This window comes from Neopsephotus bourkii, unplaced genomic scaffold (genome assembly GCF_033783945.1).
Source record: "Neopsephotus bourkii isolate Nb327-2 ecotype Australia unplaced genomic scaffold, CSIRO-AGI_Nbou_v1 NB_745, whole genome shotgun sequence".
NCBI classification, from domain to species: Eukaryota; Metazoa; Chordata; class Aves; order Psittaciformes; family Psittacidae; genus Neopsephotus; species Neopsephotus bourkii.
The window spans coordinates 328,254-472,432 of record NW_026901243.1 but is presented as its reverse complement, the minus strand read 5'-3'; the positions used below and the strand labels follow the sequence as shown (position 1 = coordinate 472,432).

Sequence of the window (144,179 nt, the reverse complement as noted above, 5' to 3'; positions counted from 1 at the left end):
TTGAGGAAAGCTTGGGATGTGTTGAATAGTTTCACTCCTTTTCATAGGAAATAGGAGACAGAACAATTGCAAATGAGGATGCAAGAACAGCAACCATTGTGTGAATACTGAAAAAGGCTCAAAGACCCAAAAAAGGGAAAACTAAAACCCAAACCAACCAAAAAATACCACCAAAATAACCCAAAACAAACCAAAACCAAACCCCACATTGGATACTCTGGCCTGAGAAGATTTTGAGAACAGGAACAGAGAGGAAAGGATGAGTGAGAACTTAGCGCTTTCTAGGCCTAGTGACCTCTGGGGTGTGAGAAGGTTCTGCAGATCATGGAGGACCTTAACCTCTCTCTGGAAGAGAAACCAAAGGTGCATTTATGTACTTAGGACCCGCAAGTGTATCTTACCATTATAGAATCACAGATGCCAGGTTGGAAGATACCTCAAAGATCATCTGATCCAGCCTTTCTAAGCAAGCATGACCTCAACTAGATATCCCATTACACTGTCCAGCTGAAAGAGCATTATATTCTTTATAGATGTTCTCTATGCTCTTTATATATGCTCATTATTTATATACAGCATTCAGTTTTGAAGCAAAGTTCGAGGTTGAGCCTAAATCTGAGGAACAGGGGATGGAGAAAGGGATGGAAGAAGGGTGTCTAAGTTACTTGGGATGCCTGGGTCTTCTCACTGAGCACGGGGAAGGCCTAGGTGGATCTAGGAGGTTGGATCTTAGATGGTGGGTGGTGGATTTGACCTCCTAGACTCTGTACAAGAGCAAACAATCCAGTTGCAAACTTGATGCACTACTGTGAAACATAGAGGATTTTCTTCATTCAGCAAATGTACACCCCCTAAGTAAGTAAAAGAACATAAAAAGGGCTGTGACTCTGTGAAAATAGAAAGTGATGCTCTGAACTGACGGAGATGATGTTGATTCAATTTTTTTATTCATTTTGAACCTTCATTAAAAAAATAAATGTTTAAACCAGTTAAAAAGATTTTTAATAACAAAAATGTCACTGACATGTTGAAGATCAGAAACCATACCTCTTCCTTTAGAAATGCTGAAATACTTTCATTTTCCTAGGATTGCCTGCAGACAGATTTTTTTCCCTACAAAAGAAATTGAAAGAAAATCAAACCCACCAGTTAAACTGCCCAATCTTGCAATGTATTTTAGGACCAGGGATACAGGGCAAAAAAAAAGATGATAGTTGATGAAAAGTAACTTTGCCAGGCTCTTGTTTTAACTGCAGGAACTGCCCAACCTGAGCTTTTCTGCAGGAAACAAGAGGAATGCTAGTTTTGCTACCAAACTTGTAGTTTTGGGTTTGCTTTATCTGGGATGCCGCAGCCAGCTGCTGCCCAAACAACCCCTACACAATGTTGTGATGCTCACCAACATCAAAGGCCAAATTATTTGACCTGGAGTGTGACACATCCTCAGCTTGGGAAAACAGCTCCAATAGCCCCCACCTCAGTGGTAGGGAAGTATAGATATGCAGGAACGCCATCCCTCTGGGCTGTTCACCTTGGCAGGGGGAGAGCGGCGTTATGGTCAGGCGGTTTTGTGTGCAGGATGCTTCCGCGGGAGCTGATTGCCCTGAAAGCCACCCCCAACCCTTTTATATGGTCATTAGGGGACCTGAATAGTGGAGGACTTCTCACGCCTCCAGCCCAATCCAGCCAGCAGCCCCTCTCTCAAGTACCTGCTAACAGGTCGACCTGCCTTTGGTCTCAGTCAGGTCTCAGCGGAGACTGGGCACCATTTCCTAAGCTAATAGGTGTGAGGGGAGCCAAGAATTTCACTCTTTTTTTTTAGGTCTTTTCAAGGCAGGCTATAAACCTCTTGTTTTCCTCCTCCCTCTCCGGGTTTGTTGCTCTCCTTCCTTCCCCCCTCCCCAGCCCCAGGTGGTGTTAAAAATCAACAAGCCCCTTTATCTCAGGGCTGGCCTTTCTCCCAGGGATGCTGGAACAAATCCACATTGCTGAGGAGGTGGCAGTCCCACATCCTTTCAGTCTTTTCAGGTCCTCATGGGGACTTTCCCCACCTTTTCCTGCGGCAGTTGATACCCAGGCTTGGGTCATGGTCCTCATCAGGCAGATTTCAGCCAGACAGGGCTCACAGTCCTCATTTTCTTTTGGTTTGCATTGGTGTAGCTCAAGAAATACTGCATAAGGAGCTGCAGCAGTGCTGACCTGAGGACAACCTGCCTGTGAGCACTCAGGGGCCAGAAGGTGGGTCTCCCCCTCTTGCCCTGAACTGCTCTTGAATCAATGGAGGTAGAACTGGAGGGATCCCAGTTTGCCTTTTAGCTCTTGATTCACCAGCTAAGCACTCAGAGCAGCAAACCTGGTGCTGATTCAGCTCTTTGTCTGCTTATTCCTACTGGAGCAAAGTGGCAAAGTCCCAGTGCAGCAGGAGTGATTGAGGGATCAGGCCCAAATTTGAGGCTGATTCAGGGTTTTTGGCTCACATTATGGGTATGGCTCCCCCCACCAACGTTTTTATTTTTGATTCTTATGGCCAGATCTGGAACACGATTTTCTCCCCTCTCAGAGTGCTAACACTGAATATCCCTTTATGTCAGTATATCCCTTACTATCAGTAAAGGATATACTGAATATCCTTTACCTTTTCCCTACTGGAATTGATCGATGCTGTTGAGGAGAAGTTGGTATTTTGTAACCAGCTTTGCAAAGGCCTTCTCCTTCAAATGAGGTCATTTGGTCTGTGCTCTCTAAAGACCTGGTTTCAAGGCTGTGGCTGCTGAAAAGTGGTAGGGATGCTCTCTACCTTTTTGCTCTTCTCCAGACAATGGAGAGATGTAGCTCTGATATCCTACACCTGGCCTTCATGGGAAAGATTTGATGGTCCATGTCCTGGATAAATGCCTTGGTTTCTCCAACCACCGGAGTACAAAAGATACTCAACAGCAGTTCCTCAGGTCATCAGATGGAGGGTAGTTTCAGAAGAGCATAGTAAGCCATCAGGTCTGTGTGCCATGCAGTTCATCCAGTGTTTTTCCTAGCCAGTCTCCCTACCTCAGTTTCTCCACTGGTAAAAGAGGGATTGTCAGGTACAGCTCTGAGATGAGCTCTGGGAGCTGCAATGCAGCTTTGTTTAAAAGGGCTTTAAGTTCTCTCCCCTCCTGCATTACACTGTCAGTTTTTACGCCACTGCAGGAGAGGAATCAGGCCTCAAGACATTTTCTATTTGATTGTGGGTTTTTTTTCATTGCAGACTTGACTTTTAACTCTTCTGTATGCTTCTAACACTGGGAGGGGAAATGACAGGATGGCATCCAGAGGTCTCTTCCAATCACCATTTCCAGGGCTCTTTCTAGTTCTCACCTTGTCTCTATTTGACAACATCATTCACCCTCCTGGCCCTCGTGCAGACTGAAACACTGAAACCCCCTGCAGTGGTTGGCAGGGAAAAAAATCCTCTGTGGTGCTTAGAAAACTCCCATCAAAATGTCCTCCACCTGGAGACTGTTTAAATGGGAAGACCCTCCAGATAGCTTAGATGCCTCCTGTTGAGGGCTATGCAAGATAATCATAGAAACACAGAATGGTTTGGATTGGAAGGGACCTTGAAGCTTATCCAGTTCCAACTCCCTGCCAAGGGCAGGGAGGGACACCTTTCACCAGACCAGGTTGCTCCAAGCCCAGTCCAACCTGGCCTCGAACTCTCACTGGGATGTGGCATTAATAACTTTGCGGATAGGAAGCCGGGGACACTATCAATTAAAAACCTTCTGAAAATGAGGATTAACTCTTAACAGGGCCTAAATTTCCATGTCCAGCAGAGATGAATGGTCTTTCTTGACTGTTTCCTGGAGTGCAGGAGATCCCTCATGCATTTTTTGATCTGTGGACTGAGTTTTGGTCTCCACTGTGGAGGTGGTAGAGACAGATGAGGTCTTGGGATGTTTTTTGGGAAGTACAGCCCAGGGTTCAGCATGCAGGGGGTTAATTGTATTAGAGCAAATACTTGGGGAATTAATAATGATTTGCTGCTCATCAGGCAGCCTTCCTTGAGAAATGTAATGCAAGAAAAAACACGTTAGGAAATGCCAGAAAAATGCAGCAAAAAAAAGAAGTTGTGGGTGTGTGGGGGTGGTGGTGCAAAGAACCAGTCTGGGACCTTGGTTGGGCTCAGGCCAGAAGTCACTTAAGACATTTGACTGCCTTCTGGATGAGGCCACCCGGCAGCCCCAGGGCCTGAATATGCCCTTTACTCAATTCTACCAGTCCTGGAGACTAAAGGTGGGCTTCCATAGATGGCATGACCTGGCTTGCTGCAGTGCTGTAGCTCTGTAATAGGAACTTGGGGAAAGCATCTGTCTGTGCTGGGGAGGAGAGGCACAACTGACAAACATTCATGTCAAGGATGGGTCACCTGGGTTCCCATAAGAGGGAAAGCAAGGGATGCTAGCCCAACACAAGCTGCTGTGTAGTGTGCCCATCTGGGCAACTCCTTGCTGTAAGGCACTATTGTGCTATCATAAAGAAGAAAGGGGGGGAAAAAAAAGAAGAAAAAGAAAGAGAAATAAAGTGATTTAGAGGAGTGACAAAGGCATCTGAAAGTCTGCTTGGAACTCTGAGGGCCTAAGAATGCTCCTCTTTTAGGGTATAAGGAGGGAAAGTAGGAGAGTTTAACAACTAACCCAAATTTTTCACATCAAGGAAAATGTAGACAGATGCCTTGGTATGGGAGTATCTCTGAAGCTTGAATGTCCCTACTACCATATGTCCTTGGAGGGATGGCAGTTTAGTCAACCCCATTGCATGGAGAGGGGAGCCGAGGTGCAGGGAAGCTGCTGAGTGATTTAGCATGACACATGCAGATAGTCTGCATCCATCACAGGCCTCAACCACTTCTCCACAATAGCCCCTTTATTCCCTCTCCAGGCACTTTTCCAACTTGCCACAATGGTGCCCTGCCAGGGAAGTTGGGTGTCAGAGAGTGGTGGGGACTGGGCAACATGAGACATTCCTGCTTGGAGTCCCATCTGCTATGGGCGCTGTCCAGAGTCTCCTGTTGCTTTTTGTTGGAGAGTAAAACCCTTTAGTTTACATCAGTCCCACATAATCCTCCTTGCGCTTGTTGGTTCCCACTGCTGGCTTTCCCTAAGGTGGGGATGGTGTTAGCTGGGATCTGCTTGCTAACGGGTATTTTGGCAGCAAAAGACAAGAGACTTGTCACGCACTTCCCAATGGGCACCAGGTAATAGGAGGGACATCCAGAAAACCTGAGGTCTGAGGATTATTTCCTCCCTTATTGGAATCTTTGGGATACTTACCCTAATTATTAGGCAAGCCAGCAATGTCAACGCAATCTGCTTCCTGTCTCCTGCCTTCTCCCACCCTCTTCCCTCTGAGTGCAAGTCTTTGGTGGGTTGGAAACGGCCCAGGCTGTATGTCAGCTCTGTTATCAGAGAACTGACAGAGCTGTTTTCAGTGTTGAGGTGTATTTTTCAATAACCAGGGTGCTGCTCTTAACTTCTTCATCTGTCACTAGCTCTGAGGAGGAAGCTGCCTTGTATCTCAGATTTGGAGCCAGTCTATTGATGGAGTGATGCTGCTTTCTTGCTGGGCTGGAAGCTTGTGCTTTTGCCAAACAGCTGGTGAGCCTCTTCACAGCCATCTCTTTCTCTGCATTTTGCTAGGCATGGTTTTGTCTTGATACCAGAAAACCATTATTGTAGTGGGGGGGATATTTGGTTTTGAGAAGAAATTTGCAATTGTACTGTGCCCCCAAAAAATCTATTTCATCGATATTGGTGAATATCAGAATTAATTTAATTAACATCCAAGAACCTTCATTGGCCTTCAAATGCAGAGATTGAACCCTGGCCCTCAGATTTGCAGGTCTGATATAATCCTTCCTATATGACTTCTCCTGAAACTGCCATCCCTGTGAGGAGAGTAGGAAAAAAAATGAGGACAATTTGTGGCCATTTACAGATCTCTATTTCAACACTGCAGCTCATTCTCTCCTTTCTAATTGCTGCTTTCTTCTCTTCTCAGGCTCCTTTGTTTCTCTCTGCAAGCAGCCACATCTTTCAGATGGTTTAGGGTCATTCCTCCATGTGCTAATTATTTCTTCTGCCCTAATTCAGTTTTACATATCACTCCCAGCCACACAGGCCACGTAGCACACATAAGCACGCTCTCTGCATTCGCATGATAAAACATCCCCATAGACACACGCAGGACAACACAAAGCCATAGGATCCTGACACTGGAGAGCAAACCATGGTTTCTGTCTCGCTGCCGTCACTTTGTAATCATGCCATCTTAATTAGAGGGTTTCCGAAGCTAGAAATCTGGTGCAGCCGTGTACCAGATCTGCTCCTGTACTAATGCTTTGAAACTGTGAAGATAGCATTGATAATAATTGCCAAGACTCTCTTTGTTGCTTTTTATTATGGTCTATCCACAGCATCCAAAATATGTTAAGTGGAAACTACTCAGAAAAACTTTCCAGTTAATGAATGATTTGTGAAAAGCTCTGTCTTCCAAAAATGACCCATATTAGAATTGGTGCTGATGTCATGTAACAGCTCCCATTCAGAAAAGCTATTGAAAACAGTCCAAATCCCTCAGAACTGTTAAATCTCTTTCAGTTTCTCCTCTTTGTGTACTTATAAACTGTGGGGGTTTTGTTTGTTTGTTTATTTCCCTCTTGTGGAGAGTGAGTTTTAATTTAATTTGCATGTTGGGTTGCTGCTCTTTTTGTGTTACGTTTAATATATTCAGAGTATTTGTGGAGCCTGAGGTCTGGAGGCAGTGGAAAGTGAGATTGTTTCTATTGATGAATGTGGCTTTCAGAAAAGAAACTTGAAAGTTGGGGAAAATTAAATCTGTGAATGCCAGCGTGGGCAAGAAAATGGAGGATTTTTTTTCCTCTTGCATTTTTCCAAGGCAAAATTAACAAAATTGCTGTCCTTCCTCCTTTTATTTTCTAATGGTATCTGCTTTAACAGAAAAAAATTGCAGTGATGGCAAGAAAAAGAAAAAAAACAACTCAAGTAACAACCCTAGGCAGTGATTAAGGTAGATAGATGCAAGGGAAAGATTAATTAGAAGAAGCATGAAGACATGCAGCTCCCATCCAAAAATATACTGGAAAATTAATGTAGAGCGGCTAATTCAGAAGTCTCCATGCACAACTTTGGGTCTTATATGTTTGCACAGTGTTTTGCAACCTGAGAGCTGTTTATGGGGATGAGGGTACCTTCAATGGGGATACATTGACACAGTGTGTTTTCTGGTATATAAGCCACCCTTCCTTCCAGATCACTTCTTCCCTCTCCTCTCCCCTCCTCAAACTGGCTTATTTTCAAAATGGCATTTCTAATTTCATGTTTTAGAGCCTGAAATGAGCAACGTGTTACAAGAAGGAGGTTTCCTCCAGGCTAAAGATGGAGGTGATAACACTGAGGACTCCCTGCTGAGGACCCTTGTCTCTCCTAAAGAAGGACTTTGTATTTTTTGAGGGGAAAAAAGAAGCAGCTGTAGGAAGGCTTGTCCATGGGCAGGAAATGACTATGTGACCTAATCAGATTTTGCCTTCCTGAGCTGCTGAGCTTTGATGCGGTCGAAAGACACATCATGTATCCAGAGTAAACCTTGCAGACTTGTTCTCGGGAGCCTTTGAAATGGTCTTTGGGGTTGTGTGCAGCCAAATCCAGACTTGCCTTTTAAAACCAAACATGAGGGTCCCTAAAAGGCGAAAATGTTTATTCTTCTCTTCCCTCCCCCAAAAATACACATTTAGAAAGTGTATGTGTCTCCTGCCCATGGAGTGCATCTGGGCAATGTGAAGACCAGGGAGAGGTGATGCTCAGTGATGCCCAGATGAGGGTCAAACATCTGCGTTTCCCACTTACTGCTGGAGACCCGTCACTACTCCGACATGAATTCCTGGAGACAATGCGAGCTGCCCCCAGCCGATGAAAGGCTCCTGTCCTGCTGGGTCTTCAGGGAGATAACCCCAACAAAACCCCTGCAAGCCTCCGCTGAGCGCCTCCAGCCCTTCCCGCCGGGGAACCCGGAGGATTGTATCCCCTGTGCTTGCAATTTGTGTGTGTGGCACCATTAAGAATTGATATGCTCGATATGAATGGCGATAATTCAAAACGTCTGAATAGACCCTGAGCTCCCTCCCATCCCCCCCAAAAAAACCCAACATTGTTGAAAAAGTCCCCTACTCAGCCTGGGAGGGAAAGTTTGTGTATCAATCTAGTTTTATAATAGTGTAATTTAGTGTCTAGGCCTGGGCTCTGGTGGTGATATTGTACTGCAATGAATGAAACAGAGGACTCCAGGCTGAGCAAGAGCTCGAGGACCCGGCTGGCTCTATTCAGGCCAAACTAATCGGCTTCAGCTCAGCTCTCCGCCAAAGCTCCCCTCTCAGTAGTGGGTTTTTCTCTGGGTTTTTGTTACTGTTTCTTAAAGAGCTCAGCTGGCTACTGAGGCTGAAAAGAATCAAATTATTAAAGATTTTGTGGAAAATCCAGTAAGAATGGGCCCATGCAAGAATAATAGCATTGTGCCACCGTGGGCCATTCCCAGCTTCCAGTCGGGAGAAATTGTCAACTCTGTCTTTGTTTTCTTAACCCTTTCAATGGAAACAAAATAATATTTAGCTCAGCACAAAATACCTTCTTTTTAATTTCTAATCCTTTCAGGTTCCATTTTTTTTTATCCCCTCTCCTCCTCCTCTTCCTCCCTCCCTCTCTTTTTCTCTCTCCCCCTTTCCCTATGTTATGTTGACTGTCCTCTGAAATACATTTATATACCTCATACATTCCCCTTTTCCTTGCCAGTTGGCCAGAGGGGCATCTGTTATCAGGAAAGCCCCTTTTTTTTAAGCAGGATGTAAAATGGGTGATTAAATCTTTTATTAACAATCGCCATCAGAAAAGGGAAGAGGAAAGAGAAATATTTTCTTTCAAGATTCTCTTTTATTAACATATAACATTATATTAACATTACAAAATTTATTAGTGGTTAATAAATAATTAGCATGTTGTTCAATGGGCTGGCTATATAATGTATCATGTCTTTAAATGTTTGGAATTTAAAATTTAATACAATATTTAATTGGGGCATTGTAATGTCATTAAAGAACAAAAAAAGAAATGTCTGCCTGTCTGTCTGTCTGTCCATCCTCGATGCATTAGTGTAGATACAGACAATCACTTTCCTCCTCTTTTATTTAGGGACTAAGTACCTTTCCATTTGTGAGCTATGCCTTTTCTCAGCTCTTTCTCTGTTGCACGCACCAATCCTAAATGCGTTGAGGAGCAGCACTGTCTTGGTGGTGGGAAGAAAAGGCCCCTTGTCACAGTATGAATGTTGAGCCCAGCTGGGCTGCAGGTCTTTCCAGGTTACAGAGCAACTAGGTATGGGAAGCTTGGCTGCACCCCATCATTTCAGGGGAGCTGAAAGCTCATGGTGATGGCTCCTTTGTGTGGGGAAGGCAAAGCTGCTGCCACCTTTTTTGAGGATTTCTCCGGAATGGAGTAGAAAAAGAAGGATAAAATAAAAATATACAAAATTTGCCGTAACAATCACCCCTCCACACCACCTGACTAGTGCCAGGGATGGGGTGACAAAGTGTGATGCGGACCTCCTGGTGTAAACTTGATGCCAGCAGAATTAGGCAGAGGTAAATATGATGAGCCTGTCGCTCGCCAAGTTATAACGTTGATAGCAAGCCTGGTATTAGGGTGTGGGGGTGAAAATTAAGGGACAAAAGGCTACTCACTGTCCCATTGTGGGAGATCCCTCTAATCAGGATATTCTCCCTCAACTTTGCTCCGCTCTAACCTATTGACAACAGAACTAGGTCATCTTGGTGAATAGGGTAGATTTTCTGCCGCCTCAGTGTCTTTGAGGCTGGAAGGGATTGTGTGTTCAGTGTTACAAACAGACCTTCTGTCTTTATTTCCCGACCAGCAGCGCGCCGCTTAACAAGGAGAACTGGACCAGCCATTTTTCCCGTAACAAATGGAGTGTCCCATCCAAGCCATCCTTGCCAGTTGGCTGTCAGACAGGGGAAGCTTATTCATGTTTTTAGACCTCAGCCAAGTTCAGTCAGGAAGCCTGAGATGTTTTAAAGTGGGGGGAAGGCGCGGGTATCCAGGGTTCCCTTGCCAGAAAAGAGGAGGGAGGTGTTGCATTATTTCTGTATTTTCCTGAGTTGAGTCTTTTTTTGTGCACTCCCAACGATAGAGCTGTCTATCCCTGGCATAATGCTGGCTTGAGAGGGAGGTGCCCAAGGACTTTTTTTTGTTCTCCTGGCACTCCTCAAGAGGACAAGTCCACCCCTGCTTGCTTGAATCACCTAAAATGGTGGGAGAACAGCAGATGATGAGCACTGAGGTTGCTAGTGATGAGGGATCTTGCAGGTGAGTCACTGGCAGTGTAGGTGGATATTACACTACAACCCAAGACAGTAAAATGTCTTGTGATGAGGTAGACACAGAAAAGATGTTGATCATCTTCCTTTGGAGAAGACGTTTATTCCCCATCCCACCTTAGGTTGTTTTCTCTTCAGCTGTCTGCTCTGGGGAAGGACAGAGCATCATCATGCTTTCCATCTGAGATCATGGTGCAATGTCCCAGAAAAACACTTGCACCACCTTTGTGTAATGTTGCTCCTGGCCCTTTTCAGGTGTAAAAACATCCTTGAATCTTTCAAGGTAGATGATAAGAATATTCCCTTCTAAGGAATAGCATTACCCTATCCTAGAGATCCCAGAGACATTATCTCATGACCTTACACCCATTTTCCTAGTTAGCCAAACCTCATGTCCATTACTATGAATGAGTGCCTGGTGTCTTGGATCCTTCTCTGCCCATTTTAAGGCATCATACAGAGGTGTCACCTATACCTTGCTGAACAGCCACCTCCTCTGAATATGTAGAAGAGAGCACCCTGCCCTGCACATCAGGCACCCAATAACTTTCTCCACTGTGATCCCTACTCCAGACTCCATAGCCACCCACCAAATCCCCTTTTTGGACATGTGAGATCAGAATGAAGGGGGAATACGTGAATGGGGCTAAGCAGGAGTGACCGACCTGTGTTTGGTAGAGCAAAACCTTCTCAAGGACATGACTCATCCTTTTCACAAGCATGGAGATCAGCTGAGGAAGGTCAGCAGGAGAGGGGATCCTTCTCAAAGTTTCCTGTTTCTTGTGATCATATCTAACTGTCCTCTTTTGTTTGTAGGATGCTCCTATAAGTGCTACGGTCGGTGCTGAAGATATTGTAATACAGGAGACAATGTGTCCTAAACTTGGCTATATGCCTGGATTAGAAATTGAAGGCAAATAAGGCAACTGGAGCTCTGGAAGTGCATCAAAGGCAAATCCAGGCTAAATGGGAAGGATCCAATTTCACAGTTAAGTTTGTTAAATAGGTGGGTGGTGGTTGCCGGTGGTGTGCACATCCCTTTATTAACAATTTAAAAATGAAAGGTCCCTGCCTGGAGATAGCTGGAGGATCAGACCTTTTTCTGACTGTCTGGCTACAAGTAATCTTTACTCATGCTAGGTTCCTGCTAAAATTGACATAGGTACTGTCATACCCGAGGATCATCTTGGATAAACAGAATATAATGACAAAGATGACTTGAGAGTTGCAAGGACAGTAAGACATGCTTGGCAGACTCACCGCAGCAGAAAATAATCCAACAGATCTAGTTCTTTGTTTTTCACTTGTGAGCAGTCTGCAAGCAATTCCCAGCCAGAAATTACTCAGCTGTTCGTTCATGCAAACATGTTTTTCATTTTGGTTGGCTTCTGAATTTTGCTGCAATAAATTACACTTTAGCGTGTGCCCTTCACTCTGACTGCTCTCCCTGAAGTACGCACTGGTTGAGTATAGCAATTTGCAGAAGAAAATTTGACAGAGGGTTTGGTTTTTTTTGCACAAATCATAATCATTATATGATTATGGGTAATCATTAAAGTGAGAGTCTGAGGAGCTTCCACTGACACTGTTATGATGCATATTTTGCTTATAAAGTGTTCTTTGCAATGTAAAAAAAAAAAAAGCTCTGTATAACCTTAGGAAAAGTTTGACAGTTTAATTCAAAGACTTTTGCATATATTTGTTTGCATTGTTCACCGGACACGAATTACAAAAGGTTCCTTCTCTACCTACATCAACATCAGGATGAACAACTGTGATTATGAAAAAGTTGCTTTTGCCACCTTTTCTATGTATCTTTGCTGTTTCTATGTATTTTCTATATATAGTGTTGAATTATTTTTGGATTTGTTTTTTTTGTTTTCTTTTTTTTGCTTATGGTAATTTATGATTACACTGCAGACTTTTTATATCTGGACTTTTCCTGGTGTTTTCATGCTCGGTCACATGATAAATTAGTTGAAAAGAAACAAAGCCTCTTCCCTGGATTTTTAGCACTCAGAACAAAGTTTGATAAAAATCCCCAAAAGGACTCAGGAATCAGAAAATATATGACAGAAATGCAGCATGAACTATTTCTAATATGACATGACTTTTAAGCAGATCTCATAATTTTAGCAGAAAATGACTGTAGAGGTTGGGCTGCTTGGCAAGGGCAGTGCTGTCATATGCTACATGCAATGGTCCTGTAAACAAAAGGAGGTAATTAAAACACATTTGCTAGAAAAGAGCCCAGATTTCCCATGCAATGTGCAATACTCTCTACAGAGCAGAGCTTTTCCTTTCTGCGCTCCCCTCAGCTCCTTTAGTTTTATCATCTCTCAGTCAGAGGCAAGCAAGACAATAGACATTCTTTGAGAAATTCACTACAGGGGATATGAAGCTAAGGTCTGTGGTGCCAGTTTTACATCTCCTTAGGACTTGTCTTCACGGCAAATGTGATCAGAATATCTATTTTAGAATTAGCTTTCTATGGTACCACTGTTCCAGAGGAAAGAGATTTTATTTCAGATGAATTACCCTGTTTAGGGAAGCACTTGCTATTTTGCAACTAAAATGCATGTGTGTAGAACAGCACATGGTAATGTACAGAGATACCTGATATATGGAGAGTCAGAAGCAATGTGGCCACATTAATGCCATGCTCAGATCATGCTCTTATTTGCAGCATTGTGTGGTTACATTCACCCAGAAACAATAGGGTATTCCTCATTAAAATGTAGTTGCCTAAAATATGTTTCCATTGTGAGCTGGCCACCTTGTCTCTCCTTACAGTTAATGGGGTGAGAGGATCTTCTGGAAGCCTCTTGATCTCAGCTGTCTTAAGTATGTTTGGCTGGGCAAACTGCTTTGTGTAAACATATGCTGATTAGAAAGGAAGCCAAAATTCAGCGTTTAATCTAGATTTGCAGGAGCAGTGCTGAAACAAACCCTTCTTCAGGTGACTTCTGTTCTCGGGGGGTGGGACTCATCTTACCAGTTCAGATCAGAGTACACATTTGCTTTTTTAAGGGGTGAACACCTGAAAAGGTGCTGCTGTCTCCATGATAAAAGGTTTAAGATGCCAGTGGGTCACCTGTAGCCAAAACCTTTGCATCTGAGTTCAGCTGTACATGTGGGCTTCTTAGAAGTTACCACCTTCTCATGAATTTCCCCACACCCGTGCCTTTTGTGTGGCTCAGCTCCCACCACCTGCATATTCTGTGCTGTATTTAATATGTGTTTTAGTGGATAGATTGGGCTTTGACTCCAGCTGGGAAACTGGCTTCTGCTACCAGGTAGTGAGGCACCCCTGCTGGCCATGGTGATGTTTCTTTTTTATTAACCATGTATGACCATGGGGAATGATAAAATAAAAAAACACATCATGTTCAGGCAGCATCAGAAAGCACCTCTGAGTCACAGGGCGTCCAAGCTAGCTACCCGAGGGGAGATGTCTGCATGATTTCTGCCACTTTGATAAAAAATGAGTAATCTTAGCAGCTTTTGGAGTAAAGGATAGTATCAGGATGTTCTCCTCTTCAAGTTTTGCTGGGGAAATCAGTCAGGCCCTCAATTTTGTGGTGACAGATGCTCTATAAATGCTGAGGAAAAGCAATGCTAAAATGGATATAGGCCACTCAGTGTTTGTGGGGAGGGGGAATATCATTCATAAGGCCATCTGGTACAGCTGGAGCAGACAGAAATGCTTCCAGGTACACAAGATCTTCTTCTCATCTAGATTTGTTAAAATTAGGAAAGATCAGACAAATGAAGTAGGTAGATTAGATTGTGCCCTGTGGTGGTAAAGGGTTTTCAGCATCTTAGATGTGACGTAGGCTGAGTCTTATCTCATGAAGCTATGCTCAGAATTAACCTCAAGGGCCTTTTACAGCTACAAGGTTGTACAGGTTGACCTTATCCGAGAGACAGCTCCTAAGGATGTCAGTGGACAGCTCTGGAGAGCATAGGCTGCAAGGGCAGTGTGTTGCAAGACTAATTCCCTACTCAGTCTATGAATCAAATACTTTTCCTTGTTGCCAAAAGGCATCTTACAAGGGTTAGGTTGAAAGACTAGCCCTTGGGATGAAAGGATTCAACCTCCGTGATGCAAGTGCAACACCAGGGAAGTTGTTTGATGTGAGACCCGATCACATGATCTATCAAAAATTAATGTCTAATACAAGCTAGACTTTCACCTTCTACAGTTAATTAAAGAGATTTGGTTGTATAGAAAGTGATTTATCCCATCCATGTCAGGGGCAGAGCAAGACTGTAGGCTCAAGGTGTGGCAAATCAAAGTCTTATTTCAACAGGCTTTGCAGAGTGAGACATGCCCATCTGTCTCTCCCGAGGGCAGCAGGAGACTTGATACCTAAATTTGAGAAGACCGAAGTAAGGTGAAATGACTCGTCTTTCGGTTTCTGTGTGCTTCTTGAAAAATAAAGATAAGTGCAGTCTATTTCATCATAGAGAAGATGTGGATAGAAGTACATTAAAAACCAAGAGGTGTTTGTATGTTGCAGTTACAAAGCTGGATGTGGGGGTTTAGGTTAATTATCCTGTATCTGCTATCTTGCTCTTTGATGGACAGTGGGTGAAGGCATACAGTTCAGAAAAGGCAACCTATACAGTAAACTTCACCTGTGTTTCTGTATGTGCAGTAACTGAAGTCAAATGTCACCACTGGGAGGCATCACTGGCAGGAGAATTCAGTTACACTCATGAGTTTGGAATACTTTTAGTGAAGAAACAGCCTGGTCCTGGCATGAGGAAGTGCTCCAACTTGCTTAAAGCAAAATTGACTCAGGGAATTTTTGTAGGTGTTGATTCACTATCAAAAGAAATAGTGGTGGAAAACCATGGAAAACTGTTGCCATGGTTTTATTGTTGATGCCTAGTGTGACCTCATGAGTAGGTTGGTCCATCATCGTGCTGTCACTTTTGGCCTCCTGAACCTGATTGAAGTGCTTATCTAAAACGTTGTGCAATACAGATGAGCAAAAAGAATATGTCACTATAGGAACACTTTTGGTGATGGGTACTTTAGAGCCTACAACAGCTATTACAGGTCCAGGTACCTTACCAAATCCTACAGTAAAATAGGGATAGTGATAGTCAACCAGCTTTGTGCTGTACTTCAGTTCTTAGGATGCTAAGAACCATGAGAAAACTACATGAGTGAAGCTCATTTTAGTCGGTTTTAGCTTGACTTTTTTTCATCCCATGAGTAGAAAATTCTGATGCCTCTTCAGGTTTAGTCTGGGGGGATTAAGAACCAGTAAAGGTATGTCCTCTTCATCAGTGCCTCAGGTCTAATGCCTAAAGACCTTGACAAGGTTCCTGCACTAGTCATGCAGTTGAGGATTAGGAGGAATTATTGACAGTGTCTCTGTAAGATTACTTTCCAGCTGCTGGTGTAAATGCTATAACTGTTTGGTCTAGTCAGATTTTGCTTTGGATGACTGCAGGGACTAACCAGCCCTCTGCTCAACCTGAACCTCTGCTGCCAAATAAACAAAATCTTCTTATGAAGCCTAGTGGGAGAAAAATGTCATTCTGCCAATGTTTTGTTGGAGAAAAGGAGAAATCAAGACCTGACTGATCAACACCCTTTGGATGTCTTCTGAGGTGAAATGAGAGAGGGCTGGGATGACAGATAAGTGAGGGACTGAAGCCAGGAGTGGAATTAATAAGATTTTGTTTGGATTCCCTGTTTCTTTGCAACTCCCCTCTGAGATATTTTTGTTTTTCTGTAAGTAGGTTTCACATTATTTATCCTTCCTATATATTTTTAATATCCATGGGGCACAGAATGCCCATCATGATGTACGTGCACAGCAGCCAACCTTTGGTTGTGCCGTAGTAGAAAGAAAAAACTAGTTTTCTTGAGAGCATTCTGGCAGAAAGATTCCTTAGCACCAATTACATTGAACAGCCTTGCTGCACTAAGGCTGTGCAATGTATCTCTGAGGTCTGAGCTTTTCTTTCTATAGCCCCTAGCACAATTGAGACAATATAACTGTGGTGTTCAGGTGCTCTTTGGACATAATAGCTGAACACTGTGACTGTGGCATTGCAGTGCAGGAGACAATAAGCACCTCTTGGCCATTGTCCTCTACCAGGACAATGATCATGTAACTGCTCATGTACATTCCACAGGGTATTGTCTGTTGAGATAAAATGGTAGGCAATAGAAATTTTATAGCAAAAGGAATTACATATGATGGTTACAAGAGGCTGCTTATACAAATGTTAGAAACCTAGACTTGCCCCGTTCAAATCACTACCAGTGTCTCAGCTGAGTAAGAGGCGAGAACTATAAGAACTATGACCACTTCAGTTCTGTCAGCAGCATCCTTGAAATTCAGTGTTTGAGGCATCAAGATCTGATGTCTCGACAGACACATTTTTTGCCCCAGTGAACATACGGAAGATTTGTTCTTGAAGTGGGAGATGTGGTGGTGCTTCGAGTGAACGGAACAGCATGGTGTCTCTGAAGATAACAAATGCTTCTTGAGACACCCCCCTAGCAAAGACATGTCCCGAGGTGTGTTTGCTTGCAGGGAATTATTTTAGCCACCAGATGTCTCTCCATGCTCCGCTGGTGAGCAAGGAAGACAATTCTGGAACAAAAGTCATATGGGAAAAGGCTTATTTACAGTTTGTAACTCTTGTCTTTATTAATCTTCTACCTGGAGTTGGCTTTACACTATATCAAGAGATACTTTGCTTCAGGGATGGCTTTTGATGCATCTCCTTGGGTTGAGTAGGTTGGAATAAATATTCTCTGGAATTTTGTAAATCAAAGGGTTTTGTGTGCTGATGGCTATAGATGACAGCACTGTTGACAGATTAGTAATAAGAAGGACACTTAGGAGATAAGAACAGCTTTATGGAAGAGATGGTCTTTAATGAAGGGGTTTCAAAATGGAGAGTGGAAGTGGAGTGGAGTGGATAGAATGAATTAGCCAAAGAAGAACATTCAACCATTCTGTTTTAGAGCCTTTAGAACAAGTCGATAGAGGACTCATTTCCAACATGCATTGTTTCTCCACACTGCTGATTCTCAAGCTTTTAATCTTGCAGATTTTCTACACTCAAGCTATCTGGAGTCGAAGCAACTTTCGCTTCCTACTTATTTTGAGAAGTTTACAATTACAGACCATTGTGTCAGCCTGACATTTGAGAGTATACCAATCAAAAGGGGAAATTGCGCATTTCTGACACCAAGAGATCATGGACCTGGAATACGTAAGTGCACCTTCCTCTGTCTTCACAAATTGTGACTGTCCTTGGTTCCCAATGGGATAGATCATGTTATTCTCCATTCTAGTCAGTCTACAGGTGTTTAGAAATTAAATATCCCAAAGCATTTTCTCTCTTTTTCCACAGCATATTCACATTTTTCTTTAAAAACTGTAGTATTAATTGAGCTTGTGGCACTTGTGGAGTTACTGCCCCTTAAATTTACCCTTCAAAGACACCCCCGATTTGGATTTACATCCAGCTCCTGACAGGAATCCCTTCTCTTGTTGAAGTGAAAAGACAGCAGCTCTTATGACTTTATATCTGAAAGAGGAGTCCATTCACCACTGCTGGCATACCCTGAAAGATTTTTGCTAAGGAAGGCTTAGCAAGATGAGAGCTAGGTTTGAACTACCTCGATTCATTGCAACCACAGAGTCAAAATCCAGCTGACTCAACTCAACCCTTTTGCTTCTTCAGCAGCCAGGTAGAGTCTGTTCAGATTAATCCCATTAAGGATATATTGTTTCATGCCCTGTACAAGCATTAAGGCCATTTTTTGGTCAGAAATTAAATTTGCTTTGGTGTCTTCAGCTACAAGTTTTTCCCTAGTTAGAAGCAGCCTTCATTCTTCAGGTCCTGTGACAATTGTGAGCTTTTCATTCTTATGAAAAGCATTGAAAACTCATCCCTGGCAGTGTTCAAGGCAACGTTGGATGGGACTTTGAGCAACCTGGTCTAGCGGAAGATGTCCCTGCCTGAGGCAGGGGTTTGGAACTGGCTGAGATTTAAGGTGCCTTCCAACCCAAACCAGCCTGTGACTCTATGGTTCTATGAACTATTTTTCAGGCCAGGAGTGTGCATGTAAACCTGAGGGGATCGAGGGAGAGTTTGGTGGCAAAATTTAGTTAGTCCATGCAAAGCAAATTTGAAATATATGTGCATTTTCTTTAGTGCTTCATACCTTTTTTTTTTTTTTTTAGTAGTTTTATCTCACAGTTGTGATTCCTGCAAATTTGGGGTGAGGCTTGCAATTTTGGGAGGGTTTCATCAGCCCTAATTTACACCTCTAATGGTTAGATGCCCAGGTCCAAGTTAGTCAGCCCAGGCTTGCTTTGCAGTCAAGGGAGAGGAGAGTCATCCCTAGGGGGAGATTCATCTCTTAAAACATACACCCAAGGCTGGTCATGCAAATCACTTGCTGGACATGTCCCATTCTCTGTCTTGGCTGTAAAGATGTCAGACTTTTAATCTTTTTTAAGTTAGGTGAAATGATGGCTGTCTTCAGGGCTTTTTAAGCTAAACTGAAAGAATAAATCACCTTTTCCTGAAAGTGATTCCCCTTGAAGCATAGAAAGAATATTAGTCTCTCCCAAGTTTGTTTCATGGACATTTACATGTTGATGAATATACGATCAGCTGTGCTGGATCAGACAGCAGGTTGTGCTAGCCCTGTCTCCTATCTCTGTCAGAGTCCAAAAGTAGGTGCCTGGGAAAGAGCAGAAGAACAGGACAAACATAGGATGATACTTCCACTGGCATATGCCCAACTCCCAGCCACCCCTGTCTAGGTTTTCTGATTGAGGAGTTGAATCCTTGAGTGTAAAGACTCCTTGTGCATTTTTCTTCGGTGTACGTTGTAATATTGTGGCAGAGATTTTTACTGTCAAACCATGTCTCATGCAAAGACACACTTTCTGCTGTTTTCAACCTGCTAATTACAGTGGATGTCTCCTAGGTTCAATACTGGGAGATATGGTGGATATTTGTTCTGTGTCTACCTCTCAGCCCTCTTGTCTCCCCCAGGCCTGGCAGCCCCAAGATTTTCTTTTGCAGATCATGCCAGCTTGCACGCTATGGCCTCTGCTTACAGAGCAGTTCCCACCTTCTTTATGCCAGCAAAGTATAACCACATGCTTGGTGAGCTAGCAGAACTGTAACTTTTTAATAGGCTTGTACTAATTGCAAGCCACAAGTGAAAAAAGTAATTTCCTTGGAATGATATGTTTGATAAATGATGCTAAAAGGTGGACCTCACTTTTTGCTAATTAAGCTGCACATTGTTACTAACTTGATGTTATTTTTTGTGTTCAGGTGACTTGCAAGACATCTGCTTGGTACATACAACTTTGTGGCCTCTTTGGGTATGGTTGTTGTATCTACAGTCAAACTGGCTGTACAACAATGGTTATGAGCTATTTTTATTTATCAGCATCACTGATGGATGTAAACAGAGTTAGGTAAAACCAGATCATTTGGACTGGAATTTCTTTAGGACAGGATCCACTACTTTGTTCTGTATTTGTGTCACCTAGCATTAGAGATGGAATTCAGCTGTGATGAGCCCAGAGACACCACCATGAGACAGGGAGTATGATTGAGGCTGTCATAATAACAATGACAACTGGATCTCATTGTTTTCTTCAAACATTGAAACATCCCAGTTTCAAAGAAAAAAATCAATCAAGGTGTGCAGCCAGCCAGCATTTTGGTTGCATTTTATTCCATAAGAATTTGGAGTGTCTGCTGCCTTTTAATGTGTAACCTTTCTCTCCCCTGCAGGAACAACATCTGCTGCTAAGGCGAGGTGTGTCGAGCAATCCCTGCCAGCCTGTAACAGCAGCTGGGCAGACGGGGAACTTATTCAGAGCTCTTGAGGACCACTCAACTATCATTCATTAACAAGTCTAAAGGGTAGCTCCTTGCCTGCCCTCCATGTGCCAAACTACTGTGTGACTCCTGTGCTTGGGGGATGGTGTTCCCACTCGATGGTTAAACCAGTAACAAGTGTGCTTATTGATTTAGCTGTTAATGTCAGCTAAAGTCCTTCCCTTGCCCACTTCAGGACTATTTACTTTTCCTGCCCTCTCCACTTCATTGAGACACTCTACTGTCCCGACTGACACTGTGGAAAGCTTGACTGGGAGAAATCTCCTGTAAAGTCTGGTCTGCTGTTCTGGCCTGGGTTAGCAATGTGAAAGATAAGTCTTCAGAGCCAGGTTGGATGGGACTTTGAGCAACCTGGTCTAGTGGAAGGTGTCCCTGCCTGTGGCAGGGGGGTTGGAATTGGATGATCTTTAAGGTCCCTTCCAACCCAAACCATTCTATGATTCTATGATTCTGTTTTTCTGTAATAAAACCATCTGTTAGGTGTTTGGAGGGGCTGTGTCTCACCACAGTCTACATGAAAAGGGGTCTTTGTCAAAATACCTCATTCATTTTCATTCACAGTGACTAACCAAATGTTACTGTGCAGTCTCTACTGTGAACATGGATTTAAAGAGTGGGTGGGACCCAAGTTACTTCTTTATATTTGAGAGCACTTGGAATTTGGGTGTATTCCTTGGGAGTAGTATGAGAAACGGAGAGGGAGCAGCAATTTCAGAGGAAGCATTTTGACCTCTGGAAAGCAGCAGTTTGTTGAAACCAGAATTCCGGTGAGGTTGCTCAAGACTAGACTGGAGCTATCAGTCATTCAGAAAGGGCTGGTGACTCAGCCAAGGTATTGGCCGTAGGTTCAAGTCTCTGTCTGATAGGAAGGGGAGGCTTGCACTTAGATTTCCATATGCTTCCAGTTGTCCTTGCTGTATGGCTGTTCTGGGATACTTTTCTCACTGAAGCTATCCTGTTTTGCATAAAGACCTTGATATTTCCGGGATGAAAGACACTGCCTGCATAAACCAGCTGCATTGATTAGGACAGAAAAAACAGGTTCAAGACTCTCCTTGGATGCCTGCATGAAAAAAATTCTCACTGAAACAAGCTGGCACCCCACCACTGGCACCACTGTTTCCCACACACACCAATGCTGCAGAATTGGGAATGACCATGGCCTCGCACATCCCAGGAAAACGTATTATGAATCCTATTTATTTCTCAGAGCACAAGTGCTTGGTGAGACATACACAGCACAGCTGTACCTCCTCTTTGATAAATGAGCAGATAAAATTTAGGGTATTGGGATGTGCACAGTCCAAGGAAAATGCAGCAAGGTTTCAAAGGGTCTGGTCCAGAGCACAGATCTGTTTTAGACCACTGCTGAAGTCTGTTTAACCTTGCTGTCCTTGCGTGAAACCAACTTGCAGGGAAACTGAGCTGACCTCACCTTAACACTACCACCAAGTTCATTAGTTAACACTTCACCTGTTGACACTTGCAGGCAAATCCCAGACCCGGATCGTAGCCCTGTGGAATGCAAATCTGGCTATGTGCCTCCAAATGACTGTGTGATGGGGGAAAAAAAATCCACACCTGCAAATAAAAGAGATCATTAAGCAAATTCCAAAGCCAGGCTAGGTAGCAATGAGATGGCAAAGCTTTCAAAGTATATTGGGTCACAGCTTATTTCTTTATGGCTGGGTTAGCTGCTGGTCAGGAATTGCTTTCAGCTGGTTTTCGAAGCTTCAAAGGGTGGTGTATTGCACTGATTGCTCAAGCTGGATTCAACTTGCAGATTAATACATCTAAATTTAGGCAGCAATATGTAGTGTGCTCCTACATGTGATCCGAGAGTCCAAGATTCCACTACAGACAGTGGAGATCAATTTTTCAGTGTGCTTGCCTAAACACAGAAGTCTTGTACCATCTACGATATCTTAATGTAATTCCTTAGGGTATTGCCCTTCTAATCCAGATGAATATGAGTCTCCTAAAGGGTCTGTAGCATTACATGTGCCAAGCCCATACAGTATTGCAGATGCCTTATGTGATACAAGGCAGCACTCAGACTGTATGGTGAAATTAATCCCTCTTTAGACTTAACTAACAATAGAGGGAACTTGAAAGTCAGACCTCAAATTCAGGCAAATTGGGCTCAATTCATTTGACTAAAGCATCTAGTGCCTTTTGTCGTGTCTTTGGGTATCTGAGACATCTTTTTGAAGCTGTCAGACATGACGCAGACCTGCAGGAGACCCATGGTGGTTCTGGAACAGCACCTGAGGACAGGCAGAATACTGCAGATCAAAATGCCTTGAGGACACCGATATGCCTATTTGTGGTTCTGTGGGCACCTACGTTTGTGCGTTTCAGTGTATGAGTTGAATCCCACTCTTTGTAATCAGTGAAGCCTGTGTGGCAAGTCTGCAAGTTTGTGGAAGCTTTGGATGCCTCGTTCACATGCAGATTTGTCTGACTGGGTGGTTTATTTCCACCAGACTGGTGCACAAGGACTCTGGGGGCTCTCAGAAGCCTTGAGCTCACCAATCTGCACATCTACTATGAATCTGGCACATCCCAGACTGGTTTGAGTTATCGTTCATATATGTCTGGGAAACCCGTGCATGAAGAACAGTTAGGAGAGATGACGTAGTACTACCAGCAATGTGGGAAAGTGAACTTGGCCATGATTTTGCTTAGGAATAATGCAGTCAGTACTGACTTTTTGCTGGGAACCAAACCTTTGGCCAATCTCAATGCATTCTTTCTCAAAGAAACATGGAGTTCTCAACTCTACTGGTTACAAGGAAGTGAGGTGCCTAATTATCTTTCTACATCAGGATCGATCCTTAAATTATGCTTGGGAATTAGGCTAGATCCTTGACTCTCTGTATCAAATACCTGCTGCTTGATACTGGAACAGTTTTAGGTGACTTCTATGACCTAGGTTGTCATGTATAAATGTGACCATAGTTAGGCTGTGCTGCTCACCCACAGAGGGGGGAAAGAACTGTTCTACAAAAGAGAGGACTTACACAGTTTCCCTCATGATGAAAAGTCCAGGTCATGGGACAGCAATGATTTATCATCACCAGATATTCTTTTATTTCATAAAAGTGTCTGTAGGGGTTAATAGCATGTATAAGGTAAAAGTGAGATGTCCACTCATTTCTTAGTTTTTCCTATTTAAGTGAGAAAATAAAGTCTCTTGCTCAAACCTGGTGAAGCAGGCAACACAGGTTAACAAATAAATTTATCTCAAGTGCTCTCTAATAAGAATGTTTATAATTTTTTTCTGGAAAATATGCTGGGTCTGGTATGCTGAAAGCTCTCTGTGGTGTTTGACCTGTGTCATTCAAACCAAGGCACGGCTGTGTGGTTGCAGAGGTCAGGGGATATTTTTTTCTGGGGCATTACAGTATGCTTCTTGCTTTCCAGACCTTTCTCATAGGAAAGGTGTTTTTTTTCTTTTGTTTATCAGTATGTTCATTTACAGTCTGTGTAGGAAAACAGATGTCTCTGAAGAGTATTTATACCAATTAAGGTCTATGTTTTAAGTAAGTAGGATAAATCTGCTAAAATCCTCCACTGGATAAAGGAGTCATCAAGGATGAGTTTAGAGGAGATACCTGGTCCATGAAGGATAACACTGGGTAGCTTGAATCTCTCCGAAGTGAATGGTGAAGGCCACAAGAAGACCTGTGGGATCTGAGCTGTTTCTGTTTGTGTGAATGGGGTGGGAGGTGAATAAGCAGAGTCCCTGGAAATGCTGCCCTGCCCATCTACAGCTGTCTCCTGCAGCAAACCCATCACCTCTGCGATCAGCCCATCCCCTCTGCAGCAAATCCAAACTGAAAGTGCTGCAGAGAAGCTGTGCTGCTTTCTGAACCAAATGAGCCCATTTCATGAGGATGCCTTTCCTCACTAAGGACAGAGGAGTGGGAAAAGCTGTTGCAGGGTTTCTTCTGGGAGCAGATCTCTCTGTATGCAGTCCATGCTAGCTATGGTAGGTGCAACAGAAGGCCAGACATGGTTCCAAATAGGTTCCAACATGGACTCCCCATCTCACCTATCAGCAGTGTCTCCCACTAATTATATCTTGCAATCTATTCATTTTTGCAGCCTGATTACAGCCTTGGTGGTTGCATGAATATGATGTGCAGCAGGCTCCCCACCTAATGTACTAATAGAGGAAGAAAATGTCAGGAAATGGCAAAACCAACACAAAATTTTTTAGAGCCTTCTAGCGACGTTGTGCAAAGTGATTTGTCACCCGTGACAGGCTTTTCCTGTAAAGTATAGCAGACACAGGCCAAGGTGGTAGTGGCTCACCATGTACCACCTCTAGGCCATGAGTAACTGTGTGATTGGTCTTTGTCCTCCCCATGTTTGAAGCAAGATGCATGGCTTTTGACCACCTTTCTTTACATTGCAGCTGGGCTCTTGGAGGAAAATTGGGTCCCTGTTCTGGTGATGCTCAGCTGAGAAATGGGCTTGTGGCAATTTAAGTGTACGTGTTTTACTCATAATTGGGTGTCACCTATTAGCTGGGCATAGGTTAAGTGGTGCCAACTTAGTTGGCATTTCTTCTTCCAAAGCACATAACTTCTGTCCTACAGGAGGAAGACACAGTTTTTCCCTCTGTCTCCCCAGCTATCTTTCAGCCCATGATATGAAATACTCTCCTATGAAACTGTGGGATGGCAGGAATAAACATCCAAACACAGGCTAAAATTAATGCTTTTTTTCTTTCTTTTTTTTTTTAATTTTCATTATAAAGTTAACACATCTATCAAACTTAACTGGTAACAAAAAACAGTTACAAGACATCGCTAGTGTGCTGTCAGTAGAAAATAGGGTAAAAGCCAATGAGGTCACAAGCACAACAGCAGAGCAACAACACTGTCCCGATGAGTTATTTTCGCAAATATATACTCTTACTAATATATACATTTATTCATAAAATAAATAATCATAAAAAATCATCAGACTTAACAAATACTGAGGGAAAAAAAGGTGACAATCCTACTTTGTACAATAGCTTTGGAATTTCAGGTTGTATCATACATGCAATCTGTACAAAGGGGTGCTCAGGTTGGGTGAGGGCAGGGTCAGGATGGGGAAGGGTTACAGACAGTGATGTAACTCTGAAGAAGGTGATGTAATCAGGCAGACAGTCTGTGGGAAGGGAAAGCAATAGTGAAAAAACCCACCCAGAAGAAGATACTTGTCCTTGACTGCTGGACAAGCATATTTTGTACCATGGGGAATCCCTGGGATGCTACAGGTCTGTGTTCTATGTCTTCCACACTGCTGGTGGGCTCACCAGATAACCCAAAGCTATGACAGGTCTTGTTTAGGCAGGTTTTGTCCTGGAATTGACAGAAAGTGATGCCAAAGGAAATAGACTGAGTGGGTCTGCACTGAGATTAAGAGGCATAAGGCTGAGCTGCAGTCAGGGACAGGTGGGCAGTGGGGTAACCAGGTCTGGAGGAATGTACACCTGTGGGAGCCTGGGTTTCAGTGTGGAGGATTTCATCACACAGGAGGATTTTTGGGGTTTTGGGGGCCTGCCTTGGAAAGACTCAGGCCTCTTGTGCTTTCCAAGTGGTAGCAGTGGGTGGCAAGTATATGTTGGGAAGGAGCTCTGACAAGATGATGCCTTCCCTCAAAAACACGGGTGCTACTTGTCTGCTTGCCAGCCTATGTCTGTAGCAGGCATGCCTTCAGGATTTTTGGTGGAGTGGAATGCATGGTGATAAATAAATAAATACTAATAAATAATAATAAGAAACTTGGAAAAGAAAGAAAAATGAGGAACGCATCTCACACCTTCCCACTCTCCACTTCCCTGCAGGGCTGTCCAAGACCTCCCACTGGTCCACAGAACATGTGTAAGAAAAGAAAAGTCTACAGAAACAGAGGAGGAGACCAAGTTATGTGGGAAAGACTCTTGTGACTCTTGTGCTTCAGGAGCTTTCTGTATCTGTATGGTATTCATATAATTGTAGGATTTTGCCCATAGCTGACTTGGTAGGACTTGTCCATTTTCATTATGTGCTCACCAACAGGAAGAGGAGAGATGCTCCAACTCATTAGATACCAGTCAGTAAACTGGATTCAAATAACTATTCTTACATAACTGGTCCACCTTCTGCTTTCTTTGATAATCTTATAAGTCTGGTGTTATGGAAAAGCTGCCTCCTGATTTGTACCAGTTCAAGTGAGAGCAGAATTGAGCTCATAAACAGTTTTACGTCTTAAAGTCTCTAAAGACACGAGAATTAGGAATCCAGAGTGGGATTGAGTAGGAGTTCAACTGAGTTGCTCATGCACAGGCATCTATTGCCATATGATATGCCCTGGGGTTTTTGAAGCATCTGCATGGAGCCAGCAGATATGCTGTGGGACTTAACGGAAGCCCACACTTTTCCACAGTAGCTTCTAGAAGCCAGTGGGGTACCCTCAGGCATCCCAAATGGCTCTAGACACCTATTTTCAATAATTCAGTTCAGCCCTAGATGCTACGTTTAGGCAAATAGAACCCGTAATTGTGATTGTATGGGAGTTTAAGCATCTAGCTTGCATGTAGATAACTGCATTTAGACATCTCACTTTGTATTCTGAATCCCACCCTAGGTACCACTGCCTGGGAGTTGATTCCTGGCTTCTCGTTTGTGCTTGAGAAAATCTCCTCCTCCAAGGTAGCATCAAAGTGGGAGCAGAATGACTTCTTAAATCCATAAAGACACTTGAAGTGTCAGGAATGAGGACTAAACACCTCTCTCTCAAAATGAAGTCCACAGGAGCCTCTGTTTCCCACCAAATGGAAGTATCTGCAATTTGCAGCCATTAACTGCTGAGGCAGGAGGGTCCTGTTCTCTTGCTGCGTAGTGATGAAGTGGAGATCAGTTGCTTCTGTTGGAGCACATGAGAGGGCAGGAAACGTGAATGGGGGGAGCTAGGCCATGAAGAAAAGAATTCAGAAAAAAGAAAGCCAGGTCCTGCTGCTGCTGCCCAGACAAGATTCAGGTAGGAAATAGGATACATAGCAATGAAGAAGAGATGAGATCTCCTCCTGCCCAGTCCACCTTCTCTCCCATTATTTAACACTCTCTACTTCTCATCCAAGCAGCTGCTTGGGCACATGACTGACAGATCGAAGCAAATATTCCATTCACTCGCCATGCCACAGACAGCAGTGTTGCTTTCACAGCAACCTCAGCTCTGGAGCAGGTCTTTGGAAGAGCCAGGAGTCATTTTCCTATGGGTAGCCTATTTAATCATGTGCAAGGTGTCTGCAGGACACTTTGATTTGGTGCCTTTTCATGGCCTTGTCTTATCTTTCCAAAGCAATATCACTAAGGCATCAACAGAACCCTGGAGTAATTTCATAGAGTAGAACCCAAGACTGGATTCACATCTCCTAGCTCCTGCAGAGTGCTCATGCTGTAACCCTGAATATCACCAAGAACACCTAGCCCCAGATTTTCAGCACTGACACCTCTATTTGATGCTAAAAATGTGATCTAAAGCTCAGGGTTTCTCCAAAGCTCATAATGTTACTCCTGTATTTGAATTTAAGAATAGAGGCATGACAAGCATGTGAACACACATGACAAATGTACTATAACCCTTGGACATCTCTGAGACAATAGATATGAATGCACTGAAAACCTTAAAAATGTTTTAGATGTAGGGGCAGAAGAAATTGCTTTCTCAGGTTTGCTAACACAGAAATCCTGCAGTGTTCAGCTGAGACTATAGTGCTTCTGTCTGCAGGGATGATGTGGTTGGTGCTGACAGAGAGATTTCTGCACCATGTTGCATTTTGAGGTGTGGTTGTTTATGTAGTCTCCTCCCAAGATTAGATCCCATGTGCTTTAGTTCTGTACACAAAGCCCCTCGTAAGCAGTGGAAAAATTCTGGAGACTTCAAAATGCTTTGGAGGAAACTGTCAGTGATAAGTATGACACTTAGCCAAGAGAGACACACTGGGGGTCAAGTAATAGAAAATATCATGCATTTCCCTCCCCATGTTTTTCTTTTCTCTGAGAAAGAGAAGCCCCCTAATTCTAAAACTAAACAAAAGCAAAAAAAAAAAAAAAGAAAAAAAAAATCCTAAACTTTCATTTCTTTCATAGAAAGAAAAGAGATGAAGCCAAATTCACCCCTTGCAGGTAACTCCACTGTCTTTCATAAGGCTGGATGTGGAACTGATGGGCCCTGTCAAACAAGTCTGTTCAGCTAAAGGAAAAGTTGGATAGCAGCATGTAGGAGGATGGAGTTATATTCTTTTTTTTTTTTATTTGTATTTTTTCATCTGTGTTACTTGGCTGGATGATATCTTCTCCCTTTTCCCTGGTACTGCAAGACACATCCCTGATACAAACCATCTGCCTGAAGACAAACCTCACAAGAAGTGAAGACTGAAGAGAAGGGCACCATGGATCATGGAGGTTGAGTTGGTCAGCTCCCATTTGTTGGATATTAATGTTCTTTTCCTTTTGACTATAGACGGGTGCATTACCGAGATCAACTGAAGTGGAGGGGAAGTTTTGACTGAACACCATTTCCAGACAAGTGCTCAATTCAACTGTCTACACTGAGGCATCTCATGTCATTTTGCACACCCTACAGTCTTTGACATATCTGCCCAAGTTTAAGACTTGTAGGAGTTCTATGCCATTGAAGCAAAGGCTGGATCCCAATAGGATATTGTAGGGCACCTAAAATGTCACCAGGTGTTGATATTATTGAATGAAACCCTAAGTCCCCTACATAAGGAAGCTCCTATCATTTTCACAGAATGGAAGAACCCGAGGCAGAAGGTGGCTCTGGGTTCAATTTAAACCATCTCCTAAATGAAACTCAATGCAGGCATGATGAGGTGTAGGGAGGAAGGGCACCTCACTCATCACTGACTCAATCTTTCATACCAATACAGTGGCAATCCTGACTTGAGACATCTAGTGTAGGCAGTGGACTGGGATCTTAGTTTTCCAATGACGCTTTCTGAATTCATGTGTACTAAGGAATGATGACCCAAATCCTTTCACCAAAGCCATGGGGTCAGATGCAAGCCTAGCATGTGCACTCAACATGCTCCCAGACCCCTAGCAGGCTCTCCCTCTTTCCTCCTTATAGGTAGGCAGAACCAGATCAAGGACTAGGACCCTCAGATGCACTTGGGATGATAAACAAAATTCACACAGGTATTTTTCATTAACTTTAGTAGCAACTGCTCAACCCCTTACATTGTATCATCATAGTGGATGACCAATTACATAATAAAACTTAACAATTATGCATAGGCTTCATTAAAAATCCGTTGAACGGGGTGGCAGTCCCCAACCATTCTGCTGTTTCAAGCCTGACAGCCTGACCCCAGCTTTGAATGAAGGAGTGCAACTTCCAGACCATCTCAGCTGATGATCAGATTGTAGCTTCACCTCCTTGACTCATGGTGGACTTCACATCATCAGACTGTACCCATCTAAAAGCTCATCATCTAGTATGAGCTCATCAGCTAAAGTCAGAGGAAAGACAGAGGTACACCCAGTGGGCAGTTTACCACACGTAGCTTAGATACCATCCTAGGCTATAATGAATCAACTTCTGGCCTTGTTTGTTTCTTGCCATTTTTCCTAGCAGAAAACTAGACAAACAGCTTAGACTAGATGACATAGCCAGATGAGATAAATTCCAGTGCTGCAGCCAAAATCTGTTTAACTTAAGAGGCAATTGCTCAGAAAATGCCTAGTCAGTTTTTGTTGGTTTTTCTTCCCCCCATGCTTCCCAAAGAGCTTCACCTGCTAGTGATGCTGGGCCTGGTTTTGGTGCAAAAGCAGAAACACTGGATGTTAGCATGCTGTGGATGGGCTGTGGTCAGAGTCCAGCTCCCATATTCGGAGCCATATCCTTCAACCCGTTTCTTCACTGTTATGGTATAAAAGACAGAGTTTGAAACCATTTTGCTCAAACACATTAGGGTAAATTAGTTGTGGGTGTGACCCTTCTGAAGTCAATCGATTGTCAGGGACTGTGACCTGCAATGATTTGCATCTTCACTCTCGGGGAACCATTTAGTGACAGAAGTACCTGGTGGGACATGTCTAACATCTCTCGCTGTGACTGCTACTGCAGCATATTAAGTAAATGAGATGAATCTTTCCTTGTCCCACCTTTTCCAATTCATCATGTCTTCTATTGCATATATGGTTTTCTTCCATATTTCCTTTCTTGACATCTTGTGTTTGAAAATTAGTTATTGTGGCAATTTCATGCTCCAGTGGATTCATTCTCTGTTTTCCTTTTTTCACAGTCTGTATTACATAAGTCAGTCATACATCCATTAGATGTTCCATCTTTCTTTCAGTTTTTACTGTTTTGTTACTTTCTACCAGTTGGTGTGTGGCCATCCATTGGGTGCAACGTTTACATATACAAATATGACTGATTGTTTTTCTCCCCATTTTTTTCTTTTCCTCCCTTGATCTTTTTCGTTCTCCTTCCCTCCTTTCTGTATCTCTGCTCTCATTGCATTCTACCTTTTTTTTTTGCAGAGCACTGATAGAAGTGCCTCCATCAATAAGCAAAGCTTGCTTGTGCCCTTGGGCACAGCCCTGAGACAAATGGGTGATGCACAAACTACACCAGCCTAGGAGTAGTCCCAGGAGACGCCATGACTCAGAGTCAGCCCTTGGAGGCATAATTTCTTCCTGTTTTCTCTCTGATGGGATTAAACTCTGTTTGTTTCCTGCCTCTTCTGCATACTCCCTGCTTTGATTCTCTGGAATAAACTGGCATGCAGGAAGAGAAGAGCTCCCTGATTTCTCTGCATAGATGTGCAGGTGTGAACTAGCCAATAGTCATTACAATATCATGATGAAAAGACTCTTATGGGTCACTGGGTGTTAGATCATGCCCCGTTTCCTTTCTGGTACTGAAGAGGAATTAAAAATATCAATCCATTGTCCTTTTCCAAGGTAGGAACCCAAAGGTATGGGTAAGGCAAAGAGAATGCAGGACAAGTGCATCTGAGGCTAAACAGGCTACTACTTTTTGCTTGGTTAATAACAATTCTATATGCCAGCGTTGACCAGGAATAACTCAAGGAGAGTTACAGTGCTATAAAAGCCAAGGTGGTGGGATGAGATTCATGCCTGATACCCATGTTGCTGAAGGAAACCCTGATGACCATGGAGGAGGCAAGAGCTGTTTCTGTAAACTGGCAATCCTGATCTGAAATCAGAAGTAGAGCAGCATTCAAAGGCAGGCAGTCCAAGGTGAACAGCAGAGATGAGCCAGAACTGCAACGCTGGGATTTGTCTCTGTGTCCAAACTTGCCCAGACTCTGGGCTGCTTCAGAGTCTGGGGTTTGTGTGGTTTAGTCTGTGCCACTTTTAGAGATGTGGATAGCTGTAGAAATTAGGTTTGGAACAAAATCTGTCTCAAGTCTGAAACTGTTCCATCTGGTGGGGTGCGGTGGTGGTGGGCTGGCTCACCATCATGTAAATTAGCAGGTGACAAGCAGTCCTTCAGAGTCTTGTTCCCAACAGATTTGTGGTCTAAGGCTTTTGCTAAGTGCCCAGGGGGAAGACTTCATGAGGTGCAGAGAGAGGATGGACTAAGTGCACTTTCCACTCTTGGTGGCAGTATTTTCTAATGAGGTGGAAGGGGTGAACACTTTCCCTTTCCTCCTTTCCAGGAACAAGCTGGGATGCTGAGGAGATATCCTATGCCCAGCAGTGAGTGTCCAACCCCAGGGATCTCGCTCTGCACTGCATGCTTCCAAGAGAGACTCATTGGCTGAGCCTTGTGACAGGCGACAGCTGGAGCAACATCTCTGTGGGGCGGTCTCCTTTTCAATACACATAGTGAGTCCTTTTCACTTCACAGGTCAGGCAATGAACTTTTCCATACCGTGCACACCACCTGAGTGCCAGCAGGGCATTTGAAGGAAACCATTGGCAGTTTTTTCTCTTTCTTTCCCTCCCCTTCTCCCTCTCCTGCTCTCTACAGATGTCACTGAATTCTATGTCAAATCTGACAGAAGCTACTATGCTAAAAAGTTCATGTGAAAAGGCTGCCCACTCTACAGCTCTATAATATATTTGTAGACTTCTCTGGTTCCAGGGCAAAGGAGTATTTGCATTATTTATTTTTTTTTTTATTATGAATTTACCTACTTTTATTTCTTTTGCTGCTGTTGTTGCTCATATTATACACAGAGTCTTGACATTTGGCTGTGTCGATAGATCTCAGAAAGCCTAGAGCTGCTGTCCGACACAGCCTTTATCTGGCTGAGGGAAAAGGAGATACTTAGGAAAATGCAAGTCTTTCAAAGGACACTTAATCACACGAGTCACTTCAAGTGGGTGAGAGCAGAGCAAATCCATGCCTTTGCTAATGCTCTTCTTTCCAGCTCTGTATTGTCAGCTGGTTGAAAAACCTGTCTCCTACAGGAGGCATTGTTGGGGCATAACTTGTGTGACTGCCAGATGTACCTCAGGATAGCCCAGAAGTCATTAGACCTATTCTATCCAACCAGTTTTAGCCTTTTTAAAAGTTTTTATTCTTTTAATATCAAAAAAAGTAGCCTTCTCTCATGTCTGCAGCCTCAGAGGAAGTAGGCTCAAATCCATTTCTCCATTTGGAGCCCAGCAAAGGGTTTTGCCTGCTTTATTTGCACGTGTGGACATCATAGACCCGTATGCACTCCTGGCAGCGGACGTAGCAGCACCAGTGGAAGATACAGTGGCACTTCTCTTTCCGTTTCTCAGTCCTTGTATTATGCCCACGGCCGCAGCACAAAAGGTCACAACCATCAATCCCATGGGAAGTGACATTACAGATCCTGTCACGGGTTCCAAAGGAGCCTGTCTCAGGGTTGGGCTCACAAAAGTTTGGTGAGTTCTCATAGTAAACCAGGTCCTTCTCAGTTGGAGCCTTGAAAAAGTTGTATTTGGGTCTGAGGGTCTCGACCCAGCCACGGGATTCTCGATGTTTTTCCACCACCATTTCAGAAGCACTGTCATACTTGTCCTTGAGGTAGTCACCGATGACCCTGAAGTCTGGCTGAGACCACCAGCAGGTCTTCACTTCACAGCTGCCTGAGAGGCCATGACATTTGCACTTAAGATGCATGAGTTCAATAATAGACTGAAAAAGAGGAGAGGAAAGGCAAAGAAGAAGGAAAACATTAGCCCGTAATCAAAACATATATTATATTCTGTTATTTAGCCAGGATTTCCCAAAGAATTGCAGTGTTTTCACAGATCTATTTACACTCTTGTGAACAGAAATCACTGTATCCTCCTGAAAATGCCCTTCACAGATGCTGGGTCAAAGGCAGGTAAAACCTCTGCAACTTTATTGTTCTCTGTGACTATCTCTAATTCGCACACCAAATTTAATCATTAGTGCTTTCACTAAGGGCCAGAGAGATTTCTCTGCATACTAACTTCTATCTTATCGATGTTCATGTGTGAATATTGCAGCATGATCACCCGAGAACACAATTCAGACGCATCTACCAGAGAAGCGAAGAACACACAAATCTATTAAACAATGTCTTCATAAATTAAATACACAGATATTCCACTGGAAGCTAAAGAAATACAGAATGTCCTAACTGTCTAGCACAGAATTCCATCCTTTAAACTGACTGCTACTGCTAAACCCACTTAGCCTTGCTGTGGCTATGTTCAGAAACCTGAAAAGTAATGCATTTGTATTTTTAAGCCATACTTATGATTTTTATAAAACCATATTAAAAAAAAATAGGAGCCCAACTTTTGATTTTGAAGGACTCAGACTTCAGCGTAAAACATTGTCCTGGAATAAATGGGAAGGTGATTATTGATCCCCAAAGTTTACTACTACCTCTTATGAAATTAGTCTGAAGGTTTCTAGAGGTGTTGCCCTCCAGTATTCTGAGGTGGGAGACAGCTTTATGCAACTTACTTGATAATCTGCATTTTCAGACTGATCAGCAAATTTTCAGGTACATGAACAGACTAGTGCCAGCCTGAGTCCAAAAGATTTGCCATGAATCAGCACCTTGGTGTTCACCAGGTGTTTTCCTGTGTTATTTACGGAGTATAACCCGCCGCAAAGGAGGTTGTAATTAGTGATGAGAGAGAACCACAAAATGTTTGGTTCATATAATCATGCTGAACTTAATCAAAGCTTCTGGCATAGTGGTAGGGGTTGAGTTTATATGGGAACTAATATGAAACATTGCCTATGGCTCAGGTTTAGCTGGAAATGCTTGAGTATGGAGGCCTGGAAGAGCTACCCTGTGAGTGCTGCCACTGTGAGAGTGGAAAACACTGCTGCTTTGTAAAACAGGAGGATTTCAGATAATGGTGTAACATCTCTCTAACCTTTGACATCTGTAAAATGTCCCAAAGTATCTCAGTGTTAAGTAACAAGACTTACAGTAAAAAGACCTCCGCAGGCTCATGATCACAGGGATGTTTGCTCGAAGCTCAGATTTTCCAAGGGCTCTCACTTAAAGGCAAATCCCTCCTTTTCACTCTACCCACCTTCTCCACAGTCCTATTGGTCTCATTACCTATCCCAGCAATGCACAATACCTTGGGGTACCTGGGAGAATTTGGGCAAGTGCTGCAGGAAACCAAATCATTGCTTGTAGTCACCTACATTGCAGACAATTTTTTGTTTATAGTGGTATTTGAAAGGTTGAATTCCTTATTTCAGACCTTCTCTGCTGTGGTGTGAGGTGGAGTAATTCCACCAGGGTTTGACAGTATCCACCTTAGGAGCTCACACCAAAGTCCTAGCCTGTGTGAGGACAGCTGTTCACATGCACCTAGTGCCATTCGTGAGCTCCAGGTGTGTTTAAGGTATCTATCTGTCATGAGACGGCAGAGGTCCTGCAGGACACACACAGTCTTTCCCATTAGCAGTGCAAGGAAAGGCTGAATACTTCAGGATATCTCAGTTTATACTAAAATGAATTTGTTTAAACAACTGAAAGGTCCCCATAAACCTTGGTCTATCACATTTAACTTCAAATGTCTACAGAACAGACATCTTTGGCTGTACAATCCACCTTCCAGTGGAGGGGAACGGGCACAGTTCAGGCATCATTAACTGAGCTATTTCAAATTTCTTCTTCAAGCTGAGATGAAATCACATCCTATACCTGTCTATCTTCACCCATTTTCTGTAAAAGAGGTCTGGAGGACTGACTCCAAGGTAGACATTTACACCTAGGCGGGTGAATTTACTTAAAACTTTCATAGATCAGGTACATCAGTCACCTCCCTGACAAGAACTGTCATGGTACAGGTATCATAGAATAACAGAATGGTTTGGGTTAGAATGGACCTTAAAGCTCATTCAGTTCCAAACTCCTGTATTTGGGCAGGGACACCTTCCACTAGACCAGGTTGCTCCAAGCCCCATCCAACCTGGCCTTGAACACTGCCAGGGATGGGGCAGCCACAGCTTCTCTGGGCAATCTGTGCCAGGGCCTCACCACCCGCACAGGGAAGAACTTCATAATATCTAATCTAAACCTGCCCTCATCTAGTTTAAAGTCATGTCCCTCCTCCATTTCATGATGTAAAACTGCTCAGATTTATGTTTGGTTATTCCCCTCAATTCCCTCCCAGTGTTCATTATGGCAAGTAAGAAAAGATTAATGGGAGACTGAGAAAGGTGAAACTAAATATCCTTACGGTCCTTCCAGCTTCATTGTTGTGCCTGTTCATGGCTGACCGAGCGTCTGGTCTGTTCTCTCGTGCATCCGCAAACTCCCGAGACACCATGCTCCCAAACTCAACGTCCTCGCTGCAGCCCCCCCATTTCCAGCCTTCCCCTGGAGAGCCCTTGTGGCGGGTGTCACAGCCGCAGATGGTGGCCGAGCCCTCGGCGCAGGATCTGGTCACCGCAAAAGCCACTCCAGCAGAGGCAATGGCATGGACAAAGGCTGATTCCCTGGTAGCTGTGAAAGAGAGAAATCAATGAATAGCAGACAGTGAAGGGACCACACATGGCTTTGATCAGCCTTGTGAACACCTTCCCTTGAGGGTATGTCAGAAGCCCAAAAAACTCTCCTCTTTCCTGTGGTCCTCCTTGTACCTACTCCAAAGACATTTTTGTATACTAGGAAATAAACTCCTGTGTAGACAGGACCAGGCTTGATTCAAGGTCACTGAGGTCAGCCAAGCAGTTTTGACTGAGGTCATCCTGAGGTCTTAGGATAGGGCTATGGCAAAAGAAAAAGCAGTGCAAACCTGACTTTCAGGTGTTGTGCATAATATGCTATATGGTACTTTGCAGGCTATGCATCATGTATCCATATCCTGAGCTACACTCTTGGCTTCAGATGCACAGAATTTGAGCTATGTTCCCATAACATGGAAAATGTATGTTTGTACTTATTTACAGCCTCCACCATTAGTGGTAGGACCTGAACGAGGTAAAGCACTTCCTCCTCCTCAGCTAGGAGAGCTTCTGATGGCTTGAAATTGGAAAATACCAGGATGGCCAGATACTTCCCAAACTTCACTATGTAAACTAAACATTGCCCCCACGCTCCATCCTGAGACCACCTTCTTTTTCTTAAGCTCACTTACAGGCAGTGTTTAATCTGTGGCATCTTGCATCTATCAAAAGTTTTGCTCACTTGCCTAATTAAGGCCCCTACCAAGGGGACTGGAAATGAGTTGATTCCCCTCCAGTTTTGGTCTCAGTATCTTTCTTCACTCACTAGAAATGACAGTTCCACACAACACCTCAGAAAACACTACTGAATACTTCTTGGATTCAGCAAAATGACACTTTTAAAACAAACAGGGATATTCTCAAACCCTTGAGGCAATTCTAAGAAGACACAAAGATTCTCATAACGGGCCTCTCTTAACCTCCTATACTGTCTCCCACACGAGCTCACCTTGAGCCTATAAAACAAGAAAGCATGTTGTCAACGATACCTTTCAGATGACTGATCTAGGACAGTGCTGAAATATTGAATGAATCCATACAGGGAAAATATCAGGTTTGCAGCTGATGTAGCTTCACCAGCTTCTACTGAGCTTTTCATCAGCTGACGAGGTGCCTACCTGAAACCACTCAAACCTTTTCTGTTCTGTATTTTGCTGATCTGAGCTTTCTCTGGACATTTTGTCTTAATCTTTACCATCTAGATGCTTCCAGGCTTTACTAACATGAAGACAATTTAACACGCCAAGCCTAAAAGCCAACATGTTCTTGGGGAGAAATCAAAACTGCATGCTTGCAGATCAGCCCCGGCTGGATTGAAGGCTTAAGCAAGAACTTGTGCAGCACCGCTTAGCTTTGGGAAGAGAACCAAATACAACAATATGCAAATCAAATAATGTACATGAACATACAAGCCGAAGGTATGAGCAATGTCCTGGAACATGTTGTCAATGCACATCATGAGGTTAGTAAGACACTGAGGGCTAGAACCAAAAAAGGAAAATGCAGGAACCCTCAATTCCAAAATGTGATTTTGAAAAGCCCTTGTTCAGCATCTGTCCAGCCTGGAGGATCCCAGCTTCCTGCAAATGGTGATGCCGTTCATGAGCTGTGTGAAAGCTCAACTTTTGAGCATAAATAGATGAGTCCAGTTTTAACAGGACTGGGGACTTGGCATCTTGCACTTACCTAAGCACAGCTGGGATCCAGAAACCAAATACTGAGGTGGGGATTTTTGCATGATGTCTCCAAGGACATTGATTACCACCCCTGCGGTCTGTGAAGGCTTGTAGAAGCCAGTCAGATAAGCTAGTGGGATGAGTGCCATTTCCCTCTGGTAGGTAGGTAGAGGGTATAGTGGCTGATGAGATAATAGCTGAGAATGCCTTCCATCTCCCCTCATTGTGGTTTAAGCAACCTTGAACCTTTTAATAGAATCATAGAATGGTTTGGGTTGGAAGAGACCTTAATGATCACGCAGTTCCAACCTCCTGCCACAGGCAGGGACACCTTCCACTAGACCACGTTGCCCCACGCCACATCCAACCTGGCCTTGAACACTGCCAGGGATGGGACAGCCACAGCTTCTCTGGGCAACCAGAGAAGGGCCTCACCACCCTCACAGGGAAGAACTTCTTCCTCTGATCTCATCAAAATCTCCCTTATATCAGTTTAAAGCCATTCTGCCTTGTTCTGTCCCTACAGGCCATTGTCATAAGCCCCTCTCCAGCTTTCATGTTGGCCCTTTTAAGCACTGGAAGCTGCTCTAAGGTTTCCCTGGAGCCTTGTCTTCTCCAGGCTGAACAACCCCAGCTCTCTCAGCCTGTCTCCATTGCAGAGGTGCTCTGGCCCTTGGACCATCTTCGTGGCCTCCTCTGGATTTGCTCTAATAGCTCCACATTGACCAACACCCGCAAGTCCTTCTCCTCAGGGCTGCTCTCAATACAGTCTCCCCCAGCCAGTGTTTGTGCTTAGGATTGCCCCAACCCAGGTGTAGGAAATTGAACTTGGCCTTGTTGAAATCCATGATGCTGGCACTGTCACCCCTCGCCGGCGTGTCCAGGTCTCTCTGGATGACATGCCTTCCCTCCATTGTGTCAACTGCACCACACAGTTTGGTGTCATTGGAAACTTGCTGAGGGTGCTCAATTCCACTGTCCATGTCATTCATAAAGACATTGAACATCGTCAGTCCCAACACCAACCCCTGAGGAATGCCTCTTGTCACTGATCTCTATTTGAACACTGAGCCCCTGACAGAAACTCTGAGTGAGACCATCCAGCCAGTTCCTTATCCACCAAGTGGCCTGTCTGTCAAATCAGGATGTCTTGTAGGACATTGTCAAATGTTTTGCACAAGTCCAAGTAGATGACTTCAGTTGTTTTTATGTATCTTCTTTTTACAGAATCTTTTCCCATTGCTCTTGATGTCCCTGTCCAGACTTAATTCTATCCTGTCTTCAGCTTTTCTACCCTATTCCCTGGCCGCTCTTGCAATTTTTCTGTATTCCTCTCAGGCTACCTGTCCTTGCTTCCACACTGTGTAAGCTTCCTTTTTTTTTTTTTTTTTTTTTGCTGGAGTTTCTCCAGGAGCTCCTTGTTCATCAGTGCAGGACATTCAATGTCTGTTGGCTCCTCATCCATGCCCAGGTAAAGCTCCATGAACTCCAGCTGGTCACTGACATAGAGGTAGACCCCCCTTCTTGTCTCCCCTGACTGTTCTTCCTGAAGAGCTTGTATCCTTCCACACTAACACTCCAGTAACAGCAGCCATCCCACCACTTTTGTGTGATACCAATAACATAGCCCTACAGGAGTGTGCACATTTCTATCTCCTCTTGTTTATTCCCCATACTACATGTGTTTGCATAGAAGCATTTAATTTGGGTCCTGATGAAACTTGAGTTACTGAAGCTGATTTTTGATGCACTGCTATACCATGGACAGGAGAGGAAGATGATTCTTCTTACGGTGAGAATGGTGAGGTCATGGAACAGGTTGCCCAAGGAAATTGTGAATGCTCCATCCCTGAAGTGTGTAAGGCCAGGTTGAATGGGGTCTTGAGCAACCTGGTCTAGTGGGAAATGTCCCTGCCCATGGCAGGGGGTTAGGAACTGGATGATCTGAAGAATCTTTCCAACCCAAACCATTATATGATTCTGCAGTTCTGTGATTCTGTTATTCTACAGTTCTTTTCCTCCCTTCTATCTGACAGAAGTAGTGGCTAAAGCACATTGCCTGAGTAGGTTAGCTCTCATCACTTGGGAATCATCCCTTTCTCTGCTCAGGAAGAGAGACCTGATCTAGGCCTTTGGCTCTTTGGGACGGTGCTGTAGGTGCTGAATAGACATTTGCCAAGTGCCACAGAGAGCCCCTGCGCCTTGCCATGCTACGACTGAAAAGAGAGCACCTACACGCACAGTGTTTGCTCAGAAAAACTTCTCCTAGATGGGTTTGAGATGGGTACCCTTGGCGTAGAAGTCCACAGGTCATGGATTCCATCTGGGCTTCAGTAGGAGCCATTAGCTTAGAACAGAGATCTTTCTCTGTGCATGCAGTTGCAGAGCTCACCAAAGCCCAGGGAACTTCAGACAACAGCAAGAGGGTCTGCAGAATTTCTGCATTTTCCAGGACTTGGAAGCTGAGCAAGCAGTTCCAGGAGGACACCCAATCCTAAATCCCAAGTCCGTTACCTAAATTCTTGATGGTTGCTAGTCCTTCCCGAAAGCCTACAGCTCTAGGTGGCTATTGATAGGATTTGCCTTAAGAAGCACCTATTATACTCAGCTCTCTTCCCAGAAAGAGCCCAATGCCTTTTACAGCTTGTATATGCTGTAATCACTCCCCTGCTTTTGAAATGCAGCCACCTCTGGGGTGGAGTGCAGTCACCACTTAACAGCACACAACAGGAAGCAAATAGCATTGTATCTGATCGTAACTACCTGGGGAATGTAGGCAGGCAGAGCAAAGAAACTGAGATCTGGCCTCGGGCACTGAGGTTAGGAGTTTGTCTCTTGAGAAAGTTGCAGCCTACCTCTTAATGACTCCAAGAAATTAGGGCACTAGGTTTACATCTCCTACCCCTAACTTAAGGCACCGAGTTCAATATTGACGCAGATGGAAGAGCGCCATCGCGTGAATCACGTCCTGCCACCTCCTAACTTATAGGACTGTCCTCCAATTACTAAGCAGACCTGACCCTGCTGAGCTCCGAAGAGCTCCCCAGGTTGTAGCCGAAGGCTGTGTGGCTGCAGGAATGGAGGAGTGTATAGAGATACAGATAAGCAGAAGGAAAGCATGCACTTGTAATGGAAATGAGGGGTTATTAAGGTGCCATATAAAAATGCAAGAGACTTAGCAAAGATAACAAGAAAGTGCAGTATATTTGTCAGGTCACTTCATTCCTCTCTGGGTGGTTCTAGTAGCAGGAGACAAGCAGCTCGTTATGACTTGAAGAGAGCTTCTGGAGAGTCATCTGGCAAGAGAAGGTTAATAGGGACTAATACCTCATGGGGATGTTGAAGAGCATATTAACCACTTTGTTTTCAGTGCAGCACAAGGTCATCAAAGCTCTGGCTTCAGCTTGTTTAATTTCTGCCTAGTCCTGAGTTTCCCTGCAGGACTTAGAGCCTTGGATGGCTGGTGCTTTGAGGTACACTTTTCTGGACCCTTTTGAGAGGGTTGGCTATTAGCGGAAAAGGCACTGAGACATACAAAGGGCCTCTAAGGATGCTTTGTAGCCACCTCCTAATGCAGGGATCTTCAAGTCCCTGATCACTTCTGGAAACTGTTTCTTAAGGAGCCTGGTGTGTGAAGCTGAGACCTGAAGCAGAATCATAGAATAGTTTGGTTTGGAAGGGATCTTCGAAGGTCATCTGTCCAACCCCCATGCCATGTGAAGGGACATCTTCAGTGAGATCAGGTTGCCTAGGACAACATCGAGCCTGGCCTTGAATTTCTCCAGGGATGTCCTGTGCAGAACACCTCTGACCACTCTGCCTCAGCATAAGGGAAATCTTGGGATGCAAAAACACATGACTGAGCAGTAATCATATGGGAGTTAAAAAACCTGAGGATGAGGTGACCTAAGAGTTGAGCTCCTGCTTTCTCAGGGATTTTTTATATGACTTTGGACAAATCATTTAGTCTGTCTGTGCTTCTGCTTCCTTATCCATACACCTGAGGGCAGTCCTGCTTATCTCCTCAGGAGCCTGCAATTGAATCTGTGATTCAGTGATGTCTTCAGAATTGTGGGCACAAAGTGCCAAAAATGAACAGAGGGTCATCAAGTTGTGGGAAGAGGAAGGCAAATGAATAATCACACAAATATCTCAACTTTCTAGTATATGAAACCTTCTCTCGTGTGTTTTTCTGCCCAGACAGTGACTTATTTTCCCTGAATCTTCCTCTGAATGACTAAATTATTAACCCCAGCTCAGGTAGATGTCCCAGGTGTGTGGGAGGGAGGACTAGCGCGACGTAGAAGGATGAACAGAATGGTTAATATTGGTCTTAACATGCTACAGTCCCTTTTTATCACCTTTGTACCATAGTACTGAACCTTGTTGTCCCTGTTCTTGACATCCTAAATCTTCCCTTCCTCCCTGCAGAGTGGCCTGGTGGTTAACAGCAGGTTCTTGGGACAGGGCAACATAGCCCACCTTCAGATGTGCTGGGAGATGAAGCTGCAAGTCCTGTGGACTACAGCCTGAAGAACTAAGTGGTATTTTAGAAAGGGAGCACAACTGTTTCCACTGACTGTTCTTTAAAAGAAAGCTCTAAGGGGTTTCCACTCAACATGCCACTTTCCTAGATGGTCCTTCTGAAGGTGTAGAAACTCCTCAGCAAAGGGAACCTTAATGTCTCCAGGACATCTACTGACTTTGTTCTGTGGAGACAAGGCTCCCTTGCCAACAACCCTCTACTGCCCAGGGCCTTGTCACCATTCATTTTGAAACATAACCCTTGGAGTGAAACACTGGAGATGTATGACAGTGAAAGAGTTCCCACATCTTAGCCACTCCTCCCAGCCATCATTAGCATGTCTACTCTTGAGTAGAGCGTCCTACTCTGTTCCACACTAGAAAAGGTACAGCAATAGTGAGGCTGTAAGCCTTGGATTTCTGACACCACAGACTTCTTGAGGGCTCTTGGAAGAGTCACTTGGCAAGTGAGGCAAAATAAAATATATCTGCTTGGCAGGACTGCAGGAAGGAGATGTTGTTTTCTTTGAGCTTCATTTTGCAAAGCTGAAAGAGAAAAGAAAGCTACCTGTTGTGTCAGCTACTTCAGAAACCCAGCCATCCATCTTTGAGAGGTGGAAGGTGTGAAGTCTTTCCAACATTCATCTGCTAGGGCATGTACTCAGGGAGTGTGAAGAAGGGTTTCAATTCCCTGCTTGGCTCGAGGGGATACAAACCCATAGCTGTCATGTTAGAATTTGTACAACAGTTGACACTACATTGACACTGCATTAAAACCCCCTCAAAACCTAAATAAACCCAAAGAACCAAGAAACTGGAAATGAAACTGAGGGCACAGTAGTGCTTCTGGTATCTGGAGCCCACACAGCCCTGCCTCTTACACTGCGGGGCCATCCTAGTGGCTCATTTCCCTTTTGATTACTGTGGTTGGAGTTCTATTTACAGGTTAGACATCACTGGGGTTGCAGGGGAGGAAGGCATTGTTCAAGGAAAGAAGGTGATGAGGAATTAGTGAAATGAGCTTTGAGAGTTTTGGAAGCCCAGTCTTTGTCTCAGGTGAGGCTGAATTTTGTTTTCAACTGCAGTATAAAGAGGACTACTCAGCCACTATCAGCTCAATGTGATCTCCTCCTTGACTCCATTGGGAGAGAAACCTTACCAAGAAGTGGGAAGAGAGCCATGCTGTTTTTTGTGGATAGGGTCACCCATAAACACGTCCATGATGAAAGCTAAACCAGAAGGGCTTGAATGAAACACCATGTTGTACAAGTTTGAATGAAAAAGAAGGATGCCATATAAAACTAATGTCAAATGCTCCTCATCATGGGTGCAGGAGCTGAAGCACTGATGGTATGAAAGTCAGTGACTGTGTAAGTCAGTACGCATCCTTATTTGCAACTGCACTGAAGCCAAGGCTGGAGGAAGGTCTCAGTTCTGAAGTGTAGCTTTCAGAGCTACCTTGGGCCAAAGCCTCAACAGTTGTTAAGAAGATGGTGACCCCCAGGAGAAGTGGGCTTTTTTAGGCTCACACTGACAGCCTTGCAGGCACAGCTACTTTCTGAATAGCAGAAGTGAAATCCAATGGGACTGATGAGTCAGAGCTCACAGAAGCTGTAACAAACATCGCTATTGGATTATACTAACATGAACGGCATTGCCTGCTGGCCCTGAAATCTGTGTGTAGGATAAGTAAGGACCACCTGAAGCAACACAGTCTTGCTTATCCCACATACCAGCAGAAGATATTCCAGTCCATCAGCCCAGGTGGCCTCTGCACTAAACTTGACAAACAGCAGATCCCTCAAAGCCAAAAAACAAGGGTTCAGGACATGGGGATGATGTCCTCCATTTTGTGATGCAATTTGCACTAATGGGGGCTTAGTGACAGGACAAGGAGCAATGGTTTAAACTAAAAAAAGGTAGATTTAGACTAGATGTAAGACAGAAACTTTTTACAGTGAGTGTGGTGAGACAGTAGCACAGGTTGCCCAGAGAGGTGGTAGATGCCCCATCCCTGACAGGGTTCAAGGCCTGGCTGGACAGGGCTCTGAGCAGCCTGGTCTAGTGGAAGATGTCCCTGCTCATTGCAGAGGAGTTGTAAGTAGATGACCTTTAGAAGTTCCTTCCAATCCAAACCATTCTATGGTTCTATGAAACGGTAGATCACATCTCAGAGCATGGGACATACTTCCCCCAGAGGGAAGGTGGGGAAAACCATTAAAAAGGCTTTTTTTGTTTGCTTTGTGATCACAAAGAAGCAAATCATTTGCCAATCAGAACTATTAAATATTGGCATGGCACCAGGTGAAGCCAGAGAACAGGGAACCCCTTGGCACATACCAGCTGACAGATCCATCATGCTGCAGAGACACTGCCCAAGTGCTGGAGAGGAACAAGCATTGTTCCCATTGTAGAGGAGGAGAAAGAGGAGGATCACAAAGGTGTCATGGCTGCTGTGAGGATGACATTGCTTGTGGGGAAAATACTGGGAATGTTGAAAACCAAATATTGGCTCTGGCAGCCTTGGAGGCAGATGAGCTTCAGTTTCACCACATTCCTCTCAATTGTAGCAATAGAGGATCCCATATCAGATAAACCAACTGAAAGGTTTTTACATAAGCTCTCTGGCTCAGCCTCAAGCTTCCTTCAGCTCCTCTAAGGAGAGGCCCCTGCTTCCATTGCTCGTATTTCCCCTGACCCATCCTCACCAACCTCATCATGTTGGTCATCTGCAGCATCTCCTGGCCTGGCATCAAAGATTCCTTAATTAATCCCTTACCCCTTACAGGGGGATCATTATACCACATTTGTTATTCAGTGATGAGCCTCCTATCCATTAGGAAAGACGGAGGGGTGAAAGTTGTGGCACTAAGTCCATTCCTCAAAGATCAGTCTGTAAGACCACAAGTGTCAGTGTAGATTTACACACTGCTCTGAATTATTTGGAGCCAATATAACCATGAGATCCAAAGGTCTGCTGCCATTGTTTGGTGTGCAGACTTGTCTCAGATCCCCTAGTTTTTAGCAGCATTTCCCAAGTGGGTTAATTTTTATGTCTGGGGAAGCCTGCTTTGCAAAAAAAAGCAGTCCTTGGGACTTCAGGTAATCAAGGCTTTCAGGTTTAACCCTGAAATGGACTAGGGGTGGCTCCAAGAGCAAGCTTTGCAGCACCCACACTGCAGCAACTGATGCTAGCCAGTACCTGCCCCGTGGATCCACACTGGGGTCTGTGTGATGCCTCAATCTGTGCCCTTCTTTACAGAAAGCCATACCAACTCCATGCCCGGCTGATTCTTCACTGTTTCTCATCAAAATCCAGCTCCGGGGTTTGTTTGACTTTTTTATCCTTTTAAAAATCAAGCCCCTAAATGCAAAGACTTATGCAAATGCAAAGCATAATAACAAGAAGCTAACCACACTTTTGCATATCTTAAAGGAAAGGTTAGGTTTGGGTCCCATCTGTGTTTTGAGCGAAGTTCTGATTGAGTTGTTGTTTCCTCTGAACCAGCATGCTAGTGTCAACATATCCCTGGGAAGATGAAAGGCCCTAAAAAGACATTTGATCAGATTAGCTGTGATTCAGATCATTGGAGGGAAATTATTAAATGGGCAATTCCTGCCAGGGAACATGGAGGTGATACAGATAAGAGGAAATGTTGGATTGAAGGAGGTTGGATTAACAGAGTTTGTAAAATCCTGAAGGCCAAGTTTCCCTGAAACATCTGAATGATTTCATTTATTTTTTTTTCCCCACTTTTTTTCTGCTGGTTGCTTATGGTTATTGTTGCACCCAGCACAGCAGAGTTGCAACCTCCAGAGTGGTGCTCGCAATTCCAAACCTTTCAGGCTCTACTTGAAACAGGTAGAGCCAGATTGTCAGACACTGGAGCAGCCTGGGAGCCTTGTGCATGGTGCTGGGACTGGGGCCTGTGCTCCCTGCTGCCCTCAGAGCCCTCCTGTGAGCTGAGGGTGGGTCAAGGGCTGGAATGTTCTTGCTAATTACCTACTGTCAAAATAACCCCAGGTGATCGCAGGTAACCAGACCCCCAAGATAGGCAAATCATCAGGAAGGTCTGGTATCAGTAACCCAAGTCTGATACCTGCAAAGCAAAGGTCCCTCTATCTCTCTCTCTATCACCCTATCTCTCTGTCGATCTAATCATTACCGTGTATGGTTACCTACCCTGCTTAATGCATGCACGTTTTATCAGTCTTTCTGTTGGCTTGGTCATGTGTGAAACACTGGGCGTCAGATCCCCCCTCCCACCATCCTGTAGATGCCTTCTTTTGAATATTTCATAGCCATCTTGAATCCTGAAACAGTATGGTCCTCTCAGTTCTTTGAATCGCCACAAATTGCCCCCAACCTCTCTTCTCCCCAATGGCCTGATGTCCCTGGAAGGCTCTAGACAAAAGGAAACTGTGTGCCAATTGGGGCTTATTATCAGAGATAGAGCATGTTCATTGTAGCAGGACCAAGTCCTTAATGAAAGGGGAAGGTAGAAAAGGAGGGGGAAGGACTGGGATGAAATTCTCTGGGGTGTGCTCCAGGTTAAATGATCATTGGGGTCCCTTCTATCTTTGAAAAAAAAAGGCAAGGGAAAAAAAAAAGGCAAACCCCAAAGACTGCTATGCAAAATAGCCCCGCTGGTCAATAGCATACAGGGAAGGGGGAAAAAAAGAATATAATTGTATTCTGTTATCAGAAGCAACATGGTCGAACAAAAGGATCGCCTTCGCCCACCTGAGAATGGAATGTGAGGCTCCATTTCGCTGCTCTGATCGTATTTGACAGCCCCCCTCGAGACTGCCTGGTTGGTATGGCAAATCGTCCTTATTACCTGCTGGGGTGAATGAATCCCCCTTTGTGCTGGCACTGTCACGCTGCATTAGGTTGACAATGGCCCGAGATATTTTATATGAAATTTGCCCTCACTTGTGATTAGCCAGCACCAACTAAGTCATAGCAACCTAGAACTATGCATTGGCCGGGCCCCGCTGTCGGCCGAAAGGGAAATCCCTATTCAAATGGTTTAATAAAACAATCTAAAGGGCGTGTGAATCCTGAAAAGCATTTTCACTTTTCTCTTTAGCTTAATCTCATGGTCGCTGGGATATTGTGCTCTGAGCAGACCCCAGCAGGGTGTGGGCTAAGGTCCCCCATCAACTTCTTTTACAGCCTCCTTTTCTGCGAGTTAATGATATACCGGTGTGATTGCCTCCCGCAGCAAGAAGAAACACGCATTTGATGAAAAGGATGGACCTCCTAACACATCCTAAATGGCAACAATTTCTCATCCAAAGGTCACAGGTCATAACCTGGATTTTGAATCACCACCCAGCTCTTTTTCAAAGCCTTGCTAAAGCTGGGGGATTCTGCAAGACCGTTTTACACAGACATGCACACAGACACAGACACTGCGTTACCTCCAGAGGTACTTGCTCTGCTTGAGTCCTGAGTTTAGCGTTTGGAAACAACTGGATTTTCCCCTGGTTTTGGGCTACAGTTTGCTGCCTTTTTCATCCTCTCAACCCCAGGTTGTGACACAGGGAAATGAACAAGACAGAGGTGGGCAATGCAGAGATGCTCAGAGTCTCTGTAAGGCACCTCCTGAGCATCCCCAGAGTGTGACCCAGAGCTCAGTAGCACTGGGGTAGAAGCAATACCCTTAGTTGCTTTAGCAGCTGGCTGTTCATCCGTGCTCCCCATCCCAACCATCACCTCCAGCAAGGCTTTGAGGTCTCAAAACTCTCCCTACTCACTTGCAGGTATGGAAAAGCTCTCCCAGTGCTGACCCCTTGACAAAAAAAGATCTCCCATGCATGAGCGAGATGCAGCTACAGAGATTCAGCTATGGAATGGGATGGAAGGAAGGAGAAGCTCAGGGCTCCTTTTTTGCATTTTTACTCCTCTTCCTCACGCAGGCTGGGAAGTAAAGGAAGACAGCAGCAGTGGGTCCGGAGTCTCTGAAAGAGTATCTGAAAGCTGGGTGCTCCTCTTAACTTTTACCCAAACAGATGAACACTTTACGTCTGAAAAATGAGGCTGGAAATCCCCAGGGAAAACAGCTCCCTCATGAACCTTCCGTAGCCGAGCTTCCAAGCACACACAAAAGGTGAGGGGGGAAGCAGGACAGGAACCTGTTTTCATCTCCCCACTTTTCTTCCCTCTTCTTTATTTCCCCCCACCTTTCCCATTCTGAACCCTTGGGCTGGCTGGGTCTTCCTCTGTTGGTTGTATGTCAATATTCTCCCTAAACTTTTTCCCACCAGAATCCAGCAAGAACAGCATGGTTGCAGGGAGCATGCACAATGAAAGCAGCACAGGGTCTTGCTAGGGACCCTTTGAGCTTTTGAAATCAATGTTAGCCTCCCTTAAAAGGTGTTCGTATGAGCTGTGGTATGTTTCCACTGCAGCTCTCCATGTAATTGTAAGCTATCTGGGGCAAGGAGTGATTTTGTTATTATGTGCTTGTACAGTATTTAGCACAATGGGGCCCTGATCTCTGCTTGGGGCCTCAGAGTCTACTGTAATACAAATAATTAACCATAATAGAGCTGGGAAAATATCTTAATAAAACCATGGAATCAATTTGAAGCAATTAAGCAATTTTTTGGCTTGCAGAAGTTTTTGCTTTACAGGCTTGATTTAGAGAAGGGAGGGGGTTTTGGGTGCTGGGGGAGCTGCAGGGAGCTGCCCATCCTCCTGCAGCAGGCTTTGGCAATCTTTTTTCTTTCCTGTGGGTTTCAGTTTCACCGGTTGAGGAGGCAGAAAAGTTTTATGCCATTCCCAAAGCATTAAAGCCACTTTTTATAAATAGCTTATAAGAGGAAGCATGGTTTAGAGGCTGGATATTTGGTTCCTGAGGGAGAAGGGGCTCCATCCTAAACAGCATTACTTTCTAGCAGCTCATCTGCTCTACCTGTGCCCCAGTTGCCCACCTGTGAAATGGAGAACAATCATTATCTTCTTGCTTTCTAATCCCAAGCACTTAAGGACGCAGCTATCTGTGAAAGCATTGGGGATTGCAGATCTGTTTAGACAGAGAAGAATAAGAAAACTGCAAAGCCCCGGACACAGACTGAATGATTTACAAGCAATTATAAGTCAGCAGATAAGCTCTGGATGACAGATATTCTGATTAGTTGAAGCTCTAATTTGCAAGTGGAGAAGAGAGCCAAATATTGAACACTTGTCTAAAGTTGTATTCAGTTCTGTACTTGTCCGAAAAGGAGAGAGTGCATGTGAGGACACTACAGCAACAAGCACATCTTCTAAGGTTGGGCAAACCAATAAATTTATTGGCTAATCCAATCAAAATAGTGACCTCAAGGACTGAACTACATCACTCTTTTCTGAGGAAATAGCTGTACCCTCTATCAACACGTCTGCTGGCCAAGTGGATTCAGACCCCAAACTTTGTCTGAATAGACCTTTCTTGGCCAAGCATTTGCAGCAGCTCTTAAGACCAACAGTTATGTTTTAAGAGGCCTTCCATTCAGTCTTTGAGTCCTAGAAAGACACAATCAGACTGATCACAGCAGAAAAAGTGAAAAAAATAAAGATATCCCTCCATACACGTATCATTGTTCACTGACAGTATGTCTAAAACAAGTCTGTGAACTGGTTATCAGCCTGATGTTGGTCCCAGGCATGAAGAAATTAGTCCTAGTATTTAAAAGCTGGAGACATGGATCTGCACCACAATTCTTTCATAGTAGTCCTCATCTTCTACTTCATATATGTCCTAATAATGGCTCATTTAGCTTCCACAGAGAGCTAGCCTGTCATCCTGCTGGACTGAAAATGTCATCAGTTTGATTTGGGAAGCTGGGCAAAAACATGGAAGGTGAATATTTGGCTAGACACCTGGAAATCTCTCATACCCGGAATAAGACAAAGGGCTTGAGTTCTTGATAAATATAAGACCGCAGAAATGAGATAAATGGAAGTTGTCCATCTGCTTCACTGTCAAAATGACAGACAGGGGTTAAAAAATAGTATCAGCAATGAAATAGCCATAATTTTTATCTATTTGTGATTTAAAACTGTGAAGCTCTCAGACACACAATGTCTACCCTGCTCCCACCACAGTCAATGGGCTACTTGTCATGGACAGCTGTCCACCCATGTGTCTGTGCCCAGGCTGGTGAAGCGAGTGACAAGCAGGTCTCATCCTGTGCTGTGGTCAAGTGCCGCATGCTCTTACTGCAAGGACAAGGAGCCAGCACAAGGAGAGAGCTGTCTTCGACTTGAACATCCAACCTGTGTTAGGAGAATGGTCTGCAGTTTCTGGTGCCCACCAGGAAGCTCCCAGACATGATAATTTCTGCTCCTCACTAAGTCCCACAGATTTTTGAACCACTGACCCCAAAACAATTTCAACATTGTGGATAGATATTGGCAAGACTTGGTTGTCCTGCTGCTATTTGGTCCCTCCTGTAATCGCAACAGCAGCATAATTGTTACAGCATGAGATAGCTACTTGACCTGAAAAAGAATAAATCCTGCTGTAGAAGGAAAGGGTACCAAACACCTACAGACAACTTTGTCAAGTAGTCATCATTCATACTCATAAGCCAATTTCATTAATCTTATGCTTACCTTATTTTGCCCAGTTTTATTAAGCTTGAATAATGCCCACCTACCTAATTACAGAGATGGAGTTTTCTCTCCCAGTCCCATGCCATAAACTCATCAGCCCTCATGGTGAGTGGAGCTGGAGGTGTGCAGAGATGCACTCTCTATGGAGATGATCTCTTCCAGTCTGAACTGCACATGGGTTTTGCCCTCCCAGGCAAGGAAAACAGTGGGCACCCAGAATGTGAATAACCTTCAGGCAGGAATTGGATTCTTTCTGAGGAGAGACAGGGGCTGTGAGTGAGTGGGAAGAAGAGGCAGGTACTGTGTGTTTTGATCCAGCTTCAATCTTTCTCTCTGGGTTCACCTGTTTTAAGTCAGATGACAACATTCCCTTTGATGAAGCATTCCCTTCCTCAGACTATATGTAATTAGGGTATTTTTGCTTCTTCTCTTTCACATTATGAAGCTTTTCCAGAGCATGACCAGTCTGATTGCAAGAAAACTTGTAATTCTGTCTTATATTTCTCAATTTTGCTGCTTTTAATTCACCAAAAGCCTGTTTGCTCTTATGTCAGTCCTGCCTTTGTATTTGGCAACTGGACATGATGTTATTCCTGATTTTGCATCTGTTGCTCTGCTACAGGTTCTTAAAGAGCATCCACACCCCATGGCTATGTGTGTATGCAGTGTAGAGTTGGTGGGAACGACTCATGGCTCCTTATCCAGCATATTAACTTGGAGAGAAGGAAAGGTGATGACCTGTTCTGCCTACACTGTCCTTGGTGACTTTCGTAGGAGCGGAAAGCATTTGCCAGACTGCTGGAGGAACCCAGTACCTGAAGGGTTTACTGACAGCACACATTGCTTTCATCCCTGCCTATCTTACAGCAACAAAATCAAAGCTACGTATCCTGCAGTCTCTTGAGACGGGAGCTGCTAAAGATTCCTCTCTTTCTGTTAAATGTAAGCTCCCTTGGTGGCAAAACTGCTGCTGCCCTGTGTGATGAGTGGGGACAGATGATATGTGAAGTGCAGGAAAAAAAAAAGAGAACAAACAAGAACCCTTAGGAAATGTCTTTGAAAATCAGTTACTGAATAAATCAGGCGAACTAAGAAATATAGCTTGACTACCTGCTGGAAAGCAAGGGACTTGATTCTCCTCTTTCTTTGGTGTAAATCAAAATAACTGTTATCTAATTCAGTGGAAGTGGCATAAAAGTGAACCCAGCATAATTAGGGGTGCATCTTGGCCTAGGAGTATTCTTTTTTCTTACAAAAAGCTTACTTTTTCTAATGAAAAACCTTCCTTTTTGTTATTTTGCATGAAACTGGCATTTAGATGAACTGGCAGGCTCAGCCCCTGCTCCAGAAAACCTTAAAATCATAGATACCAGACTTGGACCTCACACCCTTCTGCCCAAAGGCAGGATCCACTCTGCCTAAACTATCCCTGACAGATGTTTGTCTAACCTGTTCTTGAAAACCTCCCAGGTCGGAGCTCCCACCCCTTCCTCAGGCAATCTATCCTCATGCTTCACTACCCTTACCGTTAGACTGCTCTTCCTAAAGTCTAACCCCAGTTCCCCAGCTCTGATTGAAGTGGACGTGGAGGAGAGCTTGACAAATTAACCTGGGCAAACCAAAGGAGGATGTGCAAGGAAGAGAGGGAAATGAAGTAGTACTGTGAAGTTGCAAAGCTGGGAATAGAGCTCTGGTCCCTCGACTCCATCTGCGTAAGCAAGGGAGTTCTTACCTTAATCCCACAGGATACCTTACCTTTCTCCTGGCCTTTTTTAATACGCTCTCTCTTCTCACTCACTTCCACCTCTTGTTTTAATTTCCTTTGCCTTTCAGCATCTCACATGTAGCCTCAGAGGGCGAGGCTGTTGTAACATACACAGTCTCTGACTGATTCATCCCTTTGCTTATACGTGACTAACACTCATACTATATGTCTATAACTATTTTGACTGATGTACATTTAATATGCAAAAATTTAATTAAAGGATTATTCATAAAAAAATATCTGGGCCAATTTAGTATTTTTAAATACCCTAAGGGATTATTTCAATTAGGTGCTAAATGACAGAAAACATTGTCAGATTCCCTCTCCTCCCCCATCTCTAATCAAAGCAGCAGGTTTTCATATTGTAAAGAAAAAGCCACCAAAACCACAACAATATTTACAGGAATTTTCTCTGCAGGTGCAGAGATCAATCCTGAGAGAAGCTGAGAACTTCCAGCTTTTGGTGGAAACCAGTGGAAGTCACTCTGAGCCAAACTACGTACCCAGAGCCAGCTCCTTACCTAGTGGATCTGTGTTAATGCTCTGACTGGAGAATTTGCTGAATCTTTCTAATCAGCTCAGTCCTACAACCTTTAATCATGCAAACAGCTCACGCCTTCAGTGCAGTTCCAGACTTGCCAGCAAAAGGCTTGCAGGATGGAGTATGGCAAGAGGAACTGGGATTTGTGCTGGCACAACAAAGTTCTGATGGTTATGGGCCTGAAAATGCATCTCTCCAAATAGATGCTTCTCTCAGGTTAGCTGGGAGGAGTAAAATCTCTTGGGCTTGCATATTACATGGCCCAACAAGTCTCCAGTGGACAACGTCATTCAGGAGTTTAGCAGATATTAGTATTTCCTGCTTCCAGATAGGCAGGGACTAACAAAATGAAGGAGTCAGATGGAAATCATGGCCCAAAAAACCACAACAACCATCTCAGTTGTTTATCCTAAGAGGACCAACTTGATTTAGGTCTTGGGAAAAGGCTGGGATTAAATCACCCAGTCTTCAGTTCACCATTGTCCAGACCTGATTCACAACAGTGGTAAGAAAGTCCGGTCTCCAGCAATTTCAGGTACCTGTAATAGTGATTCAGTACAAAAATCTACCTAAGACAATTCCCTACAACAAGGCTGTGTGTGTTACATGCAGCGCACAGTGGGTGGTATAACAGTGAGGACACAAAAGCCTTGCATGACTGAGAACAGGGTGTCACACCAGTCAGTGCTGATGGTGGCCCTTGGCCTCCCTACTCCTCCCAGCCTCCTGGCATCTACCATGAGCCATGAAAACTTGTACTCCCTAACAATCTCAGTGCTTCCTATCGAGCTTGAGACTTTCAGCATGCAACAGCAAAGCCTCAAGAGCAGCAATGATGAAAATGTTCAGTCACCCACATCCCAAGTGGACACCTTCACCCCAAAACTAAAGCCATTCCGTGGATGACATCTGCCCACAGGTTTTTGAGACCTTTCCAAGGCTTTTCAAGACGTGTGAGAGCCTTGAAAGGCCTTACTGTCATGCCAGTGCAAACAAGCTGCAGACATCCCATATTTTTCCTCAGACTAAAGTGCCTATATCCTACCTACAGCATGGAAGTCACAGCTGCCATGCCAAAAGTGAGTCCAATGGAAATGCTGTGCATCACATGTATGGAGTCACCCCCAAACTCTCTAGCAGAAGGCTGTGTACGAGTCATGAGATTCATTCTTCAGGAAGATCTTCAAGCCCATTTATCCCAAGCCTTCATTTCAGGCATTTTTATGAGGTCGCTGCAAAGGCTCAGCCATTCATGTCTTCAGAGGGAGATAGTAGGTACCTGAAACACGTGTCAGTGCATGATTTACCTCCATGGAGCAGTAGCCTTGCACTGCACACACGGGAGCTGTTAGATATGCTAATATGTGAACACAGGCCTCATCTTGAAATCTTAAAAGGGGATTAGAGCAGATGAGTCCTCATTTTGTTTTCCAGCACAGCGGCAGAGACAAATCTGGTTACTCCTTTGCAGGGTGTTAAAGGGGGATTTCCTGGTGGGTGGGTCTCCTCAGTGGGGTATTATTGTATTGACAGTGGGGTGGGAAAGAGTGGATTAAGCAACTGGCAATGAGATATGGAGCCTTTGCATGTGTTAACAATGGATATAAGCTGGGGAGGGTGTAAAACTGTCAGTGGGCTACAGGAAATCAGGTTTGGTTCCTGGCTTATTCCTGGAGACCACACTGCTGCTCTTGAGCTGAGAAATTCATCTGTGGCTCCCATGCTGGGTAAGTCACTGGTGACCAGTGGGTAGGGTTCAGGTGTTGTGGACACTGCTGTGGACACTGTTGTGGAAGGCAGTCAGCCACCTGGAGCTGTTGAAGTTGGGTCACCCATACACTGCCCAATCCTACTCCCACAGTGGAGCAATGCCAGTACTGGGAAGAAATGTTATCTCCTGCCCATATGTCACTCCCAGGTTCCACCATCCTCTGGGGTTTCTTGAATATGTGCAATTTTTCTGCTATGTTTCTTGGCTATGGTGAAGATTTTGGCATGCTTTTGCTCTAATCTTTGTGTTTGGTCTTCTATTTTGGATAAACATAGGCACTGTGGGCATCACCATCGACTTTGGTGCTAATTTTAGGGAGTGGTGAAAGCCTACAGACAGTTCAGGAACTACCTGAGAGCACAGCTGAACAAAGCAAAGCTAAGAATGGATTTTCACTTCACTCTGGAGATGTCACCTCATTTAGAAGAGAGATTTTGGTGAGGAGCTGAAGGAATTCTTCAAATTTCAGGATCTGTGTTTATCCTTATTTTAATGCTAAATGCAACAGTCTCTGAAGCTCAAAGTCCTGTTGAGTAAATGCATTTGACTTAAGAAGCAAAATGCCCATGGTCTGCAGATTCCCACAGTCTCACAGAGCTGCTTAGAGATCAGGCAGAAAAATGAAGAGCTCCCAGATGATAAGCCCCACACAAAGATGAGTACTTCACCTAGGCTCGTTAACCTCAGCTGGCCAAGTTGAGATAAAACAGTTTTTAAGGCAGGGTAGTTTGTGTATTAGTTCAGGTGAGTAGCTTAAGTTCAAGGTAGGCTTGGATATTAACTCAGGTGAGTAGCTGAGTGGCTCCCCAGCAGCTCCTGAATCACATGTGGCTCTCCAGTGTTTTGCATATGGTTCTTTGGCTTGTGGCTGGTTAGCAGTAGGGCAATGCTGTGTGCGGACTATAATCCCAATATCACTGGCTTGAATTATTCTGGGATGTGGCTTGCTTGTCCAGGCCAGCTCCAGGGAGCCGCCATCATCATCTGAGGTCATTCTGGTACACCACTACCCCACACTTTCTGCTGTACGTCACATGTGGCTTATTAATTGAAGAAGATCCACCACACTGATGTTCATCCCAAACTGTCTGATCCCGATCAGTATCCAGCTTAGATCTTCGATTTTTTTAAACCAGGCTAAGTGCTTGGTTGTGCAGTCTAAAATAAGAACCCCACTCTTCTTCTGGCAGGGTTGATGGAACCAAAGGAAAGTTTAAACATCAGGAGGCACAAACCTCACAAAAGAAGGTGCAGCCTTGTATTACCAAACCAGCAGTTAACCTCAAGCCTCTGAAATATCAGAGCCAGCCCTAGCAAGAAAAGCCCAATATACTTCCAGCTTTTGGTCAACCACATTAGTGGTCAACCCCATAAAATAGGCAAATACGTGTAGTTAATAGTTCAGAGTTCTTGACGCAGTGACCTCACTGAGTTGCAACACTGGTGATTACAGCCTCTTTTCCAGTAAAACTGTAATGCTGATACATACGTTTTTTTAATTGCAACTATCCTACTCTGCAGACTTTAAATAACTATTATTTTGTAGCCAGCACTGCTGTATGAGGCTTGTGCCAGAACTGTAATTGTGAATATGGCTGGTAGGGAGGAGTATTGTCCATTTCTAAAGTATCTACATGAAAAGTCAGGTTAAACATGGAGATACATTTGGAATCCTTAAAAAAACCCTAAACCAACAAACAAACCCACGAAACAAAAACCTTTTTCATTTTTCCTTGTCTGTTCTTTTTGGAAAAAACACTGGCTTTAAGTCAGGTTGATTTAAAGATTTCAGGGAAGTCACAGTAGCCTTAACACGAATAAGCCTATGAATATGAATAACACTGATCGGACAGGAATATTCTGGAGGTTAGTGGTTGGCTTTGGTTGAAGTGAAGAGGTTTTAGAAAGAGTTTTTAACTCTTATGTTTGATTATTCTTACATATTGATTATTGATTGTTTGATATAGTTACTGAAGGCTTGGGACAAACAATGAAGACATTGAAATGAAAACTGAGATGGTGTTTTTCTGCTGGCTGAGAAGTTCAAAAGCTTCAGCGTCCTTCTGGCCTCTTGAGAACCATTACAAGAAGGCAAGACTCCATTGTTTTTCTCAGTGGAAGTATAGAGTATTTTATGGTAAAACATTTATATCTTCAAGTCTTTCCTGGTCCACAGGGATCAATGACATCATATAGGGATGTGTTTGGACCAGAGTTATAATTTGTAACGCTATAAACAGAATTTTACTAAACCTATTATTTGCCAGGGTTTTGCCTTCAGAGTCATGAAGTCATGTCTCATGTTCGCGTGCAAGTGATATGCACATTAACTTTTGACTGAGAAGACAGAGGAGCTACATACAGAGAATATCCTTCATTTCAGATGCTGGGCACAAATGATAACTCAATCATAAATCTCACCAGAGTACTGCTGAGCTGTTCGCAGACTGAACATCTAACACAAACTGGTTGTGCCCCACAGAACTCCCATCTACTTCTCTCAAGACACATGTATGTCTTCTAATTTATCTGTCAAGGAATCTATCTGAAATTCAGTTAGGAAAGCAGACTGAAAATGTTTTATGAACAGAAAACTCAACAGCACTAAAACACTTTTCCACATTTTGTTTCTTCTCTGAGAAGAACTTGTGCAATTCCTGTTGGATCATCTTCATGATGTGTTTATAATGGGAGAGAATAAGTCACAGATTTGGGGCCTATGTTACAACTCTTGTTTTATAGAGCTATAGGGCTGCTTTATGAATTTAGAGGGGTCTGTAGGAGACCACTGCTAACACTCCACTCTCAGTTAATCTGGATTTAGGCAGCCTGTCAGAAAGAAGGAGTTTGGAGATCATGTCATACCTAAGGCCAGTAATAAGGGCCAAACAAATTGATATTATGGGAAGTTCCTTTTTGTTTTCTTTTTAGGAGTTGAAAACCAGATGGAAAACATGAGAGTCTGAATCTTTCCATGTGATAGAAGACTGAGAAAAAAAAAAAAGATACTTTTGACTGTTGAAGTATGTTATGTTACTAATATCAGAATGTTTTGTTTGACAAGATAAAACCATTCAGCTTCAATAATAGAAAATGTTATTCAATAATATAGATAGTCTATTAAATATTAAAGGTACAGCAGTGTGCTGTTTTGATATTTTAATGATTTTCTATCTTGAAATAAGGCCATATTCAAAATAAAAAAAGTAAAATGGCTTCAATTACTCAAACTATTGGAAGTTTGCAAAACACAACAAGAAATCCATAGCTGTGCATTTTTGCCTTGAAATTTTGCCTGCAAAACATCTGATTTTTGATACAGCTGCCTTTTCTGGTGGAAAATTGGCCTAGAAAATAAATAAATACATTTTTGAGAAGGTATAATATCTCCTAGGCTGGATCTTGTGTGCCTAGCCTAAGGGGTCTCCAACTTTTTTATGGCTCCAGGTGAACAGAAATATCTCTTTATGCCCTCCCCACCCATTCACACTCCCACAACATCCCTGTGGCAACAGCTTCCCTGGGAAAGTAGCATGATTAGGAAAGGATAAACCATAATTATTAGCTATCATTTAATGTGATTTAGCACCTGGAAATAATGGAGAGGAAATTGTGCCAGATGCTTAGTCAACAAACTGCAGCCTACCAGGAAGTGTTCCATGAAGCATTAGTGCCCTGTCTATCAAACTTGAGAGAAACAGTCATAAGTAGGCCAATAAAACTACCTAAATTATGTTGCAAGAGCTGCAGGGCCCTACATATGACCTACTTTGGTATCACTCTCTTTGAAATATCCAGCTGTTTCTGTGGTGAAATCCGTGGGAAATGGAGATGCAGAAGGAGGACCTACTCCACTGTCTGCATGACTGCCAAAAGCAAAGCCAGCAACAAAACCTCCCTTTTAAACCTTGGTCCCCATCACTGGTCCAGGATGAGAAGCCAGACAAATAACGTGTATGCTTTGTAAACTGTTTCCCTCTGTTGGAATGGTAAGATGAGTCAAGATGAAATAAAAAGTGAAAGCCACTCTTTATTCCTTCACCCACAAGCTCTACCCACTCTTTGAGTTCCACCTCCAGCAATGTGGATGGCTGTGTGCTTCCCAGGATCTGGTGGGCTCTTTGCCCTTCTATCTGTGCTTTGCCATTAGATTTTAGGGTCACCTACAGCCAAAGCTTCCTAAGCCTCCCTGAGGCTCACCATGCTTCTAGTTCCTAAAGAAGCCCACCCAAACCAAACAAAAATGACACTTTCCTTCAGTGCATATCCATACTGTGACATATCTATAGCCCTCTTCTATGGGCCCATTTTACAATAATCTGCTGTACTCTCCAGAAGCATCTCAGTGCCCCATGGAAGCATGTTGAAGGTGAGCAGGAGATAGCATACCATGCACTCTCCTGCTTAATGTCTTGGAGTCCACTTTGCACAGTCCTCAGATGCCTCAGCTTCACATATCTCATGCTGTTCTTCCATAACATGCCCCTTCTGTGCAGCACCTTTACCTGCCCTGGAATGGTGGAAGTCCCTACCCTCTTCAGCTGGGTGCTGCTTGACATGAAGCTCTCTGATTCTGCAACTTTGCATCTCCAGAGACTTCTCAGTTCCCAAAAGCCTACTTTCCTCCTATTCCGGCTTTACCCTCACTGCTCAGTCTAAGTCAGCTGTGTCCTCATCATTCCTGAGAGCACATCATTCACATGCACAACAGAGAGACTCACGCAGTCATAACAATCCTTTTGAACCATTGTCTCTTCTGCAGGCTGATCCCTGCTTGTTTGTTAATCCTATGGTTCTTCCTGGATGACGAGTCCTTCCTTTGAAGGAGGTTCTCCCTGAAAAATGGGGATGAGGAAGCAAAGAATGGGTGAAGGTGGCCCATCAAGGCGCACACTTAGTCCTGCAGCAGACCTTAGACATCATGATAACCTGTCTCCTGTCAAGAACTGCTGTGACTGTCTGCTCTGCCTGCTTAGCAGGAAACAGCCCTGATCCCCTGCTGTGTAAGCCCATAGTGCAGAGAGAAGCATGCAGGGCATCTTTATATGCTCTGTTTTTATTATTGCTGCCCTGTTATATCTGCTCAGGGAGGAAATTCTCTGCTTGTTATACAGGAATCCAACCAGATGACCCCACAGCTCCTTCTGGCCTTAAAATTTCCACATCTATTCAGCATTGCCAGCTCACAACACATCTCACAGGAAAGAAAAGCCACATTCACAGGCTTGGATCTCTCTTTGTCAGAAGACTTTGCTTGTTTTGCCTGTTTGGTACATAGGAGTCTGGGCAGACACATGTCCAGCTCCTCAGCTAGCAAAACCCACCTTTGTGGATTTGAGGACACGGCACCTTGGCTTGGGACCAACACACCCCATAGTGGTGCTTAGCAGTGAAACTCGCCGTGTCCCCTTTCCCCCACAGCGCCTGGATGAGGGGCGACCAAGCCTCTGCCGTCTCCATTTCCCTCCCTGGCTTCCGTCCATGCATGTGTGTGTTTGTGCACCAAGGGCCCATTGAGGGCCGGGATTCTCTCGGGACAAAGGGATGCTAATCAGCTCCCTCTACTGTTCCCTTTTGTCTAGGACTAGCTCCCACGCTTGGACTTGGCACTCCGGGATGCGGCAGAGGGAGCTCCCTGTTGCAACCAACCTGGACCCAGTTGGGGAATGCAATGTACCCAGCAGGGAAGAGGGAGAACGGGGAGGGGGAAGGAAATAAATATATAACTCCGCACAGCCTGCTCCCAGCCAGCCCGTCACATTGTGCACTCTGCCCGAGGCAGAAGTTTCCAGTGCCTCCCACCTCCAGGAGAGACGCCACCGGTTTTGTAGCCACGGGCTGCCTTGTTCCTTCTCCCCTCCCTGATCCCTTGTCTAATGTTTTAGTCGCCAGAAAAAATCTCCATGTCAGGGTTGACAGATGAAGGTTTGTGCAGTGGGAGGTAGAGGGAGCACAGAAAGCAAACAGGATCAGCTCCTGGCATTGCTACCATTTCCTTTTCACCATCACTGCTCACCCAGGTTTGCAGCTCGCGCCTGGGTGTTGGCTGTTTACAGCTGTTTACATGGGCTGTCTCATCTCCAGAGAACTGAACAGATGCACAAGAGCCAGATCTTTATCCTGGGATCACTTTGCAGGTGGAGAGGTGATGAGGTCAGGGCCTCTGAATAAGAAATGCAGAAAATGCTTGAGCCCACCAAACCCAGGCCATGTGCAGACTCCATCTTCAATGGGGATGAAGGGGAAAATGTGATGTTAATTGTAGTCTTCTGGGTGCTATTCTAGCGTACCAGAGGGCTGCCTAGTTCTTGTCCTTGAACACCTCTAAAGCCACAAGAGGGTGAAGTGACCCCTTCTGATGGTGACCTGGCCCTACCAGCAGCTCCAACAGTAAGAGGTGCTCCTGCACCACCTCACTGGCATCCTGCTCCCAAAGGCTGAGGGACAAACATGTTGGCAAGTTTCCCCAGTGTCTCTGCTGCCGCTGCAATTTACCCCTCCTGCCAAGGCTCAGGGGAAGCTGCTAATCGCCCAGTACTGATGTGGGCGACAAACCAGAGATGTGGCTACAGTTCATCTACACATCCTCAAACTGCATTTGCCCCCACTCCTCCAATGCTGCTGCCTGTAGAGTTAGCTACATAAAAGCCAGTTCAGAAATGCTGCAACTGTCAATATGTTCTGTAGCTGTGGCCTGGAATGTGGAGTTATGCAGTGCAGTGATAGGCACTTAAAACTGTCGTAACCCCTGCAGTAATCCCCAGCTCCAAACTTGGTTTATACTGACATAAAACACAACTGAGGTTTCTGTCTTGAGCCAGGACCTGCCAGTCTATTTCTTAGCAGCACTGGCAAATCTCTGGCCTACAGTATTTATGCATCTTGACGGCTGAGTGGAGCTTGCATAGTCACATTTTCAATCCTGATCCTTCCAGTTTCCTTCCCCATAGTTACAGGGTAGAGTTTGTAGATCTCCGTTGTTGATACCAGGGCAGCTGCCCAAATTGCCATTAGCGGAGAGGTAGACGGGGTGTGGTTGGAAATCAGATCCTCTTGGGAAGAGTTTCATGAGAGAGCAGAGAGTACCTCCTACATGTAACTAACCTCCTGGATGGATCGGTATCTTGTGGCTTTCTACTCATGCCTTACTTTATTGCAGAAGTGGAGAAGTCTGATCTAGAAGCAGGGAAAGAGGGGGAAGAATTTGGCACAGAGACAACTGAGATGCCAGAATGCCATCAGGAAAATATGATGAGGTCTGCTAAACTTATTAATTTTAAATCATGCAAAACAGTACAAGATGGTATTATGCCTGAAACAGCAAAGGACTGCCTGTATTCAGTGGTCCAGGAGATCATTTCCAGAGCCATGCTCTTGCATTAGCAAAGTGGCCTCTCTAGCAGAGGCTAGATGTAAGGACTGCTTTCTAACAGGAGAAAGATGGGAAGTGGGAACTATTTGCCCTCAAAATGGGCCTCTAAGAAGTACACATGGAAGTCTGAGCCTGTAGCCCTAGGCTCCCTCTATAGTCAATGGAGAGAAATAAACATCTTGGTATGATTCATGTTATCCTGAGATAGGTGTCTAAGATAGGTCAGATGAATTGCTCTCTGGAGATGCTGATTGTTCTCCACTGACTGCAAAGGGAGCCTGGGGTGACTAGCTCAGACTTTAACATCTAACTTTGGTAGATGAGATCAGGCCTATCAGACAGCCTGTGGAGCAATATTGTTATGACAGAGCAAGGAAAAATATGGTGGAGACTTGCATCTTCCAGGTATTATAAATGAATATAAGGGTCTTGTTCTGTTCTTGCTAAACCTGGAGAAAAACTCACATATATTTCGTTAGGCACAAGATGAGCTTTCTTATCCACAGTAGTAACAGGGAAAAAAGAGTCAACCCATGACCACAGTTACATTTGGGCTTTCTTGAGAGAAATAAGATGTGGAACTTACCCACAAAAGGTCTAGAATCCAAAAATAAGCCTAGTTGCAAATATAACAGTGCCCAGCATCCCAGATGAAACTGGATGTGACCTGAATTCCACATCTGTCATGAGCCAGACAAATGCCTTCTCTGCCCTTCATGTAGTCCCTGGGAGCAGGAGTCTTCTCATCAAGAGCTGGTCTCCCTGGATTCCCTCAGTGATTGATGGGGAAATGTAGAAACTTCAGGGTGTGAATAATGTAAGCCTAACTGTCTAGAATGCATCGGATGAATCATGCCCCAGAGGACCACAGAATCAAATGGAACTCCCTTGAACTGTCTTGCTGCCTGATATAAAGGACCCAAACTTTTGCTGCTTTTCTGCAGGCCTCAATTTTTACTTTTTAAAAACCGTAAGTAACAAACAAAAAGCTCAGTTCTGGAAGAGCTATTCTGAATCTAGCAAAGGAAACTATAGTGGCTGGTCATCAACACCAGAGTAGTGTTGCATTAGATATGAAGAGACTTGTAAAAGGGAAGGTAGGTATATTGTCTGTCTCTTGGTGGTATGTCAAGGCAAGATGTCTTTTGGGAAGAGATATCACAGTCAAATCCAGATTTTGGTTTCATTCCAGAAGTCCTGAGGGGAAATTCTCCAGGCTGCATCATGCAAGAAGTCTGCTTGGATAATCTGACAGTCCTGGCAGGCTGCAAACATTCAGTGTATACTCTACTGTGGGAAGGAAACAGGCATTTGAAAACCAGAGATCTCATATCTCTACCAGTATAGCGCTATCGTTGCTGCCTCTTTCCGTTGTTGAGTGACCTTCAAGATTATCCTTTTCTGAAGGGCACTCTGCCATGTCTGTAAAACAGTGTCATCTGTGGGAACATTACGAGTGAAGACAATAGCAATTCCTTACGTTTCATGGTCTCCCTGAAGAAGATGACAGGGAGATACCACCTAGAAGACATCTACCGAATTGAATAATGAAGAAATCAAGTGGTCTTGAACAGTCTCTATTTCTTCCACGCTCATCCTGTTAACTTCACAAACAGAAGCCGTATCAAAAAGGACATCTCTTTGCTGGACAGGAACAGGGTTAATCCAGGGGAGCACGACACTGCACTGCTTTTGTGGCTCTCATCATTTGCCTTCTAACAGGGTCGAATGCCAGTAATTATTTCTGGAATGAATTTATGCCTCCACGCCTCTGCATCACCCATTAGGCTCTCATTTGTCCAGTGAGGAATTTGATATATATCCTCAGAAGGCACATCCGATGGGTGCAGACACTTGACAAAGCCACAGGATATGCGCTTACCCACCCCGGCTGGTTCAAACCCCTCACACGCCAGCAAACACCTCAATGTACAAAAAGGGATGGTGTGGCTTCCCAAGGTTGCATGAGTGTTAAACTCTAATGAACAAGCCGCGTCAGAGAAAGCTGAAAGAATCTGAGCCCTCCCCAACAAAGCATTTAATCCAGTTTGGCGTAACCTTTGACATTATTAGGGATCGCAGTGACCCTAATCCAATCAGATTGATTAACTAAAGCGGAGACCCCATAAGCTGACCCCCCTCTGGCCTCTGCTATTTAGTCCTGACCAAACAGTGGGAGAGACGTGCCGTATTTACACCACAATGGGTCTGTGCTGAGAACCTGTTTCATTACAGAGCGACTTAAACTCCCATTACTCCATCAATGTATCATTCTTCAATAGTTCATTAAAAGCTGCTCCTCCACAATAACTATTAACCATTTCTCAGTCCAGCTGGCAGGTTTAAAGCCCCAGCCAGTCTTTAGCAGAAGGAGGTGGGAGTGAGTGAAAGAAATAGATAGACAAGGGCTCTCTTTTTAAATTTAAACGAACTGGGGGCTTAGTTTTAGGTAATTTACTTTTATTGAATGGGGGGAGGAGAGGGAGGAAACTTTTATTTTGACTTAATTATGTACTGAGGTCCTTTAAAGAGACAGGGCCATGGTCAGCTTTTATTGTATTACTTCTCTTGAGATTGGTTCATATTACTGCCCAGAGGAGTTTCAAAGAGAACTTGCACAGCGTTGAGAGATTATAAGATGCACCACAACTTAAACACTAACAGTGTCTTCATCCACTATAGCTAAAAGCAGGGCAAAAGACACAATTCCCAATATATTGAACTAAAGTTTGAGATGGCAAACACCTATTGGGTTGCACCATTGATTTTCTGTTGTCAGTGGTGGCATATCCCTGTTGTTATATCCTCCATGGTTTTGTTTCCTGTATTTTTAAAGGCAACTCAAAAATATCCCTTGTCCTTGGGAAACTGAAAGATACAGCAACTGTCTCAAAAACTGCCAAACCTCTCAGGTAAGTGGGTAGGCATGGGCTGTGGCTAAGGTGAACACTTAATGTCTTGTGTCTATGGCACTGCTTCATACCACTATGATCCACTGCTTCACACAATACAGGCGAAGAAACAAATGAGAACATTTGTTTTTCCTGACTCTGAAAAGTTCAAGTGAGAGGTCCTTTCAGCTGTCTGGTAGTTGAGATTTGAACTTCTGGGAAACTAGATATTGTATGAACTGTAGCCTCTTCTCTGGAGTAAAGAAGGCTGTCTGCAGAGCTCATAGCAGCCTTGCAGTATCTGAAGGGGGCCTATAAAAATGCTGGAGATGGACTCTTCATTGGAGACTGCAGTGATAGGACAAAGAGTAATGGGTTAAAACTTGAACAGGGGAAGTTTAGATTGGCTATAAGGAAGAAATTCTGTACTGTGAGGGTGGTGAGGCGCTGGAATGGGTTGCCCAAGAAAGTTGTGAATGTTCCATCCCTGGTGGTGTTCCCAGGTTGGACAGAGCCTTGGGTGGCATGGTTTAGTGTGAGGTGTCCCTGCCCATGGCAGGGGGGTTGGAACTAGATGATCTTAAGGTCCTTTCCAACCCTAACTATTCTATGATTCTGTGATTCTATATGTGACCCGTCAACTGATAGGTAGGTTTCGGTAGAGGGAAAGAGAGCAGGTTCATTTCTTTTCTATATAGGCATTCTTCTTTGCTTTCCCAATAATCTAAGGTACTGAGACACCTATTTCCCAGTGCTTTGCAAGAAAAACCCAGTGTCACCTATCTGAATGCCTCTCCGTGGAGCTGCACAGCTGCTCGTATGTTCCCCGAGACCACAAAGGAGGAGAAAACCCCGTTTCCAACACCCCAGTAGCAATTTCACCTCCTGCTAATGCCTGAATCATTCCACATCATAGTAAAGAAAGTGACTCTCTTCCCTCTGAATGGGGAATGTTTATTCCTCAGCCAAGGACCTGCAAAACTCAGTAATCAAAGAGGTGGATGGGATGGGGGATTTCTCTTCTTCCTATGTCCTCAGTGATATATGAAAAACTAGAGGGACATAGGGCCAAGCCTGTCAAGTATTGCCTCAAAGCAGCAGCAGATCTGGATCACCATTCCCTTGTTGTCGAGCTCATGAATACCATTACTGTTAATATGATTAATTAGGCCTGGCTATGGAAATGCAAAAAAGATACATATATAAATAGACTTGTAGCAAAACCAAGTGGGATTTCTCTGCATAAACAGGCTGATGGGAAAAAAGAGTCCAATTTTAAAACAAGATATCAGAACATGGCTCTAAACAGGACCAGAGTCTGGTGACAGTTTGGCACTGCTGAATCACAGCTCAAGAATAGCCCTGAATTAGCAATGCCCCAGACAGTGGGGCAGCCTCAGTGAGATTTGGGCCTAAAAAGTATTTCCTGAAGGCATTAAAATCACTCCTTTTCAATGAAAGAATTGCAGATAATCGTGTAAAGCACAGGGGAGTTGCTTTAGTGACTACACTGGTTTGTGCTGTGGGAGGACAGGGTCCCTATTGACTCAGAGAAGAAGCTGCAGTTAAGTCACTTGAGTGAGTTAAAATCCAAGCTGCAAAATAAAGTTTTGCTTTCTTGATTCCTTTCCTTCCTTTTCTCCTTCTCTCGTTCTGGGTAGGAGCTCAAATATGCTCCTACCCTGGGGGATCTGCTGCACAAGAATGTGACTGAACTGTTTTTTTTTCACCCCCCTCCTGCTGTAGGTGAAGCAAAACTGAAGGGTGGTTTGATTCTCCCTCAAGGAACAACATTCTTCAGTTATGAAATCGTCCCAGCCTTCTTTCCCTTCCTGAACCTGACTACCGAAAACTGCAGTCTCAAGCATGGACAGACCCTTCATGTCGACACCATTGTGAGATAAAAGCATTGGGCAGCTTGCTGGACTGGGGTTCCTTCAGTGGGCAAGGAGGTGAGGATTGCTTTCCTCATGCACAGAAGATGTCAAGTGTGTAAACCAAGACCATCTGGGAGCATGAGGTGCTCCTTGTGTCCTTGAGGACATCTAGCCTTGTGATGAGGCAAAGGCATTGGGTTATCTGTTACACTTACTCCCTGTGCCTAGTCAACGATCTCGTGCAAGTCATGCTGGGCTTATGTGTATGGGGAAAATATCAGTTTGTCTCTGCTGGCTAATTCAACTGCTCTAGTCACCCATGAGTGATGCATCCAGAATGGGTGTTTTAATTGTATGCAAAACATTGTGGTATGATACTTTGAGATGGGCATAAGTGCGCCACACTAGATGCTCTTACAGGCATAATTATTTTGGGATGACCTCTCACCACTAAACCTGAATAGTGACACCAGCATTAATATAGTGCCTCAGCTCCACAGCTCTAACGGGGCTGAAAATGAGCTGAAACCACCCCTTCTCCTTCTGGGTGCATGTGAAACACCTCTTCTTGTTGGTGGAAGCCCTGCCATGATATAAATCAAGGCTCTGATCTCTCTTGGTTACCCTATTTTTAAAAATTTACGCACAACAAAGTGCCCAAATCTCTTCTGAGTAATGCAGCAGAGGAACAACAAATAAAACCCTTATCTCCAGATGGCAAGTACTGGAAGAACATGCCCTAAGGTGGGTGAGATCAGCTACATACACTAACTCAGGAGATTCCCTGAAGCTATCCCAGATCATGGGATTGTATAGAATCATAGAATGGTTTGGGTTGGAAGTGACCTTGAAGATCATCTACAAGGAGCCTTCAGATAGAGAGACAGAAAGAGAGAGAGAAAGAGAGAGAAAGAGAGAAAGAAAGAAAGTCAGGCAGGCAGGCAGGCAGCCAGGCTGGACTTCAAAAGCCATACTACAAGGGCAAAGAAAAATAAAACAGTTCTTATGGGCTAAAAAAGGTTCCTGCCAACTTACAGAGGGAAAGACAAGATACTCAGACTTAGCCAGGGTATATCAATGGGTGCTATGTCAGAATTAGTTGTCTGAATCAGCACTCTGTCTTAATTTGCCATGTTCATAACTAATGAAAGAAGAACCATTAATTGATGGTGATTTCTTCAGGCCTTTGATCTTCACTCTATCCCATTGTTATCAAAACTGATGTTATCTGATAAGTCCAGCTCCTAGGAACCACCCCCAACAGTCGATCATTTCCCCTCCATAATCATGGAGGGAGCTGAAAATGCAACATGAAATGCCATGGAGTCAGAAAAGGAACCAGATATCTAGCTTGACCACTGAAAACACAATAAACCTTTGCGTTCCTTCCAAGGGGCATAGGATCATAGGATAATTCGTGTTGAAAGGGACCCTGGGAGGTCTCTAGTCCAACCTCCTGCTCCAATCAGGGTCAGAGATGATGCCACTCTCTGTGCAGTGCCAAATGGGGCACTTCCCAGTTCTCTGGGTTACCTATACAATCCCAGTAGGGACTGAGTTAGAAATAGTGGTTACCTGTGACTGGATGTTTCCTGTACAATGGATTTGGTGGGTACACCCTTGTTGCATTTGGGAGGCACTCTTGTATTTTCTGTCCCTGTTAGAAAGTTAGAAAGTCCTGTCTCCTGCAGCCCATTTTATATGACACTATGAAAAGCAATTGTGTTCACAGTAGGTTTCTCAAGATCTCTGCTGCTACTCCTTCATGGATGTTGCTGTCACCAAACCAATAGCACTGCACTCACCTTTATCTAGCACGGGCCCAAAGATGGCTAAGCTGTCATTGACAGTTGTGCAGTTCCACCTCCTCCCTCGAAATTGATGCTGGCATTCCTGGATCCCAATCTTTACACCTTCTGCTACACTGGGCATGATCTCCACATAGTTCCGACAGAAGCGCAGCTGCTTGGGTACAAGTCCTGGGATGCTCCCGCAGAGGATGGGCTGAGTCCCTAGGGAGGAATACTGGTGACCAATTGCCAAGGACCTGAAAAAAAAAACAAGGAAGAAGAGATGCTGTCGGGCTGGCTTCCACCTTTGTACTTGATTCACAAGAATGGGTACAGAAAATCAGCATCTTCAGTTCCTCTGCATGCCCTGCTCCAGAAAACATCCTTTCCACTATCATCCCTCCTCAAAACAACCTCATCTCTCTCCTGAAGTTCCCTGCAGGCCCAACAAAGCAAGAAAATGTACCTTTAATATCTTCCTTCCCTTTCCTTCATCCTCTTAATGCCTTAATTCATCATTGTGCTTCTTCTGCCCCAAGATGCTCAGTTCATACATCTCAGCTCATTCCTTTGCAACCAGACAGTCAGATCCATATTTCCTTTTTTGAAAGAAAGCCAATCACACCTTTGCAAGAGCAGGTAGGCTTTACAGAAAATTTGGTAGCTGAGGAAACCTGGGGATTAGACAGTCAAAAGTGCTTTCAGAGCTACACAAAGGAGTAACACTAACAGTAGAAGACACCATGCTTCAAGTATTAGGAAGGGGAGCACCACAAATTGACCATCATACAATTCAGCAGTGTGCTCTATATATTTGAACCTTACCAGGTAACTTCTGTGCACTGAAACTGGCCCTAAAGATTCAAGCAATTTTGACCTTAGAATTTAAAAAACCCAACTCTGAGCTAGATGCTGTAGGAGTGCCACGTAAACTCACTACCACAAGCAGTAAAATTTCCTGTGCTGTAAGGAGGATGGAGATGTAGCCCTGATAGAATAGAAACTGGTTGGGGAAAACCTCTCCTATGGATCCAATATCAGTGCTATTCTCATGTGTAAGGAACTGTACTCATGTTACTGGTAACATTCATACATAAGTGCATGCAAGTTGGGAGCCATGCTGGGCATTTTGGTAGCAACCTGAAAGTACAGTCTAGAAAAGATTTTCTGCTGTTTAGCAAAGCATTTCCACACCTGCTTAATCCAAGCATGTGCTTTGCAAAGCTTAATATTGGGTCTTTTTGATCAGGTTGAATTGTAGGGCTGTATTTTCACAAAGTAATGCCAGCTTTGCTGTACTGTCACAAGGACATGGAGAGCCTGCTTTCACCATCAATCTGTGAATTGCTTTGGTTAAAATGAGAAAAGTGAAATAAAAACAAACAAAAACCAAAATACAATACAAACAAACACCAAAAAAAACCCTAACAAAACTTGAGTGCAAATTCTGTGCTCAGACAAATGGAAGTCTGATGAAAGAAGTGTCCATGAACCATTACACTGGTTGAAGCCTTAGAGACAAACAAGTCAGCTGTGCAGAGATCAGAAGATATGTGGCTAATTAGATAGATTTTATAAAGTGTTTTTAATGGTGCTTCTAATAATAACTTTGATTACTAAAACTAAAGGGATTTTTAAAGTATAATTTCCTTTTCTTCAAATTAAATCTCTTGATTGACTTTTCTACTCAGAGTTAATGACAAACAGAAACCTGCCTGGGCAGTGTGTATTTCTGTTTACATTAATTTTTGGTGTGTGGTTTTCATTTGGGACCAGCCTGGTGTGTTTGAATTATCAACAGGGCAGTCAGGGAATTTGCTTCATTCGCTTTTTCTCTAACCAAAAAGAAGTATAAGAATTCTATCATTGCTGGAGTTAAGAAGAAATTAGCTTGACTTTAGCACTTCTGTAGGCTATGATAAAAAATGGTTTAAGATGTCTGTCCTATTTATGGGAGAAGGGTCCTTGCAACCAGTTAGCTCCCTTCCTGGTGGGTACATGGTCAAGAGTTTAAAGAAGCGAAAAGGAAATGAACATTCATATGATCCGGTACCACATCTCAGTGGTTTTGCTAACTGTGCATAGAATAGGCTTTACATGCGAGTCCTTTCCAGGCAAGTAGGACACATGGGCATCCATTTCTGGATCCCAAATAAATTCTAGGTAGAAGTCTAGAGCCAAGATAATCATCTCAGCCAAGAATGTGCCCTCCAGTAGACTGGCTTTAGGTTGACAAGATAGGAGGTGCCTGGGAAAGCAAAGGATATTCAGCTGATTTCTGAAACTTAGACACCCCTTTTCACCTCAGCTGCACTTCAGGGAGAAGAATAACTTCAGTTAACATTAGAGGGCAATTTATCTTACCCTAGGGAGGGAAGATGGGACAAATAACATCACCTCAGCCTCTAGAAGTGGCCTCTTTCCATTCCATTAAAACAGGGAGGAAGGCAGCTCATACTGACCAGAAACTGTGTTCATGCCAGTTGCCTTCTGATGTCTGCAACATGGACATCTCCGACTGATCTACTCACCCCAGTCTGCTTTTGCAATCAGTGGAGAGAAACAGGCACTTGTAGGGCACAATTCATCTGCCCATTTTAGATGTCTGTTTTGGAACGAAGTGAATCATGGCCTTGCCTCCATTGACTGTATTGGCTAGACTATCACAACAGCTTGGGTGCCTGGATGAGTGGGATATGTCTGCATTGTAAAAGTCTCCAGATGAATCATGCCATGATACCTAGCAATTGGGATGGCTAAGTTCCTTGGAAAAGTCCCACCCAGGAAAGCTAAGTGCCGTGTGGAAGCCCATGCAAATAGCTCAGCTGGAAGAAGGAGGCAAGTTCCTGCAGGAACCTGCAGGAACCCACAGGAGAAGACCGAGGGAAGGACCCAGTTAAATTGTTTTTCCTATCTATCTAAATAGCTTGATGTGGGTTTTTCTTGAGCTTCAGATTAATTTAGGGAGCAACTAGTGGCAGAAAAGCACCTGTGCAATGAAGCCCATGCCAAGCCAAAGGGTGTTTTCATTTTGACTGTACTGTGTGCATTTTCGTTTTATTGCTGTTACACAGAGAACACTAGATCACAGTTTCTGGACTAAAGACACCTTCTAAAACACTGCTTCAGGCTTCAGAGAGTTTGTTGAGAGTGTTGCCTCTGTGGCCTTGCTGGGAATGTGGAGTCTCAGGGTGCCACATCTCCAAATCTCAACCCATTCAAACCTCTGAGCACTGGGAGTTAGTAGCTATTCACAAATGCCAACTTTAGGCTCAGGAGGTAGATGGTTCTATCTCTGTAGACAGTGGGGAGAGATGCCTTCATCAAAGCCTCCAGAGAAAAACACTATCTTAGTTGCTCTGACTCATCCTTCAGAGAGTAGCTCAGCCACAGAGAGGGAGTCCAGGATGTGGACACTTCCCAGTCTCTAAAGCTAACTTTGTTGGAAACATCTATATTGTTTGTTCCCACATCAACTAGAATCACCAGCATTCTTTCCAAAACTTTCAAAATGCCCTATCCAGTTCCCACCAAAGATAAGGTATCCACTGAGATAGAAACAACCCACTGTAGGCTCCATCTGCCATGTTGTGAAGGCAGGAGGACTTTCTTAAGCTATTTCAATAGGACTTGGATGAAGTTTTAGGATTCCCATCTCATAAACTTAATTACATAATCAACCAAAGTCATGCCTGTCTCTATATTTTTTGGTGGTTACTGCAGTGGTAGAGTGAAAACACCAGTCATAGGAAGAAGAGTTTATACGTTGGTGCCTTCAACCATTTGTTTCTGTTGCTGGGAAGATCATTGAAGATAAAAAAAAAAAAAAAACATGTAGAAATACTTTTAATTGCATTTCACACTGTTCTCAATACAGTAGGGAAACAGTCACACCTTGCTTTGATCTGTGTTACAGTCTGGAAAGTTTTTAATCTGCAAAAGACAATCTCCAGCAAGAGTCTTGTTCTCAAGGTGTCATCAGGCACTGAGACAGTGTAATTCAAATTTGGCATTTAATGGAGGAGTGTGTAGTCACTTGACTTTCAGCTGATGATACAGGGTGGAATCTCAAAACATCTCTCCATGAACAGTGCCTCTGCTGTTAAACATAGCTAAGCACAGTCCTTTTCCTAGCTCACTTGAAGACCCTAGAGTGTGATAATATCTATCAGAGCATCCTCTTTTGATCTCTACTTTGCTTCCAGGTTCCAAGTGTAAACACTTTCTCCCTTTCTCTAAAGCAAATTTGTCTTAAGGAGAACCAAGTTCTTTCAGCTTCCTGCCATTTTTATTGATCATGAGATGAGCTTTATGAACCTTCCAACTATACCTCCCCCCAAAAGGCAACAGCTCAACAAACAAAACCTTTAGGAAAGATTGTGAAAGTCTATAAAGATCAGAATCTCATTTCAGTGTTACTCAGCTCCCTGGTAGCTCCCATCATTCATTTTTCTCACTGGTTCCAATAGTTAAATCTGTCTTTCCCATTTTTCCACTCTCCTGCGATCTGCTTCTAAACTCTCTTCTGTATGGGGGCAATATTGAAAACGTGGTGTTGAGAAATGGCCCAAGCAGCACCTATTGTGGTCTGATCAGACATCATCTTCAAATTTTTTAAGCACCAATATTTCCTGGATGAATTACACCAACCTCTTCTTTCCTACTGGAGAATTCATGAAACACTCAAGTTTACAAGCACACCCCTGGAACAGGTACTGCTCAAGTTTGATTCAAGGGAAAAGGTCAGAGAATTGCTCTTCTTAAACCAATTAGCCTTTTCTTCCCATTAGCTCAGAAGGAGCCATGAAAACATTCTGTATGTCCACAGCCAAAGTTCTTGGCTTATCTTTAAGCCTTGCATGCCCTGAAGTGTTTAATTCAGCCTTCAGTGAGCATTTTTCTTTGCCAACACACCTAGAGAGCTCTTCATTTCCCTTATCTCAATCTATCTGCTCCTTCAGCAGAGCTATTGTAAATAAGTACCTGGCCACCTTCTTAATAAATTACATGCACCCTCCCTCTTGGAATGGACAACCCAGCCAGTTTATGAGGAAGAAAAATGAAGGAAATTTATGCTCATAGCTTTTTCAGAAATAGAGAACGCTTCAGTTCTGGATGACCCTATAGCACTCTACTGACTTTTCAAGGTCACTACCTTCTCATTATGGCTGTCAAAAGTCCTTGACACAGCAGTAGCAGCATGTAGAGTCACATATACCTACTTGCTTCTTCCTGCATTCTGTTATTCTTGAACTCTGTAGGAGCTCTATTTTGCTGTTCATCTTGGAGAGGCCTTTAGCTGGCGCCAAGTGCTGCTGAGAGGTTCCCCAGTGGAGGTCCTCTTGGGGTCCCAACACAGGTAAAATAACTGCATTTACTAACGTTGTACAGCAAGAGTTTAGCTTGTCTAATGACCCAGGATAAGACCCAGAGAGCACTTAAGTCCCCAGTGAACATTGAAAACTCAGGAATAGCAACAAATCACCTCCATTTGTCTTATACAGATGCGAAGTAGCAGCCAGTCCTGCTGAAGAAATTAAGTCAAAGGATGTCTATTTGCTTATAATAGAGGGGATTTTTGTTCATTTGAAGGTGCTCTTCTTCCACGCTTCTCCCTTTGAATGGAATCCCCTAACAAGATGTCACACTTCTTCCAAATTTTTCTTTTAATCTGCTCAGATTTCCAGAGGTTCACCTCACTCTTTTTCTTTCACATTCATTTTGGCTGCCTCTCTTTGGTGCCACATCTAACTTTGAAGACGAATCTCAGACGCACCATATGGAGGGGACAAGATATGCAGAGCGGTCTATATAAAAAGATGAATACTCAAAAGATGTCCTTGGTATTATGACACTAAAATATGCAATGAAGAAGGTGGCTGGAGAAGTCTTCCTAAGTTCTGTTGAGCTATAAGGAAAACCCATCAAGGGTTGTCTCACATCTCCTAGTATCAGGTCAAAAAGGCTCACAGGGAAGCTGCCAGCAAGGGATGAGTAGGCAGCCCTTGCCCTTATTCCATCCTACATGATGTCAATTAAGCCCTGTAAGGTGCCCTAACCATAATCCCCATGCGTTGCTAAGGTCAACCATCATGAACTTCATGTCTCTGAGGCTGCCTAAAAAACTATTTAGGGCAAGGAGGCTATGAAATTTCAAAACACTGGAGACTGCTATGAACAGCCAATGGCATCTGAATGTTCAAGAGTCTCATGGGATAGGATCTGTAAGTCAGCCTTGATTCAGTTCCCACAAACCCTCACCACACAGGGATGGTATACGTGACAGAAGAACTATGATGCCCACCTAGCATGGACAACTGGAAGTTGGGAAGGACGAAGAGACCAGACACAAAAGATGTAGCTAAGCCTGCGTCTTTTGCAGTCTGACAGCATACATCAGCTCCCAGTCTCTGCAAAAGTCTTCTGTAGAGACTTGAACCACCAGTCCAGAGGCCAGAACCACCAGTCCAGGTAGACAGGCAGAAAAAATGATAAATCTGCATTAATTTAATGGCATTCTTTTTCACAGGAAAACATCAATATTCTAGCATGCATTGTGATTATTTTTCTGTTTTCCTAAGAAAATGAAAATGAAACCTGGAGAAATTTTAGAATAAAAAGTAACTGTATTTGCCAAACCCCATCATTTTAAATAGAAAAGGAAGTAATTACGCTAGCTAATGTCCCTCCTGGATGGAATTGATTTTCTTCTATGACATTAAAACCATCCCAAACCTAAGAAATTACAAAATGTGGACAATAACTAAATTTGTAATAAATATTTTCGTAGAAAATTTGAAAACCACCTCAACATAGGTCAGCGAAGTGATAAATTTATCTCTAGAAGACATGAATCAAGTAACTGATTATAGTGGAAAATATGTTTTCAGCTTGAGAGGGTATTTTTGGTTGTGTATTGCTCAGTAATAAACCCAGGCCTAAGCAGTGTAACAAGTGGCACATATTAATTTAGAAATTATGAGTGTCTGTAACATTGATTGCAGTGAGGTCTTCAACTTCCGGTGTCTGATCATCTGGCTATTGACAGACTATTCCTAAGATGTTCACTAAGAACTAAGAAATCTAAATTTGTTGTTAGATCAAATTCAGTGCAGGTGCTTGTCCTTCTAGAATCTTCCAGTATGGGAAAAAAGAAGACTGAAACCTACTGGATAAACTGTTGTTTTCACTTCTCTTGTTAGATATCTCTTCTTTCACCCTGAAGTAGGGCACAAGAGCTATATTTAATTAATTTTTTCTTTTACCCCAGAGAATATGTATATAATTTTGTGGCTGGGTCCTATCCTGCAAACATGCAGACATGGAGGTAACTTTTCTCCCATGAGTAATTCACTCACCCTTACCCTGCATTAATAATAATGATGGTGATGATGATGCAGCTTTGTATTTCTCTAGCACCTTTCATCAGAGGATCTCTAAGCGTGGGACTCATCTCACCCGACTTTGACCATTTGAAAATTAGGCATTTCAGCCAAGTTAGCTGTCTGCTAGAGTCCATGGAGCAAGATCAGCATCTCCAGAGGGCAATTCAGCCCATCCTAAGATAGGTGCCTCAGATAGGTGGGCTGAATCACTGAAGATGCCTAGGAGGCAGCACTGGCTATGGAAAAGTGATGAGCGTAAACTAGACACCTTGTTTTTAGCAAGCCAAAGGTAAGGACCAGGAATCACACCCTTTTTTTGTTGAATTTCGGAAATCCCTGGGTGTAAGAGGACACTAAGTAGTCTTCACTGAGAGAGAGATAGCAGATATCGCTAATATGGACCATACAGCTTATTTATAACACCCAATACTAGTTTGGGTCTGGATTTGGAAAATAATATACTCAATGGCATCTTCAAGTGGATGCTAAGAAAGCAAAATATAATTATCCGAGTTGAGGTTTGGCCAGGACAGTGAATTCCCACAGGAACTAAGGCACACCACAACACTCAGCACCTTCCACTCAGTGCAAGAGATGTTTCTTTGACTTTGTCTTCCCTTAGGATCTACCGAACAGATGGGGAGAGAATATGAGTATTAACGACCCAGTGCCTTGCAAAAAGTCTCAGGAACTCTTTAATTACCTAGGCAATTAACTCCTCTGTTATACAACTCATCTGAAAAACAACTCATCCATCAGAATAATTGCCCCTCAAACCATGTTTTCAAGCCTGGATCCAGGACACAGTGACCTCAGATATTGTTTCCATACCACGTCCTACATCTGGAGCTTCTTCCTGGAGGTCCCACTGCTGAAATCTGCCTCCATCCAGCCCCGTATATCTTACAAGATTTGCCAGGATTTCAGTGCAGGGTATTAGAGATGTATAAGCCTTAACATTTTAATCTGCCACCTACACTGCAGTTTATGAGAGCTGTAAATCTCGTGGTTATAATGAACTCATCTAATGATATTGCTGATGGATAAATTTACCTGGGATGAGGAACAACAGTTACTTGCAAATGAAAGAAGAGTAATTTAAAGTTTCATGTAAACACCTTTGCTGCCTTGTTTCTGATTTCTCCCAGCCTAACCCCTATCAGGATTTCATGACAAATGGAAAATATGCAGGTATGTACACTCACGATGCAATGACAGGCGGGCCCGTGAGAGAGCCTGCCTCTTTCTACCCAGTATAATCCTTATGTACCTTGGGCATTGGAACCAAGTTTTAGATTAAAATGGATCAAATTTTCTGGGTCAGGTGTGCTAAGTTAGGATAATGGAGGGAAGAGAGAAGGTGGCATATTAGGCAATGAAAAATACAGTATTTAAAGATATTTAGACTCCTACAGTGAATTTCAATAATAATTAGAAGTGTGGCTAGTCTTAACCCTCCTAGTTCACCCTCTCTCCTAAAGCATTCCAACTTGAACCTTTTTTAAGTGATCAGCAATATAAATTACATAATGTGGTTTCAGACCTCTCATTAATGCTCATCCCCCTGAATTGAGGTCTGTCCTGGGCTATGTCAGGGCTAAATACCTTGGAGGACTGGGCTCAAAGACCTCAGATCCTTGCGGAGATTGGATTTGGACTTTTAAATTGCTTAAGTGCTTAAGTGCTTGGGGGAATTTTATCCTGAAACTCCTTAGTGATGAAGCCAATTCTGAAATGAGAACCCTGGATGGAAAGCTCTGTCATTGTGGTGTTTAGGAAGTGCTATAAGACCATGATTTTCACTGACCACTGTTTTAATACAGCAGGTTGCTTACATGTGTTGCCCTTTCCTCCAAGAATGTATTCTGAATGCATGCATTTGGTCATGCTAAATACACATACATACCCTCTCTCAGTTGTGCACACACACACACAATGTCTGTGAGTTCCTTCTTTGGCTTTCACTGAGTCATCAGGCTCACCAAATGTGTGAACTCACGCTATAATGTTCTCCCAGAAAAATAACAAATTGATTTCATTTTTACAGGCTACAGCATGCTATATAATTGGAGACACTGCCTTGTCAACTCAGACCGGTCTGACCCGACCAGAGACATTGCTTACAGCTGTTTACGGAGCCATAAAGTTTCCTCCTCTTTGTTTTTCCTTCCTTCTGCTCTTTCTTTTTTTTTTTCTTTTTCCTTCTCCCTCTAATGAATCCTACAGCTACTTTGTGTTCTGGTCATAAAGTACTGTTAAGAAAATGCAGGAAGCCTTGATTTAGGAAAGTACATCAGTCTGTACTTCAAGTTAACATTGTAGTGAATAGAACCTAAGCACATACTAAAACTGAGCATGTGTTTAAGGACTTTTATTGCACCAAGCAGTCAGTAAGGAACTCTCTGTTACACTTGCGTGTGCCTTTTTTTAGGTATTGATACCAAGTTAGAGGGTTTAATTGAGCAGTCTCAGGGACTGTTTCCTTTTCAGACCAAGAGCACAGCTCCAGTTGCATCAGGAATTTTCCCATTTCTCAGTCACTGTGTCCAAACCTTCATCATCTGAGGAAGAGCAAACTCCTACAGTACTTTATCTACTCAACTGAAACCAGGACTGGGTACTTTGTTTTTTTTTACAATAATCTATTTCCCATAAAAAAAAAAAAATAAAAAAAAATATATATACAAACTGCAGCCTGAAATCTCTGAGTATTTTTCATGTATCTATGTGCTTTGCAACGTTTACCAAGCACTCGAAATAAGTTTAATTCTTCTGACCATTGTAAAAATACAGTTTTGTGGAGGGTGGTTTTGCATACAGTTTACTTTGTGTAAATCTGCTTACCTTAAAATACTTAGAACCTCAAAACTTGAGTGAAATATTTTGATTTATGTGGAAAAAAATATTTCTGCTTGATTTTCCAAACATGAAAAAGATATTTCCAGTTTGAACTACTGAACTAGAAAAAAAAAGATCCCAAACCTGAAAGAGCTTTTCATCTAGTTGCATTATCAATCAAAATACCAGTTAAGTACTTTGCAATAAATTATGGTTGTGCTTCATTACATATTACCCATTTATCACAGAATCTGCTCCTTTGGTCTGAAATGTCACTAGACTCATCTCATTCAATCCCTCTGAAAGGCTAAAGGACTGAATCAGCGGTTCCAAAGTCATACATAGATATGAATACACCTTACACCCTCTTTTAGGACCATTTCTGGACACAAGATAGTGTCAGAACTAAAGAGAATACTTTTGTGGATCGTGTTCCAAACATGTATGGAAAAGGAACATGAGAGTTGGTCAGGGAAGAAAAACTTTCCTCCAAAAATACACTGAAGCTTTTCAAGTCTACATTTTTCTTTTTAGGAAAAACTTAAAAGGAAAGCAGCAGAAGGATGCTGAATTTCTCCTTCCCTCTGTTTTGGAAAGGCTGCAACAAAAAATGTCTTGCTATTAAACAACAGAGAATCCATTTGGAGGAAGGATGTCAGGAATGCCCTAAATCAAAGTGAAGCTGACTCTTATTTAGAGCTGAAGTCTTGCAATACTGCCATGAGACAAAAGCTTGGGCTCTTTTTGCTGCTGTAGAAAACCTACAAAACTATTTTTTAAAATGAAGCAGCAATTTCTGCTGCAACAGAACAACTGGATTTTTATTTTTTTTTTTCTTTTGCAAAGAAACTACTTTGCATGGGAAAAAATCCTCATGGCTCCTTGACATGTTTCAGCTAGATCTCAGTAAAATTAAGGAGGTACAGACTGATGAGTCGCTCAAAGGTACAGGAAAAATGCCAGTGTATGTCCTGGCATATGTATAAACTTTGAGAGAGAGAAAAATTCTCTCTCAAAGATCATCTCTCACAACAAAAATAACACCAATAAAACTCAATACAGAGAAAGAAGAGAAAGATTTAGTTTGCTTTACAGCACTGACTTTTACTGTTTGCGGATACATCCTGTCTACTGAAATGAATGTACTGAGTCTTTCAGTCCAAAATTTATCCTGGTGTGAGTAGAACAGGCAGGGATTATTCAGCCATAATCCTTAATTTTCTTGGGCTGCTAAGCAAAACACCTCAAGTTCCTACATCTATGTCAATGATGTAACATCAAGTCAAGGTTTTATAATCTGGTTTTGAGATAGGAAGCCCTATATGTATGTAATGTGAATCTATTCACAACCACTGTGCTTTCACTAGCCATCTTCTGTGGACTTCTAAGTAACAGGCCACCCACTCCAAGGATCTCCACACCTCTTGGTCAAAAAAAGATGATCTGGGTGAAAAGCTCTTCCGGTTTTCTGAGTGATGAAGTGGCAGACCTGGTCTGATATACTGCAGCATAGCTGGAGAATTATGGCACCATGCGTGCATCACTAGACAACACAGAGAAGGACCAAGCTTTCTTGTCCAGGCTCCTCTCCCTAAACTTACTGGAGTTTGGTGTTCACACACCAGGAACTGCGGTTTGAAGGTCTTGCAGTGATTCAGGAGATATGATGACTTGATGTTCCCTCAGAAAAACATAACTGTTCTCCAGCCTAGTCACTTCTCCATGCAATTGGTGACTCAGTGCCTGGCTGAAAAAAGGCTGGCAGTGGTCAGGCTGGTAAATGGGGAAGAAACTTGGGTGAAAGAGGAAGCATGTAGGAGGGTAGGATTTAGAGGAAAGAAGGTGGAGAGGGAGTTGTCCATGCAGCAGGAGAAACTAACCCAAATCTATGACTTGGAGGATGAAATAAGATGGCTGGTGAAGAGCAAATAGACCTAGCAATGGGCTCATTCTCACTGATTGGTGAGGGTAAACGACCCCTCAGAGCTCAGGACAAGGAGCCTCCTGCAGAAGGACTCCAGAGAGTGGCAGCAGTCAGGATCCGCACCTGCAGTCCTCTCTGTGCAGCATCAGAACCTTAATGATTTCTTTCTGAAAGCGGCTGGGGAAATGCAGACAGGCTGCCAGATAGTGATCAGCTAGTGGAGGGGTGATCACTATTAGGCAAAGATACCAGCTTTGACATGCAGCGAGGGAAGCGGCCAAGAATTTGGGAAAGCAATCCCAGCTTTCTGCTGCACGTTCCTCTGCCAAGATACCGCCTGTGTTTACTTTAGAAACCAGAGACGAGCCCTCCTCTTCATAATAATAATAATAAAGCTGCAGGGTCACTCAGTTTAGCAAATGGATTCCTTCCAGCTTGGATTTCTCTTTGTTACCTGCAGAACTGGTGCACTGATGTATCTGGGGGATTATGCAATATTAATAATTGGGTTTCACAGGAGATCTGAGCAGTGACAATGAGAGGCTGTGGGAAGGAAGGTTCATGGGAGAAGATCAAATTGACCCATGTGGAATACAGGGGATACATTAGAGATGCCTTCCAGTACCTAAAGGGGCCAACAAGAAAGCTGGAGAGGGTCTTTTTACAAAGTCATGTAGTGATAGGACAAGGCAGGATGAGGAACAGCTTGCTCCAAGAAACTGTCGCTGCCTCATCCTTGACAGTGTTCAAGGCCAGGTTGGATGGGGCTCGGAACAACTTGGTCTAGTGGAAGGTGTCCCTGCCCCTGACAGGGGACTGGAACTGGGTGAGCTTTAAGGTCCCATCCAACCTTAACCGTTCTAGGATTCTATGGTTCTGACTTCGCTTGGGTCTAAGGGACCTGAGTAGCCACAGGGGCCATGCAGCCCTCTGCAGCAAGCTGCTTTCATTCATGTGACAGAAGCAGCTCTGTGTCACCCAAAAGCTGCAGAAGCCATCAACCAGACTACTCACTCTCTAATTTTCAGCTTTCCTATGCTTGTAGATCCTAAATATCTAGTGGTGCCTGTCATAGCAGGGTCAGAGACAGAAATCTGCAAAGCTGCAGGAATATTCCCTTCCATTTATTTTCTAATCAAAACCTTAAGCTTTGGATGTGATTGTGCAGAAATCTTTAAAGGCCTAAGCCTCCCTAAAGCTCTCTGTGTGTTTTTGCTATTTTCTTCCATGATGCACGTTGTATACAGAACACTAAACCTGCACCATTGTTGGGTTTAACCAGCTAAGGTTTCATTTTTACTGTAAAGAAAACATGCTTTGTTGCAGCACGAGTAGATTATTTTCCACATCAAAACAACTTCTAGCATTATAATTTTTCACTCTAGTCCTCCATGCATTAGAACATTGAAAAGTATAAAACTAAAGGTGATACTTTGACTTTACCAGAAATATTTAACTGAACAAATCACTCAACATTCTAGCAACTTCTTTTGAGTAAGAAATGAAGAAATTTCCAACCATATTGCTTGGAAAAGAGAAAGTTCACTTTTCAAGGATTTCTACAGAAATGACATATTAAGCGGTACACAGTTACTATCTTACAAAGCCCTTCACAACTCTGGGTTTTTCTACAATGCTCAACTAATTAATTAATGGAACTCAGTTTCACAAATTTTCATTGAGGCTCAGCTTAGAGCTCATAAGAAGGGATCAGCTATTTTACACAAAGCTGAAACAACACCTGGAGATTTGACAGCACAAAGATGCTAAGGTTTTCAGGATTTCTAAGCACTTCATCTACAGGACATTAGCCTGTTAATAGCCCACTAGGAGGACAAAGAGGAAGCTTTCTTTTGAAGGAGCTGTCGATCCCTTAACTGCAAAGATGAAAATGGCAAAGCAAAACCACAAACACGATAATATATTTACCCTAGATGCCACAACCAGATGTTTTCTGCCTTCTGTTGTCTTCCCTTCCTGCATGTACCCACGCAGAGACACACCTATTGACACATGCCTGTCAGTGGAGGCACAATTTAAAATTTCCCTGCTCCAGTGCACCCAAGCATCAAGCAGAAACATCAAGTGCCCTCAAAGAGCTCTTTCTTGTGTCTTTTTTATCCTACTAATACTGACTAATAGTATTTGGAACTCAGAAGCTCAGAACTAGGTGGGTCAAATTTCCAAAACCTGGCGAGGTATTTCAAGACACTGGAGGGTCAGTTTGGTTGACTGAACATGGGCATCTCACAGCCTTCTAGATACACTTGAAAATCCTACCTACCTCCCAGCTGCCATACTACAAGGGCACAGGTCTTCTAGGTGACTAGGACCTGTGTGGTAGCTGCCAGCCCCATATGAGTGTCTTGGGTACCACTGGGAATCTATGGCAGAACTGGGTGCCTTGATGTGGCCCAGTCAGCTTGGTAGGATTCAGCTCAGTGCAGAAGGTTACAGAATAGACCTGAGCTACAATTCCCATGTGTCCAATGAAAAGAAAAGGGCTCAATTAAGACACAAGTAATTTAGTCTAGTTTAGGTGTCTCAATATGAATCATGGAATCATAAAAGAGTTAGAGTTGGAAGGGGCCCAGGGATGAAGCGTATCTCCTATGAAGACTGGGTGAGAGAGCTGGGGTTGTTCAGCCTGGAGAAGACAAGGCTTGAGGGAGACCTTAGAGCAGCTGCCAGTGCCTGAAGGGAACAACAAAAAGCTGGAGAGGGGCTTTTGACAAGCACAGGTAGGGACAGAATAAGGGGGAATGGCTTTAAACTGACAGAGGGGAGATTGAGATGGGATCTCAGGAAGAAGTTCTTCCCTGTGAGGGTGGTGAGGCCCTGGCACAGGTTGCCCAGGGAAGCTGTTGCTGCCCCATCCCTGGCAGTGTTCAAGGCCAGGTGGGGCTTGGAGCAACCTGGTCTAGTGGAAGGTGTCCCTGCCTGTGGCAGAGGGTTGGAAATGGGTGATCTTTAACATAAAGTTATGTCATATGCTAGATTCCACTGGCTATTAGAGTTATACCTGAGGTGTGCACTACTGACACTGTAGGTGTTTAGTGAGACAAATCACCTCGAACTGAGAATCATATGGTCAGGTGAGAAACAAGTTTGTATTCACCTATACCAAATCTTTTGGCCAATCAAAGACCCAATTCTGAAGGTGCTCCAGAAGGAGACTTACTGAGAGGAGAAAGCAGGTTGTGGTGGGGCAGGAACCCCCTCCATGGGAAGCATAACGAATGCAGGAACAGAGACCCAAATCCATCAATTTCTACTATAGCCCAAGCCAGAACATGGGGACTCTCACTGGGACACAAAATTCTGAGCTGAAAGTTCAGCACCATTTCCTTCACTTGCCTCCCTGTGAGATAGCTTTCCTCAACTGGAGGAGGGGAGCTGGTGAGAGGTAATCACAAAAGTCTAGGAATTCTGCCTAGTTTCTCTTCAAGAGCACTGTAATCTTATTGATTCATCAACACAGAACTTTCTGAGCTAGGGTACCAGTTAGCTCATCTCCTCTGTACCACTGGCCATTGCTGCATCAGCTCCTTCAGAAAGGTGCCCAGTCTTGATCCAAAGATAACCAGACATGAGGAATCTACCAGTTGCCCTGAGGATGTGCTGACCACTTATTCTGATAAAAACTGCTACCCCTGCTGAAACCAGCCACTTGCAGTGGCAATGACAGTCTCCAATGCAGAGGCTTGTGCAAAAGCAATATGGCTTTCCAGATGAGGGCATTGCAGGTGCTAATTTTGGCTCCGCTGAAATCAGTGAGTCCTGAATCCTGTCTGGAATAGGAAGCAAGAAGAGGAAGACAGTCAGTCCTCCATAATTTTTTAATCTGGTTTTGTTTTACTTCCTTAAAAGAAATAATTAGAGGCTTTATCCACTCCCTGCAGGAGATCATATATTCCTTCTGCTGCAAAATGAGTTTGTAAGCAAATAAGTTGGGTCTCTTCTGCAAGTGCTTCTGCTGGGTATTCTCTTTAATGAGGGTGATCTCACCACCAGCTTCCTCACCAGAGGGAGCTGGTGGTGGGGAGGAGGGGAGGGCTTGCAGTGTTTAAGGAGGCTTGTGAGGGAGGATAGGGACCTACCTCCCCTCCACTTCATGCGGCTTTCCCCTCAGCTCCCCACCACACTAACCTCCTTTTACTTTCTGAGCAGCAAGCTGCTGCTGCTGCTGGTGTTATTGACACATATTTCAAACAAGCCCGTGCAAGGGACTCGAGACACATTACATTGCACATGGTGCCCCGGGCCACAGATTCGCCTCCTTACACCGACAGCACGTTTTGCTTCATAAAGAATGTGCAGGCCTTCACCTCAAGCTATTTATCTGGTGTGCTCAGAAGAAATAAGAGAGGGAGAAAGCCCTACATGCCCATGTTGGCTGTTAACCCCATACTACATACCCCGTAAGTGGCCAGATGTTGACCTCTCTCTTCATGAGATCTGGGCCACTGTCTGCTGATGAACCTGGATGGATGCCTACAGTCCATTCCCCATCTTTCTGTGAACCTGCATTTAGGAAAACAGCTTCCTGCAACTTTTTGTAACTTCACTGACCCATCCATACAGCTCCTAGCACATGCTCTAGCACAGACTCTAGTATCATCCCACACTGGAAGAGGAAGACTATCAAGTGATTAAAAATTGCTGATACACACCTCTTTCCAGGATCAAGATAATCTTCCCTTGCTGTTAGCAACTTCTTTTTTTTCAGCTTTCTCTAAATCTGCCTATCATTGTTATTATAATGGTAATAACAATAATTATTACTATTATGTCTTGAACTTGAGTCTAAGATTAGGGCTCCCATTGTGTTAAGAGCTTCATGGAGAAATGTCAAGGAGACAATTCCTGTTGTAGAAAGCTCATTGTCTACATTCAGGCAGGACATGAAGCATGAAGAGGTGAACAAGAGAGAGAAAAGGGGCCAGGAATGAGGTAGGATGAGAAGCAGCAATAAGTAGAAAATGAAGAGCAGTTAGCAGAATAGCAAGAGTCAGCACTGGTGTCTTGCCTAAGCAAACCCCGCTCCTTGTCTGTGTCCACACATGTCAAATCTCTGCAGGGAGAAGGGGAATACTCCTTTGAATTTCTCAGTTGCAGAAATGTGAATTTTTTTGAGTGGGAGAGCCTTTAGCAGACACACATGAGTCAGATGGCTCCCATTGCCTCTTCACTGATAGAGCTCTGCTATATCTCTGTGCCTAGAAAAAAACCTTCTTTGTCAAAATCAAGGTGGAGAGCTTTCCACCACAAAACCTCTACATTACTCTTACCTTGAGAAGAGATCTCTGCAGTCATGTCCCTTCTGGGAGCTGGGAAGCTGCCAGGGATCTGGGGTGAATGCTAAGATTGTGCCATACTAATAATTCTTCATTTCACCTACCTTTTTTTTGTCTCTTTATGTTAGGTTTGAAGTGCTTTAGGGCAGGGACTGTCTCTTGCTATGTGTGCATATAGGGCTTAGGACAAGGAGCTTTTCGACTTCCTTGGAACTGACAACTGCTAATGTATTGCAATTAATAAATAACTGTAAAGATCTTGAAAGGTGGGATGTGAAATTCTAACAGATTGAGAGGGGCTGGGATGGTTCTAAAATTTTTTTGAAAACTTTTGGTTTTGATAAATAGTACCAAAATGCACGCATTTCCTGGCTGTATATAGGAATAGATTAATGCCTTTACTTGGACTCTGACACATGAGCACTGAACTACAGTTTGGGCAAGAAAGGGTAAAAGAAATGACTATCCAGGTAGTGACATGAAAAGTTTAGATAAAGTGAATGTTTGCTCTTACAAAAAAACTGGCAATGTAGGTAAAATCCCATGGGATAGTTTAAAAATAATCCACCAGTTCACAGCACTGCCCACAAATCTCAGACTTGCTCCATTTCTACTCACAAACAATGGAAAAGAGTGGGAAATTGTGGACATAGTGAATATAAATTGGGACTAGATAAGGCAGATAATGATAAGGGAAGTTCAAAACATCAGTGAATAGTCCACGACTAGTTGGAACATATAGTTGGAACTAGGCAGTCTTTAAGGTCCCTTCCAATCCAAACCATTCTATGATTCTATGAATGCTAAGAACATGAGAATGAACAATAAATAATTGTTTAATGTATTGTTGGAGGATATACAGAGATATTCACACACATTCATATACAAACATACTTCTATAGTCCCTAATTATATATTAACCATAATAAACAAGGAGATAAAGAATGAAGGGAATCTAGGATATTTCTGGATAACTGCTGTTAACATTTGTAATAAATCTCAAAGTGATGACGGAAAACAAGAGAATGCCAAATAGGTTAGGAATCTACTGTGTTGTTAAAGAGCAAATGGATAACTGTAAATCTGTTATCTGGCCCAAAAGGGGAATGGATGACATTGTGTCTGAACCCATAGAGAATGAAAGAATTGTCATATAATTAATGCTAGTAACCACAGTTATATGGAAAATCAATTTTATGCAATTTTTAAATGAGATCGTTATTTTAACAAGGTGATAAAAGTAATTCTGTTGATATAGCATTCTTGTCAGAATATAAAGGAAAAAAATGAATAAAGAATTCAAAGTGGTAATATGTAGGATCAATACAGTACACAGTAAATAGATGCACAGCTGACAGGTCCCCACTATCGTTCTGCTAAGCAGTCATAATCAGATGGAGCTGTTTCTAACTGAAACTCTCCAACATCATCTCAGTGCTACGTAAGTATCTTATCAACAGTCAAAACAACCTCCATAACATCATTATTGAAAAAGTCTGTAGTATAGCAAAGCACCAGAGGAGTGAGAGTGAAGGATATGGACAGGGCAGCAGCACAAAGTGAGGGATCAGGATGTTTCCACCTAAAGCCACCTTCATGCATCAGATGCCATGTCAGGCTGGTAGGAGTGATGTAAGTCATGTCAAGGCTCCAAAAGGATGCAGGGATTTGAGGACTGACACCCATGATGAGAATGTTGAGCACAGCAGGGCTGGCTAGGAGGGTAAAGACAGAGGGCGAGAGCATAACCTCTGCACACAGTAGTGGCAAGGACGCTACCAAAATACCGTATCCAGATGTACTGAAAAGCTGGAGAAGGCCCAGAGAAGCAGTAAGACATCTAAGTTTGAGAGGAAAGGCTGTTTCATACTGTCATCAGTCCATAGCTGCTACATCATTCCTCCTTTTACAGATAACAAATAAAGCAGACACAAGTTTGAAGGCAGTCACATATCAGAGATGCTCTAATATTACCACAGCTTCTTTCTGGTGAATGAGAGAGAGCTAGAATTTAGACCCAAGTTATTAATTACTTTCTTGTTCTCTGAAGCTATAGTATACACTGATAAGATCTTTTAAGGTCTAAGAACCTTAGAGCAGTTCGAATGAGAACTAGAGGAATTTTTGGTAATGACATCTTGAACAGCTTTCTAGATGTTTTAGCTAATACACAAGTTACTAGACCCACAAAGAAGTGACCAGGTGTAGCTCTCAGAGATCGTAGTTACAATGGTCGTGAAAAAAGAGAATCATACTAAGATTTCCTTGAAGACTTCCCACCCAAGTAGTGACTCAGCCTCCTTATTGTTTTAGGTAAGGAATCTGACACAATCAGGACCAAGATGGTCCATGTCTTCAGGCCATAAAGTTCCCTATCACCAAGTGCTATAAAATTCTCTGATCACAGGAACATTCACTACAAGCCCTCAAAGGGCTGAGTACCAAGATCTGCCTTGGACAATGGGATGTAATATATCTACAACCATATAAATAGCAAGTTGGATGAGGGTTTGATAAGATCATGGCTTTACAATGCTACCCCTCCTGCTTTTAACCCATCCCAGTGTTGGCTGAAACCAGGATGTGGCAAGCCTCAAAGGGATTTATGCCTTGAATTACCAGCCTTCTTTAGCCTTACAGGAATAAGGATGTTGATTGTCACCAGCAAATTACTCCCACTCAGCACTGACTTTCCTTGCTGATCCTTTTAGCACCACCTTTTTGTTTAGAGCATCTAATCACTTATCAGCAAAGGTCTTAAACTAAAAACTGTTTGGAAACATCTCACTTGTGGCCCTTTAATTCCATTGTCCTGCAGCATCCTGCTCAAGAAAGGCTTTTGCACCCCAGACTCTTCCTATAAGTGATACTCTACTCAGTTTGGGTCATCATTGTGAAAAACACCCTGTGCTTGCAGAAGAAAAGGAATTGCCTTGCTGCAATTCCTATGCTGCTTGCTGTGACAGGACAGAAATGTCTCTTCGGTACCCAGAATCTGGCTGGCGCCAGTGCTCTGGGAACAGACTGAAAGGCGTGGGCTGTTTTTGGATGAATCATGTTTTTAATCATCAAACACTGCCAATTAGAACTGCAGCAGATTTTTCACAAAAATTTTTTTTTTCTTTTTACTTTAAGAATGATAATTTCAGACACACTCATCTGGATTAAGCATAGTTAGGAGCTTCACAAGCACTGAATATTGAAGTCTCACAGTCCTCTAGTTTGAGATAGAGAACCTTCAACATCAAAAGATTAGGTGATTTATGAAACTGTCCTTAATGGAGCTGACATTAGATTTGAGATAATAATCCTTCCAGAATGAACATGGATCAATTATATCAGTGACTAACTTTAATTAGAAGAGAACATGGCGTAGTTAGTAAGGCATGAGTATAGGACTGTGTGTTCAATACCTCACTGCACAAAAGATCCCCTGTGGACTTGAAGGCAAATCAGGCATTTTGGTTTGTCTCAACTTCCTGTCTGTGAAATGGGAATAATATTACCATACACATTCATTAAAATAATCATTTATTTAAGGAATTAAAGACAATGGCCATTAACACTTAGAGGATGGATTATTAATGAATGAGCCATAATTGCAGTGGTAAACAGAGGCTCATGCCAACCACAGAAACACAAGAAAAAAAAGTAGCTGATGGATCACTGAATGTATTTTCTTCCCGAAGGGCTGCAAATATCATCCTCCACCTCATCCATAACATTTTCTCCTTGCAGTATTTGGAGTAATACCAAATGTGGTTGCTTTCTGTGGTTCTAGTATAGCTTTGTCTGATAACTGGTGGATTTTTGTTTTCAACCTTTCAACCCACTGTACTAGATAGGGCAGATGGTGGGAAGCTGGAAATTTCTTTTTCTCACTCATAGATTACATTTGTTCCCAATTTACCCAGTGCCCCAGTAAGCTATGAATTAATAAGACATAAGCAAGTATTTAAGGGCAGGATATCCTAGGTGCTTAAACGTGGTTAAGTGTTTGGCTGAACCAAAGTTTTCATTAGGTTTAGATTTAATGCAATGAAAAAGAAACATCCCATGCATGACCCAGGTTTTCCTGTGTTAGATGGTGTAACATTGGATCCTACTCTGAAAAAGTTCCTGTTCTATTTAAAATATTTTAAAACTTCCATAATTTGAACCCGTGAAAATCTCTAAGGGTTAGAAAACAACAAAACCCCAAACAAACAAATAAATAGCAAAACCTCTTTCAGGTAAAACTTTCAATAAATCTATGTTCAGCTCGACTTTACCAACTTCAATGATCTACTTATGGATTTCATTCAAAATTTGTTTACTGTGAGTACTATTTCTTCCTATCAGTTGCTAAATTGTCAAATACCTTTAGGGATTCTTTAGAAGTCTTAGACTAAAGTGAGCACATAATGCACTTACACCTTAGGTGGAAGGCTTGATCCAGGGCCTGATCCATGTAGTCCAAAGACTACTCCTGAGTAGAAATTTCCAACAAAGAGACCTATAGGAAACCTCTGCCTCTGCAACTGAAGGAAGCTGGCTTGAAGGGGAGCCCAATCAGAAGCATGATACAATATCCTGATAATTCAGGAGTGAGAGTACCAAAGTGGCATGTTTGTGTCTTTGCAGAATGTGTATTTTAACTGTTTTCACCTATTCTTTCTATTGCAGCATGTTCCTAAATGATAGTCCACAGACTAAATTCAGTTTGCAAAGCACAAGTAGACAGGAAGCTCAGATGAACCCAGAAAAGCAAACAGACTGGGGTTGTCTAAGATCTGATACTCATAGAGCTGAAGGCAGAAGTCCTGAGCAGACATTGACCTTCAAGACAATCACACAAATATGACTCAGATAAGAGTCCTGAGCTCTCATATTCACTTCACCTCTCTTCACACGCTGTCGCATTTAGTTTGTATGCTTTTAGTGTCTTCTCGTATCAGCTTCCCTTTAAAACCAGTTGGGAGCTTCTGTTTGAATTTATTTTAGAGGATACATGAAAAGAAATCACTGGGACAGTCAAATCAAGCCCTCTCATTTTTCAGAATGTCATCTTTCAGGTTGTCTTTTCTGCTCTTTCTTTTCTTTTTCACAGAGGCAGGTAAGGAATCATATGGCAAGGCTGCGCCATGAGAGAAAGTCTAGATTCAGGGGGCCACAACTGTCATACACTGTCCCAGGAGAAACAAGTCCAGAACATGCTGTCCTCATCTAACACAGGAGCTCTGGAGGAATGGAAATCAAAAGACATTTTGCATGTTCCCTTCACTGTATGTGCATCACTTCAGTCTGCTTTGAGTGAAAGAATTGCTTGGCAAGAGCTGCCTTCAGAGCTTACCAGGGCTTTGGATAAAATAAAGCAAGATCCTGGTCATACTTTTACACCTAAAACCCAATCATAACTTCTGCCAGCTAACTACTCTTGGGGGTACCCACACAGTTCAGACCAGATCAACTTAGCACACAATCGAGATTCGGGGATTTGATCAAAGTGATGAGATAACAATCACAAAGGCTAACTTTATGACTGTTGCTGATAAGGTGACAGAGCAGGGACTAATCTAGATACTAGCATAATTGATAATAACCTTGGAGCTTCTTGGAGCTGTTTAATGACCCAGGAATCTGGGGAATGCTGTTGCATGGCAGAATGCCTGCCATGTGCCTAACACAATCTCTACCTCTGGCTGTGAGACGAGGCATTAGGTCAGTTAGATTGGATTGATACGGCAATACTGAGCAAAAGGATTACTTCAGGCCCAAATTTTGGGTGTATGAGATCTCGGCTCCTTGTGTACCCCAGATCCTGGAACACAGCATCACAGAGGTAAAGAAAAAAAATGTATCTCTCTTAGATAATTCAGCAGCTGGGAGGCAATCCAAATTCACTAGGCAAATTTGGTCATATGAGCTAGGAACCTGCATGTCACGCCTCTGCCTGGAATCAATCATATTTCAGTAGCTATGGTAAAATATGCAAACAGTGACTTCCAGCTGAGACAAGTTCAGCACAGCTTGGCCAAAGGGGTGGAGGCTCCATTTTGGCTCACCTAATAGGGTTACTGCCTAAGGACCATGAGGGTCTCTGTGCAGTGTGCACATGAGCCATGAAGTCCAGCCAATGCTGAGAGAAGGGGTGGGGAGGATCTGCTCATGTATTTGGCCTCCAGCTGGATAGGAAGTGTGAGATTCTGCTCCCGAGCTTGTCTCAGCTGGAAGGAACTCACCACAGACATAATTCATCCAGACTCTGTCCTCTGCAGCTTTCTGTATAAATCTCATCCCAAGGCATTTTGGAGCAGTACATAATGTAACATGACAACACTGCTGAAATCCAGTGATCTCTATCGGCTCTGAGGGAAGACAGATACCCAGCCTGCAGGTTGTGTCAAAGAGCAGCACTCTTGGGCTCAGAAAATCAGGACACAGCTCCTTAAAGGCATTTAGCAGCCAGTCTGTCTCTAAAGATACTTACACCACTTTGACTGTGATGACAAAACTATTCTTCCTTCCTATCAGCTGCATACCTGTGCATTTACACAGTGATCTAAGCACTGACGGCAACTCCACATCTAATAATATACTCAACAGAACAGTCCCGAGAACCCCAAAGATGAGTTTGTAAATTACATATTCCCTTCCTCTATCTGTGTCTTTGCAAGTCAGTCAATAAACTCTGACTCTTTGCCCCATATATAAGCATTACTTTGGCTATTTAACATGTCTTGTGAAGAGCCTCCTCTTTAACACCAGCTCTCTGATTGCATGAGCATGCTGATTGCTCAACTTTTCAGCAGGGTGCTAAGAGTACCACAGTGCTTATATAGTGTTGATCCTGAAAGTCTTTTTACAGCTGCTATAATACAGCTCTTTGACACTCTGTAAGTCTGAGAAGTTGAGAAAAAGACCATCTCATGCTGAGTGTATGTCCAAAAGAAGGAAATATCTAGGTTCTGCTCTCACAAGTGGCAGGACATCACCCCATTTCATCTACACTTACGGAAATGTAAAGTAAAGCATTGACCTTAGCTTAAGGTCCCTGACAAATTATTATCTGTTCTCCAGAGCTTCTCAAGTGCTCATTTGCAATTCAGGTAGGACCCACCTCACCTAACATAAGCCATTTAAAATACAGGTTTCCAGTCTCACCTACTCATCCAGCTCCTACTAGATTTAACAGAAGGAAAGCCAGCTTCAGGGGACAATTCAACCTACCACATCTGAATTATGATAACCTAAGGGAGAAAAATCCCATTTGTGGGATCATAGAATAGTTTGGGTGGGAAAGACTATCAAAGATCATATAGTCCAACCTCCCTGCAGTGAGCAGGGACATCTTCAACTAGACAAGGTTGTTGAGGGGCCCATCCAGCCTGGCCTTGAATGTTTCCAGACATGGGGTCATCTACCATCTCTCTGGGAAACCTGTTCTAGTGTTTCACTATCCACAATGAAAAAAATGTCTTCCTTCTATCTAGTCTAAATCTACCTTATTTTAGTTTAAAACCATTACTCCTTGTCCTATTACAAAAGGTCCTGCTAAAAAGTCTGTCCCCATCTCTCTTATAGACCTCCTGAAAGGCTGCCTTATGGTCTCCCTAGAGCCTTCTCTACTCCAGGCTGAACAACCCCAGATCCCTCAACCTTTTCTCATAGGAGAGGTGCTTCATCCCTCTGATCATTTTCATGTTCCTCTCCTAGATCCTCTCCAACAGGTCCATGCCTTTACTGTGCTGTGGACTCCAGAGCTGGACTCAGAACTCCAGGTGGGGTTTCACAGGAGAGGAGTAGAGGGGGAGAATCCCCTCCCTCGACCTGCTGGTCACACTGCTGGTGATGCAGCCCAGTACTTGGTTGGCTTCTGGCTGCAAGTGCACACTGACAGGTCATGCTCAGCTTTTCTTCCATGAGTACCCACAAGTACTTCACAGGGCTGCTCTTAATCCCCCTATCTCCAGCCTGTATTGATACCAGTGGCTGCCCTGACCTAGTGTAGGACCTTGCACCTGGCCCTGTTGAACCTCATGAAGTTCACATGGTGCCACTGCTTGAGCTTGTCTAGGTCCCTCTGGATGGCATCTTGTACCTTGGATGTGTCAACTGCACTATTCAGCTTGGTGTCATTGGCAAATTTGCTGAGGGTGCACTCAATCCCACTATATCATTGTTGAAGACATTAAATAGCTCTGGTCCCATTATGGACCCCTGAGGGACATCATAGATCTCCATCTGGATATTGAGCCATTGTCCACTACTCTCTGGATGTGACCAACCAATTAATTCCTCATGCACTGAATAGTCCACCCATCAAATCTGTGTCTCTCTAATTTAGAGAGAAAAATGTTTTGGGGGGACAAACACAATTACTTACTGGGATAGAAAGTATGTTTCATAATTAACACTGTGAAGGCACACAAACCTGGTCACAGAAAATTATCAAAGTCAATACAAAATTATGAGTTTATGTGCTTTGTTATATCTGGTATACAAAATCACAAATTGGCAATTTCACGGTTTTATATCTCAATAAGTGAATGTCCAAGTCCTCAAGCTGAGTACACAGATTAATGCCTTGGGAGTCCATACATAAAAAAAGAGCTGAATTCCAGCTCTTCAGTTGCCTCTTCTATCTCTTTGGATATCTAACATCTTCACCAAAGTTGAGGGAGCTGTGGTGATTCATAGCAGCTGAAGATCAGCCCTCACTGAATTTCATTAAAAAAATTTCTGATTTACCTTGGTTCCATCCAGCCATAGAATAGAAACCTCCACCACAAATTTCCTATGCTTTGCCTGGGATCATGACAAATAACTTCAATGATGATATTTTCATTATTTTAAAACACTCTGACATTCTAGGGTATCAGACAAGTTACTTTCCCTGGTATCTAATGTATCCCCCTTTCTTTTGTTATCCTAGTCATGCCCACTGGTACCCTGTGGAATGATTCTTCCTTGCTTTCCTTTACTATGTACACCTGATGAAAGTTTGAGAGCTATTATCATATTATTACTTGGCCCAGATTAGTACTTGCTAATCTTTGCTCATAAGCATCAGTCCTTTCAGCCCTCTAGCTCTTTGAATACCATCCAGATTGTCAATAACTTCCTGGCATGAGCATGGGATGGAATACAGTAGTCCAGGTGCACTCACTCTGGAGCTGTATCATCATATCAACTCAATTGAAGGGCTCGGTGCACTGGATCATGTGTGTTCTTCTTTCCTGTCAGCTTGCATTTAAACTGAAGGATGCATGCCTGTGCCTAGCTCACGTGTCTGTGTGAAGTTGTGCTTGTTGACATGGCAACACTTTTTATAAATGTAAAGGTAGGGGCTTTACCTCCCTCTGTTTACTCACCAAGGTGATGAGAAGCAAGGTATTGGCACACAATGAATGAGATAAAGTAATTGACAAGTTCCTGCCTGCCAGCAGAGCTGCTGCAACTGTCCACATGTGTGCTCTTAGCTTGCACCAACTGGGAGACATACAAGCTTAACTCTCTTCCTTTTGCTTTGACATTAGATTAAGTTCAGGTCATATACAGGTGTTGCAGTGTTGTTGATGGCTGGTAACACGTCAAGCCACAGAAACTACATTGCAATGAGTCATCTGAAGATGGTGCATAGTTTTATCACAAAGGAAGTTAAACTCTTTGATAACCGACCTGTCTTTAACTTTAGTTAAGCTGCTGTGCCAGTAAATTTAAGATTATCCTATGCAACACCACAACTTACTATTCTAGGTAAGACTGACATCTTAATTTTATTCTTCAACAGTAAATAGACACAGATCTAAATCAGTAATACTGGATTACTCTTGAAAGTGACAAGTATTTAAAGTCAATTTAAAATTGGTAACTGGCGCTAGACTACTAGTTCTGGAAACTGTGGTCTTCCTTCACTTCCACCCATCTACTGGCAAAGTGAGCTTCAACATCCCTGAACATAGGCTAAACCTGGTCCAAATTAACTGAACCAAAACACAGGAAGATGGTTAATTCTTTCATATTTCATCTCACTGACTTCATTATTGATGACTCCCAACATGTCCTGCTACAGTCAAGAGCTTTTTGGCCAGGGAATAGACCTCTCAACCATCATTCCCAATACCAAGATAAATGTTCATTGCTGTGGCTAATTCAGGTAATGTTATTTTACATAATACCACTTTTAGTCAGGAAACAGTCATTCAGAAGCAAGACTGCTAACAGCTGATTTGGGGAGAAATTGTATGTGCCTGCTTGAAATTATCTTGATTCTTTTTTTCCCCTTAGCTTATCATATGTTGAATTCTGAGGGTAGAACCCGATTGCTTAAGCATAGGTGTGTTGAATTGTATTTGAGGTGCTTTACAGAATCCACCTGGCTCCATTCTGTCTTTGTAAAGCATGCTTATACCTCAGATGACATAACTATACAGAAGATACATAACTATAATAAACCTTAAATCTCCGTAGACTGTAGCAGGACTCAGATAACTAGTTCGGCATTGATGACTATACTGTAGGAAAAAAAATTTAAAATATCTGAATCTGAAATGCAGGAATCAATTTAATTGCCTAAATATTTCCACATGAAAAATCCTATACAAGATACTTACACAAGGTTTGCAAATATGACATGGGACCTATGGGAGACCTGTACCCTCCTGGAACAGCACATGGACTCCAGGGAAATCTCAAATTACTTTAAAGACCTATGTTTAGCCAAGTGTATCAAACTCTTAGTAGGTCTATTATTATTCAGTTTGAAAATTCACTATGTGCAGCATAGGACTGAAGTCCTTCTTTTCTTTGCTCAGGATAAAGAATTACTAAAGTGAGATTACAGAAAGGGCTGTGTTATGAAAAGGAAACTGGCTCTTGAAAGATGCTGATTTAAAAATAAATAATTTTAAAAAATTTCCTTGTTTGGGTCATTTCTACAACTCTCAGACTCTCCATTGATACCCTGTGGGCTCAGGCTTGGAACTTGACCAATTCTGTTATTTTAGCTTACATGGAGGCAGGAATTGCATGCTGCAGAGAATCTCCTGTTCTCTGAGTCATCATGTATACCTATAGAACATGCATATAAATCACTAATGATTTACCTACATGGGACATCATCTCATAGCAACCTGAATTGCAAATATATTAAGTGCTATTTATTCCTCACAAGCTCTGAAATATAAGTAGTCAACAGTGCATGCATCTGAATAATCTGCAGTGGAATATTTCAAAAGGAAACCCTTGTTTGAAAGGAGGTAAGTCACATTTAGACATAGTTTCTGAGATATACTTGTGGGATTGGCAGATACAAGAACTTTGGGAGACCCAAGCTCCTCTGAAGAGCCATGTGGAGGCCCCTCATCCATTTCTCCTCTCTATCAACTGTAAAGGAGACAGAAAAAGATGTTTCTTTTGCAGATATCTGAGCATGGATGTCCTAGAGTACATCCTGAAGGAATCACTACACAGACTGATAAACTGAGATCTCCACTTAAGGCTCAATCTCATGGTCAACCAAGTGGAGTTCAAATTACTACTTGCTAGTTGACCCACAGCAATTCTACATATGTGGATTCCTAGCCTACAGCAAATGCTAGCAAATGTGATTTAAATTAACCCTTTTTTTATTGTGGGTAAGCAAACTCTAATTACCTCACTTGCTGCAGGCTAGCATTGAGCACACAGACAGTTACCAAGGGTCAGCTGATGTGTGGCAACTTGTTGCACCGCAGAAACTTGATCATGAGTTTAATTTGCTATAACTTACACAGGCAAACCCTTAGACCTGGATCCTAATTCCTTCTAAACCCTCAGGCAGTACAAAATTGACTAAATGTTGTATTAAAGAGAGGCAGCAGTCACACTGATACCCCTCTCTGCTGAGAGATGCTATTACAAGATGGGCATCAGCCCATATTCCTCAAAAAAACTTCCATTTTGCATAAATGAAGTATCTAACAACAGTAACAATAAAAAAAAAAATCTAAATTCCTGAATCTTTTTCAGCTTAAAACATTAAGAAACGCTTGTATGAAATAGCAACAAAACTGTTACACTAGAGGCAGCCAGAATCCCTTGTAAGAGAGATGAGCTTATAGAAAACAATAACATTAATTTATCTCTTAAAAATAAATTAAGTTATAAATAAGTTAATAGCCTTCTTGCTTCCAAGACAAAAAACAGCAAATAAAGTTCACCAAAGGTCCTTAGTAATAGGTACTGTGACAGTACAGCTAACTCTAAGTCAGAAACACACCTCATTGCTGCTAGAACAGATATATTACAAAAGACACACTGGCAGTTGGTTTTTTTACTCCATTCAATCTATGTTTTCTGCTGCCCAGGTAGAAAATAGACATGATCAGCAGTGATCTCAGCATAAGAGGAGCCCTGCCCACATCACCAAGCCCAGGACAGCATACAGAAATATTTGCTTCCCAGACCTTCAGTGGTCCACAGGGCTCACTTGAAATGACATACGCAGCAGGGGACAAAACCCCAGTCAGATACATGGATTATATGAGGGCTCTTTTCTAGCATTGAAATGGGAACCTGAGATGGTTCACCGACACTAGCCAAATTCAGCTGAGGGGTAGACCTGAAGTACAGTGAAGTTAATGATGGCCAAGTCCATCAAGAGAAAGGATGGGCTCTCCCTCACTTTAAAGATCACAACTGAAAGCTCTTTCCAAAAATGCATTTCAGTCCAATGCAACTTGTCTGAATGAAATGGAAAAAATGTGGTGAAATCCTCATTGTCTTAAGAAATGAACCCATAGAGCTTTACATCCCAGACCCACTTTTAAATGGATCAAATTATCAGTCACCTAATGCTGAAGTTTCTCAGGTCAGGACTCAGTTCACAAACTGAGACATGTACACATAGATGTCTGCATACAAAAAATGTCCAATAGGACTAATTATGGCTTTACTGAATCCAACACATGCAGAGTGTTTTGCAATTAAACCTTATCAATCAATTACTGCAGATGTCCCCAGTCACCTCTGGGACCAAGCTCTCAGTATTTATAAGAAAGACCAGAAGACATGGACCAGAGTTATGCCAAAGAGCTTAGTTTGCTACTCCCACCATTCCCTCTGACTTTCCAAATATTGCATTACATTAAAGAGTTTCTTAAAACCTAGGTGAAACATGATGCAAAGAGCACCATGTTCAGATATTGTGGAGTTACAGGAAAATAAATTAATATTTTAATTAGAGGAAAATACAGTCAAATTTTTCGATTTTCTGCAAAGCTGAAACTTGGATTTACCTAGAAATTCAATTATTATAACTTTTGCTATAACATTAAGAATGGAATAACCATCATTAAAAAAATTGCCATGGAATTTTGAAGGTTGGTGGAGACCAAACTTGTACTCTGCAAAGCCACACTATTTGCAATGACATCTTTCACTTGCTCAGATTGCTCTGAGGAAATCTCCCCATTTCCAAGTTGTCTCATCTGAGCACACATCCACAAAAGCCTAATGAAACTATGAGGTTTGTGCTTGTGAAATCAGTTTGGAGACAGATTTTCTCACTGTAGAGGTCTGAAACAAAGCAAGAAGGAAGCTTCCAGAGATTCATAGCTTGGTTAAAAACTTCCCTGGAGTCAGGGTTGCTATAGTGTTAGCACAATTAGGCTTTAAAAAGACGTGTAGGTACTAGTAAACTTCTCAAGCCATAACACTGTGCAAGCAGCTTCCGAAGCTTCCTCAGCCACAGTGACCTCATATTTCACCTCTGCACTGTAATACTGTTGGTGTGATATTTGTCAGCTGCAGTCCCCATCCTCTAGGCTATAGTCCTGTGCCAGTTTACACCATTTCAGCTTTAAACAGGTTCTCAAGGCTGAAGGGCTTCAACAAATTTGCAAACACCTCTCTTGATTCATCAAGACTGAGATCTCACATGTGCTCATAGCAGAAACCGGTGCTCACGCCAAAGCTGGTTACCTGGAACAGAGTTCATTTCACCTTTCTATAGCAACTTAAAAGTTAGGAATCTGGTTCATGATACCACTTCATCCCCTTTTGTCCTCCTAACAGAGAGATCAGGGCCCCACAAGATCGAGTTGCTCTGTCCTAAAATAGGTGTTTAGGTGGGATGAGTTGCCTTCTGAGGGAGTTAGACCCTACAAAAGGAGTCTACATGTAAGCTATAAACTAGATGTTAAATTTCCAGATAGCAGAAGCTTGCTAAGATGAATCCTATACTTCTCATGAGCCATATACTTACACAAAAAAAATTACACAGCAAGTTCAGAGGAAGAAGTTTTTAAATCACCTTTCACCATGGTTAGCATGCAGTGTTGGCAACTCAGCCTAATATTTCTCCCAAGCATTGTCAAAGTTATACTGAGCCATTGGCCGGTCACAATCCATCAGCCACCCTCTGAGGGATGCAGTGATGAAAAATTGCTTCTATTTTCTCTATAAAGATCATAATTGTCCCCATTGCAGCCATAAATGGATTAACACTTTGCACACCAGGCTTGTAACAATGCTCCAGTTCTGCAAGAAAATGTGAATTAACAGACCTGAGGCTAGTAACCCCTTCCTAGAGTGGCCAGGACAACCTGCTTCAGAAGAAAATCTAAGTACCTTGCACAGGATGTTTGTGGAACATTGTTTCCTTGCATGGGTCTTCGATATCCAGATATCACCTTAAGCCCAGAAATAAAAGCCCAACAATACGTTATGTCATTAACTATGGCAATTCTAAATATCTGTAATATCTCTGTAAATATTGCCTAAAAATACTCTATTAAAAAATCCTCTTGAACCCTGTCAAGTTTTTGGCCTGATTAACATCCTGTTGTTCACCCCAAAGCTAAAAACTGGCAGGTTCTGCTTCGACCTGAGGGCAGAATATAAGACTTACTTTCCATGGGAAGGATAGTAATTTTCATTTCTTTCTGAGGTCTTTATCTGGAGTTCACCTGCCTTCCCATTCAGTTTTCATTTTAAAATGCATTTTAATGGCAAGCTTATTCTTTCTCCTGAAGTCTGCAGAGCAGTATCTACTTCAGTTTGTTTATGTGCCCCAATTGGAAAAGTTGAGCTGTTTGCACCAGAGAGGATTTGGGTCTTTTACCTTGTATCTCCAGGCAAAATCACCAAGGAAGGTCAAGGACTTGACAAACACCGAAGGCTTCTCATCAGCCACTCTTAAAATAGAGATAAAAGCCTTCCAGACACCAACTGGCATCACATCAATGACATTTGTTGGGTGTTTAGGCACTCAGTCATACCTCCCAACTTTAGCTGTCTAAAAGGTAGGTGTTTAGGCTGTTTCTAGAGTGGTTAGAGAAAGATAGGCAACTCCAGACAGTGATTCATCACATCCACTAAAAAGATACCTATCTCAGGAAGGATGAATCGCCTTCAGAAGCTGCCCATCTTTCTATGGGGAGGTAAGATGATTGGCTCAGATAGTTAAGCATTACATGGCTAAAATTGAGTGAATTCCATACAGAGATCTGTTAGAGGAGTGTGCTGTCACCCAATAGCGTACAAATACAAATCCTCGTAGGCTTAGGAACAGGATGTGTCCTTAAACTTTCTGAGAAAGCCTTGTGTTCAGAACAGAGTTGTCCCAGGTTGGTGGAATGCTTCCTTAAGGAGGAATTGAATCTTCTCAGTCTAACTTGAAAGGAGATGCCTCAAGATAACTTGAGTCAGCCAGCCTTTGGGATCATCACGAGACAAGGTTCCACCCCTTAAGGAAGCGATTGGCTTTTGGTTTGATTTGGTTTGGGTTTTTTGTTTTTGTTTTTATGACTAGAACATTGAGTCCAGTTCCTGGAACATTTTAAAGACATTTCCCCTTGTTCAATCACTTGGGCTCATGCAGTTATGCTCACCCTGATTTTAGGCAAAGTTGTCTATCTCTGCAACCCTGCAAGGCTCCCAGAAAGAGCCCAGAAATGAAATCAAGGTCTTCTCTCCAGAGCTGCTGCCTTCCTTTGTGGCCATTTCCGAGGCCTAAGGGAAGTGCATTGAAAAAGCGGTAAGCACCCAGTGACCTCAAAGCAACCTGCAAGCACTGCTCATCTCCCAGTCACACCACCTCTTCTTCTTCAGTGGCTAAATAGTGTTTTATGTGACTAACTTTCATACCTTCACATGTTTAAACCTCTTCAGGACTCAGAGGCTGGCTGTGAGAAATGGGAACATTAACATTATGTCAATGCCCAGAAGGTATCTGACTACAGAGCTTGTGAGGCATCAGTAGACTATCTGCGCATGTTGGCTAAGGTTGGCCACATGAATCTCGAGTGCAACTGTGCTCTGACAAAAGAGTTCAGTGGAGTCAAGCTCAGAAAATAATTTCTGGCAAACCAAAAATGCACTAAAATAATTATAATTGCAAATATAGAAATGGCAGGTTTAGGGTTTTTGTAAAAAGGAAGAACTCAATGTTTTTCTTCAAGATGCATTCTCAAGGGTACTAAGGCTAGAGGCACGGATCCAAGTTACTAGGAGTCAAACCAGGGTGTGAGACATGTAACACCCATGTGAACGTTCTTACCCTCTGGTATAGATGAACCATCTTGCATTTATTGCAGGTAAGAGCATTCACACGGGCAGTTACCACAGAAAAACTGGCATCTTATTAGTTCACACCCTAACTTACCTTGTGGTAATTTGCTCATGTGCCCATCCCCTAAGGTGCCATTCCCAAAGTGAAGTTAGAGGACGCAATGTCCCCTTTGTGCTCATAGTCAGCAACCTACTGATTAGGGCACTTACCCATAGTATGGGAAAATGAGCTTCATAAGTTTCCTCTGCTGGATTTGAAGCAGGGTTTTGAACCCAAGTTTCTCAAATCTCAGTAGCACAACATAGCCAACATTATTCTGGTCCACAGAACTGCTCAATCAATTATTCACATTGATTGAGTCTTGGCCAGCACTGGAGATTAGCCAGAATCCTCTCGAGCTCAGAGCAGAAACTCTCAACACCCATCATACCCACAACCCGGGTGCAGATCAGGATAGGTAGTATATGGATGGATTTTGTAAGTGCTGAAGCCCATTAGGATACACACTAAAGTTCTGCAATTCTGTCTTTGCATGCCCCAAAACCCCATCTAGCTCCTAGCCAAGTTTTGCTCCATGTTGTCAGATATATACAAGCCTTAACTGGGCTCCTTCTCTCTCCTGCAATGGGATTGGAGATGGCACAGAGATATGCCCGTAATTTACATACATTATTACTGTATGTCCCTGATGGCATGTATAATAATGTGCTGTGTATCAGCCCAACACAGGAAAGACTCCCTGCTCTCAGGCTTGATCTCAACCTGTGTGACCCAGCTTGGTGCCTGTGCATAGAAAATGAACAGAACTGCCCAGATATTTAAGGATAAACACAAGGCTAAGGAGTACTTTCTTGGCCCAGAATCAAAGTATGAAGCAGCTTGCAGAATCAAGCCCTAAAGGAGCTCAGTCTAAGACATGAGACAAAGAGATTGCTCCAAAGTCTGTTGAAGTCAAGGGAAGATTTCCTTCGAGTTTGACTTGTCTTTGGAGTAGAAGCTAAAGCTAAGGAGAGGGATATGTGCATGTACCTGGCTATGCATATACACACGTATGTGTACCTAGACATATACATTATATATGCATATAACTATCATCCTTCATAATGCGTATTCCTTCTCTCCAGAGAATCCTCACAGTAATTTTTAACTGGCCTTTTCTAGGTGTTGTCACTGGGAGCTGCCAACACCAATCGATCAGGGAATTTCTGCAGATGTTGTGCTTCACTGCTCCCAAAACACAAGCTGACTGTTCTCACAAAGCCTTCATCACTCTTATTCACTCTATCTTGTGACCTTCTAGCAAAATGCCTGCAATGCACAGCTGTGCTGTCAGGCTCATACCAGAGGAGGAACACAATGGTATATGTCCTGGTATGGGGACAAGTTGGGGCTGCAAAGGGGCCCTCATCCTTCTTGAACCCAATGAGAAGGTTAATTTGCTTCATCTCTTCTTCAGTCATATGACACAATATGTCTATCAAGAGATTCATGGCATGGCTCGCTTCCTTCATCTTCTTCCTTCCACAAATGACACAGCCAGAAAGAGAAAGAAGGGGGAAGAAACAGATGAATGGATTAAAAAAAAAAAAAAGAAGAAGAAGAAATAGAGAAGGTAGAACAAGGAATTATTCTGTGGGCACTGAAACTTGTGAGCACAGACTTCTCTTTCCTTCTGTCTGGGTTTATGTTGTCCAGGGAACAGTGAACACACACACATATGCAGGCACACATGTGCATGCTTACTTACATGCACACATGGCCTGCACACAGATGCACACACATTGTGGCCTCTCCCTCTTGGAGGTTCATACCTCCCTGCTACTTAACTGCCAGTTTTTGTAAGACTTGTGGGTATCCAATATCTTTGAAAACCTTTGCCAAATGAAACTCATTAGGCCAATAGGTTCAAACGTCATCATGGGGACAAACTGACAGGCAGCAGGATTACTTAAGCCTTGGCTTGTGTAGAAACCAGTTGTAAGAGATGGACTAGAGGAGCAATGTGTCTGAGAGCCCTTCCATGAGTCTGTCACTGCCCTGCTACTAGCCTGCCAGCCAGGTAGCATGAAACACATGACCTGAAGGACACACTGGTCCTTTTGCACAAGCTCTCTACTTACAATTACAGGTCTGCATTTTAAACACTCTTAGGAAGGACCTGAATTTCCCATAGAAGAGGGCCAACACTGCCTGAAAATCACACAGATTACACCTGAGGTGTCTTCATCTATCCTTTCCTTATATTAATAATAAAGTCTAACTTACCTTGCAGTGCCTAAGGCTAAGTTCAAGCCTAACTTAACACCCAAACAGTTTAAATAACAAAACCTATGTAGAGACCTGAAATTTAGGCAAGTGTAGAGGGATATTCACATCAGTTCTTTCACTCTTCCATTATATTGATGCTGGAATATTCTTCTGGCATCAAATAAAATCCTAGTCATCTTTCCTAACATCTTTAAGATCAAGGAAATATAAGATAAGCGAAACTCTTCCTTATTCATGTTAACAGAAACAGTCTGGGAATTTGAGGACTAGACAGCACAAGTGTGTGAATAAATTTGTACAGATCTTATCACCAAGGTCAGCAGAGCCATAAAAATCTCAACCTCAGGAGAAGACAATATGAGCTGGGGACTCTTGCAGCAGTGATTTCAGAATCATGACTGGCCTTGAGGGTGGTCTCTGTCACTGCTTCCACTTGGCAGCTCATCACCAGTTACAAAAATCAGTCCAACTGACTGTTTCTTTGATGAATGATGCTTATGCAAGAGCACTTTTCTTGAATCAGCCTTAGCATTGTAGGCTAGCACCACAGAAAACCATAAAACCATACTGCAGAAATAGAAATCCCTTGTCCATGGGGTCCTACAGCTGTGGGCAGGACGAACATAACGATTTGGGCATGGTGGAGTTAGAGCATTTGACCTAACCTTGTTTATTGAGAAGTCAGGCACTCAACTAGACATCTTTGTTCTCTTGATTACCAGCACAGAGAGACTGGCTGCTACAGAGAGAGTCATTGCATCCAAAGATTGACATCAAATATAGGTCTGATGAATCACAGTGAGGAAGTGTCAGCCTTCATTCATTGACTAGAAGGGGAGCTTAGATGACTACCTCAGATGAGATGTCCAGCTCTGAGACAAATCATGCTCAGCAGTGCTGCAGTGCGTAAGCACTATGTACAGTGCATCAGAGTGAACAAACTTAAACACTTCACTCATGGTCTCTGTCATAGTGACTCATGTGTGTCCAGCTGCCCTGGATGTTATCCTCACCTTAGTGAGTATTTTTTTTTTGCAGCAGTGAGTCAAAAGTAACTCCAGCACAGCTCTTGCTCCTGTACTTCAAGCTCTGCTCAGTGACCTCACACTGTATATTGAAACGGGATGTGTGCAGCCTGCTTCTGCCAGAGACTGTAGGAAACAGTCTTGTTTACCAGCTTTCTGATTCTCCTCTGTCCAGACTACCAATCTGCTTGTTTAGGCTTGTGAAAGGCAAAGAAGGGATATGACTAAAAGTCCCATGTCCTAATGATGTGCTTTAGCCCCTGAGTTGCCTATCCTCCCTAGTTTATCACAGCAATTCATTAGATAGCCAAGATCTTGCATGTTGCCCTACCCTGCTTGTACTAGAGATGGACAAATGAGGTTCTTGCATGCAAGAATCCAAACAAAAGCCTTTATTGCCCAGTTCCTGGAACCCGTGTGCAGGAAAGAATTTCTCAGTTTATTTTGTCTGAGTATCATTGTCAGAAGCAACAGGAGCTACCACCACCGTCACTGCTGGTGGCTGACACCACCACTGTATCTGTGGCTGCAAATATATGATAGACTATTTAACCCTTGAATTAGTTTCTGTACTACAGTTTGGAGAATCTTCTGGTAAACATGACAGTTTATATGTAATTAATTTTAATGGAGCTGTCAGAAAGCTGTACTGACAGCACATTGCCCTGTATTATGACTAAGCTTGAACCCTTCATTTGCCATTCACTGAGACTACACATTGTGTCAGCAGGACTCATGGACTCAACGCTGGTTTCTATCGCAGACTTCCCATATGCCTCTGGGCAAGTTGCACCAAGGATTTCAGTGGCCACTGAATTACCATCTCCCTGTCTGATTCCCAATCTTCTGCTAATGCGTCTTATCTATTCTCTTTCAACTCAGTCGTTTGCCCCATCTGTCTGAACCATATACTTTTTCAGGCAACTAGCTCCCACTATGCCCTTAGTCTTCTGCATTAAGTGACTTTTAGGTTTTGTAATCAATCCATTAATATCCATGACCCGTCCTGTTAAAAAAAGGCTGTGATCCAGTAAGTTACTTCCTTGCACAGATGATATTCTTGTTGGCAATGGCTCAGTGCTAACTACGTCTTTTATCCATTACTTTTTCATAATTCTGATTTAGGTCTATTTAATTCAGCCTGGGACGTATGAGGATGGATGAGATGATTTCTGGATTGAATGATTTGATGATATTAGAAGCTGTTATACCCATAATTGCAAACCCATGGTGAGATGCATCTCAAGTAACCTAAGGTGTCTAACACTTAGGTAGCTAAGTTTGTGCTGTTTAACCTCTGTTCTCTCTATGACGTGAGGAGAAATAAGCACTTCAATAAAAGCAACACTGCTAATCCACTTTTCCTCACATTCAGAATGAATGTATTCAGAATGAATTCAGAATTCAGTATTCATGGACTACTCACTGCAATCCACTGACAAGGGGCAGCTCAGTAAAATTAGTTAATTGGTCAGATTATGGCAGTGCAGTCACTAACTCTAAGGCATAAAGCAAGAATTATGCTTCTAAATAGCCTTGCACTTTTATGTCTTCTCCCACTTAGTCTCCTGTTGCTTTGTCTGAGCACTTCCACTATCATATCTTTCCAGATGGTGACCAAACCACACCTCTGCTAATGTTGAAGCAAAACAGCTTTCAGGCCCTGGAGGTCAGGCTGCCACTTTCTTTCTCTTTACATTTATGCTATTTGTAAACGAAAGCGTATCCAGGCCTTGAAAAAAAATGAGTGAGCTGGTGAATGGGCTAGCCTGGTGGTATGCAGGATCAAATGAGGTACCCAGTTCTCCTATTCTGGATCAGTAAGGCAATTTATTTCACAACAAATGCAACTGAACTGTTCTTCCCATGGAAGAATGTGCAAGAAATTGAATTCCTGTCAAACACCCTTCTGAAATATGGGATTTTTGCTCAGCTCTGTTACATATATGTGGAATGCAAAGCCAGTACTTCAAATGATGGTTGTCTAAAGGCAATTCTGTCATTAAAGATGTAAAGCAACACCCACCAGGGTTTTCAAAAGAGTCTTCTAGTGGAGGTCTCCTCTTTCAGTATGCTACATGACTATTTAGATCACAGAATGCCTACATGTTCCTAGCCTTTAGGAATGTACTCAAAGCAATAACAAAAAAAAAAAAAGGCAGATAGATTCATCTGTCTAAAAGGAGATATCTTTGTCTGACCTAGTCATCCAGGATCCTCTGGGGAGAAAACTGGTACAGCTGGGATGTGAGTCATCTCATCTGGAAGTAGATATCTAACATACATCACATGAATTGCATCTTATTTGTCACCAATAACTCTAAAGGAAACTCGGCTAAAGACTGCTAAAGCTGCAGTATCATTCTCCCCCCAGAAGGGGTAGGATTTAAGTCTGGATTTCCCCAAACCCAGCATTAACCAGATTTTAATGCCTCTAAAGGAACTGTGGGTCTCACAGTAAAATCTACAAATCATATCTGACACCCACTGGCATTTCCACAGTCTTCACTGGGATTTGGATGGGGTCCTACCTGTCCAGAGAGAGCTTGGAATGTCCCATTTCTTCCCAGCTACTGTAGGTTCGTGAAAAAATGGAAAGGTTCCCTTAAGTGCGTCCCTCAGCCTGCAAAGGATTTAGAGTTGCTTTCTGTCATGCCACAAAACACTGTCTAGCAACAGGCTCTATTGTTGTGCTTCTGGGGGCAGAGGGACAAACTGAATGGCAACTGTTCAAGGAGTTTCATTCCTGCCTTCCCACCCTTTAGTAAATATCTCTATTAGACAATGTGCACCCTTTTGGAAGCAGAAGAAACTCCTACTCTACTCTTGGCTGTTTTGGCTTATTTCTCAGGCTTGTCTATAGCAGAGATGGGCTCTGCTTTTTCATGCTTCTCTGTGCCACAATGTGAGTTCTGCTGAATGACAGCAAATACCTTGGAAACCTGAATGTGTATAACTTCTGCCATAAAATTGCATCTTCCAACAGAAATACAGATAAAATAGGAACCTGGAATGTGAAATTAAGAGCTACAGTCTAGGAAAAAATAAAAGCTTTTGATTTCAGAGAACTGTAACAAAATGAGAGGAATTTTCTGAAAGAAGTTGCGACTCTTGCATTAGTAAGAGTTGATATGTCCTCTGCTGAGATAACTGTCACAATAGGGAAGCAAGAAAGCCATTTTGTACCTCCTTTTAAGATAAAGTTATGCTACAAGCTTGTGCCAAGTGACTCGTGGATGTGGTTGGAGGATGATGGGAGACCGGATGTGTTTGAGTGTGCTGTATTAGAGTCAGGATTAAATAGGTTACAGAGAAAGCTGCAAAACACTTAAGATGCTTAAGCTATGCTGAGACATGACAAAATACAAGATGTTGTGAATTTGCTGAGGAAAGGGATGGCCTAGGAGTTTTTAGTACTAGCCTGGATGGCATGCACATTCCTGCAATAGCATACCATGGCTGCACCCATTCCAATGCACCAATGAGCATTGTGCACTAAAGATCTTATTTAAACATAGCAGAAGGATGAAGAAAAAGTCCATGACTTGATTTTAGCTGTGTGAAATTATGCCAGGCAATGGGAATTAGAGTTTATATTTTAACAGCTAGAAAACAAGTAAATTAAGAAACTCTCAAAGAGTTATATCCCTGTTTTGGGTATAATCTGACTTAAACCTGGGTGACAGTGGTGGAGCTGGTTACTTCAACTTCTTCGTAGCTGCAGACATTTTAACCAGTCAAGCTCAGTCTAATGACTGAGATATCGAAATTGCACCATAAGAAAGTACCCACTTCCCATCAATGAAAGGAGCCAAGAGCACCTGACTTGGATGGAGACATCGAAATTGCAGACACACAATGGGTAAAATGAATTCCACCCCAAGGCTTTCTCCTGCAGGGAGGCACCAAGTGCTATTGAGATGCTGTAAGGTTTTCTTGACTGGCCTCCATCTGGTGCTGAGAGGAGTGTGTCATCAGTGGATGGTATACAATCCCTGAATCTGAGACCTCTGAGGACAATCAGGATCCCATCAAGCATCTTGCCTGGAAGTAGGACCTATGCACAGGCTCCGAGTGGGACCCTGAGCATCTTCATTTTTGGACTATCTAGTCCTGGAAGACACACTTAAACTAAACACTAGGCTTGATGCTTGGCAACTGGGACAGTTTTCAAACCTGTGATACGCATAAGGCCATGCCAGAAATGTGAAGCTCTACCATGATCTGAGCTTGAAGAACTGGGCAAACCTGCTCCAACACACTTTGAGCCTCCACTGAAGGGGAGAATCGATCTTCCCAGACACCTGGGATGCCTTGTGAGGCCTGTGATGTGAAAAAGGAACCAGTCCACATGCTATGGTATGACCTTTTTGGTGAAGCCTTAGAGCAAAGATGCAATAAGAGAAAAGCATTTCACACCAACAGAGTGTGGAGTAATATCCATATTGGAAAAAAAGTAGCAGCATCCCTGCTAAGAATTATCACTACACCCATTTAAAGCGTAACTGACTGTTATACCAGCACAGAAACTGTGATAAGAAGACCAAAGGCACCTTGAACTTTGATGGCCCAGGCTCTACAAATGCAAAACTTTCTCTGGGTGTCCGCAACATCCAACTAGGAAGGGGACTGTGAATATGAAGGTGACAAACAAGGAAAAGAGACAACACGTTCATGATGCATAATGCTCTCCCCCAGTTTACAGGCTGTTTTAAAAAGCAGTGCCCTATGTTAGGAGTTCAGAACAAGGGATGTATTGGTTCTTCTTCCTTCAGCTTGTTTTTTGCAAGCATCAGCAGAATATGGAGTGAACTAATGAAATTTTACATGTTGTGTTAAGATGATGATAGGATTTAAAGCAAACTTTGCCGCTTTGAAAGGGACAGAAGGGGATGAAAGCATTATGAATGGCCTGGGCTAGCTGGATGCAGTTGGTTTAGAGTTTCAGGAGTGACTTTTCTGCAAGACCAGCCCTGGGCCTGATTCAACAAAGCCCATCCTGGAAGGGCTTCTGCCCTCAAAGACTTCCCTGAGTATTCCTCGCCTTTCAGTACTAAGCCCTGGTAGACTGCCTTGGCTTTTATGGACCCTGGGCCTTCATTTGGATCTTGATAGTGTCAGCAAAGGAGAGATGGGTTTAGTGAGACAGGATGAGAACAGTTCTTGCTGCAGCCTTGAGTTTGTGCCCTACCCAGCTTTACCTGGACAAGACATACATGCTCTGGCCAGTACTTCTCCCACTATTTCCTCTTCCTTTCCACTATATTTCAGTGGTTTTAACTAGTGCCATCACACCAGCACCTGCCACCATCTCACAGGGCAGAAAGCACCAAGCTCCATGTTACCAGAAGACAGAGAGTGCCTATTTTGAGCCTAGAAAGCCTTTCTGGTCTAGTCTTCAGACCTCCTGCATGCTCTACCTCTTCTCTTCCCAGCTGCACTCTTTGGCCCTGCAGCATTTCTTTTCAGATCCAGAGCAAGATCATGAGCCCAGTACTGCTCTGAGAAGGAAATTTCAGCATGGATGTTGATGGGAGTAGGACCAGTCCATCCCTGCTCGAAGGATGCCCTGGGGGTGAGACTGCATGCTCAGTGCACAGCTCAGCTGTCCACATAGAGCATCTGTGACTCAGAGCCTGTGTGCAATGCTTGCTAAGTGCTATCATTATGCCCAATAAAGCCACCTGAAATGTGGCTGGGCTGTTTGAATCATGCACTGGACTAGAGCAAGCACAAATGCTGAGCAAGGGAGAAGCTGGCACATCAGCCCATAGTTGTCCCATTGGGCTTTCCTTGCATTCCCAAACATACAAAGCAAAAACATTTGTTTCTTATGGAGTCTAGCACAGAACAGCCACCTTCACCTGCTGCTGTGCACCAGTGCAAAGCACTGGTGATGTGGAAAGAGATGCAGAGACTGGCAATCTGTCTGGAAAAGCAGCAGAGTTGCTGCAGTGCTGGAGATGAGCTGGCTCATCACAGTTGGAGGAAGTGGGATGCAAGCAGGAAAGGGTTCAAATAGATTTGGGATGGAGCCTCATTTCCCCTGGTACAATCAGCAATCCTCGACTTTTCTTTCCTATGAGAGACCCCACAGTAAAAGTCAAGGTTCTTCCAGCTTGACCCTTCAGAGGGAACAGTCAAAAGTCTTTCTTGGTCAACAGAAAGCAGGGCTATGGCCATCCCCCTGTACCAACTACTTACAGCAGATCCAGCTGTAGAGCTGAGTCTGGAAAAAGAAATGCTGTGCGCACAAATGAAATGTCTCATCATGCTGGCACATGAGCTCAGAGAGGAGAACAGGACCCACCAATTTCATACATGTCTCCTGCTCCTGCTGCAGTCCTATGTTTACCCTGCCCTGGTGCTGTGCACCCCAATAACACTCAAGGACATGAGGCCAGTGCAGAGATGTCTTTAGAGAGGGAAAGAAAAGACTACTCTCAGTAGATCCTAGTGCTACACCCAGCCCTACTGCAGGCTCATTGCAATGTCTGGGGCAGGGCCTTTAAATGCTTCTGCCTCTGCTTACCTGCAAAATTGAAATAGAAAAACATCCTCTCCCTTCCTGAGCACATACCAGAGCTTAAGCCATGTTAGTAAGTGCTCAAAAGTTTTCAGGTGAGAAGTCTTAGAGGTGTTCAAATATCTGTAAAGGGCATGTCTTCCCTCTGGGGCTACCTGAAAAGGGCTGGGGAAGAAAATGATTCACTTTTCCTTATCTTAGTTAGGAAAGGCTTGCTTGTTTGATGCAATGCTTTCTTTCATCCAATGCTTTGAATATCAAGTTGCTAGTTTTCAGGTTAACTTATCTAATAAAGTCCTCTTAAAATTGAAAGACAAAAAGATAAATCCATGAATATGTAGCAGGACAACACAATTTAAATTGAGACTACAATCGGAGTAGATGAGGGCTCTTCTTTAGCACACACTGTGTGCTCTCTGGGAGAATCCCAACCCTCCCAATGTTAGGAAACAGGGACTTCTTGCTAAGACCTTGCAAAATTTTTAGTTCCTGCCATGAGAAAGGCTTCTTGTGTGATCTTGGTCCAGTCATTTAATCTCACCAGCACAGCACCTCCATGCCTTGCCTATGCCAAGAGCAACATAAATACCATTAGAGTCTGTTCCTCCAGTCCCACCATGAAAAAATGGAGACGGGAAAGTATTTCCCCTACACTTTGCACACTGTATCTTATGCATGGATGAGGCAAGAGCTATTTCTCACCACTCACATCTACACAGCAAGACCCCCTAGACCCAGTGACGCTCTATCCCCATTGCTGCTTTGGTGCAGATCACCCATGCTGTGCTCAGGAAAATCTAAGCTGGTGGGCGAGTTCCTATCTGCGAATCAGCTAAAAGATCCTTCCAGGGTTATACACTACCTGGCAAAACAGGGCCATGTAAGATGCTGTTGTAACACAGATACACGTGTATAAAGACAATTCCCAAGCCTTGGGGCAAGGGTGGGAGAGGGCTGCATGCACAGGGATTGCACGGCGTAAAGCTGAAATGCAGCCACCTCTGCAGAGGAACACAACAACTCTTTAATAGTGCTTCACAACCTGCTGCAGTACAGAGGAAATGAAGATGAATGCCATCACCTCGGAAATGTCAAAATCCTTCACTCCAGCTAATCGAGTGGAGGAGAAGTGAGTAGATGCAATTCATACTTCTGAGCTCTAGAGATTGTTTTAGGAGCTCTGGTGCCAACACACATGGTTCACGCTGTCCCTTGGGTGACCTTCCACTGCTTTGCTTCCCTCCTGGCTAACGAGGGATGATCATCTCTCACTTAACACAGTTGTTCTGTGCCAAACCTAAGCTTTGCTTTCTCAGGTGCGGAGCCTGCCAAGACTCTGCACTTGCTTCTCTAGGATTTGCAACAAATGGAAAAGCAGCTTTCTCTTGGGATCCAGAATCCAGCCTGGCTTTCACCCACCCTGGCATAAACAGGGTGCTGTTCCACCCACCTTGAGGGGGACAGATCCCAGGAGAGACCTGAACCAGAACACAAGCCAGGACTTCATCCGTCACAGCTCTTACTGTACCGATGCCATCGGACTGACAGGAACATGTTCAGGTGTTGCACCTGCATATTGTTGCATTAAAGCTACTGGGTTACTTGCCTTTCTTTTGGCAACACTCCCTCCCACCGTGCTTCCCTGCATTTATGTTTCCTGAACTGCAAAACAATAGATATGGAAAGATCTCTTGGATCACTTTCTCCAACCCTCATGAGCTATAAAATAGCTACTGCAGAACATCACAGGCTTTGGCCAACTTCGTCCCGTGTGGATGAGTAAACCAGCAGAGCTTCTATGAGCAGTCTGGGGAACAAGCAATAAGAAGCCAAGAGGAAACATAGGTCACAGCCAGGAAAATATTCCTAACATACATCCTTCACATCCACAAATAGCAGCTTGGCATGTCCATTAACTCTGCATTCACTCTGATACTAGCAGTTATGGCTCACCTCCTTGACCACTTTGTTATGGAGCCAATACGCTCCCACTACACTTAGGATGTGGTACAGGTGCTACAGGGAGCAGCAGAGGAGACAGGAGCTCCACCACTACCAGTGGGAACAGTGGAAGGGACAGACATTGCCGCCTAAAGTGATGCCACCACATCAGGTCCCAGCCAGGGCCTGTCTCCTCCTGTGAAACATCCTCTTCCAGTCCCTTTCCAGGCACATACTTTAACCTTCTACATCCCTCAGTGTGCAGCACTCTGCCTTAGATCCCAGGAATAATGACATTTGAGATGCCAGCTGGCATCTCCACTGTGAAGAGATCTGACTGTACTTCTAATTCAGCCCACCTACCCTCTCCGTTATCATCTCCCTTAGTACCAGCCTCCTGGGATACTGGAGGTTAAGATTCCCAGTCCTGAAGCTCTGTGTTTATTGCTGGGTTTTTTTCCCCCTCCTGAACCAAACCCTTTTTGCTTTTGAATTATTTCTGCACTCTGACTCTCTTCAGACCAAGTCAGCCCACAGGCCACTGGTGGAAAAATAATCTAAACCAAATCAAAACGCTTTTTCTATTGCATGTGCAGTCAGCTGCTCAACCAAATTAGATGGAAAAAGTTTTAGCTTTGTCTGTGCTGTTACTGTGACTCTGCATGGACCCCAGACCCCCACGGGATAGGGGACAGGTTACATCTAATCCTCCCCCACCCCTCAATTCTCCTGCATTTCCTGAGACTGCCTGCAGTCGCTGTGCTCTCCTTTCTTTAAAAACAAACCTAAAAATTAACAGCACTAACATCTGGGGAAAAAAAGCCCAAACAAAACAAAACAACAGGAACAATGTATTTTTGCTCTTAATCTGCCCACCCTGGGTATGGAAGAGCCTGTTGCTGCTACCAGAAGCTACTTTAGGTTGAACAATGTTGGAGAAGGTCCCATGGGGTTACTGTGCCACAATAAATCACGCCAGTACATCCCTACAAACTTGCCACATTAGTCCCGATGGGAAATGGTGCCCTCTTATTTTGTTATTTTTAAATAATTGTTTTTAAAGCCTATTTGATCCCTCTTTGTACATACATTATTTAGGAATTTTCTGTTTTTAGGAAGTTACCCCTGCAATCATCACTGAAAGGACATGGACAGATCAGGAGAGCATTGCTGCTCCGAGGAATCATTCCCCTTTTAAACCTCTAAACTTTTCCCAAAGGTACCAATCACCCGTGTCTATGCAGAGGCCACGGGCACTGCACGGCCTGATTTTAAACAGGTGCCCCCATGCCACGGTAGGAATGGCAATTTAAACAGCTCAGCCACATAAGGAACTCTGTTTAGAGGTAGACAGCAATTATGGTAACTCATGCCCACTGCTCCCCCTGACAAATCCACACTTGATGTTTCCCCTAATTTCTTTCCTTTGAGAGAATAATTAACCAAAACCTACTGGAGAATATCATTTCTCACTCTCTGCTTTTGCTCAGACTGTCTTGAAGCTGAAAGCAATGTAAGTATCCACAGCTCTGTGTGCTTTGCGGTGAGTTTAAGCTTTAATTACAAACTATTATTTGGATGGGGGAGGCACACACTGGGGTAGGTAAATTACAGATTTTCTGCTGTAAGCAGTCCAATTGCTATGAGCTGATACAGGGGAGGCTTTAAACAGGGATGGGTAGGATGCCTGTTGCTTGTGCAACCATACTAAAAAATCTCTGGCCCTCTCTGCAGTGACTTAGAAAAGAAAACCACCACCAAGAGCAAAAATAATTGAGCAGAAAGAAAAGACCAAACTTAAATTAAAATAAAATGAAGCAGCACGATCGATCTGTTAAATCAGCCAGCTTGGAAGCAGGCTTTCCTTGACTAGGAGACTTTTGGAATGGATCTTGGGATGCTCACAGATGTGTCAGAGGGACCCTGTGCTACCTGCCATCCCCAGTTCCCAGAGCCGTTCCCCAGCTCCAGCCATAGGGTAGCCAAGGGGTTATATCTTGCTTGAGGATAAATAAAGAGGGAAAGGGGTGTGTGTGGGGAATTTAGGCAGCTAGTGCAACAACACCCGGCCTCTCCTTCGACTCCCCCACCCCAGTCAAAACCTCCTTTGCATTTCCATGCCCTAAGGGGGATTGCTGTCTCTGCGAAAGAGACGTCTAAAACCGCTGGTTGGCACAGGGGAAGGATTGGAAAGGGGGGAAAAACAGCCCCCCAAACCCAAAGAGTCACCGCTGAGCTCCCCCCCTGCACACACCTGATGCCCCGGCTTGGAAAGAGACCGCCTGCACCTCTCTCCATCGCCTCCTTCCCGGCTTTTCCCTACCGAGAGCAGCCTCTCCCGCACCTCCGGGAGCGGGACTGGGACAGGGAGCGGGAGCGGTACAGGGACCGGGACCGGGACCGGGAGAGGAATCGGGATCGGGATCGGGATCAGGACCAGGACCAGGACCAGGACCGGGACCGGGACAGGGACGGCCGGGGCCGTGGCCGCTCTGCCCTCCTCTCCCCTCGGTGGGTGACAAGGGAATATTTATGTTGGTATTAGAGGAATGCGTTTCCTTCTCCAATCAGGAATGCAACCAGAGTTTCTAATTATAAGTTAGATGGTGGCTGGGAATAAAAGATTGCTTTTTAATGACTCCCGTCCAGGTGCTCTTTCTGCCTGTCTTCCCAAGAACACATTTGCATTTTATTGCTTTTCTCCCATCCCAACGAATTCCCTGCTTTCAGGCATACCTGAAATACTTTGGAGAGGCTGCCTTCAACACCCTCACCTCTGCACCGCCGGGCAGCGCAGAGGTACCGCGCCCGCGGCCCCCGCTCGCCTCCTATCTCACCAGAACCCCGCTAACGCCCCTCGCCAGATGAAAGGGGGGACGGACGGACGGACGGACGGGGACACACACATTAAATGCACTTAAAACAATTAATTCTTATTATTAGCAAAATCTTTTGGACGCCTCTAAGTTATTCACAGCACCGCCCCGGCTGCGCAGCAGCTCCCGGTGCCGCGCACCCCGTCCTCCTCTCCGCGGGGAGCGGTGCTGGCCACTCCGCACCCGCGCAGCCCCTCTCGACTCCCCGCAGCCCCACGCTTCCTTCGCGCCGGTGCCGGCGGAGCATGAGTCGGCCCGCGCTGGGGCTTCCCTGAGCCCAATTACCTTCGCGAGGTAATTAAAGCAGATCTTGCAGTTACATGCCTTGCCCAGCACCATTTGCTTTTTGTGGGGGAGAGAGAGAAAAAGCTCTTAAAGGCGTAGGGTGCAAAGCGCAAAAAAAAAAACACAACAAACAAACCAAAACCAGAAACAACAAACCGGGATAAGAAAGCGCGTTATCCCGGGGGAAACGGGTGCGCAGGTCCCCGCCGATCTTGCGCGGGGCAGCGCCGGTCACACCACCCCTAGCCCGGTCTCTGCTCCCTGCTCTGCCTTTCCACAGCCAGCCCAGGTTGTTCAGCCTCCTCTCATCTCCTTTCTCTTTCATTTCCCCCCGTTTTCCCTTTTTTTTTTTTTTTTTTTACCTTTCTCCCTAAATATTCCTTAAAGCGAAGGGGGGGGGGGAGGAGGGAAATCATCCTTTCTCCCCCTTCCTTCCACCTGACTAGCTCGAAATCACCTTGAAATGCTCATGTCAACTTGTATCATTATCTCTTTAATTCAGGCAGCGCCTTTTGTTCTTCACAGGAGAGGATCAAAGCACTTAAAAAAAAAAATAACTTTCCGATCGCTCTCGCTCGCTCTCTCTCTTTTACAGTAGGAGAAGGAGAGATCAGGTATAACCCAGTCAAAATAAACAAAGTGAATGCATAAATAAAAGAGGTGAAATGCAGGTTCTAAGAACTTGCTGGCGCTGGAACAATCCCACCTCTTTAGCTGAGTGGCAACGAAAGGAGAATTTCAAGTCATCTTAAGCGCAGGGGTTGCAGAGAAAACAGAGGAGGGGAAAAAATAAATGAAAATGAGAGGAAAAAAAAAAAAAAGAAGAAGAATAAAACTTACCACCAGATTGGGTAACTTGACAGAGCCTGACTCAACCCACAAAGAAACAGGAAATATCCAAAAGAGGCCATTGATGAAAAGTTGTCTTTCTTTTTTTTTTTTTTTTTTTTTTTTTTAACCAGAGTTGCCAAAAACCTTCCTTTCTTCTGAGGCAGGATGATTATTTTAATAATAATAATAACAATAATTTAAAAAAAAAAGTCAAATGAAGTGAACTCAACCCGACCAGGTAAATCCTCTCTTGCTTCCTCTACTACTCTCAAGGAAAAAAAAAATCTCAGAGAGGTAAAAAACTCTTCTCTCAGCCAAGACACTGAAGGCAAATATTAAAAAAAAAAAAAAAAAAAAAAAAAAAGTTTGAAGTAGCTCTCTTAAAAAGGACCCAATCAGCACTTATTGCCAAAGGGAGAATTCTGATGCTTTGGCTTGTTCTGTCAATCAGGAGCGTGAAGTCAGGAATGAGCTAATTGCAAGGAGATAGTGTTTTAATACTCATTAGGGGGCACGTTGGCCCACAAGCCAAGGGATAAAATGTAGTTTTAAAAAGGGGAAGGAAGATTTAGGGGGTTTAAATAGACAGGGGGGACCCCTGTGGATTTGGGTAGCTATAACAACCTGCCCGGATTTCACTCCCTGGGTCGAAGCTACTAAAATGCAAAAAAAAAAAAAAAAAAAAAAAAAAAAAAAGTGTGACTTTTTTTAGGGTTTTTTTCCCTTTTTTTTTTTTTTCTTTTTAGTTATTATTTACTCGGTTTGTTCTTCCTTGCCATTCTGTCTTCTTCTCATACCCTTGTTTCCTCACGGTGACGGTCAGGACGCATTTGAGCTAACTTCGTAGAAACTTTCTGTTGGTTCTCTCTTCTTTTTTTTTTTTTCCTCCTTTTTTCATTAAAAAAAGGAAGATTTTCACCCAGCCATGCACGCGCGCACATAGACACCCACCCCGCCGACACTCACCCCCCTTCCCCACCAGTCCAACCAGCCACATATCCAATAGCTCCACTGAAGGCATCTGCTATGAAATCAACTTCTTCCGTGCAAATCTCAGTAAGGCTCGTCCAGATCATCACAATTTGCAGGAGCCTCAGCCCTGGACTTTGCGAAGGCGCTGCTGCAAACGACTTCATCCACCAGATCCACCCCACCGGGCACTAGTAATTGATCTCTTTTAAATTTCTTTCTTTACGTATTGTAACCAATTTCTCTCTTTTCAGTGGCAGTGGTGGGGGGTGAGCTGGGGTGGATCGCGCCGTTCCAAACATTTGCAGGTTTTCGGTGGGGTGAAATAAAAAGTAATTAAAAAAAAAAAAAATCATGGTCAGTATTATTATAAGGATGTAGCTCCTCGAGACTGGGTATATGGTTAGATTTGCTCTGTGGGCAAGTGTCACCCGGATGACAGGTTTTCCCCTTACCCTGGGTCGTTTGAAAGGGGGCTTGAGAGGCAGAAATGAGGGGATGGAGGCACTGGCTGAGCTATGAGATATTTTCTTCATGGAATAACAACGATGATTCTCTTCATATTGTTGTTGTTGTGGCGGCTGCCTGTTGGCGGGTTTTTTTTGCTGGTTTTTGTTGATTTTTAAATTCTTTTCTTTCTTTCTTTTTTTTTTTTTTTTTTTTTAGGGGAGAGAACTGATTGAGATTTTACTTATTTATTTGACTTTATTTTATTTTATCTGTGAATCAGAAAAATCTCTGTGGCTCACACAAAAAAAGAGAGGTACAATTTTTAATGACTTTTTGGAGGCAGGCTTGCAACGTTTCATGAGCTCAAATCAAAATGCATTTTCTTTCTCATTAAGAATTGCATATATTTTTTCCCTTAGTAGGGAATATTTCTATTTACACACACACTGCTTTATATGCATATATAAAAAGATATGTTTGTGTTTAGCTAGATGGAGAGATATATTCATTCTAGTGAAATTATACTAGAAATGCAGTTCATTCGGGGATATTTAAATCATTAGGAATTTGGCAGGGGTCGGGCCCTGATTATTTTCTTTAGGGTTGGATGACAAGTGATTGCAAATGTGAGCACTGGCAAGTGCTCCGAGATCTAATCACTCTGTGTAGCCAAGCTTGAGTTGATCTCAGCAGCTTCTCGCTTGCTTCCAGAGGAGCGGATGCTCTCTCTGGCTCTCCCAGCAAATCCCCATGGTGTCGGTACTGCAATTATGCTGAGTGTATTAAATCCATCCTCGCCACCTCCTTCAGCGGCTCCCCTCACCCCAGAGGAGCCAAAGAGGCTGGAGAGGGAGAAGAGAGTTTTATTGCACAAGGTAGGACAAGGAGAAGGAGGAGGGGGGTGGTGTGTGAAAAATCATCTTAAGGACTTTCCCTCTGTATTAGAGAAAATCCCATCCAATTATAGCATTACTGGAAAGAACCAAACACTGCGACTTTCAAAGGAGGGGATTTCTCTGTCTTTTCAAGTGAAATTGCTCACACTGCAGACGGGAACACACATACACATACACACAAACATACAGGGACCCTCTGAAACACCAGCGCCCACCCGGCCATGGGGGTCTTGATAACCTGGGGATGGAGGAGAAGGAAGGGGCAGGACACACATCCCTTCTAGGGGTCCAGCTAATCTCCCCTCCTTTTGTTCCTGGGGAGAAATTTAAACATCCCCCAAAGCCTCTGCCCCTCCCATCAGGAAGCACCAGGCAACTTTACCTGAAGGTACAAATTCAGCCACTCTCCCTTTTCCTCTTTACTTTGCAGCTGCTATTTGGGGAAGATGGAGATAATCCACTTTGTCATAGGCACACACACACACAAGCAGGGTAGAATTGATTTCTTCCGCAGGCAGCACTGCTACTTACTCTGACGCCAACTGCTTTTAATTATACTGATAAAAAGGTAGTTGGGTGTATAATAGCCATTACCATCACTAGAAACACTACTGTAGATTAGTTATCTATTACCAGTGTTACCTTTGAACTTAAAGGGTGAGATTTTGCAGTCCATTAGAGTCAGTAAAAAGGCTGCCACAAGCCTTATGGATGTGGAACTGCTGGCACTTGGCTACCCAGATCTGCAGGGTTCTCTCCCAACAATTGGTTTCAGGGCCTGATGTCAAAAGCTCCCTAAACTCATCCATGCTGGTCCATTAGTTTCTGTCTCTCTCCCAGATATTTGGACATGTGTTCAGACACATGCTTTGCAGTGAGAAGGATCTGGTCCTCAGTGAGGTAATGTTTTGGCCTCTTTGCTTTTGGTGTTGCTTCAGTGCCCAGGGAGAAATTCTGAGAGAAGTCCAGGTGACAGGGTTGTGAATCCTCAGTGTTAGACACCAAGTCTCAGTTCTAGTGGAGCTGCAAGCTGCTCTGCACAGATTGTCCACAGTGCCCATCCTTACACCATCAAAGTAAGCACCAGGGCTTGGCTCGTGGCTGCCCCAGGATGTGAAGGTCCATCACCCTGACTTGTCAAAAAGGAGGTTAAATTATTGACTGTGCTCACAGTTGTAGGACCAATTCCTCAGCTCCCATAAGCCTGCCTCAGAAGTAGGTATGTTAACTCAGTTATCAAGTTGGCATGGGGAAAAGGGGGTGGGAGGACAGGGGGCAGGTCTTAGTATCGTGGAATGCCTTACGAAGGCATTGCAGACTGGTCTTGTCTTGCTTACTCATGGGTATGGTCCAGCTGGCATCTTCAGGGCCCACTCGAGTGTGTAAATAGAGTTGGATTTAGAAACATGACTGCTTTGCGGTGTGGTTAAGCCACAACAGGGAACAGCTGTGCTCGCCCATGTTCAAAAAAGGCACGTCCAGCATCGCTACAACCCAGAGAAGTCTATGTAAAGAGATCAGGGGCTAGGGGAGGGGATCTGGAGGGATCCAGGCGGACAGGAAGCGAAGCAGAGCAGTGCAATGCAGCCAGTCACTCTTCACAAATACTCTGCTTGTCACTTCTCTTGCTCTTCTTCCCCCTCTGCCCTACATGGAGAAGATTCATTATTGATGCAGGATGGGAAAGCACTGAGTGCAAACAGAGCCAGGGAAGGCTCCTTGCTGGGCGGAAGGTTTTGCAGAAGGTTTTACTTATTTTTGGTGGTGGACAGAAGTGCATTCTGTACTTCTCTTTTTAATGTTTGAATTTCCACTACTGACATCTGATTCATTATCTGCTTTTGAAAATTGTGACTGGGACTAGTTTGTGCTAGAAGATGGTTAATCTTCCCCATTCGCAATTTGCTCACTGCTTGTCCCACACATCTCTCTCTGAGCACGGTGGTCACCATGGCTGTGTACAGCCACCATGGCAGCTTGAGAAAGCCACAGCCTATTTTTCCTTTAAAGAAACCTTCCTTTCTCCAAGAAGCCCCCACTGTGGCCCCCACTTGTGATAATGGGAGCACCAGTAAATCCCCACCAGGCAACTTTGTAGCCCACCCTCCCTGAATCCAGCCCTGGTAAGAAACCTCAATAGCATGTAGGTATTGTTACAGGTATCTGGAGACCCAGATATAAAAGCATGCTACAAGCACTAAACCTCTTACATCATATTTATATAAAAATATAAGTGCTGGGGTCCTAGATACCTGGGTGCTGGGTTGCTGGAGGCCCAGTTTTGCCACCGGCCTTCTGACTTGTGGCATGTCATTCTGTTTCCCTCTTTCATTTTGCCTCTATGCCATTTAAGTCCCTAAAGACTGAGATCCATGTCATCCATACATCTTGACCAGGAGTCACAACACTATAAGTAGCAACCAGGTAGGTTAATATTGATCTCATCAGATGTGGAGAACAAAGTAGAAGATGCATAGTGGATGGCTAATGATGTGATTCAGTGGCAGAACTGGTGAAAAGATGGGTTTTGCTGCTAAATTCATGTCCTTCTTTCAAGAGAGGTCTCTCTGTGACCAAATTTTTTAACCATAAAAAGATCACTGCTGCCTAAAAGTGGAAGTTGGTCCAATGTTGAAAATGGAGGGGTTTTTCTTTTAAATATGCCAAATATACCAATGGCATATTTCACTTTGCCTGACTTCAGCTGTCCAAATCTACTTACTTAATTATCTGCCTTTGTGGTCAGTGGTGCAGTGGAAACCTGAGCAACACATCCCACTGTCGATACTGGTCTGTGGAAGGTGGGGTAAATTGCTTAGGGAGTTGCATTTCTCTTTGGGACCTAGTTTAGACTTGGTGCCTAATCTGCAGATAGTTGAAGTTAGGTGAGATGCCTACAGGCCATTGTCTCTTCTCTGAGCTCTAAAGGGGCACTGATAGCAATAAACTAATCAGGACCACATCTGAGGCGGGTTTCTCAGCTCTTTATGCTGCAAGGAGATGTCCTCAACTGCAAGGGAACAGCATTCATTTGATACTGCTTAAACTGCCTTTGGCTATGGCTGTGTTCTGCCTATGTTATTCCAGGCAATGACAGACTAGGATTTTAGCTGCTTCTGGATTCCCATCAAAACGTTTCTATACAAAGGTGTTATCCTCTGATCACAGTGCTCATAAGAGAAATGGGTGATGGCTGAAAGCATAAGATCCAGTACTGATATGTCACCAGGAAGACAGGAAAGATTGCATGACATGGCTTTCAGTTAAATGGAGGCAGAGCACCCAAAGAGCTGCACTACAATATCGCAGACCTTTTGTGGAGTGGAGCAGATCTGTCATGGGTGATGAGGCTTTCCTTTGGACTTTCATATACAGGATCTTTTGTCACCTTATCTTGGGTGAAAAAAAAAAAAGTTATTCTGTGGAGGGTTCCTCTCTCATATCATGTGTGCCTCCAGTTATTACCTGCAGGCACTGGTGCTGACTGGGTTTCTTGATCACAGGCTCTGAAGAGTATGTCCTGGCAGCCAATAAGCTGCTTTAGAAAGGCAGTAGGTGGTAAGGCCAGACCTTGAACTGGTGGTATTGGCTCTGCTCTTGCCTTTGCCACCAGTCCATGATGTGACTTTGTGCAAGCAGCTTCACTAGCATATGTCATATCCCAACTAGTTTGCTCTCCCTGAGACGATCATTTCTTTAGGACAAGACACCTTTCTTGATAGGGTTTGAATGAGAGCAAGACTCAGGGTGAAACCTGGGGGCTCTTTGACACTCTTTCCTCCCCCTTCCCTCCATCTTCTGTCCCTCAGCCAGCTCTGCCCTGCCCATCAGGCATCAAGCGGGCACCTGCCTTGCTCGTCTTCTGCAGGACTCTTATTGGTGTAGCTTTGGCCCACCTAGTGGTACAGCAGGAGAACAAACCTGGGGAGAAATAAAGCAAAGACCAAAAAACGCAGCCAGTCCACAGGGATCTGCAGCACCCGGGTTCTGGTTTCCTTTCACCATCACATAACAGCTGGCAGAGCTCAAGATGGAGAAGGCACTTATCTCTGTGGTGGAGACACAGGGATATCAGAGAGGCTTGGTGGGCAGAAGGATGGTTGGGTCTTGCCTTTGAAGGTAGAAGGATAAATTGTGGGTGCTACCTCTTTCCTTGCCTCCTCCATGCATGCTCAGGAGAGATCAGTGCTCTGGCACAGTGTCACCATGCAGTTATTTCCTTGTCACCTCCACACTGTACAGCACAGTGTAGGTGGAGACACCAGCATCCCTAGCCCTGGCCTCCTGGCCTGGTGTAGAGTAGGTCACACAGACAGGCAAAATATCTTCTGAGAGTGATATTGGGAATGAGAAATATGGTCATCACCCAAACCTCCCCTAATGAATGACAAAAGAGGGGAACAGGACATGCCTATTCAGTTTTGTTAGGCAGCAGTATCAGCCAAGGAGACAGTGCCATGTTTATGTTCAGATAAACATTTCCTTTTATTGTCCCTTTCTCCTAAACCCACTGAGTTGGTCACTTTCAACCCTCTTCTCCAGAGCCTATCACAGCCACTCAGGGTTGTGGCAGTCACTTGGTGGAGACAACCTCTCACAAATGAGTGCTGTGAGGGATAAGTTGGGATCTTCCTCATGGGTTAGGATTTGGGGAAACCCTATTTATTTTGAAGGCAAACTGACCATCTGAAGGCAAATGTAACTCCCTGAGTACCTAAGGAGCTTCTGCTTTTCTAACACATTGAGAACTCCAGATTCATAAAGGAAATAACCGAAAATAGGAACTGAAGAATCTAATCAATATTAGTTTTCCCCTAAGGACCGACTTTAATTCAGTAAATGTATAGATAATCTGAGCCTTGCATGTGTGTTCGCTTTTGTGAAATTTCTCTAGGCCAGAATCAGCTAAAAACCTATTAATCAGCAGTGGAAGCTGATAATGGCTAGTGGCCCAACCCTGCTATAACAAATAGGATGTTGCAGGCTTAGGTGCTAGTAACTGAGCACAATGAAATCTTTCCAAGAAAGTAATAACAGTCACCTGCGTTCTTTAAGAGAAACATTTTAGGATACTATATTTTGGCTCCTGGGGGCAAATCCTGCATCCCTTTCTGAGAAATCTATCTTGTCAAGTCTCAGCATCTAAAAGGGTGATGACAATTTGTTAACGGTACACATCCAAAGGGAGCTCATGAAAGTGAAGTGCCTTTGGTGGATGGAATGAAAAGTCCTTTGGGCGTTCTTGTTTTCTGCCTGCCTTTCACTAATTGATGCCTAGACAGCTACCTTCACCTATAGGCCCCAATCAAGAAGCTAAATTCAAGAAAGGTGATTCACAGCATTAATAGTCAGTACTGTAGTGAGAGCACTACAAATGTAATATTGCTGGTCTTAGAAGGAAGCCACAGGAGCAGAAGAAGGCTTTTGGGGAAGATTCCTTCCAAATTCACACTCATAATAAAGATTGGCTTTAAAATTGTAATTTATTTACTCTGCTTCATCCAATCTGTCTTTATAAAAGTGGGAGGGCTTTTTGGGGGATATATATTGAATTGAGGAAAAAAAATAGGGAGGAAAACCAACTGTTTGTGATACAGCAAGATCAATAACAGAAACAGTTATTTATTTCTACATCGATGCACTGATGTTGAAATTTTCTAATCCCATTCTAACACGTAATTCAAATAACCCCTTTTCAAAGGGCTAGCCACACTCCTGCTGCAGGTGCAAACAAAAGGAAAAAATTGAAATTGAAACCAGAATTTCATCCCTTTGTGAATTCACTCATAACACCCCTCTTTGAAAACTGAGTGATACTATCGCTGGAGATGAATGTTGGGCTTCAGTCTTGTGCTTATGAATCAATATGCATTTTAAACAGGGATTACTCTATGCTGCTGACAAGCACCAATCTGAAAAACTACCCAGACTGGAGTGTCTTCTCTTCAGTCGCAGGGCAAATTAATTAAGATACATTAAAACCAGTAACTAGGAACCTAGGGTACAATTTGAAAGCATAGAACCATCTGTTCGACTGGAACTTTTGCTCCTGCCCAGCACTGCAATAGTATCCTTGACAAGGTCTCCAAAACTTTTTAAAATGTGTTTTAGAAGTGCAAAAAAATAAATATTTATTCATTTTTTTAAGATTACTTTCTTATTTGGTATTGAGTTTGTTTTAAAACAGCTTAATATGAAATAGTACTATGGCAAGTTATGGTGTGTTGCACTGGGTATCAGCCCCTCATGATATGTGAAGAGGGGAACATGGGGGAGCTGGTGAGCTGGGCCATGTGTGGTGGAAAATAATGAAATAAGCAACAGTATCTCTCATGCACACCTAAAACCATTCTCACTGTCAAGGGCTGGACAGGGATGGGTGGGGGATTATCTGATGTTTTGCCATAGGAGACTCTTAAACTGGATGGGAGGAAGGAAAAAGAATAGAGATTTGGCTGAGAGAGTTAAACAAAAAAAGCATTACCCTCCAACCCCCCCCTACCCCAAACCCCACTAAGGTGCTAAAACCTCAGTCAAGTGAGGTGTTGACAAGGGATCCAAGTTGATAAATAAACAGAAAGAAGCTCTCCCTTGCAAAGCCTGAATGACAAAGAGAGAAAACCAGGCACTGGAGAGTGTCCCTTACCATTTTCATTTTCATCACAAAAGCTGATGGTGGGGGGAGGTTTTGGCAAGTCTGACTTTCTCTCCTTCTCTCCACTTCTTTTTCTTGTTCTTGGCTTTTTTTCTTTTCTTCTGCTTCCCCTCCCTCTTATAAACGGGGAGGACAAGAGGTCATATCCCCAGGGTTTAAAGAGACACTTCTCCCCCTTCTGGGAAGGGTGCATGTTCTTTCAGCCTGCTTACAAATTGGTCAAAGTTATGATGTCTTAATGTAGTTGCCGGGTGGCCACCTGCTCCGGACTTTCTGGTGCTTTTACTTCATGTGCAGGAGTGACACCTGCAGATAGTTTCTTGCCCAGCACCCAAGTCTACATGTTAAAATGGGATAAAATACTACGAGTCAGGCACGAGCCTCTTTTGCTTCAGTGTAAGCAATGGTGAAGATTGGCTCATGGGCCTGCAAAGTCCACGGGATGCTTTGAGGAGGGGCTGTGCTCCCGGAGGGGCTGGTTGATGTATGTTGGCAGCTGTATGGACCCAAAAGACACCCAAAGGAAGAATTTCTGTCATGGGATGTGGAGCATGGTAATGCATAGGAGCAAAAGCAAGGGTTGTATCACTTTGATTTGCTCACAATCTTGTGTTTGCAGGACCAAAATTAAGTTCAGATCTTCCCATTCTTCACACTGTTTTAAATGGTTGTTTCCAAGCCCTGGGCATGAGGCAAAGTGGCTTAAGCAGCAAGTAGTTCAGTGGGAAATGGTGTTAATGATGCTCGGTGTACCTTCCCCCTTCCTATGTGGGCTTAATAAAGGCTGACCTCACATAGCAGCCCTTTTCTCCCAGGGGGAAAGGAGGGAACTGCAGTAATAAGGTTTTTCTTCCCTACCTGTACACTTATTTTCATACAACTTAATCTCTCTGAAACCTTTATCTTTCTGCCAAATTGGGCTGGGATTGGCCAAGGGGTTCAGAAGTTGGAGGGGAGGAAACTAGTGGATAGAGACACACACCATAATCAGCTAAACCAAGTTTCCCAAGGAAACCAGACTTCAAATGCATTACAGAGCTTTACAAGTCTTGCAGGAGCTGCTTACAAATCCCAGTCATGAGCCAGAAACCCCCAGTGCCAGGCACTGTATGAACATATTCCTCAACACAATCCTTTCCTCAGGCCAGTGCTCAGGAGTTTGAAACAAGAAGTTTAAGGCACATAAGGTTGGCAAGCACCCGCTTTTCAATATGAATGCAGAGCAACTCCCTTAATGTGGGTTGTATTTGGCTGGATTCTGCAAGAGAGCAGAGCTGCACTCTGCTGGAGTTTGTTTTTTTCATGGGAATGGCAAGGAAATCACAGGCCTTGAAGAACCTTGCCTCCTAACAGCCTTACTTGGCTTCGATCCTACCCAGAAATCCCGTTGGCTTTGTAGAGTAAGAAGGGAGTAAAATCTGCAGGGCTTGGCCCCATTGGTGGTGGTGGTGGTGCAGTATTCTTTTAATATATTGCCCCCGCCCAAAAAAAAAAAAAAAAGAAGGAAAGAAAAAGGTTTATACTCTTCAACCATATCAGGTAGAAGAAGTGCTTAGGTCTTCACAGGGCACTGAGTCACCTGTATGCCAATGCCCTGCTGGTGTCACACCAGGGATGAGCTGATTCAGTGTCTGGAAAATATCTTTGCCTCCTAAGGTAAAGTCTTAAACCCTGGAGCCTGGAATGGGACCTACTACACAGATTGTTTTATCTTTTTAGGCATTTGTTGAGCTCTGATCAGTTCCTCATGACCCTCACTTACCGGCTTCAGGCAGGACTTCCCATGAGCTATTGGACTGCACAGGAGAGGTACCTTGTGACCTCAGCTCCAAGGGAGGTAGGGAATGCACAACATTGGGGATATTTGGGTGAACTTGAAAGTCCTAGCTCTCCTGGAAGGATGTGGTGCATCATTTCCCAACCCTGAATTTCCCCATCTACTCCCATCCCTGGCCACAATGGCAATATTGCCTGCACTAGAGAGTGACACTTCAGCCGCTTGCTAGGAAAGCCCTGCAGGCAGTTCATGGCTGATGAGCCCTCTCTTGAGATAATTCCTCATCCTATCCTCACTTTCTCTGTCCTTCAGTGGACTCCTCCGAGCTAAAGCTGCACAAGTCTGAACCTGCAAATTCAGAAGACATTGAACAATAAACTATTGGCACTCCAGACATCAAGAGTCAGCTCTTTCTGCTTCTGTTTCCTTCTCCCAGAACTTGTAAGGTTTTAAGGAGTGAAATACATTTGGAGTCATGAGTTACTTTCTAGTTTGTGAACTTCTTAAATAGGAGGGGAAGATGTTCTTTGATATATTTTGCACACCATGAAAATTGGCGAATGTTTGCACAAAACAAAATGACTCCAGAAGCTGTTGTGTTGAAAATAAAAAAATACCAAACATTGAGATATTGGGTAACTTAGTCTGACAATACTGACATTTGGAGAAGTAGTGCATGAAATGGAGAAAGTGGCAGGTATATTCAGATAGGGTAGGCAAGACTGGTCATAAGGAATGAAATTTTTTGGAAATGTTTTCATTTTTAAAGAAAATGTAATTTTCATGCAGTTCCCATCATTTCTTTGCAATTCTAACCTCTCCTTGAAGCTCTTTTGAAGAGCTGGGCCCTAGCGGCAATTGGAACATGTCCCCAGCTGAAAGTCCAGGTAGCTGCAGCAGCGGGTGCAGAAAGATCATCTTTGTGGGTGCTGGTCCCAATGCTGAGGCTGCAGATGCTGATGGTGAAACCCTGTAAAGCAGATGACTTTCATGCTGTCCTTTAGAGAAGTTGGACTGCAGCTCCTACTCCTGCAACCTCAGCAACCCCATAAGCTGGAAGGAGGCAGCTCTGGCCCTGGTGGTCATAGGTTGTTTCGGATTAATAGTCACTTGTCACAATGCTGATTTATTGGTTCTCAAAGTTGTTGCTCTTGATCTTGGAGTTTCAGCATGTTGTACCTTACTTACAGCTGGTATTTGCCAGTCAGCTGGTCAACCTCTCCTTGAAGCTCTTTCAAGAGCTGGGCACTAGGGGCAATTGGAACATGTCCCCAACAGCTCAGTGTGGCCAGTTAAGGGAAGGTGTGGAGGAACTTCTGCTGGGACAGGACAGAAAGCAATGTTGTCCAAACTGCCTCTTTGCCACACTTGCCCATCTAAAGTCTGCCTGACACTTCCTGCACAGAAGTTGACATAAGGAATTTTTCATCCCAATTAAAAAGCTGAAAAATGCCCTAAAGCAAAGGCCCCAGTGACCTTGCTTAAAGCTGCCAAGGGTATTTCCCAGTGTAAGGTTACAGATGAAGAAAGAGCATTGGAGCTTTTTCAAGGGAGGGGTGTATGACAAGGGAAGGTTAAAACCTTTCTCCTATTCCAGTATAGGATTTGCAGGTAAAGAGAGTTCTCTTGGGAAATGTAGTGTTGCCTTGGATGGTTGTAGGAAATACACTCTCATGAGCTTTGCGCTATCAAACAGTACAACACATTATTTGATCCTACGCTAAACTCAGCCTTTTAGGGTTTAACTGGTAACCCTTCTCAATGCTGTTGTCCACCCTGGACATCATGATGAAACAGACCCAGTCGCTGCAGTTAAACACTGATGACATCTCTAAATAGGTACAACTCTATGGGATAATGGACAACATCCAACAAAGAGTAAAAAAGGCTTCTCAAGCATTTTCAAGCTTTCTGCATCATCTTGGATGTAAAACAGGGAGGGCTTGTCACCTCCTTTAGAGTAAAGGTTACTGAGACACCATGGACTATGAAATAGGGGACAGATTTGTGAATCTCCAGGGGGAGCACTGCTCGTGATAAAAACAGCAGCTATCCAGAAGAAAAAAATAGCAAAGCCAGAAAGAAAATTTTGAATTCTGCTGAGGGAGATGGAATGATGAAGAGATGGGAAGAACAGGGAAAGGGAAAAGGAAAAGTAGATGCATGTGAACAAGAGGGAAAATATTGGTTAAAGAGGTGGAGGAAGAAGGAATCATCAAATCAAACATACTGATTAAAAGGTAGCTTATGGGCATGGCAACAAAGTATTAAAAAATCTAGTGATGGTTTAGGGTTTTCTAAGCATCGTGTGAAACTAGCTGATAACATCCAGCAGGGGTGGCAGGTGATGTTGCCTCTGAAGAACATAGATGAGCGATCACTAAGCAGGGCTTCTCCACAGACTGCCACCACCCCAAAAAGAGCTCTTGTCCTTGATGGACAGCTCCCTGCTCAGGAATGATCTTAAAAAAAGAGAAAGAAAGGGAGTTGGAATGTATTTAGGAAGGCAGTGGGAATAATGCTGGGAATATTTCATGAGATTGTCTAAATATGAAAACTATATATAAAAAGCAGTCGCCCTCTGTCAAAATAGAAAAGAAAGTTGAAAAAAAAAAAGAGAGAAAGAGAGAATTGGAGCAGATTAAAAATACGAGGCTTTCATTGCTGAGAGGCAGTGAGTAAGAGATGTACAACATAATGAACAGGATAGAAACAAGTCAAGAAGCTATAATTTGTTCTGACTCATGATACCAGCCCAATGGGATTAGAAGCAACAAAATTAAAACTGGTAAAAGCAAACGCTTTTATATACGTAGCTAATGATTAAACTGACGAACTCACTGCCACAAGACACTGGATTTGGTTTCTAGCATTTGTGAGCCTGTTTTGTGGCCCACAAAGTGATGGCATTTGATCACAGATACATAGTAAATGGAGGTGAGATTGCAAGTAATTTTCTCTCCTCACTCACCACACTGGCACATGAGCATTCATTGAGTACAAAGGAAAATTGTAGATTATTAATGAATATTACAACCAAAATAAAAAATCCACATCCCAGATGAACACCCACTGCCTTATGCTCATCCAGATAATACCATCAGTGAGGTCTCCATCTCAAGTTTTTCAAGAAAAAATGAAAAATGGGATGTATGTTCCATAACTGCCACAAAAAGCCTTTTTTTTAGGAAATATTTTCCTTTCCCAAGGTTATCTGTAGGGCCCTGGACATCACCATGGGCTTGTAATGCTTCTGTGTTGCCCTTTACAGAGGAGAGGGCAGTGACCTTCCTTCCTTCACCTCCTTTCCCTTCCCCAGGGTGCTCAAAAAACACAGTGGACACCATCTTTTCCCAGCCCCTTGCACTGTCAGAGACACTGGGGTGCCCACTTGAGGTCACAGAGGAACCTGACCCTTTGTAGAGCTTAAAAGACCTGTGCCAGACACCAAGATCAGGACAAACTCAGGAGAGGACATGCCCAGGCTCCACTGATGTTCAATCAGGAAAGCAAAGCAGCAAAGCATTGTGTTTGGATGTGACTTCAGCATCTCAGACCCAGCTCTTCGAAGATGTCAGAATAGTGGTTAACCAAGGAGAGCTAGGTTCCTCCATGTCCTGAGGTCCAGATTCTCAAAGGTTTCCTTACATTACCTGAGACTTTTCTACCTCTGGAGATAAATGTATGTGGTGAGAATGTAACCATTGAGCCAACCATAACTGATCGGGATAGTTGTCTACCTCATCTAATAGCTGTCCACAAAATGCCCAATTAAGCGCTCTCCTAGGGAATGATCTTGTGGGGGACCACTCACATAGAGCTGTAATGGATTGCTTTCTACCCTGGTTTGAGAATGTTTCTCAGTTTGTTGAAAAGTTTTTCCCACCACCTCCCCATTTGCTGTTATATCTCTAACGCTTTTGTAATGAGGGTAAAAGAGGATAATTTTTTATACTGAAATAAATTATTGGCAGTTGTCTTGTGTTGTTATCTTGCAGCAGTGACTTCCACTGATGAACAGTGTATGGCAGAACTTATACTTTGGTAGGCCTCAGAGGTGTGGGATCATCTCTCATCTAGTGTTCAGAACAACACTGAAACCTTCTACTGGTTCCCAAGCTATTAGCCAAAAACATGTCCTGAATATTCTACAAATGTTGTATATAGAGAGCAAAATAGGGTTCACCAGGAAAATACTACATCCCTTGCTGTAAGTGTAAGACAACTCTTGAGGGACTTCCACACATTTTGCGTAGCACTAGCCATGCTGAACTCCATGGCTTTGCATGCAATTCCTGCACTGTTGAGAGGCCAGACAAGAAGTTAGACCTGTGGGAAGGGGGTGTGAACCCATGTGTCCCAAGGAAATAAGTTTGTTCAGGGATGTGGTTGAGCTGTGTGTCTTCTGTGTTTCAGTGAGGCCGAACAAACTCAGACCATTCCATTTCATTCAGTGGCAGAGCCCCTGGAGCTACTTATCTAGATACCTGGCAGGATCCCTATGTCCTGTGTTGATGCATCCATCCACATTACAATACTAAGTAGTTGTTACTGCTACTGGTGTTACCCACGACTAGAGGTGGGGAAGGAGTGTAGAGCCTCCAGTTCTGACCTGCTGCAATACAATGATCCAAAATTGCTTTTAACCACTGAAGAAGGAGCTTCTCTGTTTCACTAGGTAGCTTATTCTGGTGGGCTACCAGTCAGTATCTTTGCTGAGAATCTTTGTTCCAAGCGACATTGATTTCTTTTCATCCTTAGCTGGCCCTCCGCGGTCAAGTGCTCCCAAATGTAAACAGCCACTGCCATCTAGTGACCATGGAACAGCTCACAGCTTTAGAAACACTTCCTGGCTTTATGAGGGGCGATTGCAACGGGATGTGAGAAAGATGTCCATTTGGCCTCAGACAAAGACCCTAAGCCTGTGTGTAGGCACTCATGAAGGTAATTTGGGGTTGCACCTAGAGATGGCATTTAATCCTCCATTAGTTAGTCATTTCTTGAGCAGATGGGATACTGTCTTGATAGATACAGTCTCTGTGCTCACTAGGTGCTCACAGCCTCATCAAGAGCTATCCCATCTATGGAGAGGGTAACTTGAGGGGTTATGCAGCTACTGCTTCTTCAGCTACTATAGTTGTCCCTTTGGCTCAAGCTAGAGCTAGGCCATGTAGGTGCCTCCAGCAGTTTAACTCAGCAGAATGTTAAAAATCGATTGATTAAATCCATTAAATTAATTGTTTTGCCTCCTGAAGTGCAAGAGGAACACACTGCTAGGACTGTGATTGAAGGCATCTGTTTCCCATCTATTCAGCCTCAGCTTCCCATGAGATTACTTACTTCTGGATGGTCCCAAGCCTCATCTCACTTTCAATGGATTAGCAAAATGGGACTGAAATTTCAATTAGTCCCTGGATCATTCCTGGTGAAAGTTGAAGTGAGTCTGTGTTATTGGTCTCCGTTGCACTGAGAATCCCAAAAATGAGCTGGCACATCATTGTACTATCACATAGTACTGCACGGACATGGAAAAGATGTGAATTTCCAGCTTTTCCAGCCAGGGGCAATCTTTTATTCCACATCTGCACACGCCCTGACAAAACGCAGCTGCAATCTAGGGCTAACTGTGATAGTAATACAAACAAGGCTGGTGCATCTTCTGGACACCTTCCTGTCCAAGGCCACCTTAATGTGTTGGCCGCCGCGCTACCCCACGTGTGCTGCCTACCTGCTGGTTGCGAAAGGTCTCATTTCCCAGTAGATGGCACTGGTGCTCCATGGAATAGCATATGGGAATAGGTGCATCCTTACCCATCCCAGCTGCTTATGCTCTTCAGCTTGGGTTAAATCCTTTCACCCACGAAGCTCCTTCCAAAGCATCCTCTAGGTTGCTGACTTTTCAGGAACACAAGGACAGCTTTATCCCCACCTGGCCAAGCCCGGGTCCCACGTATTCACATCTCTTCCTACATAACTAGTGCAGATCATACAGAGTGGATTCCTCATTGTAAATGCACACAAAAAAGCCACCTCTTCCTTTTCTTCCTGTAGCATTTCACTCTCTCATCTCAAAGCCTTGCTTTTTTAAGGAGAAAAAGTACCTGAAATAAATGTATTCAGCCTAGCAAGGGCAAGGACTGGTTTAGGTTAGCAGCTATTAATCTCTACACTTGCAGCTAAGTGGCAGCTGCTGGAGGTGTACATCTGCTCATTCCAGCACATGATGGGCCCATGCTTTAAGAAGCCCACAGAGCTCATAGGAGAAGTGGGAAACAGTCTTGTCTAGTGATAGATAAACAATTTTGTACGATTTCAGTATGGTTTGGAGGTCACTGTGGCCAATAGATGGGGCCATTTCCACACTTATCTTCAGGTCCACCAGAGCAGGTTCTTCCAGCGCTGGCAGGCAGGTGGTTCCTGTGTTCACGGGATGAAGGCTTTCTATGGATGTAGTTAGGAAATGCTGTCAGGAGGAAGGTCTCTGTCTCTCCTTTTTTGCCAAAGACCAGCAGACAGTCAAGAACAAGTCTCCTGTTGCTCCACTTCTTCCCCATGATAAAAATCTACTGGTTGTCCCAATAAGGGCTGGAGAAACTACCATGGGGCAGTGTTGGCTTCTCAGAGGAGAAGCAAGCCTTTCCTAGCTGGCTGAAACAGGGGACCCCAGAAGAGAACAGCACTGAGCTTTCCCTAACATTTTTCCCACCCACTCTATCCCCAGTCTTTTCACATGTGGTGATAGGGGACTTCTGTGAGCCTAGAGAAAATCAAGCTATTAATAATTCAGTGACTCATGGCACTTTGAAGCCGTCAGATGCTCACCAATGAAGCACAGGATTCCCAGACGGAGATCCATCAGAATGGCAGAAAAGATCAGTTTCCTCACATCCAGAAAAGGGGGGAAAAAGGAAAAACACCAGTTGGAGAGTAAGATAGGATCTCCTCTTTATTCCAGTTTCAATGATCATTTTTGATGTCTTGTGCATTAAGACCTCAACATGTAAAAAGCAGAAATAAAGGTGCCCACAGCAGACTCTTCCTGCTCATTAATTGCCCTTCAGCATGATGCAACAGCCAAGTGGAAGGGAATAGTGCTCTGACTTGCTTTGGCCTGCTAGCTACCATTCTGTGTGTGGATTTAATTCTCTATACCTTTAAATTATTACTTATGTCCTGTAGAGTTAAAAAGGCCCCAAAACAAATAACCTTCCCCCCCAGCATCAAATAGGTCAGCAAACTTCAGTTTTAACCCAGGGATGTCTGTCACCTGACCATGACCCAGCAGCACAGGTGAGTACTAGTCCTCTATTTTTACACCTCTACTGACAGTTGCAGTTGTGGAAGTATTCTTGTTTCCAGCCTTGTGTCCCTTACAGTATCTCTCTTGTTCCTCAGAAATCACAGCAAGACAGAGGAGCATGGCACTGGTGTCAATCAGAAAAGAAACTTCAGCAGGAGAACATGGCCTAGGACATACACCACTTACATACACACCATAAGCACCTATTAGACCAGGTGTATCAATGCCATAAGTCTCTGCAAACATCTGCACACCACAGATTTGCATAAATGTTCAGCTAGGGAAACCCTTCCTTCCTAGAGGAGTGATCTATGTTCCCTCCTCCAGAACAGGAAAAGGTGAAGTTTCAAATAAACCCTTACAACTGCTGGGCATAAGAATCTTCCTCGCTGCCAAAAATAAGAAGAAACCTATTCCCACTCCCTCTCTGAAAATTCTTCGGCTTGTTAGGGAGAAAATACCCAAACTTTGCATCATAATGAATACTGTATTATCCTAGTTCTTCTCTTCTATCAGTCCCCATGTCCTTCATCTTCTTCAAATAGTTCACCTAAAAACCTCTTCCCAGGCTCTGGGCTCCTATTGTTGCTTCTGGCCAAAACTAGAAGGGCACCTACTTTCAGCATCAAGGGCACCTTCAGCAACTGAACCTTCATTCATTATAAAAGTATCTGCTGCTGTAGACTATTTCAGTGCTTTCCAGCTTGGCCTGCCAGACCCAGGCTTTGCTTCAACTTGCAATTGCATGAGCCCTTACAAATTTCAGAATGATTTTGCTTCAAGACAGGACCTGAAGGAAGGATGGACTAGGTCCAGCCTATATGAAAAGTGCCAACAAACCTGCCAACTCACACATATTTTTAAGGATTTAAAGTGAGTGGTTAATATAGATGAGAATTACTTTTATCTGCCCAACAGCAAAGGCCAGCAGAAACATGCACTTGGAAGTTGCACATGCCTTTTGGTTTTTTAACATGCCGCAGTGGAGGGAACAAAGGGCACACAGACTCCTCTCTGCAGGAAACGTAACTGCTGCATCCTTCCCTGAATGTGGGATCGCACGGACCTATGGAGATACCCATGTCAGCCCCTTCCTGCATCACCACAGTGTATGGAAACCCTGCTACAACCCTGTTCTAACTGGCATGGGATTAGAACTGCAATTAATGTTAATTGCAGAGAGATAGAATGATTCAGGTAGGTAGGGATCTCAGGAGGTATTTGAGTGAGAAAGGAGGACAGTCATTGTGGGGAGACAGATGTGAGACACTTGCTTGGCCTGGAGGTGGGATGAAGAAAAATTGTGGGAATGGAAGAAAGAGAAGACCTGGGCTGATAAAAAGCCTAAGGTGGGGTTTAAGAGAGGCTTGTGTAAGATGACCCGATGATCTTTGTGTTTTCCTTCCACACTGCTGTTTTCCTGGCTCCAGCTCACATTGACAATCAACACTGTACTTCAGAAGCACAAAATCTCTCAGGGGATAACCTGAAGGAGACCCATGGCATATGCTGATGGACTGTGTTCTACCATGCTTTGCCCATGCCTAACCCCCCCGCAATCACTAGTATGGGAGCATGGTCATGAAATGGTCGGCTGGTCAAGTGGGCTTACTCTAGACAGATGATTTAGGTGTGCTCTATTAGTTCTTTGCTAGTGAAACCAGCATTTTCCATGTGTGAGGCATCTGAATGTGACAAAGCTGCATCTTATCTCACCCACAGGACCACCTGAAAATGTCTTGTGCTCCCCAAAGCCTGATACCCCTCTGAACTTGCATGAGGAACCATCTTGGGAGTGCTGTGCTGCAACTGCTCATAAATCAGAAGTATGATGGCTTGTTTGAGAGTGGATGCTTCATTGGTTAGTCCCTGAACTATGGCCTAATATGTGTGAAAGCTGACAATGATTTACAGGCCAGAAGTGGTTTGCATGCCCACATACACACACTCTCAGAGGTGCCGAAATGACCTTGCACACTGGGAACTATGCAATCCCCTCCATCCCCTGGGTTGCCCTGGCATGGGGCAGGTTCTGTGTCTCTGGTCCAGTGCCATCAGCTGTGCTAGGTGAGGGTGAAGAGCAGATTGCTTCCCTCTTGCTCTGAGTTGAGGCTTAGCAACAAACAGGGGAAGGCAGATGGGTAATGTGGAATTGGCTGCAAGAGGAACCTGAGGTGGACTGTGCACATCACATGTGAATGCCTGCAGCAATTTTAAAATGCCATACTGCGTTTTGAGCTCAGGTATGCCAGGCTGGCCACAGTGCTGCCTATATGAAGGCCATAAAGATGCTCTGAGGGCTGGAGCACCTCTCTTATGAAGACAGGCTGAGAGCGCTGCTGTTGTTCAGCCTGGAGAAGTCTCCAGGGAGACCTTAGAGCAGTTTCCAGTGCCTAAAGGGGCCGACAAGAAAGCTGGAGACGGGCTTTTGACAACAGCAGGCAGGGACAGGACAAGGGGGAATGGCTTTAAACTGACAGGGGAGACTGAGATGAGACATGAGGAAGAAGTTCTTCCCTGTGAGGGTGCTGAGGCCCTGGCACAGGTTGCCCGGAGAAGCTGTGGCTGCCCCATTCCTGGCAGTGTTCAAGGCCAGGCTGGATGGGGCTTGCAGCAACCTGGTCTAGTGGAAGGTGTCTCTGCCTCTGGCAGGGGGTTGGAACAAGATAGTCTTTAAGGTCCCTTCCAACCCAAACTGTTCTATTATTCTATGATTCTATGAAAAACCTGAGGTCTGAGCCAGGACCCTGTGACAATATCTGTGCCACTAGATAGAACAAGCTGGAGCATGTACACTCAATCTGAAGGCAAGGAGCATGGCACAAAACACATCCAGATGTGCATTGTGTCCCCCCCTCCAAATAAGGTAGCTGCTTCAAATTAGCTCCTAAGAAAATTACGTTTTCCCTAGAAACCCACTGGAAGATAACAGTGCCCATCAAAAACCTACATACTCATACTCACATACATAAATGCTCTGATTCTTTCCTCCACATGTCACAGGTTGGGTTGTTTGCTTGGGAACATTTATCCAAGATTTTTGTTATTGCATTAAACTAGTACATGCGTATACTTGGAACTAGTACATGTGTTGTGGTATGACTGTTTTGGAGCAACATAAAGAAGCAGGCCTGAGCGTCCAGCATCTGCAGTGCACACAGCAGAACATTTTCCTACTATCTCGTCCATGGAAACCCAGCACTGATTCAAAAAAGCCAGAAGATGAGGGACAGTAAAAGTAACATAAAGTAAACTGGAAATTAGTGATCAGGGCTCCCATAACCTCCCTGGCAGACAGGGAAGGATGCAAACACAGAACTACAGTCAGTCTGTTTTGTAACTCCTTCCAAAGTCAAATTTTGCTTCTCATTCCAGGTCGAGGATGTACAAGCTCCTGCTTATGGAACTCTGGGCCCCAGAAACCTCCCAGGAAAAGGCTTTGCTGAATCCAGCAAATTCAGATAGCGTTTCCTTACACTTGGATCATTGCATGTGGCCTGACGGGGTCCAGGCACATAACGGGAGATAAGCAGCTGCTGTGTGTCTGCCACAACCAGCTGAGTGATTACCCACATGTTTTGTTTTGGTGGCAAGTACCATGGCAGCTGAGCCCCTTCCAATGACATCATTCCAGGCTGCTGTCCCACATGCTGGTATGAGCAAGAGACTCAGAGATACCAGCATGTGGCTGCTTAAACCCCTCTATAGTCCCCATTGATCAGGTATCCACTGATTATGAGAGCTAAGGATATCCATTCATATTGAGACCCTGAAGCTGCACCAGTATAGTTATCTAGTGCTATTTGAGACACTCTGAGGCTTCTAAGACATCCGCATGAGACTGGTCTGCAGGACATTAGACCTTTTGGAGGACTGCATTCAGATGAGGTGGCAGCTGGAGCCTGATGGTGCATCCCAGAGCACTTTAGATAGCAGTAGGTATCTGTGGTTAAGCAATTGAATTGTGCCTTGAGATATAGACACTACGATTCAGGTGCTTTGATGTGCAGCCAAATCCCACTTCTACAGCTTTTTCAAGGTGGAGCTTAATCCGATGTTTTCTTATGGTCAGCAGAGCTTAAAAAGCAGAGAAGAAAACAGCCAAACCAGTGGGTATCTGGGACCTGGATGTGGGTCTCCATCCTCTGCATTGTTTTCTTGGACATGAACTCTGTCACCAGCAGTCTCCTAGCTAGCTGTGAGTGAGCTGCCCTGGGCTGCTGCCAGTCTTGCCTTTGGTGATAGACCTAATAGCCCCAAAGCTCATGTAGAGCACTGAGGAAGTGATGAAATAAAACCATTTGCTACAGGAACATTCAAAAGGGGAAACACCGAAAATCAATGTCAATAGCTTTACCCAAGCTATTTTTATAGTAATCACATTGTAAAGAGCAATCACATTGGAAAGGAATGGAAGTTTAAACTCTGAAGCTTTTTATTTGGCTGTCAATTAGCATGGCAAACACCTTGGGTCTGTTGGAAAGAGAAACCTGGATGGTGAGAGACAGTATCACAGTATCACACAGTATCACAGTAGGTTAGAGATTGGAAGGGACCTCAAAAGATCATCTAGTCCAATCCCCCTGTCGGAGCAGGAACACCTAGATAAGGTTACACGGGAACGTGTCCAGGCGGGTCTTGAATGTCTCCAAAGAAGGAGATTCCACAACCTCCCTGGGCAGCCTGTTCCAGTGTTCCGTCACCCTCACTGAGAAGAAGTTTCTTCTCAGGTTTAAGTGGAACCTCTTGTGCTCCAATTTGTACCCATTACCCCTTGTCCTTTCATTGTTTGCCACTGAGAAGAGCCTGGCTCCATCCTCGTGACACTCCCCCTTTATATATTTATATACACTAATAAGGTCACCCCTCAATCTCCTCTTCTCCAAACTATAGAGACCCAGCTCCCTCAGTCTTTCCTCATAAGGGAGATGCTCCACTCCCTTAATCATCTTAGTTGCCTAAGACCTATGGGTTGCTTGCACTATATTGCAATGATCTGTGTTGGACCTTTTTTGGGGGACTATCAGACTCTTTCTTCCACAGCACAGCTATGCATTTCAGTTTCTACTCCTTCAGACAGTGCAAAGGGTAAAGAAAGCATTGAAAGAGTGATAAGAGGGAACTGGAGACTGGCTACAAAAAGCAGCAGTGATCTGCATGCAGGTGTGCTACTAGAAATGATGATGTGTCTCAATTGCATATTTTTTTCTGGACCTTGCAGAAGAAAATGAGGTGGGATTTGAACTTTAATTGCATTTCATGGGTTAGAACCCTTGGAAAAGTAGGGGTGGCTCTCACAAAGCTGTAACAGACTAGACTAAAAAAATGTCCTGGGCATTTCATCCACTCTGTTACCCTCCCCCAAACCAGTACCACATCTGCCCAGACCAAACCGGGGCAGGATATGCCCTTAAGAACCTCCTTAGGCAGGCTGTTTCCAGGCTTTTGCTGGGTTCCCAGTTAAAAAATATAAGCCTGAGAGTCAAGGCTTGAAAGACAAATCAACCCACTTACCATGTGTCCTTCAGGAGGACAAGATCCCAAAGGCAGGAGCGTATGTTGGCACTGGATAGAGAAGAGCAGAGCTGAATAGGGGAGACAAACAAACGGGTGTGAACCGTCTTTATTTCACATAGGTTATTTTTGTGTATTACTTTGGGTAGGCCAGGGAGGTATTTTGTGTGTTACTTTGTTTTTCGATTGTCTTTTCTCCCTTGAGTAAAATACTGCTTGTTGTACTAAATGGTTCGCCTTGGTGAGCTGGGGAGTTTTAGCTCACTGGGCACCAGTGCATTTTTCTGGATGTCCTCATGTTCCTGTGGTTGGAGGCCCAGGCTGGTGTTTCCTGAATGACCTCTTCACACTTGAGCCCAGTCCATGTTGCTGCCAGCCAGGCCTGCAGACAGGTCACACTAATGTTTAACTCCAGCCTGTGTCACTGCATTCTGAGCCTGTCGTTGCCCTCCCTCTAGATGAGCAGTTTATTCCCTCCCTTTCCCAGCAGTGCAAGTAGTTACACTGACCCCAATACCTCTCAGTCTCCCCCACACCTAACTGGTCTATTCCTCCATTACCCTTCACAGGTCCTTTTCCAAGACCTCTTTTCATCCTGGTTGTTGTCTTGTGACCCTCTACAAAGGGGTCACATCATTTCCTGAGGCAGCAGAAAGCCTGAGACAGGTTCCCTTATTAGGAAGCACATGTGGATTCCTGTCTGGGATAAGGATAGAGTCCCAAAGCAGGTAAAATTCAGGATTCATTGTCCCTGAGCAAAAGGAGGTTCATCTCTTTGCTGCATCTGTCCACAGTGGGATCAGCTATTTTGGCCAAAGTGGTGGGATCATCTGGAGTACCTGGGCTGTGGGTACTATTCCACAGGTTCCTCCAGGAGTGAAGAAACGTCTGGCACAAGGGCAAGTAGGGGAGCTTATGCCTGAAATCAGGACAAAAAGATCCATGCCAGCTCAGGCCATCTGTGTATCTCTCAGTCTACTTCCTTGTGGAGAAACTTTAGGCTGTCCCATTCCCCCTGTTTTTAGGATGTGAGTAAGCACATTTTGCTCCTAGAGACAAAGACTAATTCCTGCTGCTGATCCTCTTCTCTTACCCAGAAGCCGTGACCTCTCCCCACAATCTGGTGCAATGTTCACTGCTTAACAACAAAAAAATCTGATGAGGTTCCGGTGTTAGCGTGCCTCTCCAGATCGGAAGGGGACCTTTACTTCAAAGGTTATCCATCCATGCCCTGGAAGGCTGGAAGTACTTCCCAAATGACAAGTATCCGCCAGGGAGGAACAAACACTCCAAGTGTTTGTAGACCATTCTGCTATTACCTCTTACCACCCTAGATGCCGACATGAAATCAAGGCCATTGTTCTTAAGTGGACTTGAAGTGTATTGACTGTATTGAGTCACAAGAGTTTCAAGACTGCTGTGGGGAGTCCTGTGTCTGGTCTGTTAGCCCTTGTTGTCTGAGGTAAGCCTTTTTTTTCATCTACTGTCTTTCCCAGTATTGGGTTGCTTAGCTGTGTGTGTTAGCAGATAGGAAAGTAAGAAACTGGTAACAAGTGGTGTCCCCCAGGGGTTGGTGTTGGGACCAATCCTGTTCAACAACTTTGTTGGTGATATGGACAGCAAGTTTGCTGATGACACCAAGCTGTGTGGTTTGGTTGACACGCTGGAGGGAAGGAATGTCATCCAGAGGGACCTTGACACACTTGTGAGGTGGGCTGATGCCAACCTCATGAAGTTTAACCATGCCAAGTGCA

At 43.7% G+C, this 144,179-nt stretch overlaps 1 protein-coding gene across 1 annotated transcript; it reads right to left on the bottom strand.

The window, feature by feature from the left end:
- Positions 1 to 27,285: 27,285 nt before the first annotated feature.
- Positions 27,286 to 119,140, bottom strand: WNT3A (Wnt family member 3A). The gene is made up of 4 exons (XM_061354734.1): positions 118,874 to 119,140; positions 69,150 to 69,391; positions 36,055 to 36,320; positions 27,286 to 33,505 (listed from the first exon to the last, which is right to left on the bottom strand). Exons 1-4 carry the CDS (start codon positions 118,942 to 118,944, stop codon positions 33,026 to 33,028), a joined length of 1,059 nt encoding a protein of 352 aa, XP_061210718.1. The 5' UTR covers positions 118,945 to 119,140; the 3' UTR covers positions 27,286 to 33,025.
- Between the last annotated feature and the right edge of the window lie 25,039 nt (positions 119,141 to 144,179).

What these genes read in the sequence shown, in the direction of transcription:
- WNT3A (XM_061354734.1), bottom strand. Translation starts at nt 118,944, where the DNA reads ATGGCCTCTTTTGGATATTTCCTGTTTCTTTGTGGGTTGAGTCAGGCT. An exon ending in TCAAGTTACCCAATCTGGTG is followed by an intron (nt 69,392 to 118,873) that starts GTAAGTTTTATT and finishes TTTTTTTTTCAG; the next exon opens with GTCCTTGGCAATTGGTCACC. An exon ending in ACAATGAAGCTGGAAGGACC is followed by an intron (nt 33,506 to 36,054) that starts GTAAGGATATTT and finishes CCTCTTTTTCAG; the next exon opens with TCTATTATTGAACTCATGCA.